The sequence below is a fragment of the Zosterops lateralis genome (assembly GCF_965231275.1).
Source record: "Zosterops lateralis genome assembly, chromosome: 17".
Classification (NCBI taxonomy): Eukaryota; Metazoa; Chordata; class Aves; order Passeriformes; family Zosteropidae; genus Zosterops; species Zosterops lateralis.
In genome coordinates this window covers 12,468,095-12,612,273 of record NC_139777.1, presented here as the reverse complement: position 1 = coordinate 12,612,273, position 144,179 = coordinate 12,468,095, and the positions used below count along the sequence as shown (strand labels likewise).

General features: G+C 41.4%; 3 protein-coding genes across 6 annotated transcripts; 2 read left to right on the top strand and 1 right to left on the bottom strand.

Annotated features, from left to right (window-relative positions):
* Window positions 1-45,587: 45,587 nt before the first annotated feature.
* On the top strand, window positions 45,588-60,426 carry TMEM233 (transmembrane protein 233; the record flags this gene model as incomplete). Its single annotated transcript, XM_083874106.1, has 3 exons — window positions 45,588-45,776; window positions 52,577-52,708; window positions 58,349-60,426. 3 exons carry the CDS (start codon window positions 45,588-45,590, stop codon window positions 58,358-58,360), a joined length of 333 nt encoding a protein of 110 aa, XP_083730232.1. The 3' UTR covers window positions 58,361-60,426.
* Window positions 60,427-65,347: 4,921 nt separating this feature from the next.
* On the top strand, window positions 65,348-72,684 carry PRKAB1 (protein kinase AMP-activated non-catalytic subunit beta 1). 3 transcript variants are annotated; one of them, XM_083873826.1, is made up of 8 exons: window positions 65,348-65,368; window positions 66,615-66,789; window positions 67,185-67,351; window positions 68,262-68,355; window positions 69,055-69,169; window positions 70,364-70,497; window positions 70,986-71,054; window positions 71,139-72,684. In XM_083873826.1, exons 2-8 carry the CDS (start codon window positions 66,625-66,627, stop codon window positions 71,214-71,216), a joined length of 822 nt encoding a protein of 273 aa, XP_083729952.1. In that variant the 5' UTR covers window positions 65,348-65,368; window positions 66,615-66,624; the 3' UTR covers window positions 71,217-72,684. The 3 variants fall into 3 exon arrangements, with proteins under 3 accessions (XP_083729952.1, XP_083729950.1, XP_083729951.1); XM_083873824.1 differs by lacking the exon at window positions 65,348-65,368 and adding an exon at window positions 65,713-65,747; XM_083873825.1 differs by lacking the exon at window positions 65,348-65,368 and adding an exon at window positions 65,984-66,169.
* Window positions 72,685-75,087: 2,403 nt separating this feature from the next.
* Window positions 75,088-142,622, bottom strand: CIT (citron rho-interacting serine/threonine kinase; the record flags this gene model as incomplete). 2 transcript variants are annotated; one of them, XM_083873573.1, is made up of 47 exons in its annotated part: window positions 75,088-77,081; window positions 77,547-77,850; window positions 78,653-78,847; window positions 78,964-79,042; window positions 79,647-79,727; window positions 80,385-80,513; window positions 80,637-80,745; window positions 82,047-82,139; window positions 82,996-83,135; window positions 84,329-84,464; window positions 84,666-84,746; window positions 85,713-85,882; window positions 86,747-86,851; window positions 87,142-87,233; window positions 87,442-87,622; window positions 87,858-87,995; window positions 88,092-88,256; window positions 88,501-88,663; window positions 89,360-89,467; window positions 89,638-89,778; window positions 90,989-91,093; window positions 91,494-91,629; window positions 92,133-92,326; window positions 92,777-92,974; window positions 100,365-100,418; window positions 102,595-102,792; window positions 104,054-104,228; window positions 106,821-106,930; window positions 107,368-107,484; window positions 109,176-109,271; window positions 112,195-112,320; window positions 112,688-112,828; window positions 113,978-114,031; window positions 114,587-114,640; window positions 114,875-115,045; window positions 118,540-118,659; window positions 119,993-120,136; window positions 121,009-121,114; window positions 128,119-128,299; window positions 135,673-135,826; window positions 136,360-136,563; window positions 137,949-138,042; window positions 138,878-139,020; window positions 139,213-139,314; window positions 140,200-140,375; window positions 141,618-141,759; window positions 142,527-142,622. In XM_083873573.1, the coding sequence occupies 47 exons, from the start codon at window positions 142,620-142,622 to the stop codon at window positions 77,058-77,060; spliced, it is 6,225 nt and encodes a 2,074-aa protein (XP_083729699.1). In that variant the 3' UTR covers window positions 75,088-77,057. The 2 variants fall into 2 exon arrangements, with proteins under 2 accessions (XP_083729699.1, XP_083729700.1); XM_083873574.1 differs by lacking the exon at window positions 112,195-112,320.
* Between the last annotated feature and the right edge of the window lie 1,557 nt (window positions 142,623-144,179).

The following is a 144,179-nucleotide window of genomic DNA, read 5'->3' as shown; positions in this document are numbered from 1 at the left end:
CAAGTACTGTAGCCTGGACCTGTTTTTTCCGGTGTATTAAGAGGGAGGTTTTAACTTTAATTCCTCAATGACTTGCTCTAAAAGGTTTAGGCATCCTTTCTGCTAATCTAATGGGCAGAAAGGACAGATTCCACAATCCTTCTTGGCGTGGAAGACTGAGATATTTCATATGCCTGTCTATCAACCTCAGAGCAGCAATTGTGGAGTAAAGAACAGTTCTCCAAGCGAAAACACTGCTAGATTTTTGTCTGTGAGCATTTCATTCACACCTACTCCATTTCATTTAAGGGTCAAAAGATGCTTCATAAAGCTGTTATGACATATTTCAATTCATAATGGCTCATTCATACACTGCAGCTATTAAAAAAATCTTCCCTTTTGAGAAATGACTCTGACTTTTTCCTAAGTTTCCTTGCTCATAAAAGGCACGTTCTAGCTGTGTTACATCAGGTTGCAGATGACAACCCATGTGTTTGAAACAAGGAGATTGCAAAGCTGTTAGGATTATTTGTAATATTTTCTCTTCTGCAATTAAAGTCAGGTTGCTGTAGGTTCCAGAACCTACTGAAGCCAATGCTGATCTCTGTGTGCTCTCTGCTGTGTCTTTGGCCTTGAGCTAAGGCCTGTGGCACTGCTGGGAGGATGAAATCATATCATTCTTCATCTGTTAGAGCAGCCCTTGGACTGCAGTCCTTCAGTCTGAAGTGTATTTACTTCAGTAGTTTTGGCCTTGGTGGTTCATTTCTCCCCTGCAGGTACAAGAGTGATCAGAGAGCCTCATTTTTCTGCAGTGCTGAGGATCTTCGACTGTCCAGGTGGCATCATTTAGTCCCAGTGTTTGTCAACATTTCCGTCCCTGTGCTTCAGGAATCCAGTGGTTTTGACTTCTGCTCTCAGTGGATTCCTCCCTCTATCCCAAAGTTGTTTAGTGCTTGTACCCCTTAAACCTGATAGTTCCCAGTTCACATAGAGGAAGACTTACAGCTTTATTAGGTAACAATCAGGGCTCATTGTTTAACCTGCTTTTTGGGGAGCTATTTAATTTAAGAATAAATGAATTTATCTCACAACTAGGGCCTAAAACTAAAGAACAAACTGTTACCTTTATGATGGGGGAGTTAATGGCAGAAAGTCAAACCTGTCCTGTCTGACACTGTTAGAATAAGACTTTTACATGTGATTGTTGGTTGAATTGTGGACAAATTCAACTTGCGTATTTGTGGGCCAGCAGTTTCCTCTCCTGTAATCTCTTGCCTGGATACAGGGAATAGGATCCAGGAAAGGACCAGAGGTTGCTCACTGAGAGCTCCTAGGATCAGTATTATCTTGCACAACCTCAGCATGTTCACTGGCTGGTGAAGAATGGTGTGACTGCCTTTGGTTCATGATAGCCAAGCATGACAGCCAGAAGCCTCAACTCAGTGTCAGTTTGCTAATGACAAAGATTTTTGCCCAAAACATGCTGAAATAGAGGGTTTGTGATCCATCGCAGCATAATGACAGAGTAACAGTAGGGCTGAATTTAACAAGGGTTTATATTCCCCTCCTAAATGACTTCCAAAGCCAGTATTTGCTGCTCTATTTGGTGTTGATCAGTTCAGCCAGAGCGAGAAATATTTATGGCTTTCATGCAGTGCACTTATCACATTAACAAGATAATTAAAGCTCTATAGTAACTGTCTTGTAATTAAACCCCAAACATATTCTAGTCTGATTCCATTGTGATGGAACTGATGTCCTTTTCCAGTGGGCAGAGGCTCGAAATAAAGGCTCTGTTCTTCCAGTCAGGAAGCCTCTCACATACATAGGACCAACACAGTATTACAGCATATAGTTAAAACATTTTGTCCTTTATGCTGCTTTCCTTTGTTGATACTTTGCCTTGGGTAGGGTTATGTATTTATGTGCTTGGGAAATTGAGAGCTTTTGTGCTGGAACAGGAGATATTTAACTTTGCTGTCAACACCTGCAGCAGGTGATAGGTTATCTACAGATATCTACCACACACTGCTTCCATTTTTTATTTTTTTTACTAGGTTACACTGAAATGTTAGAAATTAATTCCTGGAGTCAGTGTCAACTAAAGTGACATTGGATCAAAGCTGTGAGACAAATTGCTCATCACAGTTCAGGGAGCTGACTCCTCTGTGTAGGCAGTTGTACATCACTGGAGGCTCCTCATCCCCCAAGCTCTGCTCCACAACTGCTGCCATTGTTGGGGAAACTCATAGGTGGATTTGTGTAAAATAAGCTCATTCTAAACACCCATCAGAGACATTGCTGCATCTTGGAATTGTTATTTGTTTGGTTCGGTTTATTTCTTGTCACCCTGTTTAGAGCCTGTGTCACTATGCAACAGCCTGAACGATATAAACAATGATGTTAATCCATGAAAAATGAGAAATTAAACCTTGGCAGGATCATAGTGATCCCTGTCCAGGTTCATCAAATGAAAGCTCTAGTTTTATTATTTTTTTCCTGACTTTTTCTAAAAGCTCAGAAGCACAAAATTCATTTAGCTTTGTTCTCTGATGGCCAGAAATCACTCTTGCTGATGGTGAGCTCGCTTCATCTCTTAGTGAAAGCAGATAAAAACATGTAAAAAAACCCCAAACCACCCCCCTAAAAACCTTTTCCAAACAGTCACTTTGCTGTTTCCATTAGCTCATCAGAAATGTTCAAATCCTTCCCTTTTGAGAAGCTGCTCTCAGTGAAATATTGTGTATGTAATTTTTTCCCTTCAGGTATTTCCACTTTGAGCTGTTCTCGTAAATTAATGTTCATTTTGATTATCTGTGTGAGATCTGGGTTGGTGTGTGGTGAGTCAGAGCAAGTTTGCTGTGTGAGCTGGAGGCTCTCAGCACCCCTGGCTTGCCAGAGAAAGTGGAGAGAATGAAAGTCTTTGTGCCTTTGCTCTGAGGTCAGCTAGGAGACACCACTGCTTGAAAACAGTGATTTAACAGCAGTGTGACATCCAGCCTTAAAACTAATGGGACACAAACTAGGAAATCAAAACAAAGGCAATGCTCACAGAGAATGGGCCACAGATGCAAGGCAGGCTGTGTGTGCAGCTGGCAGGGCCATCACAAACTGCTGCTCAAAATAGCTGTCCTTCAGAAAGGCGAGGTTGATTGGGGCTTATTTCCTTATTTACGTGTCACAACTTCAGCAGTTTGCACTGAGCATCACTTGCGAGGAGTGTAGAGTAATACTCAAATACTAATATTTTTTAATGTCACAGATAGGTCTTTGTTTGCAGTACACCAAACAAATCTAGGCCAGAATGTTAATGAATATAAACTGATGTCCAGCCTGGATATGTGTGCCTGGATGCTAAAGTTTTAATATAAATTACAAACACATAATAAAGAGAGGTCATTTTGAGTTCTGTATGTTACATTTAAATTGTGTTCTTCTGCATGTTGCATTTAAAGCATAATCCTTATGCATAGCTATAAAGGGTGATTTGGAGTTTGTATCAGGATTAAAGGGTGCTCTGTAATCTTGCATAAAACATAGCCACTAAGATCTTTTTCTTGACATGTTCATCTGTCTCATGTTTACTGTGGATGGAGTTGGTGCCAGCCAGTCTTTGGATACACACTCATTCTGCTGTTGCAATATGGATCATATTCATCCCTGTCAAAATACATATTCAATCAGGATTTTTATTCCAGCACAGAGTTTGACCCTTTGACAAAAATATGCTTGAGTGAGACTAAACAGTGGCTCAGAATTTGCTTATCTTTTTGTTTGCAAACTCTCTATTTTCAGTTTACTTAGAGAATGTGAGTATTTCTCTACAAAGTGTTATTGGAAAAATACTGTAAGAAATACTTAAGCATTGTAATATTCCTTGTCTTCAACTTACATCCCAAAATGTATGTTTGTTTTAACCATCCAGGAATGGATGCCTGGAAAAGTAACAGTGGAACCATCACTCCCATATTGTTACGTGCATGTGGTGAAAAGATGACTTTTTTTAGGGCTGGCAGATGCACTCACTTTACAGGTCATTAAATTTCTCATTATACAAACTGAATCATCTGAGTTTTTGAAATAGGTTTAGAATCTCAAAAAGATTAGACAGTGTGAAAAATAAATGTAGAAGTTGAGGTTTTGATAGACAAAACATAATTTGATAAATTCTGTAATGATCCTACTACATTATTCCTGTTGTCTAACTCCTCCATATGGAGGGTTGCAGTCTGACCTTAGGTATATCACTGCATGCAGAGTAACACCGAACAAACTTAGTATTTGCCAATCTGCTGAGAGATTCTGATACATCTGCCTGTGTTCTTCAAGGAGAGAATCTGTAATTTGTGCATTAGGACATTGTCTATCTGGATGTGATGAGAAAACTGCATCCTTTTAAAAGGATTTGTGTTTCTCTTACAGGGCTGGTTTTGCACCCTCAGTTCCTTCCAGAGGTGAATTCAACCATAATTAGTTGTTCATTCCACCAATAGTTTTTCTGCCCCTAAGCCAACTAAAAAAACTTTTCTTTGGATCAAGGGAGTTCTGAGATCTGGGTTTGAAATAATGTCTGTTACAAAGCACAGCCATCTCTTTCTTCTATGTGAATCTGTCATACTTGGCCAGCTGTTGTTTGAGACAGTTATTCCAGGAAGCCTGTCATTGTATCTTTTTAATATGTTTTTCTTTGTTGTTGGGGGTTAAAATGATTTTCAGTTCTTATGAAAAATGTTCATTTCTGTTTGCAGAATGAGTTTTTCTATTTATGGACAGAACCAGCGAGGTAGTTCATGGCTGCTCCCAGGACCTCTCAGGGAATGCTTTTCTGTGAGAATGGGCTCAGTGATGACAATGGCTTTGGCCAGAAATCCATTTACTTGCTAAGTGGGATACAGCAGCTCACAGGAAAAAGGACTCCAAAGCCCCTTTCTTTCACCTCAGGCTGCATAGCACGTCTCACTGCATTGTCTGCATTGTGTTGGCACTTGGATTTTTTTTTTCCCCATTATATGTCAGACAGTGAAATAAGAAGTAGTTCATTTTTCTGAGGGTTTTTTTTCTGGGCCAAGGATGGTACTTGTAGTAGAAGTCAGCTCTGTTTCACTGAAAAATTAATAACATTTCAGGTATGTCTGCACATAGGAAGACCTATGCAAAAACTGTAAGATGTATAATCCTAGGGGGAAAAAATGTCCTGTAATATCAAATTTTCAATTGTTTTGAGCTTCTGGCTAATGTGACTGTGGTTTTAGACAACAAAGATGCTCCATTAGCAGCTTTGATCCCTGTGTGACGGACCTGTAAAAGCTGGTGCTCAGTTACAGGCCAGCTTGATGCTACTTTGTTGGTGCTGTAAAATCTAGTTTCTGCTAGAATTTCATTTCACAGATGTACTGTGGAGGGGATAAAGCAGATGATCACTGTCAGACACCTCGTGAGGAGCTGGTGAACAGATCAGCTGAGCCAGCCATCCCAGCATGTGTGCTGTGAATGTAGATGCAGGATCCTGGAGATGGAAAATGACCATTCTGCTTCCCTCCAAGAAAAAAAATCCAAGCAAAGGTCACATCAGAGTGAAATTTCATTTACTCAGCCCACAAAATGAACACATTTTCCTTCTCACATATAGGTGCCAAGACTTTTAAAGAAACCTTTTGAAACGTTGAAGATCTTAAGGTCCCCAAGGAGTTACGATAAGAAAGAGAAAAAGGCAGAGGGCGAGGTGTCGACAGCACATCTGAAATCAGCTTTAACCCCAGTGCCCAGTAGCCACATGAAGAACAGTTGGGAATGTTAAATTAAAACGTGGTTGAGGAGAGAGGAGGAGGTTTCAGCAATTTGCCTCCTCACACGTTCCTCAGTGACAGTGACAAATGCTGGAACTTTTCATTCAGGCTGTGTGAGGGGATCCGGGGCTTCCATACAGAGATGGAGGTTTTGGGTTCACTGCCCTGCTTGGAATAGCTGGGACAAGGCACTTGTCCTGTTCCACCCTCATTCTTCAGTGAGACAAAGAGGATATTGCCACACTGCTGCTGTGAGGATTAATGTCTTAAAGGTGCCGAACTGCTAAACTACAGTGGAAATGGGGACTGTGTATTATTAATTAATTATTAAAGATAGACAGGCTGTGAGTCTTCACTGCTGCTGGATGCCAGTGCAGCCCCTGCAGCCCCTCTATCTCTGCCTTGCCAGAGGACTCTGTCCCATCCAGCCCTGCTTAGCTGCACACACACAACTTCTGGGTGTGAGTACTGCTGCTCAGACCTGGGAACAAAGCCAAGGGAGAGGTAAGATCTTGCTCTGGTTTATTAACACACTGACAAGAATAAGTCCTTGCCTGAAACTCAAACAGTAAAGAATTCCTACATTGGTGTTTGGTAAATAAAAGGTAGCACGGGAGAAGTAATGGAGATGCAGGAGAAAAGAGAGATCTTGGAGATTCTTCTTTCTGATTCCTGAGTAATGATGGGATATTTTAGGAGTGGACAACACAGTGAAATGTTAACAGTCTTCACAGCTGAGAACAGTGAGATGTGGCCAAAACCAACCATTAACTTCTGCAGGCACTGTTTGTTTATTGAGCTAATACCCTTCACACTCTTTTTTTTTTTCCTTTTTTTTTTTTTTTCATTTGGTAAGAGAAGTGCTCGGATTGTCCTTACCACAGCTGTGTTTTAGTTTGTGTCATTTTTCAACTTTGGTGTTCTTAGTCCTCTACCAGGTGGCAGCCATTGTGCTTTATTCTATGCTTCTTATTGATTTGGTCAAAAGTAATTAAAGAGATAATTTGTTCTCAATTACATTTCCTTGAATTTCCTGAGGCTGGAAACTCTGCTCTCCAGCTGTGTCTTCCCCCAATTCTTTTTCAAATTAACTTTGCTCTCACTCTGAAATAAAACAGAATAACATGTTCTTTCTTTGTTTGCTGCTTTTGGATTGAATAGAGAGTCTGTGCTGTAGCAGATATCGATCTGATAATTTTATTAGGTACTTCTGCCTTGGTTCATGAACTCTCATGTTTTTAGCATAACATTGCAATAAGAAATCCTGTGTTAGACTAGCAGAAGTAAGAAACCAATTTTTTAAAAGATGTTTATGGATGTTTCTGCTTTCTGAGTGTCCTTTGTGCCTGAAGGGCTCTTTTCAGCACTTTTGTAATCTGTTTTGAACTCTAATAGCAAGGGGGAAGTGAGCAGTATTATGGTGCAGATGGGGTTTTCTTCTTTTCTGTTTAGCAGTGATTGCATTAATTTCTAGTAGAAAGGATTTTTGGCAATTGAAAATGGCTTTGGGACATTTGGTATTCTGGGAGATTTGGCAAGAACATTTATATTTTTGACTTAAGTAGGAGGAAAATATCTAGAAAACATTAGCTAAGACTGAGCAACATTGTCATTGCCAGTAAACAACCAGAAATGTGCATAAAGGGCTCTGGAGTGTTGCAAATATCTAATTACAGGCACAATATCCAAAGACCACGTAAATGACAGAAACAAGACAAAGATAGGTGGTATAGAGAGATGTCATATCTAAGTGGAAACTTTTTTTTTCTTCCTTATTTGTATTGACTTCCAAGGACACATTTTAAAATTTTTAAATCATCTGAATGAAAAGAGTTTACAAAGATGGCAGATCAAATTATGTAGTTGCTTGAAGGATTCAAAGTTACTGTAGGGTAAATGCAGTGACAGCAATAATATTGCAACCATGATTAATTTGGTCCAATTGTTTTACAAAACTTAACCAACCTTGCCAGAATTAGTAAATAAACCTTGGAGACAAGAAAATAAAAAAAAGATTTCTCACAGGAGTATGAGGAATGGAAGCAAATGGATGGAATAAACAATACCAAGCTATTCAAGATGGTTTTGTTATGAAAACAGGGGGGTTTTGTGTATAGGTCCTTTCCATTACCATAATATCAGAATGCTTTGTAGATGTTTATGGAAGAGAAGTGTTTTATTTCCCATTCCAGGCACAGGAAGTGGAGGCACGATGAGCTGTGGAATTCACTGAAGTCACGAAAAGGCCTCTGCTAGCTGGAATAAGGTGCTAAATGTTTTATTTAGAGTGTCAGAGGAAATTCCTGACAGACATGAAATTGAATCTATTTATTCCGAGTTTCCTCCTCATGCTCTCACTAGCAGGCAACCTTTGTCTGACTCCTGAGCTGTCTCCTTCCATTTGGCTGATGTGTCTCCATTGACAGTAACATGTTCATTGGAGTGCAGAGGGACACCCAACCCGACTGGAACTGCCTTGCTCATTAAAACTGCCATGGAAAAACAGTGGGATGAGGCCCCTTTCCCTGGGTGCCGGCACCATTCCAACCAGAGCAGCACTGTGGAAGCTGCTGCAGCAGCTCTTACCAAGTGCTCCCCTTGGCAACTGAGATCCTCAACTGCAAAGTGCTCTTTGCATTATTGATGTGGCACAGCACATCCTTAACAAATCAGGTATCTTGTCTTTGTTGCAGATTTAGTTGTGGCTTTTTTTCCTTTTTTTCCTAAGCACTAAAATAGTGTTGCTCTGAAAGAAACCTAAATTTTCTGCAGTCTATTCCTTGTCACGTCCTTTGTCTTAGAGCCTCTTGTGTTTAATTGAAAATTCTCTTTTGGTCCTGATGTCTGTTCTGTGTTCCCAGTTTCTAGTGAGAGGGCAGGATGGGTCAGTATTGAGCAGCAGAAATAAAAGAGGAAACAGGGGAAAAAAAAATTCCTGAGTGCTTGGCTAGAATATTGTCTTTGAAATTCAGCATTTAGAATCCTACCTGCAGAACTGCAGCAGCCATCTCTGTATGTGGTGCTTTACAAAAGCTGCCCAAAGATTTTCATAAAATCAAAAAAATTTTTGAGGTCAATCTTGCATTTGGATGACTAAATGTTGGCTCGTGATGAGGCCGTGCTGATTTATTTTCATCAAAACACATTCAATTTGCAAATGGTATCATAATACTCCTGGCTGAGTGATATATTATCAGGAAGAAGAGTGCAATAGGTGTGTTTCTATCTGCTAGTTTTGACAAAACATATAAACTTAACAAGTTACCCAGAATGAAAAAACTCCATTAATTCAGCAGAATCAGGTTCTGTCGCCAGCTTAAACAAACAAATAAATTGGAAAAATCTCAAAACTTACAGAATGACATCTGCAAAGGTGCGTGATATGGGGATAACTTAACATAAGGACAGGTTTGTCAGAATTGATCAATTTTTACCGCTCCAGAATTACCTAGAAGAGAACGTGGAAGTATTTGGGAATTGTTAGGGTGAGATCTAGAGTCTACAGAAGAGGAGTTTGACTGAAATAAATCAAAATTTTTAATTTTTTTTTTTTTTTTTTTTTTTTTTTTTTTTTTTTTTTTTTTTTTTTTTTTTTTTTTTAGTCCAAAAATACTTCAGGAGCCTGCATTTTTCTTTCTAGAGGTAAGGTGATGACAGGGAGAGTTGTCTAAGGCAGGGAGCGCCTGCAGGTCCTTGGGATTTCTTTGAGTCGCGGACCATGCGAGGGCACGGAGCTCCACCTGCTGCAGCAGCGCCGCAGCCCGGCCGCCTCCTCCCACCTGCGGCTGCCCAATTCCACCTCGAAAATCATCATTACCATTCCCACAGAAAACCTTCCCGTCGTTTCCTTAGTCATCTCACTTTATGATGATGTCTCCTGTATTGCTTTATGATTTTTTGTAATTTATTGTTTCTTACATATGGAGTTGTATGAGCTTTTTTTCTCTTAACGTCAGGAAATGATCACTGCAACAAGTTTAAAGCAAATTAGCTGAGCTATAATGAAAGTCTTCTTAAGTCGAAAACACTAAAAAAAAAAAAAAAACAACAAAAACCACCAACACCCGAGCTGCAAAGAGTCTTCAGATTGTCACAATAATGTATTGTTGAGTTTAACAAATAAGACACTCCAGCAACGTTTCTTGGTTTTATAACTGCATGGCAAATTAAAAAAAAAAAAAAAATAAATAAAATAAAAAGAGAGTTCTGCTGTTCTATAATTACGTCCCGTTTTAAACTAGGATTGCACCTCTCCAATACACGGGTAATGTTGCAGGAAATGAAGTTTTTCCTTCTGTTTCCTGAGAGGACTCGCCCTCAGGGCCTGAAGGGAGGGGGGGCATGAGCCCTCCCGGAGGGAACCCGGGGCAGGTCACAGCTCTTTCCCTTTCCCCAGCGCCTGGCAAAGCCAGAGGCAGGAGAAAATAAAATATTGCGGCCGAGAGAACAAATTTGCAATCTCTGCGGCGTTAAACACTCTACATGATTGTGGTTAATCGTCTCCAGCCCGTGCCCGTGGTCACCGCGCCGCTGCTTTCCCGCCACTGAAACCTGAGGCCTCCGTGCCCGCCCACCCTTCCCGCCCCTCAGGGGGGAGCGAGCCTGAAAGACTTTTAATTTGTATTAATTGTGTTATCGAGGGGAGAACTAATGGTACCTGGCTGCCGACAACACTTGGCTGCTTCTGGGGGCGGGGGAAAAAAAAAAAAAAAAAAAAAAAAAAAAAAAAAAAAAAAAAAAAAAAAAAAAAAGTAAATATCATGAACAAAGCAGACTGGAAATACTCTCTTTCTGGAGTATCCAAGTCAGGTTTCTTCTAATATTTTCTTTAAATACGATGCGTGTAATTAAAAAAAAATTAAAAATAAAAAAATAACAAGTCCTGCCAGTGTTCCCTGCTGTTCCTGTAGCAGAGGTGATGAGAAAGCTGGCACAGGTTCCTGGATTCTGTTATATTTTGTGCTGTGGGATGGTGCTGAGGAGGTGGCGGTCTGCATTACAGACATGCCAGGGAAGGAAGAATTTACTAGCCTTAAGGAAATGGTAACTGGAAAAGAGAGAAAAGATCAAAGGGTGTTCAAACACTTAGGATTTATTGGATTTTTCACTGAACTCTCAAAAGCCATGTCCCCTGATACAAGTTGAATATTGCACAAAATATGAAAACTTCAGTTTTTTAAAACCAATTTGCTTCTGAAGCAACTCCTCTGAAGGTGTTCCACCCACAAAGGCTGTTCCATCCATCTGGCACCTTTCTACCTTCAAGAGTACTGTGAAATTTAGAAGGGCTTATCAGAGGAAATAATTGTCATTTAGCATTATTAATAGGTAGATCAATTGTGTTCTTGGGTCTATAGGAATGAAGTTACAAGTATTTATGGTTTTATGCTGGATTTTTCTTTTTTTTTTAAAGTGCTTTGTCTGGTAGCTCATTTCTAAAATCCAGTCTACTTTTGAAAGCTTATTTCCACAGATGAATACATTTAATATTCTAAACCTGCTTTTTATTACAAATTGTTGCAATAATTAGCTTTGATCCCTGGAAAAAAACCCATGTCAAATAATAATTACTAAATTTATGTAATGACAAATACTTAACTTTTATTTTCCTTATAGTTCTGTGTAAGAAACTCTCCATGCTGAATATGCCCAGTAGTCACTGGTTGGAATTTCCAGCAAATGAAGGCTGGGTGCCCCAAGTCACTGATCCTTACATTTTGAACCTTTGCTCTGCAGAAATATTAGATAGGAACACGAATTTTTTAAAGAGTTTTATGCCTTCTTAAGTTAAGATTCCATAAAGCAAAATGTTCTCCTCCAATTTTATTTCTGGGGCTTTGCTCTGTTGTGCAAAAGCTACACAGCAGAGCAAGTGTTCCAGCCACAGCTCTGAGTCTGCTGGGCTCTCTTTTTTGTGCATTTTCTCTATCTTGAGTACATGGGCACAAATTCTGAGGGCCTGGAGCTTTGGATGGAATCAGTGAATGAGCCCTTTGATCTAAAACTCGTGAAGGAAGGAATTACTGTTTTCATGTTCTTTTTAGCCTGAACTCCAGACACAGCTGAGTGATCTGAAGTCTTTTATTAATCTACCTATATAATTTTTTTAATAGGCAGGAATGTGTCTCTTTTTTCCACTTGAATGAACTGATGGTTGAGGGAGTCCCAAAATTGTGCTTGTGTCTGACTTGAGGGCTTTTTATGGGTCTGTGCTTTCCTTGGGGGTGAAAGCACAGACCCAGAATAGAGGTTTATGACAGAGTATATCTTCAGGGAAAAGCAGTTACAAGTAAGTAATTTTCTATTCCTGGGTTTGGAAATTGGATATTCTTTTCATGTTAGACACAGTAGTCTATATAATAGTCTCCCAAGAGAAAAGTTACATTTCTTAAGCATTTAAGCATAACAATTTATAAAGCATACATGCATCTTGCACATATACTTCCTATGTGAATCTCTTTTTGCACCAAAGACACTTCCTGGCATACAAAGTTTTTCTACACTAGACTGGTGGAGATACTTTTACTCGAGTTTGCATCTCAGTAGAAAAATTTATTTGCACCACCTAATTTTGAAAATTATGCATAACTTTTGTAGTTTGTTAATCTATGAGCACGCACAGCAGCCATTCTTTAAGTCTAGGCCATTGAACAAGCTCTTCTCCCTGCCTGGTATTTTAATGAAGGTCATGGTTGCTCAACTTCCTGCAAAATTTCTGTCAAACTCGAACTCAGACTTGTTTCCATGCTTGTGAGATGACACAATGCTGTCGCAGGTGATGACCAGTTCAGAAAATATTTGGTGATGGAAACCAAACCCTGAGACTGCACATACCTTCTCTGTGCTGAGCTGTTCTTAATTGATGCTGTAATGCTTATTTTCAGTTTGGTGACTTTCAGTCTGATCCTCAGGAACCAGGGATGATGCTGTTCCTCTTTAGAGAATTGGGAATGGATGTGACTCAAGGGAAGGAACCCAAAGCACACAGAAACCTTAGTCAGGCAGGGCTGTACAAGGCTGTACACTCTTTTCCTAGAAACCATCTCCTATTGCCACTAGACACAAGAAACTTCTGGTCCAGCAGGACATTTCTTATGGTCTCATTTAAATAAAGAAATAAACATTAGAAACCAAGCAAACAAAACAAAACTCCCACATGCAAGGGGGTCTATCGAGAGCAAGCTGTGGCAGAGTTTGCTCCCATTTAGGCACTCGTGCTCTTAATCTGTAAAAATGTGTTGTCACCCGAGTGTCACCACTGCCACTGCAGGTGCTGCTAAAGCTGACAGCATTTGGCTTCATTCTGCTTTTCTGTGGCACTCACAACTTCTGCTTGCACTCCAAACTTGCCTGCAGAGACCACTCACTCCATTTTTCTCAGAATTACCTTAAACAGTTGCTAAACTGCATAACAAGCTTAGCAGTAGGTGACTCCAGGGTTTTCTAAATTTTTCTGGAAGCTTCCGACTTCGTTGATGGGAGTGTTAATCTAAGGAAAGAGATTCATTTGCAATTGAACAGCAAAGAGTACAAAAAGATGATTTACATCTGGCAGGGTTTAGTTACAGCCTGCTGCAAATAAAACTGACAAATTACCCCTGCCAGCCCCAGCAGGGTACAAATTACACGAGTGTTTACAAGCTTCTGAGACTTTAAGTCTTTGAAGAGCATTCACTGGGGGAAAAAAGTCGAATTAAAGCAAGCAGCAATAAGACAGACATCTATATAAAGGCTTAATAATTAGGTTAAATCTAAGCAAATGTGGCAGTCGAGACAACGTGGGATATTGTATCAGCATATGTTGGAGAAAAATTAAGCTCTTGCACTGTTTGAGATTAACTGCATAAAAGTCAAGGAAGTTAAACCAGCTTCTTTCTTTGCATGCACTGCTGTAGGGAAACCAGAGCTTTACATTTCACAATAAAGTGAAATTTAGGTGGTTTAAATGTTCAAATTTTTATGTGAGAGTAATTTTTAAATTTTATACTATTTACTTGTGGTACCATTAGATTTCACATACTTCCCTTCTTATCCTTCTCTGCCCCCAATTATTTTTATAATTCACTTACTCAACTGAATCAGTTTTAGTGGATTTTCCCTTGATAAACTTGACCGAAAATAGTAATAAACTGTAAACAAAATAATAAATCCTATGTATTTTGAAGGCTGGATAAGCCATTTTAGTAAAGCATGACTTGGTTTTGCCATAAATGCACTGTTAGTTATGTTTGCCTGCAGTCATTATTCTCTGCTAAGTTTCAGAGGGATTGTCTCCTTGAGGTCAAGTTAAAGTTCTTTTGATGATAACCTGCCAAAGATCACTTTACTTCTTGATCTACGAGTTGCAGGTGCTTGGAGCTTGCTTTTGGTTGTTTTGCATTCTTTATTTTCAAATGAGTAGGAGGAGAAATAGCTGCAAGTGTTCTCTAGGATAAAAATTACCCTCATTTAATTGGTATGAAAAGACTTGCTCAGCTTAAATAGTAACACATTGATCTGTAGGCATTTAGATGAAGCAGGATGGACCACTTATTTCAATACAAGTTACAGGTTTTTTACACATAGGTAATATTTGTTCTTACTATTTTAATTGAATTCCTCCTCATTTTTTTAGATCTTATTACCACTCTCTTACACTTTTAGGAATGCTAATCTGATAAATCTTACAATGCCTAGTACTCAAATATGTGCAAGCATTGTCCTGTTCATTTATGCAGCACTGATAGGTATTAGGTGAATAAACATTATTACTCTCAGGGCTAAATTATGAAAGTCAAATTGGGGGTGTAAGATTAATTGTCACTTTTACAGCTGCAATTGGAAGTTTGGGTGTCTCGAGGAAGTAAATATCCTACTCACCTTACTAATTCTTCTAGATTCCAGTGCTGCCTCTGCTTCTCTGATTTTATTTCTAATTTCAAAGTTGACCTACTAAATTAGAATCTCCAGGGAAAGACCTTTTGTGAGCTGCAGCCCATTACTCTGGGGGAGTGCAGTTGTTCTCTCTAACAGATGGACTGTTTAGCCTGATTTTACTGAGGACATTTGTTTCCTGGGCCACATTATGATAAATGCAGATTTGCCTTCCACTGAATTTTTAATGGTAATGCAATCTGCAAAATTATCTTAAATGTATATTTTTAATGATGTGAATAGATTTGATCTTAATGTGTTTTGATGTCGTATTTTTTTCCCTGAGTGATTAAACTCCCTGATTTTAGTCTTTTGTCCCTGCCCACCCTACAGCAGCCAGTGCTGCTAAAGGGACAGACACGATTGAGGTCCTTTATGTACCTTATCAGCAGAAATGTCTGTCCAGTCCTGACCAGACCTGTCCTCCAACCCACAGTGGTTTCTGTGAAACTGTTCTTGGATATAAAATGTGGGTTGCAGAATCTCTTTTATTCATGATACAGAAGATGTAAAGAACCCAACTTAATTTTAACATTCCAAGCAGAGTTTGAAGGGCTGGTAAGTAAGAAACCCCCTACCTGTTAAACATCCCTCTGCCGTCTTCTTCTAGTCCCACAAATTTCACTCACAACTGCCTTCAAAACTAAGTTAATGTGGTTTCCTCTGCCTGGGTGGAAACATTTTCACAATGAAAATGTATTAGCCATTCACCTTAAGGGTTTGTTACTTTGGCTAAGTCTAGAAAAAAAGAAACGGCAAGAATGGCAAAGAAATCAAAGCCCACAGATGTTTTAACCAAATATTGAAATAGGAAATTTCATAATTTCACATAAGAATTACTATGCTGCTGGTTTGGATCAAAGGCCGTGTCAGCAATGCTTCTTGTAAGAATTTCAGACATTAAAAAAGGAGATATATTAGGAGAAAAAGCAGAATGGAAAGTGCAAGACATAAAGTAGAAACTGGAGTTTTCTTCTCCAGGGCAGCAACTTTTTAATTTCAATTAAAGCAGTCAGGCTAGCAGAGCAGCATGCTAATACTTACTATAGAGAGTCAGTGAATACAAATGACTTTTGTGGATTTGGTTTTTGCTGCTTTTCCTCCTGATTGAAAAGGACACCCAGCAGTTGTCTTAATTGGATGTTAATTGATACATATTCACAGGAAGTAGAATCTGTGATCTTGCAGCTTGTTTGTATGAAAGAGTATAATGGAACAAAGTGTCGGGAAGTTTTTGTAATGATCACAGTGACATAGCAGAGTCATAGGAATTTTTAAATTATCTCAGAAATGTTGGAGGAGTCATTACCAGAACAGACTTAGTTGCACTCATACAGCTTTAATATTCTGCCTTACACATTAAAAACATAATTAAACTAAAGATAAACCATATAATTATGACCTCATACCTCCTGTCAGTAACCTCTTACACTTTCTTGAGTCCTTATGATGATATAAAAGAGGATGATGAGACAGAATGCAAACTACTCATCTTTCAAAACTATCAGTCACTATTCCCAGTTATGAAGTGCTCCCTGATGAGCTGTGCCCAGTCACTCCAGGAGACTCCTGTCCCCTCCTGGATATCCTTGTACCACCACACATCATGGAAACATGGGAAGGAATTTGCTTATAGTACCTTGTAGTGTTTGATTCAGTGGGTGGAATACAGCATGGCAGGAAAGACCCCACCTTTGTCCTTGAGCATTCAAATATCTGTGGCTTTGAGCTAAGAATTATGTTTTCATTCCTATTGCTATTTTTACTAGAACTGAGTAAACTCAAGCAGCACAGTCCCTTCAAAATGACATTGAGCTCTGAGGGACATCCTGTCTTATTGCTTTGTTCCAGTGACACCTGTAAATGGGATCCAGAAATAATGCTAAGTAATCCATGCTTTAAGGATGTACTGTATAAGAACCAAGAAAGTGGAAGTCTTTATAATTAACAAATTGAAGAAGCATTAAGAACAGCTACACAGCAAGAGAGACTACAAAACTATTGGAAACTTGTAGTGGTTAATCCATAAATAAAAGCAGTGCCATAAACTTCTGAGACCAATTCAGCCCACCAAGACCATGCAAGTGTACTGGACATACTCCTCTTCAGAAAAAAATAATATTTAAAACTAAGCATTTTGCTTCAAATGAAACTGGCTGAAAACACCTTTTTTGTGTGTGTGAAAAGGAGGTATGAAAAATGATAGAAACTGGAAACACTGCAAAGACAGTCATCTAAGCACAGGTGCCATGTAAAAAGGACAAGTTGTGGTCACCATCAGTGTCTAGGAATTGACAGCTTTGAGCTGCAAGCCCAAAGGAGAAGTGTCTGTGCTATTCCATGAGCCAGCCAAGCCCTTACCTGCAAAGGGCACATGGAACCTCAGCATGGAATTAGCCAGAGTCTGAGGGAAATGCCTCCTGTGCTCCTGTTTCCCTGGGCTGTGCTGGTTAGATAAAGGGAAATGTCAAACTGCTGGCAGTTCAGCAGTGTTCAACTGGCTGCTTTTTCTGGTTTAAATTAGGAACTGGATCGCTCTTTTAAAATGGTTCAAGTTTCCTGAAGGCAGTTCTCTAAAAGTCACTCTGCATGCAGGAAGCTCAGCCTCTCCTAATCCATCCTTTCTGCCTGGAACAACAGACTGACTGTAACCTGAAGAGCAGTTTCTCCTATTTCTTTTCCTGATAGTGGCTGTGGATCTCCCTTTAGTAGAAAACCATTTTCAATGTGATTTAAATGGCAGCCTGTACTGAAAGACTTTAATGTGTTATTTTTGGAGTTCTGGTTACGACCTTGTCTGTCCTTACCTGTGAATGTGTCCCAGTGCTACTCGGATATATGCAGACAGAAGATGTTTAGTGTTTAGGAGTGTGATAAGCTGGCATCCCTTAGTGCATATATTCACTGGAAGGTAAAGTGGAGTCTATAAGAACAGGCAGGAGAGGCAACGTAGAGTTAAGAAGCAAAGACAGTGCTGAGAAGGTGAAGTGTTTATCTGCCAATTTTAGTTTCCAGTGTATTTAATACTTTATAATGTCAGTTGCTTGGAAACCAGTGTTTTGTGCCCTTTTGCTGCGTGGCAGAAATCACTCTAATTGGCATGTTTCTAGCACTGTCACTGCTGGCAGTTTGCAGCTTTTTTTTTTTTTTTTTTTTTTTTTTTCTCCAGAAGCAAAATTTTTCTTTTACATGAATGATGGCTCACATTAATTAGACAGCAGTCATGGGGAAAGACAGCCATTTAAGTGTATGGATGTATGAACCATTATCTCTATCATCAATCACTGGGAAGACTGCTATTCCTATCAGCATTTTTGCCTTTCCAGAGGCTGTTCCTTTGAGTCTCAATTCCTTTCCTTTTAGGCAAAATATTTGTTTATATTTGAGATTTCTTAAGTGGAAATAGTTCATCCTTATTAGATTTTACTACTTATCTAAACACAGCAATGTCATCCCACATTTCTTGTACCCCAATGACACATTGTCACTGGATGTCTGAACAATGCTGACATGTAAAATGAGGTTTCCATTATTTAGCAGTAAAATATCATTGCTCTGTAAATACCTTAATGTAGTAAAGCAGGATATGAAGTCATGAGAATTGTTTTCTACTTTCATATGAATATCTTGAAGCAGCATTATTTCCTGGTGGAGGATGAGGGTCCTCACTGAAATTCCACTTAATTAGCAGTGAGATTTTATTGGTAATATGAACATAAAGTCATTATTGTACATTCTTACAGCTAGCAAATGGAAACCCCAGAAATCTCCACATGATTTTTTTTTTTTTCTTTTGAAGTTTCAGTAATAGCTTACCCACAGCTTTTTGGAGAAAAAATTAAAGCAAAGCTCTGAAATCTCACGGGACTATTTGTCTGCCCTTCATCAGTACAAAACTGACTTTTGGTGCTGCTCTGGAAGTACTTTGCCCACTCACCTTTCTTTATGTACTCCTCCTGAGACAGGTTTTTTGTAATTCCTAGTAGCCAAATGTGTTTCAGCTTCTCTGTGTTAAAGAACCTGCTCATTTTCCAACAAGAGGTTCTGTCTCATTTCACAACGGATGCAGCATCTGTGTTTTAACATCTTTGTAGTTAATTGAAAACCACTCTGAGACACTTTAAATATGCAGCACTAGGTGAATGCATCTACCTGTGACATCTCCTATCACAATGTGGGTGGTGTTTTGACTATTGAAGATCTTTATTTCCTGCCACACAACCTTCTGTGAATGTACCACAAATTTGCTTGTGTCTTACTTGAACTTCTTTCGTGACTTATTTCCTGGTCAGATTTCCATGGATAATGTGCTTCTTTGCCATTATGCAAATCCTGGTTTTGTTTTCTAAACAGACATTTGAGTACAGAATATTGTAGTCATCTGCAGGAGAATAAAACAGGAATTAATATCTGAAAAAATGTGGGTATTCCAGATTGTTTGTGTGTCTTCAACTGCTCCAGACAGATGTTGATGTGGTGCTGCTTGAGTTCCTTGGCAGAATCATCAGTGGTTCAGCATGGAAAATGATCACAAATGTGTGATTTTCTGTGGGTTGGTACCTACATTTAATAGATTTTTAGTGTCATTATCATCTGGTCTTTGCTGAATTAAAGAAAAGTGGGTGGATGAATGTTTACCCATTTGGTTCTTAGTGTGTAATTATTCAAGCATTGAATGGGCGCAGTCACCACTGTGTTCCTGATTCCTTCTGTGGGCACCTCTAACTTGGCTGTGAACACTACCAAACCAGAATTTATAATTAATTTGCATTAGTATCTACATTTGAACTGTGAGTAGTTGCAAGCTTTTTCTGTGCACATGCTGAGCTTTCAGAGTATGACCCAAATGCAGGGTTCAATAGCAGGACTTGCTGGCTGACTCACCAGCACATAAATTCAACTTCAGGACTTTTGGTAATTTCAGAAATAAATTTTAGGACAATGTGTGTGCCCTGTAATAACTCACTGAATAATTCTTAAGTGAACAATGCCCTAATTCTCATTTACAATGAGACTGCCTTACATTGCTCAGGAAAGGTGATAGAACAGCCCTAACATAAATAAATTTGGGACATTCTGCCGTGGATATAAATTACAGTGCTGAATGTAAGGCCCTACAGTACTGAGTGAAATGGTCAGCAGCTCCACTATTTGCTGATAAGAGAATGGAACACTGGTGTAAATCAGTATCACTGTTGACAGCTTACAAGAAATGCAGGGTTTGCTCTCCTATTGTTCTGCGTGTGCTCTGTAAATAAGAAAAGCACTGTGTACCTATGGATTTTCTTTTATCTTGGCAATTCCTGCAGTTTCACAATTATTTGCTATTTAGCTGTTGCAGCACCTTGTCAGAAATTGAAGAGACATGGAAGAATTGTTTTAGCCATTAAAATGCTGCAACAGCTCCAGTGGAGTCTGGTGTGTTCTAAAGCAGATGCATTCAACATATATTTGGGGGGACTGGAAGGATTTTTTAAAAAGTGTCCTATTAAAAGTGAAACAGCAGTAAGGGCAGTGGTGTGTAATCAATTAAAATCTGATTAATGCAGTGTTAACACTTGTGCTCCTGCAGAGAATTGCTATAACATCCTGAATCCTTCAGCTTGCCAGAACTTCCATTTTACTACATGTTCAAAAAAATAGACCCTCCAGAACCATGGTGCCCCCAAAACTATAGAAGCGTGTAGATTTCAAGTTTAATCCAAATGAAGTCAGCTTCCTGCTCTCCCTTATTTCTTCACTGGATATTGCTTTGAAATCTTCAGGGTCCAGATGCTCACTGTCCTCATTTGAGATTTGTGATGGGATCACAGCTCTTGATGGCATGGCTGCAAATAATGCAAAGTGCTTGTTTAGAAGATTTGTAGTGGGCTTTAATACAGTTTGAGCCTGCTCAGGAAACAGTTCAGCTGTTATTTGCTGTAGTTTTAAAGTTGTTTCCTCCTATGCTTTCTGGTTTATAAGAAAATGGATTGTTGTACTACATTTTATGCCACAGAAAATACTTACTGGCAATGGTTGCAGTGTGAATTAAATTGCACTTGTTTTTCACCTGGGAAGCCTTAGCTCCTCTCCAGTTTGCCACTCCTGCAGCAAGTCAGGTTCCTCCCAACACCCTCAGCAGGTTCTGGCCTGGTGCCCAAAGAGGAGCTTTTATGGGTCTAGCAGGGAATTGCTGCAGATGCACATTGAAATGCTTTTATGAAAATAAAGGAAATGGCCCTTAGCCTGTGCTCACAGTGGCTTTCAGAGCAGTGACACACGGGTTTCATTTATATTTACAATTGGCTGTAAGCCTCTGGAAAAGCCTGGATTCTTTCCAACAGTGTCCGGAGCAGGAGATGTTCTGTCATTAGCTGTGTTGATGTAAAGGCTGATTCCATTAAGGTAAGACATTTGAAGAAGCCATCTTATGAAATAGTGGCTAACAATTTCCCTGATTGGAGAAATACCTATATATACTTTGCTTGATAGCTACCAAATTACTTTATTTTCTGCTTAAAATAATTGTGAATAAAAATAACCAGGAATCTTCAGCCTTAGAGAGAGAGAATCAAGCCGGTGTAAATTGTCTGCAACTCCAGCCTCAGGGAATGGGGCAGAGGGAGAGGAGGAGAAAGAGTTAATGAGGCTGAAGCACCTGGTGAGACCACCCATTGCATCAAACAGTGGAGCAGCCAAGGGTTTTGCAATTTTCTTCCCATTTTCCTGGCTATTCTGTTCAGGCTGGAGCCAAACCAACTGAGCTGAGCAAGGGTTTGGCATCACATCAGTCCTTTAATAACCATCTCTCCCTGAATTTGTTTTTGCACACCATAGCTCTGACATTATCAACTATAAAATTTGATCTTCTGGGACAAATACAACCTTGCTGTGATTCCTTTGAAGGCAGTAAAGATGACCCAAAGTACTTAAACAACTAGAAACTATGTAAAAATCCCTGGTAAATACCTAGCTTGTCCTTACCATGATGAAAAAAATTTCTGACATTACTATCACAGCTTCCTAATGTTTTACTAGCACTTAAATCATAAACTAGGACAAATTTAGGATTTCCTTTTATTTTTATGAGTAATTTCCTAGTCAAAGGCACCAAGAATCCCAAATCTTAGCAGTAAAAGTTCAATCCTCCAACACTTTAATGGCCAATTAACTGATGACCTTGAGTCTCTAAAGGATTTACAAAGTAATTTAGTAAGTGCATAGTTACACCAAGCACTGAAAATACACTTGCAGCCAATTTTCTGTATGTGCAGTACACTGCTGGGTCACTCCTTTGTGCGTGTCTTTGACCCTTATCTGTAATACCATATTCCTGCAGAGAAAACTGGAATTATTCCACAGTACATTATTACTGCTCAGAAAACTCTTTTAACATTCCTGCTGATAAAGATATTAATGTAGAAGAATTAGACATCTCCTTTTGTCTGAACGGCACTTGAAAATCTATGTTGTGACTACAGTTGACTGGAGCTCAATTACTTTAATAAACGTATTCCAAATTTCACCTTGATTACATTTGCATTTTAATGAACGATTCTCGCCTACTTGTCAAATAGGCAGCCCAGCGAAATTTATTAAGTTATTGCATAAACAGGGTATTGTGATGCCCAAATTCAAATGGAGAAATATTTGATGTCATATTCCAGCAATATGTTGTAAATCTGCAGTGTAGAAGAGTGCATTGGTTATCTCTGTATTTTCATTTTGAGTTTATTTTACTGGGTTTTTTTTAAAGAGCCCATGAACCTTTAGGATCATTCATAAAGACCCCAAAAATATGAAATTATGAATAGATATTTTTGTGTGTTTAAATTAGATGGTTATTACAGCTCTTTTATATGCTGCATTGCTGTTAAATGTTCTGTTATTTATTTCTTTTGCTGTAGTTCATAAGGAAGGAGGGAGTAGATTGCTCCTCTCGAGAACTGGGGAATTTGGTGCCTGAAATTACAGAATCACAGAACGTGCTGAATTGGAAGGGACCCACAGGGATCACAGAGTCCAAGTCCTGGCCCTGCACAGGACCATCACCAAGAGTCATATCCTGTGCCCGAGAGTGATGAGCACCTTGTGGCCTTTGGGTGCTTTAACTCCTCTGGTAAGAAAAGAGAGTTATTACTTGTCAGTAAAACAAATGAGGCCCAGCTTTCGAGCCTGGATTGTGTTTGAAAGAATCGATATAGTCCTGATTTAAAAGTCAGCAGCACATTCACTGGTAGGGATGTGTCCTGTAGTGTGGGGTAAGATGTTCTTTGGACTTGGATCTGCTGCTACATCTTTACTAACATTTTACTCCGAGGCTGCAGAGTACCTGTGTGCCAAATCCCTTTCACTGCCATCACCTTTGCTTTTTCTACTTCTGTTTTTTTTAACCTCTGTTGTTATCCCACAGGCAGCACAGCATAGTCCTGCAATAATGCCCTGCCTGTTCCCTTCAGCTCCCTGACAGGCTGCACTGGCACCTTCCCTTTTCCTCAACAGTGCAGCCTTCCAAGAGCATGCAGAATTCAGCAGTGAATGGGCAGATAGCAGAGCTCACACAGTGAGTCCAGTACTGCTAGAAATTAGAATTAGACAGGGAGTTTTTGAACCAAGTACTGGACAAAGTGATGCTGAGCTCAAGACATCCAATAGCCTGTGTGATGCTGAAAGAGATACGGCAAAGTTCTCCCAGTTCATGCTGGGGAATTGTCCTTTGTTCTTGTATTGCAGAGGGAGATACTAATGCTGAACTCTTGAATATAAAAGAATGTGAAATCATCTGTAAAAATTAAGTTGGTGGGCAGCAGAGGAATCAATCAATTTAATAGTGTGTGATCAGGACACTGCCCAAGTTGTGATGATTTTTGACAGGCATCACCTCAGTTCTGTGAAGCACGGTGGAGAATTCTTGGTCAGGAATCACTGAAGAGGAAGAGCACACAGAAAGCAGCCAAGCAGGCTCAGGGCACATGAGAAAGAACTGAGTTCCAGCCACCCAAATATTCCTCTGATGTGGAGGAGTCAAAGGAACAAATAAGCATGTAAGTCAGCTCAGAGGTCTTTGGGTGATCTGAGGGCAGTGGTTTTAAAAAGTGACAGTTTCCAGTTTCTGTCATTCCTTGCTATTGAGGTAGTTCCCTTGGATGGACTAGAAAGGGATGATGCTTAAAGTCTGACTAAGTGAGCAACTGTAAACTTGGCAAGTGTGGGGGGGAAAAGTGCTTGAAGTGATTTTAAAAAGAGGACGTTTAGAAGGCAGGAAGAAGGTGAGTGAACTCTGGAGAGGTTTCATAGCTACCTCAGAAATGAAAAGAAAAAACCTGGTGAGCTTGTGCCATGCTTTTGTTTCCCCAGTGTGGGACTCCATGGCACTAAGAATAAAATAGAATTACACTCAGCAGAAGTAGCTGGGTTTCTGCAGAACTCCACACCTATTACTTACAACCTTCTTCAGGTTTTCTCTCCATTTGATCACTGAATTATCTTCAGTCCTTTGGCTCCCACTGCACCTCTAATGCCCATTGTAACACTGGAGTTGTCTTCTACCTGCCAGCTCTCACTGGGTGATGATTAAATTCTTGCTCAGCAGGACAGAGGGACTCTTCTGGAGGTTACAGACCTTTAGTCCATCAAAAGCTCATCCATCTCCAGCAGTCTTTTCTCATCACTTTGCTGTGGCTTTTGTCGCTCCCAGGTACCACCTTCCTCTCATAAACTGACTCTCAACTTGGAAAACTCACTCTCCACAGTCATCAAAAATGCCATCATGTTCTAGTCATGAACTGAGACAACAATATGTAACCATTAATAAAAAAAAAGAAATAAAATATCTCCTGAGAGTACAAAACAAAAACAAAAACAAAAACAAAAAAACCAAACAAACAAAAAACCCCCACAAATAAAAACCCCAATCAAGTAGTAGAGACAGGATGAGTAATTTTCAACAGAAAAGTATCATATTTATTAGAGTGTCATTGAGTATCCAGCATTCTAAATAGTCCCTGATTGAACAGCTAGAAAAGGTGGGAAAGGAACAAAGTATTCCTGAGAGGGAGTGTGATGGAAGGAGAAAACAGGTCAAAGAGACTCATGGCAGTGAATGAGCAGCACCCATAGCCTGTAAAAAGCTCAGTTTTCTGTTACACTGGTTTGGCCAAGACTCTTCTCACTGGGGTGAATCTTTTCAACTTAATCTTTGTTATTTTTTGTGCCCACAATATGGTAACCCAGGAAAAACTGAACAGAATTTGAAGCACATCTTGAAACTTTGGCCTCAGGTATATAATCCTACCACCTCCAGTGGCATGATTCCAACAGAAAACAAGTGAAAACAAGAATGGAATGCCAGCAGTGTGTCAGCATCTCTTCTCAAACAAATCAGTCACATTATTTCCTCTGCCTCCAAATCTGACTTCCCATAAATGCTTAATTGGTAATAATAAGCAGTAGTATAAATGTATGAATACAAATAATACTGTATTTATAATTTAGAAACTACTGTAAGCATATTAGAAATAAATGAAAATTATATATCCTGGTAAACATAGAAATATCCAATTTTCAATATTAATAAATGCTAATAAGTACAGTCATTAACAATTTAGAAATGCAGCTAACTATTTTTTTAAAAGCTAAGAAGAGGAGGAAGTGTGATGAAAACAATTCACAGTTTAATTGGCTCTACCTTCATTTCACATTCTACTTTTGTAACTTCAGTCTTTCTTCTTTTGCACAGGAGGTAGCCACATGGAGAAGTTAGGAAAGAAGGAAAAAAAGATGACCTTACAGTCATTTATTACTGTTTATGTCAGTGTCTGGATTCCAAACCACCCTGGAGCAAAAAGGTAAGTTTGAAGGAAGATTCATGTCCTGCCCTCCGTGGTAGGACATGAGTGAAACTCACAGTGACACAGACCCATCACAGGTACACCCAGAGCTGCTGTTCAGCTGCTGAAATTGTATTCTGAGAATTTCAGGGGTTGGTGGGGACACAGCCTGTCTTTACTGATACCAGCTGTTAAATTTTAACAGTTTTAATGGCTTAAATTATTTAAATTTTAACAATAAATGATTGAATTGTGAAGAACACCTTGTATGTGCACACATGCAGAAGCACAATCACACGTCATTTTCCTTGCTGACATTCACTCAGCAAGTTCTAAACTTCATAAAATGTTTTATGTGGTGTAGCTTTCAGGATTGGGCTCATTTTAAGGAAAGGCTGTGAAAATTAAAATTTGATTAGCCAAGGTAAAAGTGGGCCTATGAAAGAGAGAGAGGGAGAAAGCAGTGCTTGTACCATGTTTGTTTCTTTGTAGTTTGGATCAGTCACTAACACACACAGTCTGGTCTGTTCTAAGTTCATTAACCCAGTTGCTCAGCAAATGTGTCTTTATATATTTACATGGAACAAGCTGAATGCCAAAGATAATCTTGGTTTGGAAAAAGATGAGCTCAATGTTTTTAACTTGCACACTGTTTTTACATAAATGCAAAACTTAAAAGCTCCTGTAGAATCCAAACCCCCAAGAATCCACACCATAATGGGATAAATGTCAGAATTCTCCTAGGTTTGAAAGCATTGGGAAGGTGATCAAGATAATCCCATTGGAAATTTCACATCCAGAAATATTCTTTGAGGACACAGAGTTATGTATCAATACCAGAAAAACCTTGAAAGGTGTCTAGAACCCACTGGGACAATTAAAAGTTCCTGCTACAGAAATAATTGGATGTGTCTGTTTGAGCCCATACAGTGCCAGCTGGGCTTTTTCCCTGAGTAGAATGTAACATGTTGGTTTCTCCTCTTTCCAGTGAACACTTTTTCCAACAGCTCTGTGCCACACACTGGCTTTTGGAAGCTTTGGCTCTCAAATCCAACAGTTTGACCCATTCCATATTGACCTGCTGGAATTCAAGGGGAAGGAGCAAGGTGCTGGGGATCTTTTGTTCTTTGTATGTTATTGTTTCTCCTCTTTAAAGAAATAATAACCATTTCAGTGGAATATTATTAATTCAGTGCCATGCACCATAAACAAATCTTGGATTGATTTTGTCCCTGTGCAGTCAGCAGGCAGTGGTAGAGTCAGACCAGCAGCATAGCATCCTCCTCTCTTATTGCAGCTTGCAGAATCAGGAGAAAATACCAGTCCCAGCCAAATCTGTGTTTTCTTCCCTTTTTCTCTTTTGGCTAATAAGTATGCAAATTAAATGCATTTAGTAATAGATGTATGTATATTCCCACAGCCTTCTCTTGAAGGGTTATCCCACTGAACTCAACAGGAATTCCATATACATTATCATTACAGAACAAAGCCAGCTATTAAGTGATATTTAGCAGTTGATTTCATTCTATCAATTATGTGTGACAGCAATGGGTATTTTGTAAAAGATCTCTTGCTTCTGAACTTTTATACTGCCAAAAGTAAATAGTAATTTAGGTTTTCAACGTGTTTTTTTAGTCAATATAATAATGTTGACATAACGTGTATTTAAATTATTTGGTTGGTGGGTAACAGTGAAGAGTTTATGCTCTGACTTGCAGGGTAAAGCTCTCCAAAGCTGTTGTGTTTTCTGTCTGTGTTCTCAGTCAAGACAAACTGTGTCTACGTATAACAGAGGCATAGGAGTAGCATTATACAGAATTAGCCTGATAAATTGGAGGAGAGAAGCAGTCCTGGCGTGTGTGGCGAATGGCGTTTTCACCCCTTTACATATGGGGACCAACCAACAGAGTGGGATAAAGGAAAGTTTGTCAGCAAGTCTCCCAGGTACAGGCTGGCAGCACAGTATAAACACACAGAGCTCTGGATTTTTCCCAGGTTTTCCAGTTCTGCAGCATCTGGTTGCAAACTTCCTTTTGCCTCTGACCACTTCACAGACCTACCAGAGTCTTTATCTGTTGGCTCTGCAATGCAGTTCACTGCAAAACTAGGTGATCTTGAATATTTTCATTTCCTTCCAAGTCAAACTGGACCAGAAAGGCACGTTTACCATTTAGTACTACTAATTGCCTTTTAATTGATATTTATATATCATTATTAGGCTGACAGCATGCTCTGCTACACTCTAAATTACCACTCAGGAAGGAGCTCTTGGAGCCATTAGGGAGAGCTCTGGGACTGTTCAGGAGCTGTCAAAAAGGCAAGAAAGACCCTCAGAATGAAGAGGACACTAAAAAAGAAAATACGTTATGGAAAAATATAAATATTTTTAAGTGCTTTATCAGTTCCCATTCACCCAGGCTGGTTTCACAAGTAGTAAAGTTTGATTGGAAAAAAAAGTGGTGAGATATGGTGGAGATCTGAAATTACTTCCACATGAGAACCAATTAAACAGACTGAGGCTCTTCAGGGCAGGAGAGAAATGGCTGGAGACAAGGTTATGACAGATCTCTCTAACATCATGGAGTGCTTGGGAAAAAGGTGATTAGAGAGTGGTTATTCACAAGTTCCCTTGACACCAGATTTATTGCACACCAAATTAAATTATCTGGCAGAAAATGTAAAGCAATGGGAAGTGTTTTCAAGCATGATTAAATTTAGGAACTCATTGCTACAATATATTGTTGGAAGTACATTCAAGTGCAAACATGATTTAACAGAATAGAAGGAAAAACAATTAATAGATTACAAGTACAGTTGCCTTGTAGCCTCATACTCGAAATTCACAAATCTTCATGTAGCTCATACAGACATAATTTTGAGAGCACACACAACCCTAACCCACATGTGCACATATTTCTATTTCAAAGCTGGGAAAGGGATTCTGTAGCAGGCAGATAATCTGTAGATACAACTGAGCGTGACTAACAGAAAGATTTCTTTTAAGAATTCATGACTCAATACAAAGTCTTTTGTCCAATGGTACCTTTGCTTATACAAATTAGATTTTTCAGTGCTTGGTGGCTGGGTGAGGAGCTGCATTAGTGCAAAGGTTTAAATGTTACATGATGCTGACAGAGGTAAATGTTGAAGCTGCAGTGGTGGCAGCTGTGGTGGAACAACAGGTCACTGCTGAGGGAGTATCATTTATCACTCACTCCCCACCCAATCAGTCAAAGGTTTTTCAAAGCAGATTAGAGTTCTAAGCTTGCTTTCTTCACTCCATTTGAAGAAAAATTAAAAATCTCATTTTCCACAGACAGGGAATATATGATCCAAATGTACAAAATGCAAGCCTAATTTTCATGGTTCCTGTGTAATGAACAATGTGTATGCAGACCAGTTCAGATGACACACATTTTCTTCACAATGCAAAGGGAGATGTGGGACTTGTATGAGAGATTAAACACTAACTGGATTTTTTTTTCTGCAAAGCTTTTCAGACAGCAGTTTAGCTTTGACTTCTCCGTAAAAAATGTATTTTTTAAAAGAGGATATAAGTATTTGTGCAAAGGATCTTCCTTATAAAATTTTTTCCTGAATTTGGGGCTTTTCTTTGAGGTTGATCAATGTCTCTTCAACTGATTTATCACTGTTAGATCTCTGCAGGACAGGTAAATATAGTACCCCATTTTGCAGATGATTAACTAAGGCGTAGAAATCAAAGTTAGATGAAATTACTAAATCCTTCTTTGCTTTTTTTCTCTTTTCTAATTAATGTCTGACTAGCTCACAGCTATGGAGGTTAATATTTCAAAAATATTATTATTAATACAGACAGGCTTGATTATTTGTCTTCAGTTTCTCCAGGTGGAAATGAATGAAAGGACCGGGCTCTTCCAAGCAGGGTTCTGACTTTTACCATGTAGAAATAGCTTGGGCTGCTATTTGACACAGCCACCAATTCAGCAGCCATGTCCTCTTCTGTATGCAGTGCTTCCCAAAAGGCTAGGAAAAGGACCTTTTGAATTTGGGGATTACAGTTTCAAGGTGTTGTGTGCTCAGGGAAATGTCACTTATTACCATGTGGGACACACCAAGCACCTCAGAGGATGATTTAGGATTTGACAGCTAACACTAGGATTTCTGCTAAGGAGTCTGACAGGTGTCCTACTGCATGAGTGATTGTAGGGAATAACACAGAGAAAATGGGAGTGTCTGTCTCTCCCGGGGGATGGCACCAAAGCAGGAATGAAACAGCAGTGGGAAGGACAACAAGGACGTTAATTTGAAGGAAAACAGTGAGTTAAATTGACTTTGTAAGTGTTCCAGGGAGCAGAGAAGAAAAGCATTCACCTTACAGTGGGAGGCAGAAAGAGTAAAGGGTATTTTTTGGAGACAAAAATCTGCTCAAAGAGGGGGAGTCTGGAAACTGCAGCCAGTGAAGGGCTGCTTGAGGATGTCTGGAGTGGTGGTGGAGGCTGATAAGGAGGCACAGAGATGTAATTAGATACCTGATGGTGTTAAATGCATTAAATTCCACATGACATTTAAAAGAAGAATGGCAAAGTGATACAGCTGGTTTAGGAATTCACCAAACTTGACAGTCATGCCACTAGCACAGCATGACACAGAAAACAGACTTTCTTCATAGCTGTTTCAAATCTACCTTATTTTTTAATACACTATTTTTATAAGCATCTATTCTAAAATTATTTAGTGTCTTCTACTTAATGGCTGGGGTTTTTCACAGCTGAAAGAACAAGGCTTATCTTTTCAACAGTGATTAATGAATTGGGTGCATTTGTATTTGGGTACCTATCTTGAAACTTCTCTAAAAATCTGCTTTTCTTTGAAGAAACTTTAATTTGCAGAAATACTAAGCAGCAGATTTCATTAGGATGGCTCATTCAGGCCAGCATATGTGGCATCCTCTCTGGAAGGGAGAGAGCAATCACTATGAGTTGGCAAGATTTTACAGAATATTTTTTGTCATCCCTACAGGTAAAACATCTAGACTTGTCAAAAGGTGTCTATAAACAAAAAGGTGGTTAAGAAGGTTGGACTGCAGGTATGTTATCTGATGGGTTTCTGAATGACAAGGGAAACTCATCAGAACAGAGTTTATGCCGTTTTTCTTTCTTTCTTTTTATTTTTTTCCCTCCAAACAACCTAATTCAGCATTCAGTAAATTCAGATAATATGTGCATTTTTTTTTTTTTTTTTGCATGGGTGGCAGAATAACCATTTTGCTGCTGTTGCAAGCAGTATATACTTTCTGGAAAATATTCCATAAATCTTGCCTTTGCAAACAGAAAAGATCCTGTGCTCCAGCAGCTTTGTAGAAAAAGCAATGTTATATCTTATTTCTGTGGAATTGTTTCTATTTCCACCAGAAATAAGTAGTCTCTCTGTAACATTTGCAACTAACATGAGATGTGTTCCCTCATCACTCAGCTTTGTGGTGGTTTCCACAGCTCTAAGACAAACATGACAAACCATTCTTACATACAGACTTTGCTGGAAGGTGGTGTTTTTTTTGTTTTTTTTTTTTTTTTTTTTTTGTTTTGTTTTGTTTTGTTTTGTTTTGTTTTGTTTTTTTGGTTTTTTTTTTTTTTTTTTTTTTTTTTTTTTTTTTTTTTTTTTTCCCTTGAGGTCAAGAGAAATCATTTTTTTTACCTGGATAGCCCCATCAAGTGTGTAATATTAAGAGTGTTTTATCAGTACCTGTAGAATGTCTCACATCCTGGAGAAGGCACAGTGTATTTTATTTTAAAGGTGATTATGTCCTAGGGTTTGCTGCCAGAAGAACTACAGAGTGAACTTCCTATTCATTAAGGACCATGAGAGTGTAATAGCAAGGCAGCAGAGGCCCAAAGGCAGGGTAAGGGCACAGAACTGGTTCTGAAGCACACGATGTGCTGTACAAACTCAGCCCTCTCTCCATGCAAAGCACTTGGCATGCAAATGTCAGGGAGCATTTCCTGATACGAGAGCAGCGCAGGCCATGGAAACCTTGCAGCACTTTCAGTACATCCCAATGCAATGTGAGGACACTTCCCTGCCAGGATGGGACTGGAGTGAAAGATGACAACAATCCAAATTCAGTATCATTTACCATTTTTTTAAAATACATAAAATTATTTCATAAATTTGAGTTTTTAAAACTCTGTCCATACATTATAATAAATTCTGATTTTTTTGTGAGAATAAGAGGTCTTGCTGTATGTTCTGAGCAACACTGGTGCTTGCCACAAAATGGTTACCACAGGATGTCAGTTGTAGTTTTCTGTCTTGCTTTAGCTGCCCTGAAAGCTCTTCCATTAAAAGCAAATCCATCTCATTGCTAATATGAGGCAGAAGATCATGAATAAGCAGCTTGATCGTTACATGACATCCCAGCGAGCCTTGAGAGGTAGGAAGAGACTGTTTTTGTAACTCTTGTAACACAACTCAGCTTGCCTTTGACCAGATTTTGTTTTCAGGCCTTTTAAAAATAAAGTTATGTGGTTTGACATTAAAATAAAAATGTAGGAATGATGATGGACAGTTTCATGAGTATGTACAAAAATACATTAGAGGTTAAATATTTACAGCAGCATTTTGGGGTTATTTCTGAATGACTCTTCTAGGCATATACTTTGGATATATTTACTCTGGACATTGTAATCCTTTTCACACAAAAATTGAATAATAAATTCAGCCCACACACAGTCTGCAGTTTGAAGGATTTTCTTACCTACAGCCTAAAGTTGATACAAAATGTAAACACTTCTAATATATTTGTAAAATAGGGATGTATACAGGATACTGAAAAAGCTGGTATTAATGCCTACAGGCTGAACATAAAATGTGTTCTTCACATTCATTGTTTTCTGCCTTCCTTTGTGTGTTCCCATTTAACTCTGCAGAGGTATGATTGTGTTTAAAACACAGCTTTAAGCTTTAAATTGGTTTTGGTTGGTTCGGTTGGTTTGGTTTTTTGCAGCAGGCAGGAAGGGGGTGACAGTTTCAGAAATACCAGGCTCTGAAACAAATGAAGGATTTTGGAAGTGACATGGAAAGATTAAGACAGCTGGGCATGAGAACTGAAAGAGAACGTGGTGAAGATGGACAAAACTGATAAAGGAGGCACAGAACCCCTGGGTGGCTTTGACTTTGCCAGCACAGAACAGATGTGTTCAAGTCTCTGTGCCAGCCCTGCCAAGGGCTGCCTGTGAGCCCTGAAGTCTCTGTTTCTGCTCTGACAAGGCTGGTCACCCCTCTCGTGGAGACACAAAGTCATGGCAGAGGCTCTGCTTTCCCCAGGCACTTGTCTCGTTTACAATGGGGCTGGTTTTTCCATGCTCTGCCTGCCAAGGAAGCTGAATCACAGAGGAACACTTGACTGCTGCGTGCTGCTTGTCTTGGCTCTCTCATGAAGTGAGAAAAACAAACAAATATGAGCAGTGTAGTGTAAGAATGCACTGAGCAGAACTTCCCTTCTCAAAATAGTGCATGGAGGGGCTGTAAAAGGGCTGCGTGTGACATGATTCCAGTTACCTGGATAATCCAGCCAGGGATAATAAGGATTTGGCTATACATCCACACCAATCAGGACACTATGTAGAATTTGCCCTGCTGAAGCTGAGAACCATGAATTTCCTTTTCTACTGGTTTAATGAGGAAATTTCTCACCCCTTTCCTCCTGTCCCAGTAACACATATCCTAAGCTGGTGGGAGGCAGTTCTTCCTGATGATGTGCTGCCAAATCCTCAGCCTGTGCAATGGAAGCCACAGCCCAGTCATGCACAGACTAGAAAGGTTTGGAACATCAGTCTTCAGGACTGTCAAAGCAGCACTGCAGAATTTAGACAGAACATTTTAAAATGGCAGTCTTTTCACAAGAGTTTTATTTTTATTGTAAGGTGTAATTCTCCTGTATCTCTGCATTCAGAGTGAAATGGTAAAATAGCAGAGCACTTACATCAGTGAGATTTATGTCAGCACATGGAGAGAGGAGAATGATGATAGCACAGGGAAAAGGGATAGTAAAGACAATCAGAAAGTGTGTCAGAACAGGCACTGATTGCACTGGAAAATCCATAGAGGCCAAACAAAATAAATAGAGGAAAGATGAAGAGGACAAATCTACAGTAAAATGAAAGCATTTGTTGGGATTTTATTATTTCCTTTCATAGCCAAGTTTATCATCCAGAATTCGATGAACAATGAAGAAATCCTGATTTCAATGCCCAGCAAAGGGAATTGGTGCTCAAGTCCAATAAAGTAAAGCTGTTTCACATTATTTGCTTTAAAGGTGCCTTCCAGCCCAAAACATTCTATGATTCATTCAGAATTACACTGAGTGGTGCATTCCCCAAAGAGCCATTTTTTCTGTAGAAGTTATGGAGGCTGTGAAGTGGCAGAAATGCCAGGCAAACTCAGAGTTATTAATCAGACGCGCATTTGTTCCCCAAAGCTTCTCTTTTATTGCTGTTCTTTCTGCTAAAGGTTTCCTGCATTGCTTGCCAGACTCCCAGAGTGTGCAAAGGGTGACCACTATGTACAGGAAAACTGGAAAAATATGGAAGAATCCTGACCTGAAAATTCACACAGACACCTTTTTTAAGGTTCTGGCTGCTCTGCAGATGTGTTCTCCAGAACTGCTGCAGCTGTGGAGGTGAGAGGAGCCCAGTTCTTGATTCCCTGTGTGATGAGAGTGGAGAGAACAGGCACCTGTGGGTGAAATCCGTGCACTAAAAAGTGACCAGATTAAATCATTTAGGATCTCATTAAATGAAGATTCATTTTTTACAGTACACTTTGAAATCTTCAGGGGAAAGATGTTATGACAACCATTGGCTTATTAATCAGTATCATGTGATTATTATGTCATTGTTGATTTATTCACCACCTCAGTGTAAGTGACATCTGTCATAAACTGTTAGGATACTCGAGGAGAAACATTAACTTGTGCTCGAAAAGAGAGGTTGTTCCCAATCGCTGCATCCATGAGCTGTTCAGGTTTTGTAAATTGTCACAGATCCTGGAATTCTGGAGATACCTTTGTTTTGCTTCAGCAACGCTGAAAAAAACAACATCTCCTCAAGATCTTAGGTTGGGCTCACCTCTCGTAGTTCTGGAAGTTACTGGATGGCGAGGAAGGACACAAGAAAGAGAAGAGAGCACACTGACAGCGTTTATCCCTGTGCAGTGTAACCAGGTACCTCTGACCAAAATGGCAACGATGCCACCTCGTGTTTTGTGTTCTCATCACAGTTGTTCCCCTGACTGCGGGACCAAGAGAGATCTCTCAGAGGCAGCAGTTTATTCTTCATTTTATCGAGTGTTATTATGCCTTACAAAGGCAAAGTTTTGTCACCCAGCACATCCAGATCAGACTCTCTGTATTATCTTGATGTTTTATAACATTCCTCTAACAGTGCCTACAGTATGGGAAGCATCTACTCAGTACAGATAACTGATTTCTATATCTAAACAGCATTGTCTCAATCTGCTCTTCAGTTTTGCTCTCCTTCATAGAAAAATAGGTCAAACAAAGGGTAGTTTTAAGATTTAAGGCAAATTTTTTTGCATTAATTATTTAAGATTTGTTATTCAGATGGGGGTGGGGATTGGCATTGAGTTTATTCTGTATTTATTTCCTGGTTATGTATTAATTCTTGCCTTATTAACATCAGTATTGAAAAGCCAACCATCATTAGGTGCATTTCCCAGGTTTCCAGCTGAAGGTACATTTTACATTTTCCCCTGATTACCTCAGCATATGTTTGCCATCATTTTGCAGGGAAAGTCAGTAGAATCACACCCCTGATCTTGTAGACAGTGACAAATATGTGATATTTGTGAACCTGTCTGGGCTCAAATGTGTCTTTCCTGGTGGGTTACAGTTGCTGGATGATGGAACTGGTGACCCAGTGACTTTCTTAGCTGATGATTTTAACGAGCTGCTTCCCTGCCTGTCAGACCTTCCTGAGGGCCCACTGGGGAGAAATGTTGTCTATCCTTCAGCCACAATAAGGGGAAACAAGGGCAGGTGACCACAGTGACTGCTGATGGATAATATTTTACTGATTAATGGCCTTATTTTGTCCCCCCTCATTATCAAGAGGTAATTGCTTCTCAGGGAAAAGAAGCAAGAATACAGATCTTATTTGACTTACAGGAATTAAAGAAAAGTAAGTTCTTATGTTGTGCTCCTTCTTTTCTCTTTCTGTATGTAGCAGTGATAAATTAGCATTTGTATGGGTAAAGAAGTCATATATTCCCCTGTCCATGCTTTTCTTTTCCTCCATCTCAAAATCCAGTGGAAAAACTTTCCTCCAAAAACTCTATAGGCCTGATCTGGTGCTCAGAGAAATCAGTTGCAGTGATTCTGGCAGATAAGCACGATCTGGTCTCCTTTTGATCTCTGAAACCTCAATTCCACCATTTCCTTCTATTTCTTTAAATTCCTCGCAGCCCTCAACAGGTTTTAAGAGCCTCCAGTTCCGCTGTTCTTCTGGGATGTCTCAACATGATCTGGGTCAAGTTTCATTGTCAGGGCTGTTGTGTTACCCTGTGGCCAACAAAAAGAAATCTTAATTTAGCAACTTGAAAGCTCCCGTTTGAACTGTGGTTACAGAGGATGGAACCTTCATCTTGGTTCTTCCTCACTGTATGGAACTGCAGGCAGAGTTTGTGAAGTTTCATTTATTAATGAAATTTATTTATATATCACATATGAAAAAATGGAAACAAAGGTGCTTGTCCTCAGCTGGAGGGCACGAGCCACGCTGCCAAAATCCAAACTTTATGCCAGCTAATGAGGCGACCTAATGTGTCTGCCTGCATGTAAGATGAGAGGATTGTGCCAAATGTAATTAGCTAATGTCTGAGCAGCTCTGCGAGCTCCCAGAGCAGGATGCCAGTGTGAATGTTAGGAGTCTCTAATGGTTTTGTATCTTATGTATGCTTTTGTTTGATGATGGCTCTTCTCTTTACTATTGCACCAGGTTTCTCCTCTAAAAAGGAAGCAGATTGTCTTTTTTGCTTCTGCAGCATCAGCATAATAAAAAAAAATAAATCTGCTTTTTTTTACTTCGAGGTGTCAAAGAATTCCTCTGGAGCAAAAAAGGAGCTTTCCTTTTCCTACTTCCTGAAAAACTTAGTTTCCTCAGGCAAAGGATCCGTAGATCTTCAGCTCTACTCAAGTCTTTATCTTCCAATTTAAAGGACTGAAACAGAACACTAAGAGGTCGCAGATAAAAGAGGATTTGGGATTTTTAAACTTCTGAGGGGTTTTTCCTGCAGGTATCTTGGATTCTCCCAAATATTTTCATGAACAGTCTCACAGTCTTATACTCTCAATTGCAGCAGACCCTTGCAAGGGAGGTTCAAAGTAACTCGTTTAACACCTGAAGATGCACCAATAGTCCAAGCAGCTTGCTAAAGGTCACCAGAGCATGTGGTGGAGCTGCTCAGATCAGCCTTCTGTCCCATCCTGGTCTGACCCTCTACAATTTCAGCTGATGGAGCAGTCACTAACAAATTCCATTAGCCAAAACAAGCCATGAAAACTTGGGTTGGTCACTTGCTTGGAGGGGATTCAGACAATGAACTGTTTCCTGCTGTCCATTCCCAGTGTCGCCCAAACTCCTCCCTCCTGAGGTTTCACCTGTGACACTGAAATAAGAACATTTGCGGGGGTGTCACTGGGCAGAAAGCTCTGATTGCATGAGAATTCCCTGGATTTTGGACTGGCAAGTGCTACAGGAAAACTCATCAATTAAAAGAGTAACCAATGCCTCTTTCAGCACTCACCTTTCCCTTCTGCTTCACAAGGGTTCTGAAATTGTCATCTCTATTCTCTTTTCCTAAGAAAGATTTCACCATGGTAGAAAAGAAGCAAACCATCCTATTTTATCAACAATAGTCCCTCTGTGTTTTATATTGGACATAAAAAGCGGCATCTTATAAATAGGGATTATAAAATAAACATCTCTGCCTTTCTTGGAGATAGGCTGTTTTATTGGAAAGAAATGTCACTGGAGGGGTATTCAGAAACTGGGGTGCATCTTCCTAATCGGAATTTCAGATTTATATATCACCACTCTGTTCTGCTGTCCTTTAAATTAATGGTGCCACACCAGCCTGTTAAAGAGATGGAATTATATTTAGCCTGGCACACTTATAGCAACAATTCTTTCTGCTAAATTTCAGTGAATATCACTGTTGTAGCATTACAGAAGATAAAAACTCAGGCTTACCAAGTCCAGGATATTTGGGATCAGCTCCAGCTCCTGCTAAGGTCAATGATAAGATTCTTGTTGACCCTGATGAGTGTTGATGACTGTAAAATCAGAATAGATTATCATTACAAGTGCCATGGCTGATCTCATAACCACCAGTTTGATCTGGTAACTGGGTCTGTGTACCCACCATCCCACACACAGAATACATTTCCCAGTAGGAAAACTGACCCACCACAAGAAGAAAGTGATCAAAGACAGACAAAGATGGGACCAAATGCAGCTGGGAATAAGTCTCAGGTGCCCCAAGGTCAATTTTCTGGATTTTGAATCACAAACATCTGATTATGAGAAGCTGGGAGAAGGTACCAGGGCCTGAAACACCCTGAAATTGCCCTGTTTCTTGTACTCTTCTTAATCATCTGTCACTGAACATCAAAAAGGGGCTGTAGATGCATCGTGATCTACCTGATGTAGTATAAGTCAGATCCGTGATTATTCAGCAGTCAAAAAGGGAAATAAAGGGTGTATTCCACCAGAAGGGAAAAACTCACTCTTGCACAAATGACAGCAGCCTTGAAACTCTTTTCCCTCAGAACATCCTCCCCAAGGAGCTGGAATGCTCCAGCTACACAAACCCCCTGCAGGCTCTGGGCTGGTGGCTGCATCAGCCCCACACCAGTGCATTATTTTTAGTGGTATCAGTCCTGATTAACAATGTCCATTTTCAGGACTCCGATTTTCCATTGTTGATCCAGACTTCTGCAGTGCATTTCACAGGGGCAAGATTAGACCCCAAAATAGGAGAAGGCTGAAAAAAAAAAAATCTTTTTCTCTTTGTTCATACATTTTTTTTCCCCTGGCAAATGGTTGTTGCTTTCCCATGTGAATTATATGGCTTGTTATTAGGGTGGCTGTATTTTAGTACATTACATTGTAAATTACACCCAACCATTATATGATAGATTTGGTCATTGTGCCATAAATTGTAGCAGATTTTTAAAAGATTTCCATGTGGTTGACCACTCCAGCATCTAATTTATTTCTAGAATTAGGTTACTGTAACAGTCATCAAAATGTTGAACACAGAGAGTTCATTAGAACATTTCTCAGAATATTCCAGCAAATCCTTGCCTTTCAAAGACTGCTGTTCCTTCCCTGTGGCTCTTCAAACCATGCTTACAGAGGAGGGCAGGTGGAAGCTAAGGGAAATACACATATTCTGTAATGAAAACTGTGCATTAAAAGTGAGGAGGGACAATTACAATGTCCAGCTGTTCCCATTTCTTGTAGGAAAAGAGGAAGAACTGTGACACACGTAATCTAAGTGGCTGAGAGAAAAATGGCAGAAAACCAAGCTTTTTCTTCTGTAAAAAAAATCCAAACAGTCTTGATTACTGCAGGCTTCTAAATAGAATCCAGGGCATGAGCAAGAGCTGAAAGTTCAACTTTTTTAGAAGCCCTCTACAAATTCCATGAGAAAGTTACCAGATTTTCTCACACATGAAGTGTAAAAGCAAAATACTGAAATCATTAAATAAAACAACCTCTTAGCACGGAAGCTCTGTGGGGATGAGCAGTGGGCAGTCAGACTCCTCAGTCATGGGCAAGGAGCTGTTAATCTTTCTCTACAATTGCAATTTCTATAGCTAAAGGAGAGCAAAAGCCCCTCACCCCCAAAGAAATCCACAAGTTCCTACACCCTCTGAGTAGCCCTCCAAGGAGCTTTTGCCCTGTGACAACAATGCACCTGGAATTTGGACAGCCATGGGGCATAGTATGGCAATTCTGTCCCAAACTAGAATATTTAGAGATATTATTTATCAATCTGATGTGCTGGTGTCTGTACCACAGCTTGTCTTGGTATCAGGGGGCAAAGGTAAACATTGAGTTAATCCATTTGAACTGGTTTAATTGTGATAAATGTAATGTATAAATTAGGAAAAATAACAAGGTCCTGTTATGTTTACAAGCAGGTTATTTCCTGGTGGGTTCCTATCCCACAAAGTGTCTCACTTGCTTTTCTCCTCATTAAATGATCTCTGATATAATAATTACCTGAGCCCTGGGCCGTGTTCACCAGTGCACCCGAGGCCACTGCAATTACATTGAAATAAAACTGGAGTGGCCTGGATCAGTCAGATGCAAATTTGATGACTGTTCTAATTACTGTATTTGGGAGCCCTTAATGAAAGAAGAGTACGGGTGTGGATGTGTGAGAGAGGGAAAGATGCCTCCTTTGGGATGCTACACAATGGGAAAGAGCTAGGTATATTAAATATTTATAGAACAATTAGTATTCAGCTCCTCCCACAAGTTCAGATGTGAGTCCAGATCCAAACTTTCCTTAATGGGTGTATTTAGCCTTTTGTTCAAGACTTATCCTGCTTGTAACGTAACTGTGCACAGCCCTGCCTGTGTTTTCCTCTTGCTTGTGTTGTGTGAAGTTGGAGCTGACCCAGAGAAGTCCATTAAAAAATTCCAGGCTGACTGTGGAGTGGGAACTAATTAAATTAATTGTCTGTGTCAAACACCTTTATTAATGGAATATATTATAATAGGTATAATATTTATAATTTTATATTTAAATAATATTTTAAAACTCAAAAATATTTCCATGAACACTTGAATTTGTGAAAAACATTTAAAAGAGGAATCTTCCAATATTTGCCTCTACAAATCAGTTTGTAATTCCTTTAATAATACAAATACCTCTCAAGTTGGCAAAATTGTTCAAATTCTTAAACTAACAAGTTTATTATAAATGGTTTTCATGAACTCATAGACAATAAAATGGTCAGTAATATTTCCAAAATGCTGAATTCACAGCAGTGCATTGCACAGCCACATCTGAAATGAATCCTCATAGCAGGAAATTTGAAAAATTAGGTGTCCAGTTTAAAAGAAGCATATAAATGAAAAGGCATCAGCTATTAAACTCCCTTGTAGTAGGGAGGAAATTTGACTGAGCTGAACTTTGATGCTCTGTTTTCAGAACATTAAAGTGAGATAAAATCCTGCCCTTTCAGTGCTACAACAGACTGTCTTGCCAGTCACAAGGAGAAAAAATGTCAAGAACATGAACTGGTTTGCAGGGAAGTGGAGCACTGAGTAAAACCAGGGCTCCTCCCAGCACAGCACAGGTCACCCACGGCACTGAGCAGATGCCCAGCACTGTCTGAGCTGCTGGAACAGATCCTCTGATGTTGATATCTAACTTCATCAGACAGGTCAGAAGCCAGGAGACTGAACAGAAAAGGACAGATCATGGAAAACACCCAAAGACATCTTCACATGTGTTTGAGCTCTAGGCAGGCTTGCACAGCCAACTTATTTATTGACTTCAAATTGTAATAGCATTCCAGAAGGTTATCACTGAATGAAAAAGCAATCTCAGACTGTGAAGGAAACTTTCATCTTATCTGAGCATTTCACAGGTCACATGTTTATTTACCATTAATAATTTACCAAAGTTAACAGCTCATCACAAGTCTTTGGTGTTTCCAAAGCCACAGCCCTCAGCTGTGCCTCACAATGAAAAATGGGAATCTGCAGCTGCAAGGGGAAAATTGACAAGTTCAGTTTAACCTAAGAAAGGCATTTCTCTCACAGTATCTGTTACAGCATCAGTGTACAGAGTAGAGCCCCACAGCCACTGCTGGGTCAGTAACACACAGAAATACAACAGCAAAACCAGTCCTGATCTGTAATTTTTAAGGAAGGGAATGCATCTTTCCACTCATTAAAGTTTCCACTGTTTAATACACCACATGTTAAACTCTGTCCACTTCAAAAGCAGGAACAATGAGCTGCTTCCTTTGCATAGTGTTGACAAGTAATTTGATTCATATATTCATTTGGAATTACCCAATGAGCAGTAGTTTAAGCAGCCTCCCAAAACTCTCCATCTTCATTTCTTCTCATGCTTAAGTTTAATTCTCTCAACATGTCTGAACAAAATGCTTCTATCTACAAGCTTCACTTTACAAACAATATAATCACCTGAAGAGCAGTTAAAAGATATCAAAACATCTAAAACCAAAAGCATAATGGATATTTTCCAAAGCCTGCCAGTAAACAAAACTTTAAAAAACCAAATTGTGAAGGTATTTGTGTTTAATACCCCAGGAAAAAAAGGAGGGTGAGATGGAATGTTTTCTGCAGCTGAAGTTCAGGCAGAAGTTAAAAAGACAGTTCACCTCAGTTCACTATAAATAGAGGCTTCCAAGCAAAGACCTATGCAAAGCAAATTTGGACACTGAAATGTACAAAATGTACTAAGAACTGATTTAGCAGTAGACCTGCAAAGAGAAAAAGCTGGAGACGTTGGTTCACTTGGCGGAGCCGCCTGGGAATAGCCAGGGAGCCATTTCTCTCCAGTGGCTGCTTGAGTGACACACATTTCCTAACAGCACCAAGATCCAATAATGCAGCTCTGGCTTTGTTCTTTCATAGCCGCAGTCCCTGAGTTTGGGAAGTGTTGCAAAGGGGCCTGACAATCCTGAGGATGGGCAGCCAGCAGAGAAGGGAGGTTTCCACCCACTTGGCAAGAGCAGAATGACCAGATACAGAATTGTCTTTGAAAAGAGAAGGCTGGGTTAGTTTTCCCCTACTCCCCTGCAGAATATTTCTGTACGAGGACTTATTAAACCAAGCCAAAATACTATTTTCAGAATATGGGAGGCCTCCATCCAACCTCTTGTGTCCCATCTCCAGGTGATCTCCCTTTTGGGTAAGGGATGGATTTTACTATCATGAGATATTGTGATGAAGTATATAACAACTTTAAATTACTGTGCAATTGATGCAGTATAAGAATTTTAGGCACTGAATTATTTCATTTCCAGTTTATATTTCTTTCTTCCTTAGAAGGTAGGCAGGTTCTCTGTTCTCAGCAAAGACAAAGCATGGCTAAATGTTGGAAGATGGTGAGAGTACCTTTTTTTCAAATAAGTAGAACTCAGCTTGGAGCCTGATGTGCCCTTTGGCTGTTACTGTTTCATGTCTGAACATACAAGTTAGTCCCAAAGAACCTCTGGGCATTGAACTGCCATTTTTGGTCTTTATGTGGACTTGTGTCCATAGACACTGGAACTTCTTTTCAGGACCACTGTGAGGCTGTGAACGTGCCTTTGAGGAGAGTCCTACCAGCCAGGAATACAGCAAAATATTCCACTTTACAAGGAATCCTTCTGGCAAGCCATAGCATCTGAAATCAGGAGAAGACCTTAAAAAAAAATAAAATAAAAAAAAATTAAAAAAAATATTTTGCAACTGTCATGTTTCTGGCCCATCTGCTTTGCCCATTAAGATGAGCAATTTATCCATGATCTTGCCTTACTCATATCCCTGGAAAAATCGCTGCTCTGTGCAAAGTGATCAGTTTCTCTTTCAAGTTTCAGCGTGAGGTGCAAGGCTGTAAGAAGCAATATTGGGTACTCTGACTCATTCCCCTTGGAAGGCTATTTTTATGATTGTTCATGGAACTATATCTTAAAGCTCCCAGTTCACGTTCTTAAATCACTTTCACAGCTTTCTGCTGACCCGTCTCAGCGCAGTGGTTCTTCCCTCTGAGGTTACAACCTCTCCGAGGACTGAAATTGCCCTCCCTCACTGCAGCCTGCGAACCCAAACTATTGTCTGAGGAACTCCTTCCTATTTCCTCACCTCGGTAAGTGGCTACAAGTCAGTGCCATTTAAAATTTAATCAGTCTTGTCCTAACGGGGCATAGTTCTTGGATTTTAACCCATCTTCTACACAAACCACTAAATTCAGCCACACTAACTGCCTCCTGACAGAACCTTTATCTCAAGAACCTCTTAATGAGCTCTCATTAGCACAAATTGGCCCTGAATATCTCACCACTTCCTATCTCCTGCTTTCTCTGCAATCCATTAGCATCCGTTAGCAGCCTCGTTTGAACAATTAAACTTTACGGTTTCTAGAAACACACAAGAAACACCAGGTTCTACTCTTAGGTATCTGTCTTTGAGAGACCCGGGAAGGCATTCACACGGTCCAGCTTAACAGAGCCCAAATTCTACCTGCACTTCATTGTCTTCAGAGAAAGATTTAACACAGGTTGTTGATGTCACTGGTAATTCTGCCAGTCTCCGGATCACCCTCTTGGAGGTCCCCTGGAAAAGCACTAAAACTCAATGTCTGATGTTAAACAAGGAAGAATCTGCATCCTTTCCTCACAGCCCAGGGTCACGTTTCTGTAGCTGATCTCTGCACACCTTCTCCTCAGAGTTGATTTGCTACAGCTTTTTGTTGTCCTTGTTTATGGCCACCTTGGATGGCTCAAACTGCCCTAAGCAGCTGGATTTTCTCACCCACAAGCCTGATAACAGGTTCTTAGCTGTGTTTCAACCACCAGCAGGCAAACTCAAACTCGAAGCCATTACAATGGGCCCTGAAAGTGCTCATGGATTAAAGGCTCAAGGGGGCCTGGAAGATGCTGATCCCTTGCAGAGGATGTGGACTCCATCCCTACTGAAATCAGCCCCAACAGTAAGTGTGTGGTGTGATGTGAACTGTTTTTCTTGCACTTGTCTGGTGACTGTGTTTAAAGTCCCCTGAGAACAAACAGATCAGAGATTTTACAGCTGCACAGAGCTTGTGCCTGCACATTAATGGCTACATTGGCAAGCAGATGAAAGCTGGTCTTTCTTACTCTTTCTTAAAGATGTACAGTCTTTTCTTTTGACAATTTTGATAGATCAGCAGATTCTCACTCTATGTTATATTCCAGACATGCAGCTGAGAGACAATTAATGTCTGTAAAAGTGAAAATACTGCACCTTTATTCCTTATAAAAGTCTTTACTGTGTCTCACGTTTTGTAGGATAACATCCAGAACAGGGAAATGGTGGTTCCATTCAGGTCTATTGCAAAACTCCCAGGGATAAAAGTGTCTTATTCATAAAGCTGTAAGCACACCTTACTATTTTTGTAACTTCAATTAATGAAGTGCTCTCAGGAGGAGCCAGTGAGAGCAAAATCTTGACTGCAGCCTTCATCTGACCAAAAGTCCCCATTTTGATACAGGTGTGAAGGTTTTTCTAATATCACATAGCAGAAACAGCCTGTTCCTTTCTCAGTGTAGGCTGCCATATTATTCCTCACCAACTTGAAAACCATTATGGAAGTAGATCTTTATTTAATTGTGGTTGTTTGGGGATTTTGTCCCCATATGTTAGGTTTTGGACATAATGCTCATTTCCTTGCTCCCTTTCATGCCTTCCCCAAAGTGGGTTTCACCTTCCAGATGTCATGTTCAGTTAGGACTGAATCATTTGCTTTAAAAAATGACCATAAAGCTTTAAGTTTGTTCGTTTCTGGTGCTCTTCACTGCTTTTGCTGAGTTCAGCAAGAGGCTGGGGTTAGGAGATGGCAAATTCAGTCCAGATGCGAGGAAATGGCTTTGCGGGCTTTACCCCCCTCGCTGAAGCAGCTCGGACACTTGGACACGCGAGTTTAAGAACGCAGCTCAGTTCTCGCGGGGGCCGTGCAAACTCGGCTTAAGTCCTTTAACTGCAGGCGCTGAAGAAGTTCCCAAAGGGCCGGACCAGCCGCAGGTTTTGCGCCCCGGCCGCGCTGCGGCAGCGCCGGGGGCGCTCCCGGGGCCGGGCAGGAGCAGCGCGGGGACCCCGCGGCGCTGGGAAGGAACTTCGGCGGGCGGCGTCGGGCTCGCCGCTCTTCCCAGCGCTGCCCCTGAATCCAGCCCAGCGCTGAGACCCTGAGGCAGCCCCCCCCGCCCCGCCCGGCCCCGTCCCGGGGCGGCTCCCTTGGCTCGGCGCCGCTCGGTCCCGCCTGCCCGGAGCGCTGGGCTTTCCGCGCCGCCCGCCCGCCGCACCGCAGCCCCATGTCCGCGCTCCCCGCCGGCGCCGACATCAAGCGGGCTCTGGAGAACAGCCCCGAGACCAACATCGAGGATGAGCTGCCCGACGAGCCGCCGCCGCCGCGGCCCAAGAACTACCTGATCCTCAGCATCCTCTCCTGCTTCTGTCCCGCCTATCCCATCAACATCGTCGCCTTCGTGTTCGCCGTCATGGTGAGTAGCGCCTCCGGCTTGGGCTCCGAGGGGCCGCCGCCGGCCCCGGCAGGGAAAGGGGCATCCAGCCGCCTTTGAGCCGCTCGTCCCGGGAGCCTGCGGACACCGGGTGAGGCAGCGAGCCTTGGGAGCATCAGCAGGCGAGGGCAAGGGGTCCACCGAGCTATCCCAGCAGCAATGGAAAACGAGGAGTGAAAGGCAGTTTCCAACAAGTTTTCACTATCGGGGTATCAGGTGGCGGGTTTATTCTAGTTAATGGGATTTGTTGCATCAACTAAGTCGCACGCTGAACTGGACACCGTATCCGTGTGAAAGTGTCAGCTGGAGAACAGAAATCAGATTTGGTTTCTGCTTCAGCTAATCACATCTAATAGGAGTGCTTTTTTTTTTCAGTAAACAGGCTCTTTGATACTATTTATTAGAATAATACAGACGATGATAATGACTGTAGGTTGTTGGCCATTGCCCATGTAAATTGAGTATCAAACACAGTGAGAGAATAGCCTTACTCCTACAATCTGTAATTGATACACATTGTCCTTAATAACCTAGCAATCCCCTTAACTTCCAAAGGATTCTTGGAACAGAATCTCCTTCTCTGAGTTAAAAGTTGCACAGTCAGATCCAGAGTTTTCTAGTCATGTACATGATCAGTGTTATCAGTAACACTGCAATATATTTCTGTTGTTTAGGAGCTGAAAAAGGTTTAAAACATGTTGTGTATTTTCATCCTTTTCTCTGACAGCCAAGCTGAGAAGGTAAGTAAAAATGTAGTTATTTCTTTTTACAATTAAGTATAAGAGTAGCTAACTATGTCTAAAATACCCCAAAACATACTCTTGTGAACTGTGATGAGTAAAGATTGATGAGAACTCACATCAATCAGCTTCAGATTGCTGAAGTTTGAAAACTACTATTCCAAAGCCATTGTTCAAAATTTTTTTTTAAGTATTAGCTGTCTTCTTCTTCTTTTTCTTCTTTTCTTTTTTTTTTTCTTTTTTTTTTTTTTTTTTTCCTTCTGTGTTTATTTTCTTTGTTGTTACCTTAAGTATACAATATGGTCTTTTCCTTATTTTGGGAAGACTTGTTTCTGCTGGTACTCAGCATCCTTTCTGTCCATGGACACCGAGGGTGCTATATAAAGTAATGAGAGCTGATGATTTGGGGCTGGGAGCATCTGTTCAGTGTGACACTGCTTTCATCAAGGTGCTGGGGCTGTACAGAAGTTAACTGTCAAGGACAGAATTTGGCCTCTAAAGATTTTTGCACCCCATATGGAGAAACCTCCACCCCCAGCCTGGTTGAAGTTCATGCAGGCTTCTGGAGTCAGGCATCAGTAGCTGTTACCAGGCGATATGAAGGAACCAGGGTGGGAAGAGCACTTCCTGAATGCTGAACAGCCTGTGCAGGTCTCAGCTGCCCACTCCCTTACAGGGAGAAACAAAAGCCAGACCAATAGCCTTCCCTATCTGGGAATAGCTTCTGTTTCAACAGCATCCTACCTAAAACCTCTCCTTTTCTATAAGAATAACACATCCAACTTCCTTTCCACAGCCTGACCCCCCCTGCCTTTCCAAGCTGCAACCTGTAACTGCTGCATTATCCTCAGTTGCAGGTTCTGCATTTTAGCCTGTACTGGTTTTATTTCCACTTCTGCTGTGATCTGCATCCTCCCTCCCTCCCTTTCTCAGCTGGACTTGCTAAGGGTTATCACTGAGATGCAAGAGTGGGTTATTTTCTTTTCTTGTAGAAGATACATTTACAGTCTGCAGAGCTTACCTGAGATCTCGGGTCAGGTTTAAAGGCTCTTATGAGTAGATTCTTTACAAATTTCCAGTTCTTAAAATGGGCCTAAAAGGGAAAATCCTATTGGCTTCTAGAGGGGGCGTGGTTCAGCACCCTGTGTACCTGTGTCATGTCCTCCTTAACTGTTCTAAACTCAGACAATATTTTCACTCTAAAAGTAGAGTCTGGGCTCTAACACCCCCCCAAAATAAATGACAGATTCGTCTTCAGTCTCTTCTGTCTCTTCTGCTGCCCCATTTACAACTCCAGCACTGGTTTCCTCATTTCTTTATCACCTTTGCAAGCTCAAACCTCACCATTACAGATCTTACCTCTTTCACTTTATTTTTAGAATAAACCTTTCACAAGTTCTCCTTATTGCAGTGACAACCTTTCCTTGTTCCTTACCTGTCTGTTCCTCATGGCAGAGGTCAGAACAGAGCTGGTAGAAAGGACATTAATTAATCAGTGTTTTTCTATAATGCCATCACAATGAGCCACTGGCCACTCTCAGGGGTGAGCATTGCTTGGCATTTTTGGCAGATGGAGTTCTGTTTTCCCCAGGACTTCTGGCTGTAGGATCACACCCTTCTGCAGCCCCAGCCAGATGCCATCAGTTCTGTGCCTTGTTGCTTCCAGCAGCTGGATCACTTGTGAGCAGCACTGTCCTGTTGCTGTGCCATCAGTTGGCTCACTCAGCCCCAGGGAAACCTCCCTCAGATTTGCCCTATTCTTTCTCACACAGGTGTAAGCACAGGCATCAGAAGCAAGAGTTTGGGGGCAGGTACCAGGTCAAGAGGCTTCTGTGGCACAGGAGAATTCTCTGTTGTGGGGCTGGGCACTGTGTCACTGAGCTCTTTGGCTCCTTATCTTAACCCAAGGAGCTCTCAGTGAGCTGCCAGCTGTGTCTGAGACCTGGCTGGGGTGGACTGGCTGTGTCTGGCTCATGGGATCAGAGCTAGAGGGAGGCTGTGGAATAACTCTGGGAAATGAATGGGATATTTTTAGTGCCAGCACTGAGGCCTGACAATTGAACACGGTTTTTTTGGCCTTTCTCAGTACCACCCCTTCAACTGTCTTTATTTCAAAGATCTCTGTGTCAGATTAGTCCTGTAATTCCATAGGGCCTTGCATTTGTAACAACCTCCAAACAGTCTCTCCAAAGCTATTTCTCACTGATTTTTGCTCCAAACTCCCTCTCTCTGTTGACACATTTTTGTTTAATCATTTCCATGCTTCAAACAACATATGTGGTCAAGCTGTGACAATCTTGGCTCGTCTGCCTCTGATAGTAACAAGTTCTTTGTCTGCATTTGTTGCTGTTGGATTCAGATGCCTTGTCTTTATATGGGTTTCCCTAAGCAGAGACAACAAATTAGAGGGTGGTGGAAGCCATGGGGACAGGAAAGGATGGACTTTGCTTTCTCAGGGAACCAGCTCTTCTAACTGGGATCGTAACAAGCCATGTGCAGTGTGTTGACTGTGGCCAGCTCAGTGACCAGTGTTTCTGTAGTAGGAAAGTTTACTTGCAGGGTCTATTATTTATACATCCCTTGTTAGGTAGCTTGTAGGTACCAGGATATCTAATACCATATGGGACAGCCTATACTCACTTCAGCAATATTAAACAACATATTTAATATTCAGGAATATTAAACAGCAGGGCTCAGCAGCTGCTGTTAAGGCATTTTTGTATGGCCCTTGCCTTTGCAAACTGGTAGGTTTTTGTTTTTCCTCTGCAACACTCTACAGAGCAAACTCCTTTTTCATGTGACCTGCTCAGCACCTGCCTGCTCTGAATTGCTCCCCAAGTCCCCCCTCTTCTTTGTGTTTCCCTGTGAGCTGTTTCTACAGTGAGGAGTCACCCTGAGTCAGCAGGTCTCATTCTTCCTCAGGTCTGAACTAGAGAGTGTCTTCTTTCCAGGCACAGCCAAATAAGGTTCACCCAGGCTGGCTTATAGAGCCTAGAAAATGCTGATCAGAGAACCACAGTCTGATCTGCCCAGATCTGTAAGAAATGTTGAGGAAGATTTCTGAAGTAACTCAGTGTTCTTTCTGGTTTTGCACGATCAGTGCTCTGGGAGTGTGGAACAGAAAATACACATAGATTAATATTTTATAACTAATTCAGCACATTTCTGTTCACATGAGGTCAAGTCACTTTATTGTTGAACTGAGAATGTTTTATAAATAGATGTGCATGAACCTGGTGAAGTCACTGAGATTACTCAAGTAAATAAACAGCTGCAGAACGGTGGCTTTAATTTATATTATGACTTCATAGCAAGCAAGGTAGCAGAAACCTGAGAAATCATATGGTGTTAAGTTGAAAAGGGCTGAAATTTGTTTTAAAAGTTGGACAGACCAAATGCCTCAAATAGATGCTGTTGTTCTCAATACATTGCCCAGCCCTTGGAAATAAATAGATGTAACAGTTAAGGCTTTAACAGTTGATGTTACCTCTGTGTAATGTTGAAAACTGGAAGCTTGACCAGGAGCCCTTTGAAGCAGATGGAAGTAATGAATTTCAAAAAGCTTTGCATCAGACCCCAACCACTCCCTCGAACCTCTTCTTTCTTATTGAATGCTTTCTAAGTTACTTCATTTATCATTTAATTTAAACCTCTTCATAGAGAAATTTCAGTCTCCTTCCTGTCTCTCCCAAATCCTATTCTTTATCATTAATGCTGTTTTCCTCCTCTTCATCAGGGATTTGTATTAAAATGACATTATTTATTAAAGTTTGCATGGTGAATTATTTATGCAGTACCTGCAGAAATCACATGGAAATTTTCCAGACTTCCTAAATACATTAGTAAAATGGCCCAGAACTGCAAGCTGGTGCTGTCAGGTCTTGCTTACAACTCTGACTTTTGAGACCACAAGCCTGGTGAACTAAGTCAATGGTGTCTGCAGAACCCCTCTGGAGATGCCATGCAAGGGGAGTCCTTTGATAAGAGGGGAGGACAAAGTCCAGGGCCAGGATGTCTGTGGTGCTTCTCTGTGTTTCTCCCTGCAGCCACAGTGGCATTGGTGGTTGTTGGCAGAGACAGGAGGAGGTCAGTCTGCCCAAGGCCAAGCTGAGCTGTGTTTCTCCTCATAATCCTTTTAATGACCTTCCCAAATGTACTTTGAGAAAGCTTTCCTGCAGCCAGGAGTGCTGGGGACAGTGGAGTGGCTTAGGTGAGAGGACTGTGCCAGCCCCTTTTGTAGCGGCATCAGTGCTGACACTGTCCTGTTTGACCGTGTGTTTGTGCCCATCTCCCATTTCCATCTTTGCCCTCCTTCCCCATTATGTGCTTTCCAACCTCAGTGAAATCTGACAGCAGAGCAGAGATATTAGTGATACTCTTTGGGGACATAAACCAGAGAAATGTTTAGGCATGTGGGCTTCCAGGAAGGGAAGAAATGTATCAGTGCTCTCTTTAAGGACACGAGTGCATCAGCATCTCAGCCTTTCACAGACTCCAGAGAATAAGTACCTGCACTTATCCTTGAGATGCAATTCTAGGAATGCAGGCTGTGTTGCTTTGGGACTGTCTGGGCTGGGCTGATGCTGCAGCAGTGCTGACACCATGAGTGCCCCCAGCCCATTAGCTCTGTGTACTCACTAATCGACACAGCACACACATCAGGCCCCTCATTGCTTTCCTGCTTGGGAGAAATGGCTCTACAGCAATGCTTGGTGTGCTCTGAGCTTCATCCCTTTCCTGTTTTCCAGTCTCAGCTCTTCACTCTGTTATTTTGTGTTTGCTGCAAAAAGTGATTTATAACTGAAGCACTTTCATTATAGCACTTGGTGATACTTCATGCAGTTGTTTTCTAGAGACAATCTGAATTCTTTAGCCCAGAGAACAGTGAATTTGATCAGGTCCCTATATCTCTCCCCCTACTCTTCCCATTTCTCTGATACCTCCTGAAATGTATACAAGATACTAAAAACCATGTTGTGACTAATCTAATTCCCTGAGGAAGTATGCGGAATTCAATAGTGCAATCTGATCAAGAAATCCAGACTCAGTGTTTTGGTTTATGAGCTCAAACTCTCATGATTTTACAAAAGAATTCTTAGGAATAACACCCTTTTTAATGCTTTGATAGCATCTCATTCTTGGGAAAAAATTACTACAAACTGTGTTTAGACTCATGTACTACAGTACTTCTGTGTCGTTCACTGAATCTTTCCCTTTAAAAAATGGTTTGGTTAAACCAAAAATTAATTCAGAAAATCCTATCTGTCTCACACAAGCCTGGAGTGGTCCTATCACATGTTACAATCTGAGCATGTAATGAATGTAAAGCATCTGCTAAGTCATGGGTGGGAGAGAGAAACTCCAGTCTCTTGAGATACAATGGAAATATCTGATGCACACTTCAGGATGGATATAATAATTATCAGTGTCTTCCAGAAATGCAAAGAAACACAACTTCTAGCCCATGAGGATGGCACTCAGATGTTTTGTTCAGATGACCTATATTTCTTCAATGTTGGTTTTTTTTTTTCCCACCACTAGAAAACTACCTATTCATTCTTCAAACTTGTTTTGGAAAAGTAACATATTGGAAAAAGAGGAAAATAGTAAGCTTTTTAAAGTCTTGCTGAGGGTTTCTCTAAAAATGCAGCCTATTTATGCTCTTTTTTATGCTTCTAGTCCTATAAAGCATAAGAATTTATCTCGCTGCTAGTGAAGCGGCCAACGAACAATTCCCATATACTACAAAACTATTTCCAAAGATAAAAGAGACTGATTTATGCCAGTGGGTGGATGTTGGTTTGACAGCTTTTATGCTGGTGTGTATCATATGAAAAAAGCCTCACCACTTAAAAAAAAAAAAGAAAAAAGAGTTGTAGCTTCAATGAAAGGTACTGAAAATGAGTAGAACAGAAAACTGGCCTCCTGGTCACCTCGGCAGCCAACATTGATCTGTTCTGTTGGTTCAGAGCTGTCAGGCTGCTTTGCCAACAGGTTTTTGTTTTAAGGGAAGAGCTGTGATCCCCTGTTTCCCCTCTGCAGGCTCTGAACAGTTACAACCAAGGGGACATAGAAGGCTCCAAGCGGCTGGGTCGCAACGCGCTCTGGGTGGCCGTGGCCTCCATCATCATTGGCCTCATCATTGGCATCTACTGCGTGGTTCACTTCACAACGGTGAGCAAGGGCCCTCAGCCCTCTCTGCAGGGCCTCCAGAACAAGACACAACTGCCACAGCTACCTGTCTTTATCTATTTAGGGATGCATGTATGCTTTCCAAAAGAATTTTTCATATTTTACATTTTAGAAATTTCTGTTGTCTATGGTTAAACACAAGCAACCCTGTCTTAGCAGCAGTGGGTTTTCTAGAAACTCTTGCAGCTCCAATATGTTTTTCCAATTTTGGCCAGTTGCTTTTTGATTTTTCTCCTCTTCGGATTCACCATCTTTCAGACCAAGTGACCTGAGATCTTTAAATTTCAGGTATCAGAGTTCCCAGGTACTAATTTTCAGTTTCACAATCTAGCCAACTGATCTTTTAACTCTGCAAGTTAACAACAGTCACTCTTCTACTGTTTGACAGTAAAACAGATGACCAGAACTATATCAAAAATGACCACAAATGTCATTCTGACTTGTGTCTCTTTGGAGTAAAGCCCTTCACTCTCTGTGCTGTGTTGTTGTCCTGCCTTCCCACACCTGCAATAATAGAAACAAAGCCCAACAAATGAATCTCTGTAACACAGGAGCTACCCAGATGGATTACTGAAGAAGAGGGCAAAAGTAATTGAGGATATTGATAATATTTCTTAAGGTTGTACAACAATGTTCTTTTCTCCACAATACTGTGCACTTCCCATTAAAATAACCAATTTAAATGAATTTATTTTTGGCTGGTTTGGTTGGAGGGTACCTTTCAGTGCACTGTACAAGCTTATAAACGATAAACAGAGAACACTCCATTTACCACTGAAATGAAAACATCTCCAGGGAGTAGATTGAAGTAACTGGTTAAATGTGTACAGTATTTTCATACCAAATTTGAAGTACAACATATTGAGCTGCAGGGAAGTTACTGGACATGGGGTCCAGCTCTGTGGGATATTATTAGATGGTGCTGCAGACTCTGAAGTGACCTGTGCATTCATTAATTTTCTAAGTATTTGCAAGCATGAGCCTTGTTTCAGCTTGTGTTCAGCTCATTCAGCACTCACAGATTTAAACTCAAGTTCCTTCAGGCTGGGAGTGCCAAGTTTTGTAATTGAGAGCAGCAGTAAATTCTTCTGTTTGCCTCCACCACCTTACTCATCATTTCTCAGGCAAGAAGAGCAGCTCAGTTATTTTTTCAAAGTAGGGGAGAGAAGGGGCAGTGTGAGGAGTGGCAGACAGCACTGGCCTGAAGCATTCACAGTGACCAAGCAGCAATAAACCAGTATAATACGACTTCATTTTTCTTTTGAGGACTTTTAAAATTAGTTTTGGTTCTGGGGTTGTTTTTTTTTTAATGAGAAAACTGTTGGGTGGAAGCAGCCAGGTGCCTGGGAACCCTCAGCACACTGCTGGGATATTTATTTCTGTACATAGTTCCACAAATTTTCCAAATTTCTTGGCTAAATGATACCATGATTCTTGTGAGGAGTCAGGGTTTACTGAATTCACTCTGCTCTCTGCCTTTCCAGCCTCTTTACTGCTTCCCTTCTCCATCTCACTTGTCACCCTCCAAAATGCCTTAGCTTTTAAGAAAGGATTTGATGGCAACAACAATCTTTTTTGTGTGAAAATGAGTGAACAGAAGCACCTAACGCATATTTCCACTCTCCATGCTTACCTGGGTCCGCTATGTTGCCTTTACTCTTGGATGTTTTTACTTTATACTAAATTGTCTTAGTCTGACATGCCACTGCTGTAAATGGCTTTGCACACTCCATTCAGTGATCTCACACCCATTTGTGCCTTTCTCATGATTATTTACTGACAGCCACTTTGCCTCTGCTGAAGTGATTGTAAATTAATTCTATGCTAACTTTAATGTATGTTTCAAAATTAGTAAGGTAGCACAAAACAGCCTTGATACAATAATACAGCAGATTTGATTACCATTAAGCAAATGGTTAATCATGCGTTTTCATGACCTACACATGCATTTTTCCTGAAAGTAAGACTTCAGCAATATGTATGAAAAGCTTGACCCTTCCAAGATTGATTCCTGTGTACTTTATCCACTTCAAATTAATCAGATGCCACAGTACCCAGCCCTTCCTGCTGACATTCCTTGTGGCTTCTTTTGGTCTTCAAAGGAGAAGACTGCAAATTACCTCTGGGAGATACTGTTGCCACTATCAAAGATGAAAAGTGTACTGAGAACTCAAGTTCTCTTCCTCATAATCCAGCCTCTGGGAAGCAACAAAAGTGAGACATCCAAGTCAGGTCGGCAGGGGGGAATCTCTCTCAATTGTTACACAGCTTTTCTTCTTGGTACAGGAGCTTGAGTCAGGCTCAGCTGGCTCTGAAGCCTCCCTCAAAACAACTCCATATGCCTCAGCTAGGAGAAAAATATTGAATCAGGTGTGTTGAGGGTAGAAATGGTAGAAGTTGCAGAGAGAAGAGCAGGAAATTCTTGCTTTAAGCAAACAATGATTTTATACCACTAATAATACTCCCAGATGTACCCTCAATAATAATGGCAGACTTGGGAGAAGGAAGACCCTTTCCCTTTTCAGAAACCCCCTACTTGCAAATGTCCTGGTGTGCCTTCCTTGATTTGTTCAGTCACAGAGCAACAGTAGCACAGGAATAACAGCCAACACCTACGTCTGCAGGGAAGAAACAGCCTTGACTTCTCATTTTGAAGATTTACTCGAAGCTAAGTCAGCTCAGGGCTTCTCCTACTGCCTTGGAGAGCCTCATTTGTCTTGAACACTGGCATGTTATCTTTAGCAAACATATATTAAGATATGTAGTGATACATATTTATATCCTGGAACAGGGCCCACCCAACACTTGGGAACCATCTACATTCTGAAGTCATGCCCCTAAATGTAGGCAAGGGGAAGCCATCACTTGCATCACTGGAGTTAACAGCCCAGCAATAAAACTTGTGTGTCCTGATCAGCGTAAAGTGGGGTGTCCCTCATCATGCCGAGGACTCTGAGTGCAGAGCTGTGGTGTGTGTGAAATCAGGACTGTGCCTCATTCCACACTGGGCCAAATTTATTCTTACTCTTCCCCATTTGCTTTTCCTCTCTCCTGTCAGCTTTCCCTGTGCCTCTGCCTTGCCAGTCCTGAGCACTGAGTTACATTTCCAGGGCTTGCTCAGATGTAACTTTAGCTGGTATTTGTGTCACCACAGTCTGGCCCTGCATGTGTACCTCAGGCATGTTGTCCATCAAGAGCTGCAGTGAGAAATGGGGCGTATTTGCCTTCCCTGAGGGGACACCACTGTGACCTGGAGCAGGGCAGGGCTGTGTGGCACAGCCTGTGTGTGCCATACCCTGTTTGCTCCCACCCAGTGCTACTGTTCTCATGCTCCTCTTAGCAACCTTTCCCCAGGCTTGCACAGACTTGGAGTCAGCCTCCCCGCCTCTAAACATTTTGTTCAGCAAAAGGTGGTAATTTTGTCAGTCACTGAGGGCTCTCAAGTCATTTACAATCTGTGTTTTCAGAGCAGCCTCAACGTTTTTGAATCAGATTCCAAATTCTGTTTTGTTTTGGGTTTTGCTGACACAAGACACCCTCAGATTACATTTGAGTTCTGCTGGCAGGGTTTAGGGAAACTAAATCCTGGGCTGGATCCTCCTTACTTAAGTGAAGGAGATCCTAGAGATCCCAAACCCTTTTCTTAACTGGATCTAAACATGTCATATTCTACTTCATGCTGCCACGTGAGTAGTTCAGAACAATATTCAGCTCCTCACATACTTGTAGACCATCTCTAGTGTCTGAGTGACGCTTCACAATGCTGTTCAAGGCTGAACTAGAGCTCACATGAGTTTTGCCACCCAGTTGAGCCACAAGGCATTTCATATACAGCCCATGTCTTCTGTGCTCCTCTCTTGTGGATTTCTGCAGTCTGGACAAGTAGGAGTGAGCCAAGCAGAAATGTGGAGGATGAGTGAGAGGTGTTAGAGAGAAGTAAAAACTTCAGTGGACTGAGACAGCAACAGTGATGCTTTGAGGAAGGGAAGCCAAAATGCTGTGACTTTGGAATTTTATGCAAACCACTATGATAATGTAATGCTTTCGTAGAGGAGCCTGAACTTCTGACCCCTTCTTTAATCTCTCTTGATTTAGAACTTCACCCCAGGGAAGCCACAGACATGCCACCTGTCAGCATGGCTTCTAAGGATCACAAAGCCAGCCAGGCTGTGAGGAAAGCACCAGCTTGCACTGCTCAGAATCAGAAGGGTTTTAAATCAAGCACACATGCAGTAATGCAGCATTGGTAATTCTGGGTAGAAGGAAAAGGAGTAAGTGTTTATACTGTGCACCAGGGACAGATGTACACATAAAGTTTCCTCACTGACTTAGAAATAATTCTTCAGGAGGAAAAGGAGGGCAAGATTATTTTTACTATCTCTGCTGTCCTGTTCCTGAGGCTCTTAGAAGCCTTTTCAGACATTTTACTCAGTGACTGCCTGTCTTTCAGAGACAGAATAAGCTGAAGACCAGCACAAGGACAGGGATTACTCAGCCAGCCCCTAGATCTTTATATTGGCCACCCTGTCCTCTGCACCTCCATAAAAATAAACAAGTCAGGGTCTTGTGCTGCAGGGATTGGCCTGCCAGTAAGGGATGGATCTCCAAGCCTGAAGTCAGGGCATTCCTGTTCTTTAATTCTTGGTGTCCACCCAGCCAGGGAGCTCATACTGCTGCTTTTCTATTGATAAGGGGACATACTGATTATTTCCTTGATCCTTACCTTGTTTTACTGGATTTGTGAAAACATAGGAGCCTAAAGTCCTCGACCTGTCTCTCAAAGTGTTCCCTCAGCTGGGAGGCTAAGCAGTGGCACAGTGTGCAGGTGCACCATGTGGTTACATCAGCCTATCCTTAGCAAACCACATGAAAAATCCTGGTCCAGAAACAGCTGTTTCATCTCTGCCCAGAGGAGATGTTCCCACAATGGATTCTACCCAGAGGAGCCATGAGCAGCATCCAAGAAACAATCAGCAAAGGTATTAATGCTGTCTGCAGGATATATTCACTGTGCAGTGCCTCAGGTCCTAGATCCCTCTTTGAGGAGCTGCTAGAATGTAGCTGCCTGATGGAGGAGATCCCTCAGAATGCAGCAGAACCCAGAATCCAGGGGTAAGTCAGGGCATCCATGGGTATTGAAAGCTTTCCCCTACACAAGAATTTGAGGGAACTCCTCAGATCCTTCCTCTCCTAATGCAGATGCACAGGACTGGTTTCCCAGTCCTTTTACTGTAGGATTTACCAAGTTCACTGCTGGAGTGCTGTTCTTGCCTGACTGCTTTATGTACCACTCCAAGGAAACGGAGATACTGTTGACCTCATGAATCTTTGTCAAATAAGAGCCCATTTCCTGGCAATGAAAGGCCCTAATTTGCATTGATTCAGGTAACCCAGTTTAAAAATTCAGTTCAGATTGACAGATCACCAATGCCATTAGAAACTCAGCTCTTTGATTCAAAACTGTATTGAGCTGCTAGTCTAGAGGGATGTTTGTTAAGAGAACAAGTACCACTAATGTGGCATAATGTATCCATTAGATTTGTAGAATTAATAATTTAAACTCACAGGGCAAATTGTCTGTCTTCTCCCCCTTTAAACACACATATTTCTGTGTCCTTGCAGCATGCTATCTGAAGAACCAGGACTGCACTTGGATGATATCAACATGTAAACCTCTGGAGGGGGAAAAAGAAGAGATGGAAACCATTCCAGACTACAAGTCTGCAGAGGCATGTTGCTGGTGAATGAACTGATAGCCCAGTTAGTTAATCAGCATGGCGTGACCAGATTTTCAAAATTATTTATTTATAAGACATCTCAGTATAAAGCAGCATTTTCTTTTTCACCCTAATGTATAATGAGATCTTGCCCTAAAAAAAGTCCCTTTTCTTTCTCATTTCCATGGAATGTACGCTGGATCTGTGATGTTCCCTGGTTGACCCCAGCCAGACAAAGCCAACGTATCCAGACTGTGGTGCACAGTGTAAGATCTGATGCACAGCCCACTGAAGCTAGTAGGAGAACTCCTGTTGCTTCTGGCAGATTTTGGATCAGGCCATAAGAATTTTTTCATTACTTTAAAATAGTCTCAACATGACACAACTGTACCCATGGGTTTGTGATTTTATCCTGCTCTCTGATTTTATAATGCCGTGGGCGCGCTCTGACTCAGCAGCTGCTTTCTTTTGTCATCCTCAGCTTTTAGAACTTTACCTTGGATTTTAACCACCTGGGACCGATTTCAATCACTTGATTATTAAGAGAGACTCTTCTTCCATAGCATCCGTGTTTTCCTTAATGATTTATTTTTGTTTTGTTGTCTTTCATTGTTGCTCTCCCTTGACTTAGCTCCAGTCCTGCATTAAATTTGCACTGATCATATTTTCCTCTTTAAACTTCACCTATGTAAAAAGTTCCTGTTTTTTTATCTGACAAAAGATCTTTTTAAACAGTCATCCTTCATCCCTTTGTTGTTGTGCTTCTAGCAAGGCACATAGTTTCATTGTGTTCTGCCTTGTTCATGTGAGTTTTGTTTAGTTCATCCTTTCATCTCTGTGACTGGTCTGTGTATCACTGCAGTTAGAGATGGACAGACTTTTGCACCTCTGCCTAGTTACAGACACACTTCTTGATCTTTAGACACTACTCAGCAAGCAGCCTCAGGTTCCAGAATTGATGGCCTCTAAATTACTGCAGTTTCTTGATACCTTGTGAAAATTTAGCATGGGACTACTGTTTTTATTAACTGGAAAATACAATTGTTTTGTCACACAAATATTCCATGTTAAAAGGAGTAAGCTCTGGTAAGCATTAAGATGTGGCTGCATCCTTGGCAGTTGCTGCTCTGTTTATTACCACACCTCCAAGTGAGCTGTGCCAACTTCCACTCCCTCTCCCTGCACCAACATCAACCTGGAGTGACTGTCCAGAAATCCAGGGAGTTCTGCAGGTGCAGGTGAGAGAAGAATCATCTGCCAGGAGTTCAACAACCTATTAAAAACAACAAAAAAAATTCTCCCAGAAACCTTTACCTGTTAAAGCGTATGCCTGGAAGTAGCATGTATTTTTTTGTGCCTTGATATTTTATTTTCAATGTGCTTTTTCACTTTCCTTCCTGCCAAATTCTGTTATTCATTGAAGTCAGTGAAGCATCACCTCTCCTTAAGTATTGCAGTATTAAACTTCACAACCACTGGTGAAGTCAGCTGATTTATTAAACATTTACACTGATCAGATTTGTCCACATGGGAATCTTGCCACTGATTTTGATGATCCCAAGAATTGGCTGTTCTGTGAACTCCTCTTTGGTTTTTGAATACTATTTTAATGGTCTGATATGTCTTGTGGGACTTTTAGTAGCTTGCCTTATTATCAGATATGATAAAAATGTCATTGACAAGTGGAATAAAATTACTTTTAATTCATGTCTGTTCTGGTATGTGGGAAGTGTCTTTCCTAAGTTTTGTTGCCTCTTCTACTGGAAAGAATAATATCCCTTTTTCTAACCCCTTGGACAGTTTCAGAATAAAGTGAACCACAGCAAAAGGAGATTTCCAAAGTTATGTGGACACCAGAGGATAGGGATAGGCAACCTGAAGTGTTTTTTTAACTGGCCAACAAGGGCTGAGATCAATAGGAGTTAGACACCTGACTTGTTCAGAAGCTTTTCAAAACCATACTGGAAATCTAACTTGCATCTTGTTCCTCATAAATATCTTTGAAGACTCATTCTTAATATAATTGAGAATTGAGCCATTGTACCATCAGGGCTTCTGAAGATAAATGTTGGTACCTTACAGTGCTATTGATTGGTATAAAAATAAAGGCTTTATATTAAACCACTTAATGTGACAGAGATGAGAGAATGCAGCAATTCTTCTAATGTCCTTAGTGCTTCTGTGTCATAGGTAATCTTATTTTTGCTTTACTAATGTACTGGTATTGGTTCTCTTCATTTATTTATGTTTACATAAATTTTCAACCATGTTTGGGAAGTGCAGCTTGTGCTGGAAAGGGGCATGGTCCTTGCACAACCACATTGTTCTGTTGTGTGACAGACATCCCAAAGCAGGCAGCAAACACAGGGGGCCTAAATGACATTTTAGTGCCCAAATCAACAAGGCCCTAACGCCAGCAGTGGGTGTGGAAGGCAGAATGCAGGTGTCTGACTGAGGAATTTGTGCCTGCTCCATACCTTGAGGACATGTATACGAATTTCATTATCTCTAGATAATGACAGGCTCTGGAAATTACCAGTTCTTCATTGTCACGCATTTAGATTTGGATTTGGTCCATTATTCTGCATTGGACCTACCTTATTTTTTGGTAGGAAGAAAAACCCTGTTATATTATATATGTGCTGAATGATGTTATTTGATGAAACAGAGGGAGGTGGGAAGCAGTAAAATGTATTTCAACTCAACATCTGTGTCCTGGGTGAACGAACCAAGTCTCCTTTCTCCAAAGCTGCTTCAGATTTCTGTTTTTTGGACGCAGTGTCCTCACACACTGAAGACACCAACTAATGCCTCAAGTCCAGCTCCCTTTTCTTTCCTGCACATATTACAGGCAGAGACAGATGGAAACTTGAAATTGCTGGCCTCAGCTCCTGGATCATGTTGGCACCTTTGGCTTCTTACAAGGCAGCTGCATTCTGCAAAACAGCCCCTTGCACGTATCTTGATATGTAATCCTAGAAGAGGCTTCTAAATATAAGTGGGGGTTCTTTGCTGCTGTGTGAAGGGGGTCAGCCAGACACTCAACATGTAAGTTTCATCAGATTGCACAACAACAACAAAAAAATCTCAGGGACAATATGGAATTAAATTCTTGGGGTGCCTCCCTGCAGGCACACCCAGGGGTTTACAGCTTTCACCTGAGGATCAGCACTGGCTCTTCAATTTATGTGGTTTCAACCAGAATCTGTGAGTGGTGAGGCTCCAAAAGTTGTAGCTTTTGTACCTCTATCTTTGGATATGTGCTCACAGTGTGTTCTGCCCCTCAGCCTGGAAATGGGTTGTATCTGGTTGCTGCCACAGTGTCCCTCACTCTCAGCATCTGTTCAGGTGCCTCTGCTGAAAGTGTGCAAACATCTCTGTCTAGGCTCCTTTCCTGCCCTGGCCCTAACTTGTTCTGCCAGTTATTTATTACTGATTGCCTCAGAAGGGGGAAGATGGAGTCACCTCCCCCTTTAGTTTTTACTTTATGTGTTTGTGTGCACACACACAAGAAGAGCTGAAGGGTTGAATTCCCAAAGGCAAGTAAGATCTAAATACAAGGAAAGTCATTGGATTGATGGGGGTCAAGCTGGTTAGAAACATCCTGTTTACCTGACAGCTGCTCAGGAGCCTTTGTGGAAAGTGTTGTCTCCTAGGGGGAAGAGTCCATATCACCAAACCTTGAACAGATGTGTAACCTACCCCGGCTTTATAGGAGATACCTCCAGGCAAGACTGGAGTCCTCAGGGCTCTGCAGGGCTCCTGCCTGACCCCCAGCTTTCTGTGACTGAGCCCTCAGTCTCTATAGGCAGCACCTTCAGGCTCAAAAACTACCTAAATATTGGTTTCCTCTTAAAATCCTCCCACCTCCAACCTCATTTTGAATTGGCAGGTCTGGGGAGATGTGCAGTGTTGGAGCAGAGAAGGGATGCAGTGATGTGTGAGGGATTTCTTCTGTGCACTCCCAACTTTCTGTTTCCCAAGCACAACAGCACATTCTGCACGCACGGCAGGACATGTATCCCTGAGATGGGACTGAGCCTCTGAGGAGGCTGCCTCACTTCCTCTGCTGCACCCCCTGCCAGCCTGGTAAAGTGGGCTAAATCCAGAAGTGACCTAAAAGGAGGAGGGGGCTTGGGAACAGATCACTCAGCCACTGTAAAGATGGAGGAACAAATTCAGGACCCTGAGGCAGAATGGAAGACCATAGTATGAAATCTACCCAGAGGGTTTCTGCAGTTAAATTTACCCTGTCTTAAACTCTGGGGTAACTTCTGTTCTGCTCCCACACAGCTCACTCTCCACAGCACACAAGCTGCAAGAAGCACTTGCTCATGTGTCCTTTATAATGTGATTTATGGCATGTGTGAATCTGATCTACCAGCTCAAGTCTGAGGATAGCTCCTCTGGGTTTGTCATCTCTCACTGTGGGGCTGAGTCAGCTTCCACTTCACTTGCAATGACTTCTCTTTGGCTAAATAACTTGCATCATGTCAAGGGAAAAGAACTTTGCCAGACACCAAGAGATTCTTCAGGACTTTGAATTGCATAGCCTGAGGCTGAAGGCCACTGCATTTCTTTTTTGACACCTACTCTGAGGTAAGAGAAGGGGAAACTCCACTGGAAGTCAATTATCCAGTCCAAAGCAGGCTGTGTGGTCATGGTGAGCCGTGGCAGCCTCGTGTTCACATTTCAACCAGTATTCAGTGGGGGCTTAATTGCCTTTTGATTTTAATCAAATAAGAGCGATAATCCAAATAGTGAAAATGAGAGACTCTGGCCTAGAGCACAATGTTTGGTGAGTGTCATCCCTGACTTTTGTGCCTGAAAAGCTTGTAAGCTTCACCCCATCTAATCCAAGACATGAATTCCTCCAATAAAGGTCTCTCCTGACCTCAGACCTATCCTGTTTGGTTCTTACTCTCTTTTAAAATGAGTCAGCTGATAGAGAGGGACGATAAGTGATATCTCCAAGGGGGTAGAGTGACTCAGTAGCAAAGATGTCACTTCACTTGACCCCTCAGCCTGTAGAGCACCCAAAGTGCTCTGTAATGATTCTCAGAACTTTGACCAGCTCTGCTGAGTCTCATCATTTTAAGAGCCAAGAACCAAACTGCCTTAAAATTAACTTCTGACTAAGAAGATTTAATAGTCAGGCCAGGTCTAGCTCATGTTTACTAAAGAAGGCAGGTGTGAGGGAAGGGAAAAAGGAGCTGAGCTTTGCTTGTGGCTACTGACACAAATAACAGAGACCACAGGGCTCTTCATAGCCTGCAGGTCTTTTACAAGCCTCTGCTTTTAAAGCCTCACACTGTCCTAGGAGGTGGTGTGGCACAGTCATGACACCAGATAAAGCATTTCATCAGTTACTTTTATCTTGCCTTATGGGCTGTGAACAGTCTGAAATTGGAATCTGTCTTTTTTTTTAAGGGAAATCCTTATTCAGAATTAGTCACTTTTGTTTTCCCCTGATCCTTTTCCCCCAACAGAGGCACAGGTAGAAAAGGTATTTTGTAGTCTTCCTTTGGAATGTGGAGGCTGGTTCAGATAGGGTGGAAGAGGGGGAGTTTTTATATCCTTCAGGCTGCAGAGCATAAAAGGAGGCAAAAAGTCACAGATACTGTTAAAGGGAGGAGCAAAACTGCAGGGTTCCAAAGCACTAGTGGGTGGCTGAGCTCTGCCAGGCCCCTGTGGCTTGTCTTTAGCTAATCCCTCGCTTCCCACATCTCCTGCATTAACAGCTGTGAGGGAATGGGGCTCCCACTCAGGCTGAGAGGAGAAAACAACCCTCCAGTGAACGCAAGGACCATGCACACACAGGTGGGTGAGGAGGTGGGGGATGATTTAGTTGTTCATTGTGTAATGTCATCCAGCCCTCAGTATTCCCAGGGACCAGCACCTGACAGAGTGAGTTACAGGCTGATGGCTCCAGGACTGTGCTACACCCCCTGTCACAGTGAGAGAAAACAAGAACCAGTTCTGGAAAGGGAGCAGACACAGGGAAAACAGGGAGGAGGAGGCAGCAACAGTGAGGCTGAGATGCCTTGTCCATGGCCTCTCTCCTGTCCACAGGCCAGCAGCTCCCAAAGCTTTTGGCATGCAGAACACCATGGATGGTTCATCACCATGGAAGGAGGAACCATCACATTTTAACACCAGACTTTATAATGAATGCTTGTACCTGCCACAGACTGATTACCACAGCCTTGTGATCTGTTAGCAGTCCTTACCCTGCAGTTTGTTACCACTCTGTAGTTCTTAGAAGAAAAACAAAACAAAACAACAACAAACACCAACAACACCCCAACATTTCAAAGGCCAGCCCCCAGATGAAGGTACCATGGCCTGTAGTGGGTCTATGTGGCTGCTGTGCAGATCATCACAATGGTCCTGGATGGGCAAGTGATGGGCAATACACAGTACCCTGTACTGCAAACTGTGCTGGCCAAGGAAACTGGGGACAACAAAACAACCGGGGCTGGAGACAAGGAATTGAGGATCACTAAGCTGGGTGAAATGCCAAAATAACAGCAGCTGCATTTTCTAGCAGAGGCTGCTGTGCAGGGCTGGGGAAGAGCTGCCTGCACACATTGCCCTGGCAGCCCCTGGCAGCATGTCCTGGCAGGGACAAAAGTTCGACCCCCAAAGGAAAAAAGGAACAGCTGTTCCCCAAAACACAGCAGGAGCTGCACTGGAACAGCCATCCCGGCAGAATTCTTCCCACTTTGTTAGTGTGTAGATACTTCCATTTGGTAGGAATCCGTCTGTAAAAGTGCAGGTTGCTTCTATTTGTACTGAAAAAAAAAGCAATTAACCCGCCAAGAGAACGGTGACACACCTGCAGGCCTCAGCTCTGCGGCTGCGAGGAAAGTGGAAGAAAAAACCAGCAACAGCTGGGGGAGAGCCAAGGGTAAAACCAGACAGTGTAAGTGGTAACGCTTTGAGAAATGTAGCAGCGTAATTTCATTTGGGAAACATGTATCAGTTTTGAGGACTTGGTCTCCCATCTGCGCTCCCTCAGACGCCAGAGGTGAGGGCTTCAGCCGCTCTGACCCGACACGCCATTGCCCGGGGCTCCCACACCGCCCTCAGCACTGCCCGGGCCACGGCGGCACCAGCGCGGGGCTGAGGAGGCGCGGGGGGCCCAAAGCATGGAGCAAGGCATGGAGCCCTCCATGGAGGCCGGCGGGGAGGCCGGGGCAGCCCGGAACGGCCGCGCTGGGCTCGGTTCCCCCCGGCGGGAGCGGGAGCGGCCCAGCGGAAGCGGAAGCGCGGCGGCGGCGGCGGCGGGAGCGCGGCGGGCGGTGGGTGCCGGTGCCGGGCCCGGGCCCGGCGGGGCCGGGGTCCGGGGCTGTCGGGCCAGGCTGTGTTCCCCGTGCCCCGCGGAGGTCCCGGTGCGAGGGCTGCGCGCCCGGGGGTCTCTGCCGTGCGCATCCCCGCGCGGCTGTGGGGCGGCAGCGGGGCTGGGGCTCTGCGGGCGCTGCCGCTCCCAGAGGAAAGCGGGGACTGAGGGAGCGGCCGTAGGGCTGAGGTGTCTCCAGGGAACGGTCACAGCCCCGAGGCTGCCAGAGCTCCAGGAGCGTATGGACACCGCTCTCAGGCGCTGGGCGGGAGCGCTGGGTGTCTGTGCAGGGCCAGGGTGGTCCCTGTGGGTCTCTCCAGCTCAGGACGTTCTGTGGTTCTTTGTTTAGAATCCCCTTGAGCTGCTCTCAGCAGCCTCAGCAGGGTGAGATAACATGGTTCTAGTGAAGTCACATTTCACGTAGGCTGCTTTTGGAGCGTTCTGACAGAAAGTCCCCCCGGTGTAGCAGCTGGCGAGGCCAGCGCTGTGTGCGCGGGGAGGCAGAAGGGTAAAGGCCTGGCTGAGGGCTCGGGCAGACACAAGAGCTTCGTGCTGTGTGCCAGGGACCTGCTGGGTCAGCTTCTGGAGTGGCCGAGTCTGCTACAGGTGCTCGTCTATAGAATTGTAGCACATTGTCAGGAGTAGCTAAAAACTGTCATTTAGTGCCTTTGTTCAGAGTGTGCTATCACTTTACAAGGGGTTAATCAAGTTCCTGAGGCTATTCAACTCAAAAACACAGCCCAAGGCTAGTGATGAGTTTCCTTTCGTGCCTGCTGGTGTTCCAGCTGCGGGAGTTCGTGTGCTGATCTGGCTCTCCCTGCTCTTTCAGATCCACAGAAATGGGGAACACGAGCAGCGAGCGGGCGGGGCTGGAGCGCCACGGGCACAAAGGCGCCCGCGGGGACAGCTCGGGAGGAGCCATCGGCACCAAAGAGGGGGACAGACCAAAGATCCTCATGGACAGTCCCGAGGATGCAGACCTGTTCCATTCAGAGGAAATGAAGGTATTGCTGCTCCCAGCGTTGCTTGTTTGGAATGCTCTGGGGCTGTTTGCAGCCCGCAGGGATTTTGTCATTGAGTTTACACAATCCCTCTTCCTTCCTATGCCAAGGAGAGGGTGAATTGGTGTTTAAGCAGGTATAACTGAGGCTGGAGGGAGAGGCATTATTTTGCCTTCCACTCTTCCTGCAAATTTGGAAGGCCTTAACACCTTTGCAGAATTTGTGCAAATGAATTTGTGAACAGAATATACAGCTGCAGCCTGTGTTCTGGATCTGACAAACTGCTCGTAGCAGACTTAGAGAATCGTGCTTGAGGGCAAAAATAGTGTTCAGTGCAACACAGGGTGTCTGAGTCTGCCAGGAAAGAACCTTTTTTGATTGAGACATTGTGCTTGTAGGCTCCTTTGGAGAAAGAGGAGTTTCTAGCTTGGCAGCAAGATCTGGAAGTGAATGATAAGACCCCCACTCAAGCTCGGCCAACAGTGTTCCGCTGGACTGGAGGAGGGAAAGAAGTTTATTTATCAGGGTCTTTCAACAACTGGAGTAAAATTCCTCTGACAAGGAGGTAATGAAGTGCTGCTGCAGTTCTCCACGGGCTGGGAGTGCTCAGTGCCATGAGGGAGGTGCTCAGCTAAGAGATGGGATTGTGCTTGACTACTGTCCTGCTGCTCTCCTCGAGCCCTTGATGACAATCTGACTTTTCCATTCTTGAATGGCACAGGGTGGGAGCTGAGCTGTGTGTCAGTTCACTGGGCACAACACACAGAGAACCCCCAACAGTCCCTGCTGTGCAGTCTGGGCCTGGAGCAGGGCTGGGCTGGGGGAAGGGGAGCTGTTCTAGCACAGTGTCTCTGATTACACATCCTTGCCATGTCAGTGGCTTTTGCTCAGCTCAGAGGGTCCAAAGACTGTGGCCTCTTGGAACAGCATCAAGTGTTTCTCAGCTTTTTTCGAGATGCTGGTAAAGCCTTCTGCAGAATCAGGGAGTTCACAGCCCAAGGAGTATGGAAATTGCCAAGCAGCAGCTATTCAGACCCAAAGTAACCCAGAAGTATTGAGTTGCTGCTTTTATCTGCTCATTGTTCATTTATTTCATGGGCATTTGGGAAATGCAATTTATGATGGCAAATACTTAAAGGCAAGGAAATATGAGAAAGCTGATCTTGTTCCATCAGCAGATAAATGAGGTCTCATGTGCTAACAAGTAACATGAAGATGTGAGAGTGACTTTACAAAAGCTCAGTGCCAGTTACAGGATATCAGGAGTGTGGGGGGACTCACTGTTGCAGAGGAAATTATCATGAGCATTACTCATAATTAGATTCTTTACCTTTGGATTGCATCAGAGATTCTCTGCCTTTTTTAAGGTTTTGCATGGAGGAGGCTTGTGCTCTGTGTCACAGTGTGTGTCACAGTTTAGAGACAAAGGTACTGTTCAGAATATTGCAGAGCTGACTGTTTGTCTTAAATTCCAGTCACAATAACTTTGTGGCAATCCTGGACCTGCCAGAAGGAGAGCACCAGTACAAGTTCCTCGTGGATGGGCAGTGGACACACGATCCTGCAGAGGTAATGTTGGCTTTGAGTCTCTGTTTATTGATTGAGGCATCTGAACAGGAGAAAGGGGCTCTTCAGGCTGGTGAGGAAGAGGTTCCTGATGTCTGCTGGCCTGGGTGGCAGCATCAGCCTGAGCTCAGAGGGCAGGAGATGCAACGAGGGCCAAGATCTCTTGGCCATTGGTTTATAAGTGATGGCAGGCTTTTCTTGTGCAGTGCCAAACTGCCTTTTAGAGCATTGTAGCACTGCTAGCAGCCCAGAGCTCTCTGTGCCTTCCTGGCTCTCTGTGCCAGCATTGCTGCTCAAGATCTTTTCATAGGCCAATAATTGTGCCAAAATCTACCAAGCCTATTTTTCCTCTGCTATAAAATGAGCTTTATTTTAACCCCAGCCTGCCCAGCAGTTCCACATGTTCTTAAGAACTCAATGTCCAGAGCTGGTGTCACAAGTAACTCCAGCCCAGACCTGAGCCCTGCCTTGTCTGGAGCCCTGTGGGCTTGGCAGGTTCAGCTGGAATTTTCCCCTCCTAGCCATTAAAATCTTGCACTTCCTCTTACCCTAACCCTCACTGAGCTCTTCTCATATCCAGGTCTGTCATATTTCAAAGGTAATGTACCTCATTCTTGATAGTGCTGATTGTGTAGTTCTGAGAACCTATTAGTCCCGCAGGCTTTTTTTTTATTCTGATTTTTCTGTCTTGTCTCTTGCCAGCCAGTAGTAACCAGCCAGCTGGGTACTATCAACAACATCATCCAGGTGAAGAAAACTGACTTTGAAGTTTTCGATGCTTTGATGGTGGACTCCCAAAAGAGTTCAGACATGTCTGGTATGACCTTACTGGAAACTTCATGTCACACTTTTTAGAGCTGTTAAGAAATTTCATTTTCCCTTTTTGTCTGAGTTAAAGCTCCAGCAGAGATTAATCTCCACTTGTGTCAGGCCCTGTGGATGTGTGCATGAACCACAGATGGCCAAAGCAAGAAAGTGGAATGCACAGAGGAGGAAGCCTATGACAAACCAACACAGATCTGATGGGGAGGAAGTCCTGGGTGCTTACTAACTGTTTGCTTGCCCCTGCTATGTGCAGTGGCTGGGTTTAGGGCAGTCATTGGTGGATCAGTCTCTGCTTTGCCACATCAAACCAACGTTGACAGCCTACACTGCTCCTAATTCAGTCTTCCTCTGCTGAGGAGGTGGCTGAGGGGCTCAGAAGTTGCACTTTGGGTCCATCTCAATGCTAATACAGGCTTGTGAGTATCCTCACAGTGTAGCATAAGTTACCTATCTAAGAATAATACAGAAATGCAATTTTTGCCTTAAGTTTCATGTTGTAGTGTAACAGGAGAGAGGTGGGATTCAGCTTGAGCCGTGTGTGAGGTCAGCCCTGCCCTGTAGGTTACTGAGCTCTGTAGGGATGGAGGCTATGGCTGGAGCAGTACCTCTCACCCTCCTGCAGGAGACCTTTGAACCTGAGGCAGGAGGTGTGTCTGGGTGTGTTTTGCTTTGTGCAACCTTGCCCTGGATGAAGCCTTTTTGGAGAAAGTGTTACTTGTGGGGCAAGCCAGGAGGAGATTCTATTAGATGTCTTCCCCCACAGGCCGCAGCAGTGTTTCCTTTCCCTGATTAGACTTTGAAGGGCTCTTTCCACAGCCCAGTCTGCAGGGGGGAGCAGTTGCCTTTCACAGGTGCATCCCATGTTTGTGTACCTCCCCTGGGGGGAACCTTGCAGGGCAGCCTGTACTGTGGGGTGTTTGCAGAAGTGCTGGGCAGAGGTGACAGAGAAGTTCTGAAGTGCAGTTGTGACCCCAAAACTCTCCCGCCCAGAACCTCACAGCTCCTTCCAAGTCAGACTTTGGGCACCTGAAATCCCCTCTTGGGCAGTGACTGATCCTCTGGCACTGCACCAACTGCTGCAGTTGTTGTATTAAGTGCCATTGATCCCTTTAGGCTGCATGTACCTATAAAGAGCAGATGTTCTTACAAAGTATTTAGGATTAAATATTTACCATGTCTCTGGCAGAGCTGTCCAGTTCACCCCCAGGACCGTACCACCAGGAGCCCTATGTCTGCAAGGCAGAAGAACGCTTTAAATCTCCACCCATTCTCCCCCCACACCTGTTGCAGGTCATCCTGAACAAGGACACAGGCATTTCTGTGAGTATATCACTTTGGTTTGTTAAATAATGCCCTTGAGGGTGGGAACAGATGGGGGGAAAAATCTGGATACAGGCAGGGGACAGCTTAGGAAAAACCTTAGGATAAGTTATTTTGTTGGTAAGTTCCTTATTATGTATGTCCAGATGGATTCATCTAAGTAAATCTATTTTTCTAGTTGACTGTCTTTAAAATGGAAAACTAGATTGCTGTTTTCCTTCCAAAACCTTAGTCTTGTCAACTGTTAAGACACAAGAAGCACATAAGGGACAATCACAGTCTGGTTCATAGTCCTGGTGAGGATGCAGAGGGTTTTACCCAGAGGGACCTGGGGTGGTTCTGAAATAGTGACAGTGTTTGTGATAGCCTCTGTGGGCAGCAGTGATGTACTGGGGCTATGGCTAGTCACAGGTGCTGTTTGTCACCCCTCAGCCGTGAGGAGTGAACTGTGACTTCTGTCACTGTCACACTGTCCCTCTTCTCTGCAGTGTGACCCCGCTCTGCTCCCTGAGCCCAACCACGTCATGTTGAACCACCTGTATGCACTTTCCATCAAGGTGAGAGGCTGGGGCATGTCCTGCTCAGGGCCAGCCTGGGTGTCTGACCATGGCACATGCTCACTTGTTTTCCCTTCCCTGTAGGATGGAGTGATGGTGCTCAGTGCTACACACCGTTACAAGAAGAAATACGTCACCACTTTGCTGTACAAGCCAATATGAGCATCACACTCATTTGTGACCAACTGTTCTGGGCTAGTGCAGTCTCAGAAAACATGCTTCACTTAACCAAATGTACTTCTGCTCTGTGCTGTAGCAAACGAACTCTGATTTCATATTTTTCCTGAGACTTCCAGGTTCTCCTGTATTTGCCTTATTTTGTTAGCCCCACCTTGGAAGTTCTTGGAAACAGCAGCTTCACAGCAACAACCAGACAGGTGGCAAAGGTGTCAGTGCCCCTTGTCAGCTCAGTTAAAAAACCACCAATTTAATTAGGCTGAATAATGTGAGGGCAGCAACAGATCAAAGAGCTTTAGCTCAGGAGTCTGGGAGTCTACCAGCCCAAAGCCTAGAAAGTTCAAGATTCTTGGGGAATCTGATTGAGCATAACACTCAGCAAAAGCAAGCTCATTACTGCTTCCATCGCTCATCAAACATTATTTCAGTGGCAAGTTCCAAACTTGCCTGGCTGAAGTAAGTGTGAATATTGATGATCATTTTGTAGCAGCCTTTTCTGGGCAGAATCAGCAACATAATCACTACAAGTTCGTTATTATTTTACGGTAGAGTGGGGTGCACTGTTTCTACTGTGAATAGCTCTGTAGTTTTTTCTCTTCATGAGAACTGAAATACATCTTTTCCCCTGTGGAATTTCTGGTAAAGACAATTGTTTTTAATGGCTGGATTTTTCTGTAAAATGTAAATGTGTCTTGCAGTAATCTGCTTTTGGAAACTGGTTTCTCTTGCTGTCACTGATGAGGACTTCCTTAAGCTGGCAGAGGTGGCTGGAAGGGAATGGATGGATACAGTTTAGGGATGAATTCCTCAGTAACAGCCTGAAGGTGACTGTAAGTCTCCTGTGTCCAGTGGCCAAACTTCCCTCAGTGTCAGCAGTTGCAGAGTGCTGGATGCAGCAGCACCACAGCCCTCTGTGCCCAGGGCTGGAGCTGGGCAACTTTTTATTCTGCTTCTGTTTTCTGTGATTCTAGTAATACCAGGCTGCCTGTCCTTGGTGTTGACAGCCTGTTTTATCCCAAAACAAATGCAACATTAATGCAAACCTGCTGCCAGTGTGCCCCGGGCCTGCCTAGGAGGAGCCAGTGCAGGAGGGGCCCTTCCCTGGCTTGTTTTGGTGCCTGGGGCACCGTGACTGTGCCAATGATAACCAGCCCCGTCCCACTGTGAGGGAAAGCACTTTGCACAAGTCTGAGAGGAGTCTGAGAGGGGAGAGAGCTGCAGCAGCCAGCATGGAGTGGAGAGAACCACAGTGGGAGGGTGCTTTGCCATCCTGGGGTCTGTTCACCAGCCTTGTTGCAATATCTTCAGTAGCTGAGTAGATCTGGGTCTAGTGCAATGGTTTTCTCTGAAAACTCTTTCTTCATTCTGTGCTATGGATAGTATTTGGTATTCTGAACTACAGAATTGCTTGTTTTCAACCTCTTTAGAAACAAATAAAACATTTTCAAGAGAAGTGGGTGACTTGTGTTGTTATTACCCTTCCATCTGTGGTAACCTGGCCTTCAATGATTTATTTTGTTGTTACACATGATTTCTTGATTGCAGTTTTATGCCTTGGTGGGTTTTTGGTGGGTACAAATTTTTCCTTCAGTGATGCAGGTTGAAACACTTTCTCCTCTTGCACTCAGTCAGTGAAGAAGACCAAGGTGTTCATCTTTGTGACATAAAACAAGTTTAGAGGAAGGACAAGAGGCCAATTAGTTAAAAGCTCCAGAACAGAGCTGGAAAGCTTGGGATGGGCCTTGAGCCTCCATCAGTTTCTCTTTGTTGCAGCAGCCACTACAAGCAGACCTTTTTCCCCAAGTGTTTGTCCTCACCAGGGTGACACTCTGGGGTCAGGTCCAGCTGTGTGAGGAGACAGTCTGTGCCTCTGCAGTGTCCAGTAACTCCAGGGAATGCCAAGGCTGTGGGATGTGTGGTCAGTGCTGGTACCTGTGAGGCACTCCATGTCCTTCATCAGTACATCAGGTATGGTGGAACCACAGGACAGGAACAATTACTGTGTAGAAAGCTTGAGGTTTTTTAATTTTGATTTTGGGTTTGTAGCCCTCAGCTGGCAGAGGGCTCAGTACAGGGACTGCAGCTACCACTGCACCATCAGCTTTTGCAGCCCTAGAAGGTTGGGAGGGCCAGGGGGGAGCCCAGGGTGGGGGCCCAGGCTGTGTGAGGACTTGCAGGAGTGGCCCTGGCTCTGTTCCACCCTTCTCTGCCCATGGGTGACCAAGCCCAGCTGCCCCCAGGCCTCTCCAGCCACGAGCAGCAGGTAATGGAGGTGACCTGTTCCCTGGCACCTGTGGCCTCAACTGACAGTCCCAGGAGCCACAGATTTCCTCAGGTAAGCCACTGCCACCCTCAGCCCCCCACATCCCTTTCTCTTAAGCAGGACGGTGGATGAGGGAGAGGGAAGCTGCTTGGTTTGGTTTTTGCTGGGGGATGGGCTTTGGGGTGTTTTATTGGGTTTTTTTGCTAGGTCCTTTTCTGCTTGACAGGTCAATGAATTAATTAATCACTCTGTGTTCCCTTATTGCAAAGGGATGAATCAAATCCCTCCAAAGGCAAAAGCTGGATCAAGAGTTGGATTTATTAGCTCACTTACATTCCCCACCCACAGCTCACAGTCTGTGCTGTTATGTTTATTCTTGGCTGTTGCTAGGAGAGCACATTTTTTAAAGGTAGATGCAGACACTTTTGTTACAGTCACTTTTGGGGACCCTGGAGTAAACCAGTACAGGAATAACAAGATCTCGCTGCCCTCCCCAACCCCCTGAATTTCAGCACAGCATGTGGAGGTCAAGCGGACATGGAGCTGTGCAGGGTTCTTGGGAATCAAAAAGCTTAATAAATAATTTTTGTTTTTACTCCACCAGTTTCTGGATTAATTTAGTTTTGTTACAATTCGGATCATGCATCATAGGACTGCAACAATGAGCTTTGAATAAGTATTGTTTGTGCACAGTAAAAGAAATAAAGGAACATTGAACAAGTCAGCATTTCATCATATACATCATAGTAGGCACAATAGATAAATCAAGCAGCTCGGGGTTGATGAAGAGCATTTTCATGGAGAATGTCATGTAGACCAGAACGTAAGAGGAACCATTGGTAACCCACCCCCACAGCCTCCAACAAGCCCTTTCTCAGGGCTGAGGGGGTGGGTACGTGCACAGAACCAAAAACACTCAACAGTAGGATGACAAATTAAGTTACTGTAGGCAGCAGTGTGAATATTAAAAACCTCTTCCTGTGAAAGAATACTTCAGACCCTGTAAAAACTAGTTCAGTTAAAAATAGATGTATTTACATTTAAGTCTGATCTAGCAAGTTTTCCCAGCAGGTGTATGTTGAGCTGTACAGTAACTGCAGGTTGTACTCAATCTGACTGGATTTGTGAATGGTCTTTTTTTAAAGTTGCAGCTATTAGGCCTTAAGCACCAGCATGTTACAGCAGTGGGATGAGGAACTGCCTCCCTCTGCTTTGCTCCCAGTACACTGCTGGGATAAGTCCCAAACCTTTCATTAGATCACACTGTTGTTAATTAAGATGCCTTTTTTCCAGTTCAAGATGTGTGGGGTCATTTGCCAGGGCAAGACTGTTTTCCCAGATACTCTCAGGTGCTTCCCCTCTGCCCATCTCATGGGTGAGGCAGGATTGAGCTGGAGGTGCTTGCAGTGACTGCTGCTCTGGTGAAGTACCTGGATAAATGCACCTGGGTTAGTGCATGTGGACATGCTTGGGGTTCATTCAGGGAATGAATGACAAGTATTAAATGCTAAATATTGCCAGAGTTTGCTCTTGGGTCAGCTGTGACACCTAGGATTCCCCAGCCCCAGAGCCAGGAGTGGGGCAGGAGGGGCAGGGGCACTCTAGAGAGAAGGAAGCCGTCATTTCACCATGCCAGTCAAGATAGTTATTTGTTTTATTTGGTTATTGTTCAACAACAAAGTTCAATACTTTCCAGGTGGAGCTTTGAACTGTCCCTCTGGTTCCCTCCCTTGTCAATAATAAAAAGGTAATGAAGAAAAATCCTGTACTTTTAGAGACCTAAAACCTCATTTATGCTAACAAGCTTCAATTGCAATTTAATGTTACAATATTTCTTCATGGGAGCGAGGAGGACTGAGGCGAGGCCCCTCCAGTGTCTGAAGATGGCTGTCCACAACCACCAGTAAAACAAAAAGCTAGTGTTGAAAAACACACAGTTTACAATAAAAAAGTAGAAACCGATTCAATTCCCTTTTGTTACGAATATAAAGTTTCTTGTAAATATGTACAGTCCTTTGAGCTATTTCTATAGCAGGAAGCATTTCACGAACAAGACACAAGATATATACTTTCAGGACTCAACAAGCCCATTTCTGAGGTCTTGAAGATCTTCCATGAGATGCAAAGATTTAAAGACTGATCTCAGTGACCTTTCAATATATTCAGACCGGGAGACAAAAACTTTCAGCAAATTTCCTGCCAAATCATCTGACTGAAAATAACCCAACAGACAAGAGAACAGAATACAATATTCATGAAACTCGCCAAAGGACACTGACAAGGCATTGGAATTTTGATGGGTTTCTAGAACAGGTTAGCACAGGCTTGCAAGGGACTAGCAGAAGTTTAAGTGTGGCTCCAAGGGAAGATTGGATGCAGTTTTGCTCTTTCCAGTTGTAAAGAACATGGTTGTTCACTTAGAATGTTGCTATTGCAGAGTGAATGGTCAAAACCTGTTTTGAAAATCATTTGCTCTCTGCTTCATGTTCACAGCAAAAGAGAATAGGAAGCAATAAAAGGCTCGAGGTCAGACACGGGGAAGCGAAGGTGTGTCAGCAACTGCCAAAGCTGCTCCCTGCGGGCGTCCTGTGCCAAGACACCGCATCTGATTGCACCACAAGCTACAGGGGAGGAGCCAGCCCGGGCTGCTCCCCCTGGGGAGCTTGAGGGTGGCAGGACTCACTGCTGAAGAGACCATGTCCAGTGTTGAGAGGAGAACACAAGTGTGACTGTAATTCTTGTCATAGAATAAGGCGTGTTAACTCTTCGGTGTCAAATTTCCAGAGTAATTAACGGCTATTTTGCAGCGTGATCTAAAGGTTTCAGTTAATTTACAAGTGAGGTACAATACACTACTCAGCAAAGCAACCTAAAAGGAGAGAGCCAGTGATGGTGCAGCAGCATGCAGTGAACTGTCATGCAGAAGACCTGGATAAAGTCTTACAACCTAGTAGCTTATAGGTAATGCACTTTGTCTCAGGGCCGGGCAGGGGGGTTGGTTAAAGCAGGGTTCTTCCCTCCCCATCAGAGCTGCTCTAAAGCGATTTTAGTGAGAACAAAATAACTTTCAGAAGTGGCAGGTGAACAGGCTAATCAGAAGAGATTTTTCATGTGTTCTGTGGAGAACATCCAACCACAGCTCCTATTGAAAGACTCACTCACCTTGGCCCTTCTGTTTCCAGGCCATCAGGGGCTCCCAGCACGTCCTAGAACTATGACCAACTCTCTGTTAAGGGGTGCTAACCACAGTGATGACCTGGGATAGGACACAAGTCCCATTTCTGGGATGAACTACTCGGGACTAAAGTGGATACAAAAAGTTCATGAACTGCTTGAAAGAGTAACAGTAGTACAAAGTGCAAAAACAGGAGTGCAGGAAAGTGCAGAGAAATTAACTGAGCTGCGAACGGTCTTCAAAAGCGTCACGGCTCCCGCTGCGGAGCGAGCTTTGGCCCAGGAATGCTGTTTGGGAACTGGGCTGCAGACAGATGGAGTGCATATACTCAGTATATTTCCTTTTTTTTTCCTGCAGGTCAAGATGAGTGACTTTGTCTAGCTGAGACTTACACTGAAGACTGGTCCCAGACCTGGCAGGGAAATAAAAGGACAAGTTACAAGTCACAGGTGTTTCTCTTCCAGGCACGAGGTGCTGGGAGCAGTACATCACCTGCTGCTCCCACAGAGCCAGGGCTCCTGTCATCCACAAACATGACAAAGGCAGACACTGTCAGCATCACTCTGAGCACAGCAGGCTCCCACGTTCCCTGCTCCAGATATTATTCCCTTTCAAATCCTCTATCACTTGCTAGTAAATGCACCTTTGCTTTCAGCCCATTCTAGTGTCAAGCAGCTTTTGCAGTCCCAGAACCAGCCCAGGGCAGAGAGTAACAGGATCAGTGTATGAAACCATGTGGGCTCTGTTCCAACAGAATTTGAGGAGCAGGGGGGTGAGATTTGATCCTCTCTCGCGCTTTCCAGTGCCACCATCCCCCTCTGGAGTACTACAAACCTCTTCCTGAGAACAGACACATTCTACCAGGCTCCTGACTTACCTTATTGACTTGAGCAAGAGGAGTTCTGGTCCCACTCACAGGCACCCTCCCTCGGCTGGTGTCCTCGAAGAGCCGTCCCGGGGAGCGCTCCCTGCGGGTGCTCAGGAGGCGGCCTGGGGATTTCTCCCTCTCCAGAGGCCGCCCCGGGGACTTGTCCCTGCGCAGCTCCGTGCGGCCCTCGCGGTACCGATGGGGCGTGCTGGGCTCCCGGGGGTGGCTGGGCCCCTCCGGGGGCCCCGGGCTGGAGGCCACGCGCTTGGTGATGTGCTCGTTGTACGTGGGAGGGCCTCTCTTGTTCGGGCTGCTGTCATGGAAAAACAATTGACGCTGAGTGACCTTCCGTTACATTTTCTTTTAGCAAAAAGTGTAACTTTTCCCCCAGCACCCTTCGGGTGAGAAGTATCAGAGACATTTTGGCAGCTGGAGTATCCATCACCTGAGCCACACTGGCAAAGTGCCTTAATGAATTGCTAGTGTAAGTCATGTGTACAGAACAGGGCAGAGAACAACACCTTTTCATACACTCCAGCCATATGCTTTTCCATATAGAAATACACTAAAATTTGATATATGTGTTTTCACACAATCGTCTGTGGCTCAGAGATGTTAAGGCTAGGCTGTGATGAACTACAAGCCTCAATTTCTCAGTGTCCTGTGCAAGCAGTGGCACCATCAGCCCCAGTATTTAATTACCTGTGTATCACACCACAACTTCCCAGCACTATCTCCCTAAGGCAGACTCGCTATTTGATAGAAATGGGTTTTTGTTTTACAGCTTGTAACAGCCAAGCCATATTTAGTGTCACATCAACAGTATCTGAGCTCAAAAATCTTTGAAGCCAGAATTCTACCAGCACAAGATCACAAAACATTTGTGGATATTACCCACATCTCCCTAGAGCTGAAGTTTGTTTTCTTATGGATGTTAAGCCATTAGTGACTCTATTCTAGCATTACAGTAACTGACTGTCACCAGCCTCTAAGAACAGAACAAGGGCATCCTGCCACAGCAGGGGAAAAGACATCAGGAGGGAAGTTTGCTCCTGAGGCACACAGGGACTGTAACACCCCAACACCATCACCGTGACACCCCGATGTCCTCGCACCTGCGTGTGGCAGAGGAGCCTCTGTGGTGCTGCTGCTGCTGCTGCTCATTGTTGGTCTCCTTCACCAGATTGCCCTTACAGCAGATCACCCTTAGCTTGTCCTGGTAGGAGGAGGCCAAGTAGATCGCTCCCGAGGAGATCGCAGGCCCAAGGTACCGCGGGTTCGGGATCTCCAAGTGGGCTCGTGCCGGAGTTCTGGAGAAAATGGCAGGAAGAAATCTTTACAGTGGCAGCACAGTACCTTTGCCTGGCAAGTCCCTATATTCCTGCACAACAGGCTGTTCAAAGGAATGAAAAGTGAAACAACTTACCCTAGAGAAGCTCGTGCCTGAATCTCGATCACTTCAAGGGAATTGAAGTGGGTCACGAAGAGATAGGGCTCCCTGTAGGCTGGAGGAGCAGTGCAAAGGCAGGAAAAAACACAAAATACATTCTCTATTAAAAACTTCTAAACACAACAGCAAGCACAAGAGAGGCTGACAGCCCTGTGGGAAAACTAAGGAATACATCTTATGTAATGAAACAGACACCATCAGTAAAGGGGGAGATGCAAGCTTAAAGAACTGTTGCTTTGAAACTGTGTCTCAAGGACTTCACTAACCAAAGTATCATGAAAAAGGCATTAAAGCCACACTATTAACTGAACAAAATCCCATTGGGCAGTGCAAAAGGCCTGAGGGAGCCTTGCTGCCCTCATATATTCTTCATTATTTCAGAAACTTAGAGCATTGTTAAAAATTCCACTAGCCAGTTCAATCAGTGTCAGACCTGGAACATTAAGGAAATGGAACTTCAGTTTAGTTTTCCTTAAATTGCTTGTATTTCAGAGGGTTTGCCATCTGGATTTATAATAAGCCTAAATCATGGGAAAAAGCAACATAGTTTCTGGAAGAATTGGGAAGGGAAAAGAAGACAGAAGGGCTGAGTGAAGAGTACCCATTCTACAAGGTTTCAATAATTTCCATAATCCAAGGGATTGTCCCTCAGCACCTACCAAAAGCTAAGGGCAAGCGGTTCCATTTCAGGTCATCTGTCCTACTGCGCCTTCCATAGGAATCCACAAAGACACCAAACTCTGCCAAGAGAAGTCACATCAGGTCACCAGCATCTGCCTGAATTTTATTCATTTATTTCTGAAGAGAAAAACGTAGTTGCTCCCAGGCTTTTTATCAGGGACATCTTGCAAATCCGAGATTGCCATGAGTTACTCTAAATGCCATGGAATTGGGTTAGATGTAGGAATACTGCCAGGCCAAAAGGTGCTGCAATTCTGCATCTCTTTGTTCCAGCTAAACTAAGGTCATTATTTAATCTACAGTTGGGAGGGTAATGAGATTCTCACCATTACTCACCCAAAATTACAGCTAGAGGGCTTTAGAAGGTTTGTGCATTCCCATGACAAGAGGGCAACAAAAGCAGCTATACCAAAAAATAACACCCTCTCTTATTTAATCACCAGAAGGTTAAAAAGTCTCATCTGTCTCCATTGAAGCCAGACAAAGCCCGAGAGCCCTTGAACATCTTATCAAGGTAATCAAACACCTGTTTGCACTTAACACACTGCCTGCAGTCCTTCCCTCAGGCACAGAAATCTAGGTGCAACAACTGATCCACCAGGCATGGAGAACTTTTAAGCCAAAGCAGGTTGTCCAAAATTCAACAGCATTTGGGTACCTGCTGCAGCTCAGAGAACAGGAGTAGTGCAACACCTGCACAACCATCCTGCACTTACCATGGAAACACAGCAGATACTCCTCCCTCTGCCCTGCTGGGTTCACTTGGATGATACTGACTGGGAAACTGTTAGTGGAAGCAGCAAACACAGCAGAGGCCAAAGTGTGGTCATTTTTATCCAAAAACTCTGCAAAAAGAGTGGAGAAAACAACTGATTTGCACCAACTTTTTTTTCCTAAATTGTTTTGGAAAAGCCATACAAAAGAACCTGTGGAGCCACTTGGAGCATTTCTTAGGAATTATCTCCTACCCTCCAGTGTGTACTGCTTCATCTCAATTTCATAGAACTTGTTGGTTCCAATGATGATGCTGTAGGTGGTCAAATGGATGCAGCTGCAAGGCTCAGAGGTTTCAATCTCCTGGAAAAAAGGACAGTATGGACAGATATTAGTCCCCTGTACCAGCTTACAGATGATGCTGAGTCTGGAATGTTGTATATTGCTGCATTTATCTTTACAAAAGGGAGCAGTGGCAACCTCAAAGACCCTAATAGTCTCTCAAAAGCATGTGGACAAAAATCTTGCTAGAAGAAAGTTTTGTTTTGTTGGAAGTGCTGCTTGAATGCAGATTTACATATCAGCTCGCCTCAAGGGAGATCCTCTTCCTTTTGGAAGAATATACTGTTCTGGAAGATGTTCTGCTCTGCAGCTCAGTTTTCTGGAGCAGCAGTGAGCAGCTCCCTGTTTACAGTAGGGCACAGCCAATCTTCCTTCTTTCCTTCCTTCTTTGTACATGACAGAGAGATGTTGTCCACAAAGACCTGCCTTGTGACTGAAGAGCTGGTATAGCTCTGCAGGTTAGCCTGACACACAGATCCCCAGATCTTCTGAGGACAAAATTCCTTGCATAAATCCTACTTTATCCGGAAATTTAGTTGGCAGAAGAGGAAAGCATATTCTGGGCTTGCTGCCATCTTGTCAGGATCTAAATTCAGTTGTCTGCATTAGTGGAGATAAGGAAAGCCTGCCCTCTAAAACAGCCTTTGCATGTTGTGCATGTAAGCCTTTGTCAGAGGAAGGGCTGCAGACCCTCAGTGTTCCCTGCTGTGAGCAGGAGTTGGTATCAGCGGCAGGGTCTGTAAACATTCCAGGTGTGTTGGCATCCCCAGTGTTTGTGCCCAGATCTCCATCATTCATGCCTTTCCTCCTGAGGGGGCCAGATCTGCATGACTGTGCCCACTGCTTCCCTCCAGCAGTGCCCATGTAGCACTCAGGGGTAACAGCCTCAGTCACACTGGAAAATAAACTGCTGCCTACAAAGTGACCTGCAGAACCTCCCAGCGAGGTGTAGTTTGAGTGGAACATCCTTTCATTTGTGAATAGGGGAGGACATGAGTTTCTGGGTGCCAGCCTGTTTTAAGCCAGGTGGTGTTTAAACTTTTTGTCCTGAGGAGAGATCTCTGAAGGTATGATTACAGCTCAGTCCAATATCTCAAAAAAATCACAGTTCTGTTCTGCATCTCTCCAAAAATGCCATCTCTTATTAAGGAAATTGCTGCCTACTCCACTTTGAGTCAGTGCACAGTGCAATTTGTTATCATTTCAGCTGGCAAACAAATTTTCTCATGCACACAGAAAGATTTTAGATGTTTGCTGCACAGTAAAGGCTTAGAGCACTACGTGAATTAACCTCAACTACAGCAGGGAGTTACTAAACTCACCTTTCTGATACAGAACTTGCTCAAGCTCTCGTTGTATCGCAGAACCACCACTTTACTGGGCATGGCTGCACAGATACAAAGACTGTTCTCAACCTGTAAGGAAGATAACAAGCACAGTTCAGGATGGCAATAAAATAAATTCCATTGCTGAGCGTGTGAAACAGATCCCAGAACCTCTTGCCACAAAAAGAATTTTGCAGAGATAAGCAAGTACATTTTATTAATAGGGTAATTATTGTGAATTCATGAAATAATGAAAAGCCTCTTCACATTCTCAAAAAAGAACGTGAATTTAAAATGGCTTTGATGATTTCTTTTATGCTTGAAAGACGTTAATAAAAAATGAGACTGTTTTCCACAGAAAAGGGATTGACAAATTGAAATAGGTTAGGTCTACATTTTAACCCCAGAAACGTATCTTAAACATCACTTTGAAATGAGTGGTGTTCAGTTTGCTACCAAAGTAATTGTCACAGAAGTAATTGTCAATGAGAATTTCTGCTGTTAAATGCTTCATACTAAAACCAGTAATGTGTGAAATGTCTAGAATTAAAGTGACACAAACACCTAAGGAAATTTGCTAGCCTGGAAGCATGACATTCAAGAACAAAGAGTGGACAGAATTCACTAATTAAAAATCTCAAAACTGCAGTCAATAGTGAGGAGGCAATAGTACCATGCTATGCTGGATTTCTTACTATCTAGCAGTTTAAGCTATACCACCATGGCATCCTGACTGAATTGATTCACATTAGCAGCAAATCCCCCATTCTGTCTCCAGCTCAGCCTCTCTTCAGCCCATACATTCTTATTTGAATAAAAATATTCAAAAATATTCAGAATATAAACCCTGAATATGTTGCCAGTGGAATAAAGATGCTGATTTGTTAATATTAAACTCAGAGCAGTCTAAGGGGTGGCCTGGGGGCACAAGGGAGCTGGAACTTACTTTGCCAGCAGCAAAAAGGTGACATCCTTTGACAGCCTCAAAGACATTTGGTGAGACATCAGGCTGGGCTGGGAGGTGAGACTGGGCTAGAGACTGCTTCACTTTCTTGACATCAACAAGACACAGAGCCCTTTCTTCTCCTGGAAACAAACAAAAAAAAAGTTGCATTTCATCAAGGGAGGACTCCCTATTCTCTACAAGTCTTACCTAAGCAGCAGCTCATTGTTACAGGTTGTTACTGTGGAAACAGTCACAAGGTACCATGTAGAATTCATTCCATGTCATTCCCATTCAAACTGAAACAGAAAACTTTCAAAATCCCAACCCTACAACAGGCAGTAAATCCACCAGGAGAACAACCATTCCTTGCATGGATTATTAGTGTTGCTGAAGTCTAGCAGAACACAGTAATTGTGGCCTCATTAAGACACTATTCCAAATTAGTCAGGAAGTTTTATTTTGCCCTTCAGAACTTCTTCAAGTACAAGATGTTTTAATCACTCTGTTCCAGCAGAGCTGGCAAGGGATTTCCAAGAACTGCTCTAATGAATTGCATTACAGCCCAAGGCCAATTGCTCTCAGAAGTCCAGTGACAGACTAACACAGCCTTCTCATTATGTGTGAGATTTGCTTTGTTCTTTACTACCCTGACACAAATAAACCATGGACATCTTATACCCTTACCAGGAAAAAACTACATAACTAGCAGTACAAGAGAGAGATTTTTGGTTTTCATTCTCTACAAATGTCTTATAGACACTTGATAATTTGGGCTTTCAGATGAAGATACACCCTAATGTTCAGCATGCCTACATCCGTGTGGGAAGGATTATCTCTGGAAAATCACAGATGGAGAGATTAAAGATGGTGCTCCTTTCATAAAGAAATCTTTTATCATGACAGGAGTCCCAGCTTTGTTACAGGGCAAGAGAGGATAAGAGTTGCCCCATGCCTCAGTGATCACATAGGGGTCCTCAAAGAGTTAATTACATTTAAAAGGTTATGCAATAATTGGGAAGAGATGTTCACTGATTAGCTCAACACTTTTTAAACTGAACTTAAAATGATGACTGACCTCTACCCTGGAAATGTTTTGTCTCTGGTTCTTCTCTCCCTCAGCTCTGAAATCAGTTCCTTGTGAAGGTTTAACTGAGCATTCATTCACATAATCCCTCACCAGCCAGCCTCAGACAAGCCTGTGTTAACCACAGCAAGTCATTCCTGCCAATTTACTGATAAAAAAACAGACAAAAACCTGGACCAAATCCAAAGGCAAGCAGGACCTGGCAGCACAAAGCCACTGCAGGGTCAGTGGGAACACACAGCCCTGTACCTGCTATCATGAGTAGCTTCTCCAGATCCTTGATGAGGTGAATTTGGAAGACAGCTCCCATTCCTGGGATGTGCGTTAAGGAATTCTTCAGTACATTCAAGGCATAAAGACCTTCTTCTGCACCCACCAGTACTACCTACAACAGGGGGGAAAAAAAAGGCACTTCGTGAGGAGAACAAGGAATGCTCCAACAGCAACTTGGGTGATACTCTTTAGCAGTGAAGAGAAAAATCAAACTCACAAACGAGTGCATAATTGCACATATTGCAATCAAGCTGCCATTTCCCTGAATCAATTATCCACTACTGAGAAAGACCCAAGTGCACATGATCGTTACCTGGTCACTGAAGGGCATTGTGCAATTTATATCCAAACGGTCTTCACCCTCCAGCTTCAGCAGAGAGTTCCCCAGCAGTTTCTGCAAATGACAAAAATTTTTTTTTCTTGTTGAGTTAATCTTCATCTCTTCATCTGTGAGTATTTTAACAATGCAAGGTCATCATTTCAGACAGGCAAAGAGCTTGGCACAGATTTCTTTTTCTCAGAAAGCTAAAAGGTGCAGGGATACCTCCTACAAAAGAATTAGTAAACTTTTATCTACCTTAGACACAGTAAGGCAAACTGATCGGAATTATCCTAAATTCAGACAGAACCCATTGTTGTCTCTATCCTTTCCATTTTCCCCAACCTCCTACAACAGAGCAGTGGAATTTTCCAAGGGGAAGGATTAAAGAAAAGTATAAGTGTTGGTGGGAGCATGTATTTTTCTCAGAGACAAAAGAAATGTGAGTCTGAGAAAAAAAGAGTATTTCCTGCAGTCAGATATTCCCTACCTCCAGAGCTAATATTCTCTTATGCAATGCCATAGAATCCAACCTCCCTTTACCAAAAAATAGAGTTATCAGTGTAACAGAGTGAGAAAGGCTATCCAAAACCTAAACAAATCTGTTTAACCTCTTATTAGGACTAAAACTTGAACTAAAAAGTACATACCCACGCACACCTCCCCCTAGCAGGAAACATAAAAGCTCTGGCTCTCTAAGAATGGGAGGGGAGGGCATTTTTGCTTCTTTTAAGGTTTGCTCATTTTATGTGGTGACTTATGAGACTGGATTTAAACCACGTCCTAACTGCTTTTCCTTCCCCTGCTGGAATTACAGAGATATTTTTGGATTCTCTTACTACACTCCTCAAGTCTAAAGAAGGGTATTGTAATACATAGCATCAGTCTCACAGTGAACTGGCTCCTGGTGCTCAAATCATAAGGCAGAAGCAATAACTTACCTTCAGTTAAACCTCAGTATGTCAAATACCGAAAAAATATTTTTCAAAACTCTGCTCCCTCCCAGAATATTTTATGATTAAATGAAACTTTTATACTCACAGCATCAGCCTCAGCTTTTTCTCTGGAAACTCTCCCACCTGCCACTATTGATTCCAGTGCTGTGACCCAGCGCTGTTTGTCAGGGAAGCTGGGTGCTAACAGGTAGAGTGTTCTACCAGGCCAGCAAGTGGTGTGTGGATGAGACTCCAATTTTAGGATATATGGCACATCTGAGATGTTATATAGATAGAATAAGACTTAGATTAGTTTTTGGAATATTGTCAGTGGACTTAAAATCAACACCTTTCAGCCTCATTGGAGAGAAGTTGTATTTATCATGACGTACCATGGCAATTTACACATTGGTTTCTCCTTTACAGGTCCTGCACAGGCTAGCTACTTACACCTAAATATTAGCTGGATGTAAGCAACCCATACATACAAGGCTGTCTTTAACTCAACAAAAATAATTTCTTGCCTTTTATTCAAAAGAGAAAGAAATTCCATTGTGGAAAAAAACCCCACCAAAAAACAGAACAAAACCAGCGATTTGACTAAAGTTTTCCCTGTGCTGATTAAGAAAAATCTGTAAAAACTGGTTATGGAAACCTTTGTTTTTAACAGTCTGTATCCTTTAATGTAACAGTCAAGACATACAGAATCTTATCCATCAGTTCTGTTCAGTACATACAAATCAACACATCAACATTTTTTCATAATAAGAGACTGTATACACCCCACAGCATTTCTAAGTTAATGGCTTTGTGGTCAGAGCACAATGGTGGCAGGAGTTATGACACATCACAGTTAATAAAGAAGAAATTTAAATAAACCGAGTGTTTATGCTACAAATCTCTTAAAGTTTACTTCCATTTGGTTTGATGACTATATTAACCACAGTTCTAGCACGACAGAAGCAACAGCCTGGGTGTAACTAGATCTGGACTACTGAGCTACTCCTCTAATTCAGATGGAGGTAAATTACAGCATTACACGATGAAAGCTCGAGGGAGAAAACTCTGTTCAGCCAAACAAGGCTAACTGATGGCAAGCCAGATGAAATCCATTTGACCTCATCTATGTAATATTCTCACCTGTCTTTGCTGTATTGGTAAGCTCAGTAGCTCCTACAGCTCCATGAACAGTTACATCACCATCAGGAAGGCAGAGCTCAAATTCCTCCAGAGGCCTCTGTCCAGCTGCAGGACAATGGGGAGACAGATTAGGAATGGACAAACAGGTAGCAAGAAAATAATTCTGATAGCAGAAAGAAGTGGATGCACACTGGATGTTTTCACAGCTGGATTATTATGACATGCCAGCCAATAAAACGGCTAAGGTTGTAGAAAAAAATAATGTTCCCTTATCATTGAAAATTTAGCTAAATTTGGTACAGCCATAGCAAACAGTAATAATCTTTAAGCCTCTCAATCCACCAAACAATATCAGAATATTAAAAAATACGTCCCTGCTAGAAATTCTAAGTTACCTTCTCTTGCTTCTGCATCATAAATGAGCACTTTGGTTCCTTCCAGGACAATATACTTCCTGTCCCAGCCCTGTTGCCCACGTTTATTATTCCTGAAGAAAATAAGCACAAAGCCATGTTGGACTGTCTGCTTGGATTCTACATAAAGCAAACATGCAACTCCTATAAAAAACAAATTTCAGTGGTAGCAATTGTAATGCCATGTAATTGGCCTGTACCAATTATCTCATTGTAAGAGCCAGGGTAATATAAGGCCAAATATTTCAGCACCTGACATGGCACCAAGATTCCTGTTTGTACCTTGGCACTTTCATCCACCCTTCAAGACGCAGACTGGTGCTTGGCTCCTTCAGCTGCAGGCCAGGGGAATTCATCTTATCCCGGCAGAACGCTTCCGAGAAGTGCGTGGCATATTCTGCTGGCAGCCCACAAGTAGCTGGCAAGCAAGTTGAGCATTTTGGGTGACACATCACCTGGCATTCTGACAAGAGGACAGGGAAAAACTTCTGTTAAATGACAAAAAAAAGAAAAAATATCATGACACAGCTGCCTCAACTTCTAACACACAAATCCCAGCCTCTCCAAGGTTCCCCTGCCACTTCAAACCACCAGATGCTTTCTGATTGTTTGCGCCAAGTAGATTCAGAGTCTTCACACCTGTTCTAGAGGGCTGATGGCTTTGCCTCCCCCCAAGCTGTGCTTTTTTTTGCCCTTACCCAGACACTTGGAGGCCTGCCTGCCAAAGTGCACTGTGTCCAGGCACACAGCACACTTGGTGGCCCTCATGTTGAGCCCCACGTTGAAGCGATGGGGGATGTTGTGGTGCATTCGCTCCTTCAGGCGCCGACTGTACTCTGCAAGGGACAAAACTCATCAGCAGGGTAACAACTAAATCAATGAAGAGATGGCACTGACAGAGGTAGAAGAGTAGGAACTGAGCAGGAGCCTACCCTCAGGTGTGGAGGCTTCCTTCCTGCGGCTGGAGGGTGGAGCCAGCAGACTGATGGGCGTGGGCTGGTGCTCTGGGGAGCGCACTATGGCAGACATGATGATCTGCTGCCTGGCTGTGGCCGGGGTGGACGGGTGAGGGTGGTCGGATATTTTCCGATGAGCAGCTACAGACAAGACAAATGTCCCTGGTTAATGTGACCAACATTGCACTCTGGCTCCTAGCAGGGCTCTGTGTCACCAGTCTGCAGTTACAGCCCGCAGAATCAAGTGTAGCCTTATTGTAACTTCACAGCAGTGGTAATAACTAAACAATATATGTTATTGCTAGAGTGGCACACAAGTAAAGGCACGTTTTCAGACCAAAAATGTGTGCCTCCTTTCAGATCAACCTTTTCTGTTAACCCCTACCTTCTTCACGAGCAGATCTGAGTTCAATGCGTGTTTTCTGTAGAGCCTCCTCCAGCTCAGCAGAACGAGCCTTCTCCTTCTCCAGTGCCACTTTCAGCTCATTGTATTGCAGGGGAACCTGTGTGGGTAAAGAAGGGTCCTCTTTCCGCCGACTAAACAGGCCCTAGCAACAGAAACACACAGACAACTCCTAACTCCTAGCAAGAGATGGCTTAAACTAGGCAAAGTGACACTAGCTAGTGGCAGTCCGGCCAGAGGGCCTAATGGCAATTCTGTTATGTGTAAGGATGGATTTTTAGTTCATATTGGCACTGGAGAGAAAAATGTCAAGATATGGATTAATTTAAAGAGGGATGTACATTACCTGTCAGTACTCACACCTGGAGTTTCCAAAAGCATCTAAACAGAGGATCTCAAAATAGGTGGTTAAAATTAAATTACTTCATTCAAAATGACAGAACAGCTTATGACAAAGATGTGACACCAGTCACATCCCCTGACTGATCAGTTCTATGCTGTCACTACAGGACAACTACTCTTGATACACAATCGGCTTGTACACATATACATACTTACCATTAAAAAAAAAAAACAGGCTTAAAATTCTGTATTCCTACAGCCTCACTGAGGTGTAGCTACTGGGTTGTAACCTAAGTGTTGGAGGAATAACAAAATACCAGAAAAGCAACAAAGAACACATTCTGCCTAGTAAAGTTTGTGTTCCCCAACTCAGGATGGTCTTAAATGACAACAACATTTTGTTACACAAAGAAAGATAAAAGAGAATATTAAGAATACACAGCACGTAACTAATTACAAAACCATTTAATTCCATGCCTCTCAAACCTTCTTCACCCACCTTTTTCTTTTTTGCTGGTTGGTCCATCTTTGCCTGCAGGAAATCAATGAGTTTAGTTTGCTGAGAAATAGTGCCCTCCATTTTCACTTTTTCATGGGAATAGAGAACCTGTGAATCACACACAGATGCAAGAAATTTCATCTTAACAGAAGAAACAAACAAATAACTTGATAGCAAAACAGAGCTAAAAAATACTGTAAAGAAAGTGCCACACCAACTGTAAATCACATCCTAAAGCCTCACAGGGAATGAGGCAGAGCACTGCCCTGCTTCCTCACCTGAATGTTTTCCAGCTGATATTCCAGGTCACTTCTCTCAGTCTTCAGAAGATCTGCTCGGTCCAGAGCCTCTTGCAGACCTTGAGTCAGGCGGAAGATGTGATTCTTCTGTAGATCCATTTGCTGCTGCAGCTTTGCCTGCTGTTGAAAGGGAAACAAAGGCCAGTGTTTTGTGTTTGTTGTCTTCTTGTTTGTAAGTAAAAGCTATTAAATGTTGTCACTCCTTGTAAAATAATTACCATTGCAGAACTTATAAATAAACACACAATTCATCAAAAGCTGGCCAGTTGCAATACTCTAGAAGATTCCTTGCTTTCAGAATGCATTGTGACTAAACCAGCATTCCTGTGTATTTATATTAATATGTAGTAACACCATTTTCTCAAGCTCTCTTTACAACCACCAGAAGCCACCTCAGTACTTTGTAAAAATAAATTAAACTATAATCTTTACTATAAACCAGGACAGTCATAGTCACATGAGATAAGGAAAATAATGGCCAGCTGTGTACATCTTTGTCTCCAATTAACACCAGAGGGCACATGACAAAATGCTCCTAATTCTTTTAGGATTTACGCTTTCTTAACAAGAAGGTCCCTGACTAGGAAAACCATGAACATACCTATGCTACAAAGCAAGAGCATAAAAAGACAATAAAGCAAGAGCAGAAAACTTCCCTGGTGATGCATACCGAATAGGCAACCTGTCAGTACCCCCAGAATACCAGAAAGCTGCAATTGCCCTAATTGTCCATAACCACCCCTGAAATCCTCCTCTGGGGCCTCTTCCTCCACCACCCAGAACTGGTTGCCTGCAGTTACTCCCTGATATGGCACAGGTGTGTGACCTTGGATTCAAATTCTGTGACCCAAATTAATGATGAAAAGAGCTGTGAGAAGCCTCACCTGTGGCCTCCAGGTGTGCACCCTCAGCATGTTGGCTCCAGAGCTGATTTTAACCTATGGCCCTTACCCTTGGCCTGGTCAGAACTGTACCTGGGCACAGACCTGGCCTTGCAGACCTGACCTAGTTCATGTCTCATGACTGGAGGCTTCTATAATGATCACTGGTACCTTCAGCAAATCTGCCCTGGTCCTCTTGTTCAGGTCCTGTCCTCACCTGGCACACTGTCCCCCTTGGCAGCTCCCCTGCCCCTGAGGAGCAGCTGACTTTTACTGCTCCCTGCCATGGCCACACACTCGGCAAACTTGTAAGTGAAAACAACTCCCCCAACTTGATTAATCTCCCCAGTTATATAGAAGAAGGATGGATGTGTAACTCTTATTCACACAACCTCCCCTCCTCAAGATGTGGAACCTTCTGAAGTTCTAACATGCATCTCCAAGGTTACCTCCTCCAGAAGCCTCTGCTTGAGCTCCCTTTCTGTCTCAAGCTTCTGCTGTAAACTGCGGGCGTTCATCTCCAGCATGGCATGTTTCTTCTCCAGGTCATTGAGCTGGGAAAGAGGGTCAGAGTAACATTGAGCACTAATAAATATAGTTCCACAGTCTAAAAATCCAACTTCACCAAGCACATGCTGAAGAAAAACTATACAATTAGCCTTTGGTTGCTGGGGAAAAATGAGCCAAAAGACATTTTGGCTTGTTCCAATGCAGATTCCAAGTTATTGAAGGACTTCATTCCAATCATCATAGGCTGCTGTCTGCTTTAGTCTTTTTCAAAGAAAATCTGAGGTCTTTGGCTTGAAGATAGAATTCTATTCTATGCCCTCCAGTCTTTTTAATTTGTCTCTATAACATCTCAAAAAAAGCTGCTCAAGGCCATATTTCTAAAAGTAATATCAGTGGAAAAGTATTTTATCTAATTATGGAAGTCTAGGATTGAAAGTTACTTACCTTATCAGAAAGGCTCTCTGCTTTGAGTTTTTGTTCCTTGAGTGCTTGCTGCAGGGCCAGAATCTCTGCCTTGTGTTCCTTGACAGCCAGTTCTACCACCTGGCGAGACTCAGTAATACGCTGATCTGCTCTCACTCTGCATTAAAATGGAAAATAACATTACCTAACTCCTTGCAGGCTTGACCTCTCCCTAACAGGCAGTGGCATCAATAACTCTTTCAGAGGTTGCCTCAAATTCAAGATGTTACATTAGAAAGCCAGACTGTTTGCTGCAACACTTTTATATTATATAACCCTGTTCCTGCCCTTGCCAGAACTACAGCCTTAAAAATTCCAAGACCCTACAGGAAAAGTCAGGAGCAAAGACTATTTTTCCATAAAATAAAATAGAAGATAATAAATCAAGACATTTTATAAATTACAATGATAAATACCACTCCCCTTGAATGGTTCACTTGCAAAGAAACAAAAGGAACAATATCAGTGATGACTATTAACTAATAAACCATTTTTAGAACTACCTCACAAGATTTTATATTTAGCTCCAACTCCCATATCCTATGCTAAATATAATTTTTGTACTAGCTTCTATACAGCATTTTCATAAAAGTTAATATAAGGGAAGGAAGGGAGAGAGACCTGCTCTGTTTCTCAGTATCCAGCATCCTCTGCAACTCTCTAACTCGACATTCAAACTGGGACTTCTCATCCCCTAGAACATTTCTCCAGGCTTCCCACTGGCGCTCTTTCTCCAGAAGTTCATCATTCAGGGCCTCCAAGTCCATTACTTGCTCTTCCAGCATCGTACATGTTGTCTTCAAGGCCTCCATAGTCTAAAAATAAATCCTCCTATCAATTCTCACATCCCACATCAAGCGTGCACTTTCAGCTTCAGCCTCACCATTTCGATTACAGTACATGCAAATCTGCAGCCAACAGGAGCTGGGAAATCACAGCCCATTTATTTCAAGGCTCCTGAACATTCACTTGTGATCCCTCATAATGTCAGGTCGATCTCATTATGAACATTTCGAGATTTCCAGGGCCACCAAATTAAAATGAGTAATTCCAAATGACAATGCCTTCAGAGGGCAGGATTGCTAAATAAAATTGTGTAAAAATACGATGGGAAATACCAAAAATTTCCATTCCACCCAACTGCCCTGGGAAGGAAGGCTTAAATTCCCCCTGAAGCATCATCACTTCTTATGGGTTTCCAGATGTCAAAGGCATTTTTGCCAGCTCCCACAAAGAGCTCCTGACCCAGACTTAGAGAGCCTTACTTGTTTCTGGCTGGTCAGCTGCATCTCCCTCTCAGTGATCTCTCGGCGGAGATGATCGACCTCACTCCGCAGCTGGACAACCTCATCGTTGGCCCCTGAGGCCTCGTCGAGTTGTTTGGACAGGAAGAAATTCTGGTTGTTCAGCTCTGCATTGTCTTCAGTGAGCTGGTTCAGCTGCTCTTCCAAATCTGAAATCACCTAGAAAGAAAAATAAATTACACGTGAGTGAGCACAAGTTTTTGAAAATGCGTTCTCACACAGAATTATTTATTGCCAAGCTTTTAAATTTTTTCTAATTCAAACAAAAGGGCAGTATTATAGTGGTAGATATTTGTGCATAGTAATGTACTTGGATTAGAAGTAGAGTTTTGTGTCTTAGAGAAAAAAAGCTTGTTTTTTCTTTTTAATCTGGTTCAGAGCATAAATATGCTGCAATGTAATTTATTATTTGAGAGAGCTGTCATAGCTAAAGCACTGGATTGGGAGCCAGGAGTTCTGGCTGGATTCTCAGCTCTGCTGCTGACTTACAGTGACCTTTTGCCAAAGCACTTTACCTTTTTTTTGCCTCAATCTCCCCTAAGTGCAATGAGGCTAAATACTCTCAGAAAGGCTTTCAAAGTTTGGTATTGAAGAAAACAGACCAAGAGGTGCAGTGGAGGCAATACAACCTGATGGATATCCCTGGGAATTACTTATATTATTATTTGTAACACTGGGTTATAACCAGGAAAGGCAGAAAAATGTTAAGAAATACAGTCTATCAAAGTAACAGCATTATGGATGGCAGCTGGGTACACATGAGGGAAGAAATCAGTGTGGTAACACAACACAGAAAATCAGTGAAAAGCAATAACTCAACAAGGCCTTTGCCAAAGTGGGAGCACCCATTTGTTCAATCAGCCTTAACTAAAAGCTTTAAACCACAGTCCTCTCCAATTGAAAGGCAAATATAAACAACAGTGGGCCATTTTCACAGTTGGTTTTATGAATGATAGGCCTGAACACAGGGTGAATGAATACATCCCTCCTCCTAACTCAAAACCAACATCTCCACAATGCAAGAGAAAGAAACCTCAGTATAATCTTGAAATTAGCTTAATAAAAAGAATTTCAGAAACTGGTAAACTCTATATAATTCACATTCAACTCTTAAAAATATATTCTAGAGGCTCTTTTGCCTGGATGTCAAAGAAAAGTGAATAAGATACTTCATTAAATGGGAAAAAATAAAATCTCAGAGCACAGTTGGCCACACATTCAAATTTAAATGTTCCAATTTCCTACACAAGCCAAGGACTTAAATATCTAAAGCAGTAGAGGATAGAGCACACAGCTCTTCTCAGCTCTCTGGAAAGATGACAACCATTTCTTTTTGAAGGCTCTGTAATGCATATTTTGGCAGCCTTTTACCATGCCTCTCCTGGATCTAAATTAACAGTATTTGGTTTTTAAACTGTGAGCAGAAAAAGTCCAACAGCCATTACTCCCTGCTGGGTGAAGGGGAGTTCCTGCCACCCATATGTTCAGGGTCAAATCAAGATGATTCACACTACAAAACAACATTTCTGAAGCAATCTGATCATGGGCTTGTTTCTGAGCACTCTCACTGCCCTATTCAAAAAACCACATTTTCCTCTGCATTGTTTGCACCAAGCTTTCAGAGGGGGCAGTCTGTGTCATAAGGACATGTTAGTGTCTATACTGCTACAGACATAAGAACTTAGATATGTTTATACAAACAGAAAGGAGCAAAAGAACATTTGTTTTTACAGTGTTGTACCTACTGCTCTTACAACAGCTGAGATCTCTACTAACTGCCAGATAAGCTCACTTCCATTTGTTTTAACTTTATGTTTAACCACACCATGTATCTAGGCAGTTTCAAGATATATAAAATATATCTTGAATGGTTTCTTCCACATCTATTTTATACACTAGCACAAGTAATTTCTATTTTAAAAAAAATAAGCTAGTTTTGAAATACAAGAAAACCAAGATGAGGGAAACATAAAATGGATAAAGTCATGTGCAGAGTTAATATGTCCAACTACTTAATTAGTTATTAAAACTGGCTGTATTTCAAGTTGATTTTATTCCTTAGGGGCTGGAAGTTAAGATCCAATTTTCTTTTATTCTAGGTTCTGCGATTTTGTCTTCTTTCCCTGAATACAACTAAAATTAAACCAGATCATATTATATTTCACTGCTACATTTTATCTAGTAGGATATTTCTGGAAAGCTTCAGATAAATACCAAAGCAGTTAAGAAAGAAGGATTCCAGAAGATGTGACATGATCTCTTTCCTTCTTCTAACAGTGTGTTTACTGGCAATTTCAAAATACCTTGACTTAAATTCCAAATATATTATAACCTAAATAATCTAGATAGATAGATATAATTTTTTTTTTTTAACAAGAGAAAATTTGAGTATTTGAGAAAATACTGCTTTGTTCCTCTTGGTACAATTCTTCCATTTTTCATGGGGAAAGGGGATGTTTGTTAAGACATGCAATAGCAACCTACAGCCATGAATAACCCAAGAGGATTAGAGGGTTTATTAACACTATAAAGCCTAAAGAGCAATGGGTAGTACTGACACAGGAAAATGGCATGTAGTGTGATAGAAATGCCTGTCCTGGGGATCAACAAAAAAAGAAAACACAGATCGAAAAAACCCCATACTTAATTGGAAATGTTGTCTTAGGCATACATACGACCTATACCAGAATCCTTTACCTGGAAAGAGTTAATAGTTTTAGATGTTTTCGTCTTCAGTTTAGAAAATCTTTATGCAAAAAAAAAAAAAAAAAAAAAGCCCCAAAAAAAACCCAAACAAACCAACCAATCCTAAGCTATTCTGAGGTAAATGTGAAGTATATTAAAGGAAAGTCAGTAAGAAAATGCTATTGTATCCTTTAGAGACCCATAATATAATTAGAAAAATCTTCACATTTTAAGTTTATGAATTAACCAAACACTTGAAACCTTGGAGAAGCAATTGACTAGAATTGACAGCCACTGTATCTGTGCCACTGCATCACCACTCACAGAGGAACTGGAAATTTCTCCTCTATTTATGCACATCTTCATCACAACTAATCCATAAAACAGAGATACCATCTAACTACACATTTGTTCACTGCACACCACATCTAAGAACACAGCTTATCTTTATCCTGATGCAGAGGACTGTATCACATTTTTAAATATTGCAGAGCAACCCAAGCAGAGCAGCTCCTCAGCAGAAGGAGCCATATCCAGCATAATTCTCTCCCTACGGAGTAGTCTGAGGAAAGCAAAATATTCCTCTAGTGAAACTGAGCAGATAAACAGCTGCTACCCCTGGTCCTACAAATCTCTCCAGCCATGGATCAAATAAAATATCAGAGCAACAAACAGTCAGGGCCATGATGATTTGGCTTGCACACCAGACAAAATGTACTAAATTTAATCCATATGCTCCACATATCAAAACCACAGGCACAATAATGAGGAAAAGGAGAAAATTAAGGAGTTTTATTTATATACTAGTGACTGCAGCTTAACTTCCCCATACCTTATTCCTTCATAAATGTGTCTCAGTTCTCAGATGCCATCAGCAGACATGCAGAAAAATGTTAGGACACAACAAAGGAAACTGTTTTGGGATGCTATCAGCAGTGTCTTATTTGGAGTTTAATGTAATTCCCGACTAATAGTGTTGCTCTATCCATTTCCACTCCTCCCCACCCCCATTAATCTTTACCAGAAAGCTACCTGTCAGAAGTAAATAGGAAACAAGAAAAAGCTGTCTCTTAGCCCCAAATTATTGTGAGGAGGAAGTGAGAGCAGACATCAGACTCCTTTTGTCTTCTCCTAGTCTCTGAGACAAAGCTTTTCAGGCAAAGAAATCCCGACACTGAGAGGCCCAGGCTCTCAAGCAGGGCTGCAGACAGATTGTATCTCTGTTCCATCAATACTTAACAATGTATCCATCACTTTCCTCCCCTCTCCATAGTCAGACAACATCTGTGCCTTGAAGCACACCTTAAACATGGATCTCAGTCACCAAAAACTCATGGTTTATCCTAAGGGGCATTGGGAGCTGCAGAGTAGTTGGACACTGCCCAGACTGCATTCCTCTCCTTCCCACAGCAAGCCAGGATTAAAACACCCAGTCCCTGTGTTCCTGTCCTGGGTCCTAGAAGATGAGCTGCCTCTCCCAAACAAAAGCCTCTCCCTCAAATGATGATGTCCACAGTGAAGGTCTCATTAACCTCTCTCACAGCAAGGCCTCAGAAGTCTCTGATTTTTTTGTCAGCTACAAAAACTACAAAGCTCCATTTCTGCCTCTAACTGATATCTGCCATCATATTTTCTGTGAAATGGGAACCAAGGATAACCCCCTACTACCCAACAGGAATTTTACTTTTTAAAAATAATCTAACAAAGCCATAAAAAAGTTTCTGCCTCGGTATTAGCCTTGTCACAGTGGGCAAGATTCCTTTACTCTGAAACACAATTTAGCATCAAAGTAACATTTTTGAGTATTATTTTGGAAGCTCACAAGAACACAGATTGTTCTTGTATGTCAACTTATTGAGCCAATGTGGAATCAGGATCTTAGACTGAATTCAGCAGGAATTCACACGTAACTAAAATTATACCTGTCTGATGGGCTCACAGATTCAGTGACTCAGTGGCCAATCTCTTGCACAAGTGCAGATCAAGCCTGCTAATGTTTAAGACTGGGACACCAGATGATGACAAAAGAAACACAAGAAGGAAAGATAAACATTGTTTTATTGAAGAAGACTTGAATACATGGAAATGCAATATCCAATTAGTAATAAGAAATGCCATTGATTGCTAAAGAGCAACAGCCTGGACCTGAACATCCCAGATGATTCAGATGGTGGTCCTCTGGTATTTTACCAAGCTCAGTGCAAGGCTTTTATACAACTCTTTCCTGCTAAATATTTAAAGACTTTACTACTTGCTTACTGGAAGTTTCCTTTTGGAAACAATTATATTATTATTTAGATAACTTAGTTGTATTTTTAACTTTAAACATGTTGGTGATCTCAGAGGTATCTGGAAGAACTGACAAATGTGCAAATTTTCCTATTTAAGAATGCCTTTTATTTCTAGATCTTTCTTTGATTGCCTGGAAAATACTTTTGACACTCAAATGGACCACTTTTTTCATAGAATAAATGTAGGGAACTACTTCTCCCTCAAGAGATTTGCTGGATGAGCTATCATTGTGAGCAGGCTGTGATAAGATATGACTGTGTGTGTGCCCACAAGCCCATGTGTGTGTACAGCAGGTACCACAAATTACAATTTTTGTTGTAATTACATATCCTATTATTTCTTGCTCAACTGAGTGACAGAGAAAGCACGAAAAAGGAGAACCTAAAAATGCCTCCTTGGTCAGAGACCTCAGCAAAAGAAAGAACAAGTGTGCAATGAAGATACAAGGAAAGCAGACATAGCCATCTCTACAATCAGAAGCTGTGACCTTTGTGAAGCTAGAGAAACAGGAACAATACCAAAGAAAGTTGATTAAGTATTTTTATTTATCTTTTGAAGACCACAGAAGTACTGAAGTAATTTAATTTTTCAATTTTTTTCCCTGTCTAATCTTATTTTTGTAATTCTTACGCTGTTTGGAGCTTCTTAATAAGATCAAATAAAAAGCAATTCCCTACCAAAGTTTGCCAGACTTGTTCAAGGAGTTTGTGTCAGCTTAAAAAGGATCTCTCTTGAGAACTTCCTGAAAGAATAAATCCATCCTTTATCATGTTGTATAAGTAGCAGCATATTACAATTATTCCCTTGAAGTGTTGTTGGATTTTAAAAGGAGCATAAATTCTAATCACCTTCAAGTGGAGTCACACGGTCACCAATAAGCACAGCCTGCATCATACTGATACCATCAGATAAAAACAAGTTTGAAACATCTGGTGAAAGCAGTGTAATTAGCATTTCTTGACCCTCACGGGCAATAGAAGATTGCCCTGATTTCCTCATTCCTCAGGCAGGATGGGCAGCCAGGAGCAGTCATAACACACAACATGAAAATATCTGTCCATGGTCAATTAAATTATACATGCATTCTCCTGGGCTGCAAAGAGAATGTATGATGGGCATGTATTATTCATTTAGGAACTATTTAATTAATTTCTTATTGATGAGGATGTCTGATCCCACTTATCCCACTGAAGGACCTTACAATGCACAACACTTTTACAAGTCCTTTGAAGCTCTTGACCTTCTGGAAATGTTATGGGTCATTCTTCACTGCTGGAGCTTGTTTCCAACACTCAGAGCTGAAGTGTCACTGGATAATGAGTTGCAGCTCTGCAAGGCAGCTGGCCCTGCAGTGAACAGAAGCCACAGAGTCTCCACACCTGTTTTCTCTCTGCATAGAGATCACAAAAGTGTTTCCACAGAAAGCTGTCACTCTGAATGAAAGGCAAGGTCCAGAGCAACAGAAGATAGCTCTGGATGTAAGATCTAGGATGACACAAAGGGAGCTAGATACTCCATCTAAGAAAATGAGGAAGGGAACAGAAAGTGAAGTTTCTTGTGTTGGATTTGTTTCAGACAGAGGTTAAAATACTTTGGAAAGCTGTTCTTTCTCACTTCCTCCTATTAGATATTCTGTGTCCAGAAGAACCCCCTTGCTTAGTGCTAAGGAGCTAGTGGGGAAAACAGAATGACTCTCATGCTGAAAAGATATTTTAAAAGATGGAAACTTATACATTAGAGACTTACTCCTACAGCATGAAAAATTGCATTTGAGGAAGTCACTGGAAGCAGGGAAACAATCAAGATAAAAAGTCCCAGCTATTAAGCCCTGCTTACAGTGTGGGGGTAGAGAGAAAAAGCCCAGAATAATTTATAGTCACTGCTGACCCAGAGGACTGTGGTCCTTATCCAACACTTGTGTCATTCATGTCATCAGAAGGCAGAAACTTTCCATCAACTACCATAAACAAGTGTGAAGATAGTGTTAAACTGCAAGAATCCCTGTGGATAGACAAAGCCCTTGGACATCTGTCCTGGACTGATGAAATAAATCTGAACACATGTCAAAGATCTTAAGCAACAGAAAGTGAAAATTCAGATCCTGAAGTTCTCTCTGCTGTATGTCAATGTATTATTTGGAACCTTAACATTTCTTATCTCTTCAAACAGTGTTGAAATCCTCCTTAAAATCCACTCTGGCCTAGATCTACAATGCAGCTCAGGATTTGGACAGGTAGATCTTTTCTTCTTGTGAGCAGAAAAGATCTTCACCTACAGTCATTTTTTGCAGCTGCTACACCATTCTTATTAGCTGCACTGCAATGAGATATTTTAATTTATTTTCTTCTCCAAAAAGAAGAACAGTGACAATTTCACGATCAGACTAAAACCTCAAAATTGAGGTTTACCTGAAACCTAAAAGAAATCCAATCCAATCCATCCAGCTCCTACTAGCACCTTGAAGCCAGAAGTCCACATTAGGAACTAGTGTCATCAAGGATTAAATGAGGAAATTGTTTGTTTCATTATCCTTAATTTCAAAATAATTCAATGATCTGTATTTAATACTCACTGTGCAGCTATTACGAAGGGCTTCAAATTTACGCTGGATTTCATCTCTATGTGCCTAAAGGAGGTAAGAAGTTAATCATCAATTTTTCATACATTAGAATTCGAGAATGCTGTTGCTAAACAAACTGCAGAACAATCTACCAGCAAGCAAAGTTTGGAAGGCAGATGCTGCAGGCTATGAAAGCACTTTGCAGTGGCAAAGAACTGATTAGCAAAAGTCCCATCCTACTTAATCAAAATACACTTATGCTCCCAACTCTGAAGTGCTTTAGGAAAATCTACAAGCTCAAGAATGGAATTATGTAACAGGTTCCATCTGAAATGGTCACCAGAAGACTTGTTGATCCCATGTCAAGTTTTTACATTCTTGACATCTTAATTTCAGTTGGTTTTACTTCTGTATCCAGATTGGTGTTTCATAGAAAATAAATACTGCATACAATTTAATGCTTGCAAAGAAAAACTACAATGATGTATAATGCAAGCTACCCCAAACAACTCTGCCAATCTACCTGAATCCTACTATAAAGTCTCATTTAAGCCCAAGCCTCTCTAAAAAGTAGTGATAAAACATAATAATCAATTCTTTGAAGGACAGCATCTAAAGTACAGAAAAGTTCAAACACTCATTTTAAAGAATGCAGTATTGCATGCACCATTTTACCCCTAATTTACAAGCAAAGCATGACAAAGCAAAAGTTCTTGTTTCAGCCTCATGGCCTCTTTCAAAATTCAAACTGATTTAACAAGTGTCTAATGTCATGTGCTATCTGAAAACTTAAACAAAAGGTTACTGCTCAAGCACATCCAGCCACCTTTCTTCATTCAGAACATTTTCCTTAGAGCCAAGAGACTAAACAGGAAAAAAAAAAACAAAAAAAAAAACGTTCAGCAGAAGTCAGATATGAGAGCTTAAAAGCTATCTTACCACAACAGGCAATGCAAGAAATAAAAGTGTGTAAAAAACTCCATGACAGGAATAGCCCCAAGCCTACTGGGCTGGACTGTCTAACAGCAGCTGCTCCAGCACTACCAGTTTGCCCCATTAACTGGAGCAATAATTGAGTGAACACAGGTCATGAATATTCATCTGTTCCACTGCTGGGTAAAGATCCCAAGCGCATTGCCAGCCCCCTGGCAGTGATAGTGGCTGTTATGCAAAGCTTTCAGCTGGGAAGGGACTGCCTCAGTTCTGAGCAAAAAGAAACCCAAAGCCATTTCTATTCAGTTATTCTTAGGCCTCAATGCTGTTGCTGCACTTGCCCAGCCTGTGCCCACTTTAGAACTGAGGGAATGGTTCTGCCATTCATCTACCCAAAGCATCAGCATAAACCAGTGCCCGTGTCAGCTGAGCCCACCTCCCCTCTCAAAAACCAGCAATGGCAGCAATATTTGGAACAGTTCTTTGATTAAATGCCACTGGAGCATGAGAATGTACATTTTCAACACTTCCAAATCACAGGATTTGAAGGTCATTAAAGGCTGCTGCTCAAGGTGGGGGGTTAGCTGGTTGCAGGTCAAATTCTCTACCTGCATCCTTGGGAATCTTTTGTGAAAGAAATATTTCTTAGAATCAAACAGTTTGAAAGCATATTTCTGTGCTCAAGAGACAGCAACCAGCAGCATATAATCTAGAACTCCATTTACAGAGGGTAGGGGTGGAAGAGGGTGGCAGGACTTGAACTTTGTTTTCCTTTCTATCACTCACACACCTCACCAGACTGCAAGACACACATGGCAATTTTTAATGAAACAAGCATTGGAATAAAATTATGTGTTAGAACACTCTCCCTAGGAATTTGGTGGGGCTTTTTGCTCCCCTGAATAAGTGTCCTCAAAGCAGGGTAACTGATAGGAAAAAAAAATAATCATCAAAACCTTTATGACCATCAAGTACTTTCAAACTCATGAGGTATTATTTAAATAAGTTAAACTCCTAACAATACCAATTTCAGATGCAACTTTCATCTCAAAACAAAAATAATAATTCTCCTACAAGCCATCAGTCAATTCAGGCAACAATGAACCATTACTAGGAAGTATTCACATGGTTAAAGGTAAAATTTGACATTTTAGCCATTCATGCCTCTATCAACACAAGGCACAATCCATATCCATTTCTGAAAATTAAGAATTAGATCATATAAATTCCTTTTAACCTCTTTATGAAACATGCACCTACACAATTCTAGTGTGCATCTGCGGCTCCCAGGACAAGTTTCAGGGCTCACCGTGAGGGCTTGGATCTCCTCCTCTGCCTCGGCCGTGGTCTCCTCCAGCTCGGTCTTGGCCTCGCGGAGCTGGTTCTCCAGGGCTGTCCGTGCAGCCTGCAGCCCAGTGATCTGGGATTCCCTCTCCTGCAGGGTCAGCTGCAGCTCTGTCAGCTGCCTCTTCAGTTCCAGCTTTTGTTCTTCATGCTCTAGACTAACCTGAAGATAAAGTAGTATCCAAATGTAAGTTACTAACAACGACACAACAGGCAATGTAGTCTCATTTCAGAACCCAGTTTAAGATGCCATTGCCATGTCTATTCCCAGAATCACGTCCTGACAGACTGCTTAAGGCAATGAGAAATCAAGGACACGGCTTTGTCCTTGATTGTCCACACTTCCTAAAATCTACTGGTTTTCTTGGAAAAAACAACCTGGCATTTTGAAACAAGGGCACAAGAATAGTTCCAGCTGTAGCTCAAACATATCAAACATTAATATAAAATGTTGAAGTAGTTTGTGATGAACATTCTTCACTGAAGCTAAGAGTCTCTAAGGATCTTTATTTGAGAATCTCTAGGCATACATTACATATATTTTGCAATCAACTTCCATGTTTTATCTTCCCTTCAGATTCCTTTTAAAGAAACCCACTAGCTCATCCGGCTCTGGGTTTACCTGAATGGCTTCCGATGACAGTTTTCTTGCAGCATACAGGGATAAACATGTCACACCAGGGATAAGAAATTAACAACTAAAACAGTTCTCAGAGTTCAGAATCAATTCCAAACCTTAGCACCTTCTTCAGGCTCCCAGCTATCCCAAGGGAATCTGTCTGTTGTGCTTGAGGTGTGTGACAAGGCTGTCAGAAACCTTATCCTGGTCTCAGTCAGCTTCTGGCCAAAGAAGGACAGGTTGGTTGTCCATCAACCTTAGCTGAAGGCAAGATTTCAGCCTTAGCTGAAAATTAGTGGACTGAGACTGGAGAAGAATTTGTACATCCAAAGTAGTTAATACAAAGTCAAAAATGAAGCTCAGCTCACAGATCTTTAGAAGGCTATATTTCCATATTACTGCTAGATTTTCTTGCCAAAAAACTCTGAAAATGGTACATGAAGCAGCAGGTTCCTTTTTTCTTACAGCAGTTCTGTTGGGTCTTTTCTTTCTAAGCTGTAGGCTCTAAGGCTACAGGTTATCTCTGTCTGGTGATTGTACATTGCTGAGCTATTATTCTCTACCCAGACAATATTAGAAGGCTATTGTACAAACAAATATAGAAATAGAATTCTAAAAGTTCAGATTCGGGATGATAAGTCCTTAATACTTACATTAATTTCCTTTTATTGAACTGCCTTTTTTTTTCTTTAATTACTAATACACTTCCAAATACCACTACAAGTTAATTCTAGTTCTCATTGTATTGATGAAATGGGATAGATTTAAGAAAGTTTGTTGAGAGGGATTAGAGCCATGTTTTCACCTCTCTCAGCCGTGTCTCCAACTCTAGCAGGCGGTTCTTGTCAGTGTGATCTTGGTGACTCATCTTTTCCAATTGTTCTTCTAATTTTCGATTCTGGGCCTCCAACTTTCCAGCTTGTGTTTCCAAGTAGAACTTCTGTTGCCTGAGCTCTGAAATCATCTCCTCTTGGGCTTTCCTGATAGAAGAAATGCACAAGTGACAAACCCAAAATGCCCATAACATATGTCCTTGCACTGGGGTGGAGTAAGGAAGAGCACAAGTTTGCTGTTAAGTAGAACAGTTAAGTTCCTGGCTAAAATTCTACATTCCAGCTAAAAATAAAAAAAATAGAGTGCATTCATCAACATATGCCCAGAGCACTAAAATTCCATATTTGCCAGTTGCACAGACAATGAATCTTGCAGAGGGTAATCTATAATGCTATTAAAGATACAATCCATTTTCCTCACTTCATCAGTTCATTGTCACATGTTTTTCTATAGGGGAAAAATAAATTCTAGGAGTTGCCTTCTCACAGGGTATTTCCATGAGAGAAGAGGAACCCCATGCTTTAGGACTGGGGGTAGTGTGGTTGGGGGTTGTTTTGTTGGGGGCTTTTGAAAGTTGTAATGGACATAGAACTTGACCTACACTGAAGTGAAGCTTTGCTGTCTCTGATCAAAGCCTTAATCCACAATCCAGACAAAAATAATTACTTGTTCTCATAAGAATTTTGAGAGCTGGCAATGATTAATTATTACCATTTGAAATGGACACCCTCAAAAAAAAAAAAAAAAAAAGCAAAAAGGGGTCTTTCTGCATTATTTACAGTTCCTGGAATTGTGTTATCATGCATTGGAAAATTCTGCCTCAGAGTGCTTTCTACTTAGAAGCCTCACAAAGCTCTACATATATTAATGAATTAATATTTTAAGAAGTTCACTGTGAGATAAGCTGTTATTAATCCTATCCCAGAGAAATTATGTGGGTTGCCCAAGATCAAATAGGAAGACTTAACAAAACTAAAAATAGAACTTAAGTCTTCTGACTCACATTTCTCTGCACTGCAAGCAAAGCCACCCTTTCACCCTCTCTGTTTTTTTAATTTACCTCTACAGATTATTGTCAGCCAGAACTGTCAAATGGTGTTATTTCATTTCCTGCTGTTTACTGGGCTATCTTCTCAGGAACCTGATAATCATTGGTTTCCTCAGATACTGCTGGAACAAAAGCTTGCAGAGCTCCCCTCTCCTCTGAAGGGTTTAATCACTAGCTCTCCTCTTGATGCACGCTCAGATTAGCTGCAGCTTTTGTGAGTTCAAAACACAGTCCAACAACAATTTATACATTTTCAACAGCCCAATTCACAAAATAAGCACAAATTCATTAACTATCTGCATGCATAATTAAGCAATTTTCTCTCAAAATGTTGCTAATTCTGTACCACTTCCTACCAATCCCGCAAAGTTCATCATTTGACAATATGTCTGTCAATAATCTATTTTGAATTGTATGTTAAAACATTATTATATGTTTTTCTTGTTTTCTGTGGCTCTCTAGTCAAGGATATGGCTCCCAGAGAATGCTGTAAGTCCTTACACTCAGTTCAGCACCCATGACTGAGACACTCAACCTTCCATACACTTCCCAGCTCCACCTTGAGACATTTCTGTTTTATTTTAGACTGAAGGTAAGTTATGGCTTTTGCTGCCTCAACAAACTCCCTGGGTGATTAGCTGGAGGTCATCTGGAGCATTAAGCAATACAATCAAATTCCTCAGTTATTTCTGTGAATATTTTTGGCTGCCCAGGTTAAAATAACTTGCAAGGTATTTGAAATGCAAGGAAAATTGGAGCCATTACATATCTGGAGGCATAATGACCACAGAAAAGGAATGAAACCAAAGCAAATCTCTGCCAAAACTCGACCTTGTCTGATTCTATTCAGCATTAGAGGTGAATCTATCCAAGTGCTTCCCACAAAGGCACTGCCTGATGTTGGATCCAGCAGCTGATCGACACTGAAACCTTTGTGCAAACCAAGCTGGTGAATCTCTGAACTCAATATGGGCAAATTACTGTTTTAGCCCTGCTCTGCAGGATGTATCAAACAGTCCATGCTTTTTCCTACACTTGAAGTAGAACACCTCTAGGTCATTTATGAAGGAAAAACATCACTGTAAGGATAAGGAATCTCAGCTAAAATCCAAAGAAAAATAAAGTTCAGGCAGATGAAAGGATCTGAAACAGAATTCAAAATCAGGCAGAGAAATTCTTGGCTTAAAAATCTAGTGTTCTTCCTTGTCTTCTCATCCATCAAGGCATGATGGAATGTTTGTGAGTGAAGGGTGTTTAATGTTTTCAATTTCAAAATGATGCGTCAGGGGAACTGAGTAAAATATAAATTTATTAGCACTGTTTATGTTTAAAGAAAGAATGTGTGCTTCTCCAGGGGTATTTCAGACAAAGTTATTAGTATTCATTTAACATATTTGGCAAACCTACACAAATCACCTGCCTTAGGAAATGCTCCAAAGTAAACACTGTAATACAAACCAATTTTCCCAGTCATGTTTGAGAAAACACAAAATACACAGCGAGCCCCAACTATTTGAAGAACAAAGCTCATTTTTGAAAGGCTATCACTGAAAAACAAGCAGGGAGTACAGCAGGCCTGCAAAAAAGAGCCACTTTTACACGGTGAATCAGAGAATCATTTCAATTGGAAAAGGCTTTAAGGTCATCTTCCTGAGACCTGTTCAGCAGTGACAGCAGCTGCCACACTTACATGTTCCTCTGGGTAAAGAGGCTGCTATTTGCTGCCAGTTTGTTGGCCTCAGACAATTCCACAATTCTCTGCTCCAGTGACCTGATCTTCGAATCCATTGCATTGATCATCTGAAACATAGCAGTGAGGCCTTTGAGGCCGCGCCACGCGAGCGGTTACAAAAATAAAGTTTATTAAAAAGTCTGAACTTTTTCCAGAAACAAAAAGAACTAAAAGAAAACTGATCAAATGGCCAAAATGAGCAACACAGATGCAATTACTGGAGCTATTTGCAGCTGCTTTCTGCTGATTTAATGTTAGGAAAACAACCATTATCGAGGCACAAAACAAGGGGGAAAAAATGAGCTGCACGGCTTTTTTAAGGAAATATTCTTGAAGATACTCTGAATTTAAAAAAAAAAGTGTTTTAAAATTCATATTAATCAATGAATTTCCTTCAAAGCAGCTCAGCAGCACTACAGAACCTCAAACAAGATTATCTTGCTTGAAATCAGCCTCAGAAAGCTACTCTTCAAACAGCTTTGATTCTCAGCTCAACACCACATACCGCCTTCTGTTCAGCCAGGACTTTGCATTTCTCACGTGCTTCTTCTTCATGTCTTCTGAGCATATTCTCAAGTGCTTCCTTATCTGCAAGATCCTTCTTCATCTGATTTTCCAACACCTAAATGAAGACATTTCTTTTGTCTAAATTATATCTGTTTCATGGGCAAAGGGCAAGCAGAAAGAAAATCATCAATATAGATTTTTTTTTGGTAAGCAATTGGTCATATCTCAAGCAAAATTAAATCCATGACGTAATTGCATAAAATCCATGGAAGAACAAACTCCAAAAAGAGCACTCAGTATCTCTGAAGACTGAATTTAACAATAAGATTTTATAGAGATATAGAGATAGTGTAGATTTTGTAATTATTAAGTTCTATAAACTGTGTTCAATAATTGTTCCAGCCTAATGCATAGAAAACAGAAAAGACTCTCTACCCCAATATGTACAGCAGAAGAAATAGGAAAGTGCCCATCCTTTGACTGCCCTACCAACATGGCTCACAAGTAATTTGAGTTCCATAGGTATGGATGAGAAAGCAGCTGAGACTACATGAATTCTTCCAGTCAGAAATAAAAATCTAACAGCAAAGTAAAAAACTTCTTTTTGTGGCTCAAATAGCTATCATTTGGAACAGGCTTAAAGTAATGAATGGCTACATTTTTCTAGAAATGCATGTTGTGTATGTATGACCAGAGTTCTAAATCAAGTGTTAAACTGAAGGTCTCTTCTTCCAAAGACAAGTTTTTCAAAGGCACAAATTCTGGACACCAGAGAATTTTCCAGTTACAAAACCCAGTGTCCTGTTTTATCCCTTTGAACCTCTTTCACCCGGCTTCCTGATTTCTCCTATTAAACCCCACATCATAGGGCCCCATAATTCACCAGTTCTCTTTTTATTTTCATTCTTTTTCCAATGCCTATCCTCTTTTCCAGTTTTTATATCTTCTTTCTCAACATCTACATCTGATCTTCCTGGCTTTCTATCACTCTCATTACTGATAACCACATCCTCTGATCTGCCAGCAAATCTTCTTACTTCTCTTTTTTTCCTTCATATTTCTCCCAGAGAAATTTCTTCTCTCATCTTAAATACCATATCCTCTCACATTTAAGCAAAAATGTAGAATTAAAGTACTAGATAAATGTACAAGATAAAGACTGTTTCTACTGAGAATAATTTGTTCTTAGCAAAGATTCTTACAAAATGCATTTACTGGCTGTCATACTGCAAGTTCTTTAGAAAAATCCTTACCAGTGCATATTCCTATTTGCCAGCTTGTTTTTCCTAATTTTAGATGGTGTCTATTTCTAACTGTTTGTTAATGCTACTCTGGAAAAGACAAAAACAAAGTGGGTGGTTTCTGTGGCTTCTTGGCAGATGTTCCAGCTCCAAGATGGAATTTCAGAAATGGTCTACTATTTGCTGCATTTAAAACTTGCAGGTAGGCTGAGTGAACACTCATAGAAAATCAGGGGGAACTGAAACCTTCTTCAGGGTGTGAGATCCAACAGCATTAACTATGTATTATTTAGTCAGCAGAAGTCAAATTACAACCAACAAATGCCTTCCTATAGTTCTGGCTTCAAATGCTACCTCTCCTAATCCAGTGCCACACCCAAATAAGGTACAATGGCAGAAAAAAATAGGAGAAAACTGATTTAGATTTCACTAAGCACCCTCAAAATTGCAGCAATGGTAACAAGAAGGCAACTCACAAGACAAAGCAATCAGAGCCTAAAGGCAACTGTTTTTCCCTGAACTCATTCTACCCACTAAAGCTTGTAGGAAGATAAGATATTTTTACTTTGAGTTTCTCCTCATAGAATTGCTCCTTCTGTTTCAGCTGCAGCTCCAGATGTTGTGCTGCGATCTGAGCCTCACGGTGCTTTTCCTCCAGCTCCTAAAAGCAGCAAAAATTCATATTCAGACACAAGGAAATGGTAGGTGCTGTGAGTATGTGTTACACAGGTACCAAACAGTCATTCTCTTTTTTAAGGCTTCACCCTATAAAAATCCCAAGTCCAGGGCTGTCATGGTGAAAAAAATAAGGCATTATGAGACCTGAACATTATCAACTTTAAATATTGCTGCTGACCCATCTACTGCAGAGTGGGAACACTGCTAAGGACAAATATTTCTACTTCCATGGTAAGAATCTCCATCTCCTAGTAAAATATACCCAAAGATAGGCCAAGGACATTTGGTGAAAACACATAGTTATAAACATTTTATAGCTGCAGTGGCATCACAGGAAGTTCAGATCTATTTTTAACAAGGTCTCTCACTTGTTTTCTTACAGCAAACCTCAATAACGGGGTACTGCTGTCTGTGCTTTTCATTCTGCATTCAGAGGGGGAATAGCATTTACTTTGCTGTATTCCTTGGACAAATGTTGTCAGGAATGCTATTTATAAATGGCTTCAAAAATGAAAAGTGCAGGATGCAATATATGTGGTGGAACATAGCAGAATCTTCCTAGCCTCTTTATTTCACATCAGGTAGTTTCAGCCATGCACAGGAAGGACTTAAATAATTTGCATTTCAGAAATTAGCTATTTCTGCAGTCTGACTATATTATTTGGGGTCTATCTCCAATCACCTTTCAATAGGATGCCTCTCAAGAACCAAGCTTACAACTCTGTGCTCATTTATTGTCATATTTGCCATTCCAACATTTCCTCGGAACAGGAGCAGGTCCAGGTTTGTCATTCACTACCACTGGGCTGACTCTTGTGCATAGACAGGTTCAGGTGATGAGGTGCATCTTGCATTCTCCTGTCTGCCCTCATTACTGCATAGCACAGGAGAATTTCCTGATAGTTGTGTGTGTTTTAGTACTTCTCATAGTATTCTGATATGCTTTTTCCTATCTTCCTCATCTTGAAGGTTTTTTTGCTCCAGTAATTGCAATAGACCTCCTTTTCCAGAAGTGAGAATCAAAGAGGAGGTTCACCAAAAGTAGGTCATCAACAGTGCCTAGTCCCTGACACTCCTGCATGGAATGGAGATTGCTGCTTTTTGCAATTGAAATATGTCTCCCAGCAACAAGAGGGACAACTCACCTCCCCCAGAAACCCACACGTTTCAGGTCCTGGCAGAGAATCAGACAACCAGATCAGCAGCAGCTTCAAAGCTCCCAGCATCAGACTGCTCATATTGTAGCAGAAGCTTCACCAGTTCCTGCAGTGGCACTTAACAGCCAGTGTGGGCTTAAAAAGGTAATCTCTTACCATTCCTGCTCTCACTCAGTATTCTCTATGTAGCACTGGCTTTGTTATTGGCATCACAGCAATGATCTGCACTTTCAGGCAAGCAGAAGTATCTTCTCTAACTTGTTTCTTACTTCTTCATCAGTTCTATACAGACAGATGAGCAGGTACTTCTCAGGTACTGCTACATGAGTGTACATGAAAACCATGCCTTTATTCAACAATTTCCTCCTTATTATATGCAACTCTGTATCTTCAACTCTTACCTCTCTATAGCAGGAAAAGTCAAAAATGTTTGAAGAGAAAACTTGAGGGAAGGTACAGGGTAGGAGTGGAGGAAAAAAATACCAGTACCCTGTGCTCCCAGATCAGTTGCAAGGGACTAGGAAAGACTCTGTAGGATTATTTCTTCAATGCCTGTTTGACTTTTTTTTAATAAAATACTTTTGTACCTCTCCAACGTTCTGTCAGGACTCCATGGAAACTATCTATAAGAAGAGCTAAACATATCTCTTGGTGTAAAACAATTAGTCGATATTTCTGCCTTCCCTTCCACTTTCTCCTCCACAGAGAACATAATCAAAACCAAGGAACAATCCCCAAATACACAAGAGAGGCTTATGAAACAATTCGAAGTTTTACACTATTTCTAAACATAAAGTTGGCTCTGTGCCCAGCACAACCATAGTCTCCCACTTACCATGCACTCCTGCTATCAAAACAATTTGAAAGGAACAGCACTACTAAAGAACTGATTCTACCTTTTCTTGAGAGTGCTCAGCATTCTGATGCTAAAGTCTATACACCCAGAACAAGCCTAGGTCATCTGTTGATGCCAAATATGTTTATTTTTACATTTCCATTTGGCCTTCCTCAGGTGTGTCTCATCTTGGGATTACTACCAGTAAAATGTAATCCTTTTTTTCCTTGTCATATTGGCAACACACAGAGAAAATTCATGAGGAAGGCAATATAAATTTAATTATTCCATTATTAAATTATGCTTTCTGTCCCAGGGAAGCAAAGTTATTAGAAACACCCTTTGCTCTTGATCCACTAGAGACTGACATACTTACTAACTTGCCTTAATAGTTTTAACCAGGAGAGAAACAAGAAATTGCCAACAGAGAAGTTATGTGGGTGCAAATGGTTTCCTAACAAATATCTTTGGAGATGAACAGTTTGGATGACTAATTTCTCTCTGCTGCAAAATGTAAGCATTTCTAATAGATCTGACCTCTAAATTCCTCTGCAATTTACTTAAAAGAGAGATGTTTTTGTTGTTGCAGTAATCCGCCCTCAGAATGTTTTACCTCTGAAACAATCACTAGGTAAAGAATTTAAATATTCCTGTGTTGAGTGAAAAGTTTTCCCACTGAGATGACTCCACTTTTGAAGCACTATTAACACTAAAGGCACAGGAGTGAGTTTGTAACTAGAGGTGCAAATAGTATTTGAATGCTTAAGCTTTCTCCAGTATGACTGGTACAAGAAAAAAAATCCCTTTATTCAACAATTTCCACCTTATTCAATGCAATTTGATATCTTCTGATTATTCCATACCCCTTTCTTACAAACTCTTACCCTCTAAGTTTCATTTTCACCTCTGCTCACCAGAATTTTTTCTGCCATCTGTTGAATCTGTTGAGATTTAGTTTGAATATCTTCTTTTAGGCGGTTTTCTCTCCGTTCCACAGTCTCCAATCTCTTCACTTGATTCTCCAGAGAATGGCGCCGTTCCTGCAGAGCAAAAATGAGCTGCTGTTTTGGCCACTCAACTCTGCATTAGCACAAAGCAAGGAGTAGTTTCTAGAGAAAACAGGCTGAAGCAGTCAATATACGGCTGGCTTTCATTTTTTGAATCTTCATCTCAGCCCAAATCCCCCAGGCTAACCACATGTCCTTATTGACTCCTCACTGAAAATAAAATCTCTGTTTTCCTCAAACAAATATGTTTTTTAATTAAAAATAGATTAATGTCTAACAGCTATTTCCCCTGAAGAATTACTACAGGAATACCTGCTGCTCAGAGCCACCCAGGTGAGGGTTCCTAAACTAAGACACATCCCAATAACTAATTGACTCTAGACAGACACTCTGCACTCACCTCCGCTTCAAGCAATTTTTTCTTCATGCTTTCATTAGAATCTTCCCTGTTCTGCAGTTTCTCCAACTCCTTTTCAGCTCTCTCCTTTGCCTGACGGATATTCTGCAGGAGCTCTGTTGCCTCTGAGCTGGCTTTTACAGCCTGAAGGTCAAGAGAGAAGAAAACAGAGATATTATATGAAAAGCACACACAAAAATTTGCTGTGTGAAAGGTTCAGAACTTCAAGATGGTCAACATTCTCAATAAAACCACTACAGAACCTTTGGTTTAACAGTTTAAATTAACATGTGCAGGAGTCCAAATTTTAACTTCTGCTACATAATTTTGACTTCAATTTCACAAAAAAAATTTAAAATTTAGGATACACGTTTGTCTTGCTATACTGCAAGTTACTTGGCTCTGCATCCTGAAATTTATGTCTATCCCTAAATGCGTCCCAAGTTCTTTAAAAGAATTCACAAAATACTCTTACTAAAGGACAAGGAGAATAACCTGTTGGCCCACAGATAATTCCTTGGCATTAATGCAGGTAGAAAAGGAGATAGGGGATTAAAACATGACTGTTTTGAAATATTAGAAATATTACTTCTATGTAGTTTTGGCCTCCATGTTCATGATCATTAACCCTTGAAATAGCCCTCTCTCAGCAGGTGCCAAGTTTGAAAAGCTCAGTCAGGGGATTATGACAACCCCTTTCTTTCCTGCTGAAGGATTCCAATAAAAGAAGTTCCCTGACTGTTCTTACAGTGACACCTCAGGTGCCAGACTGACCATGACAGCAAATCTTAGATATTCTGCACTACTTTCAGGAGACATTGATAAGGTGTTATAATTCTGTTGTGAATCCTTTTCATTCAACATTTTTACTGTGAAGAACCTGTGAAGAACTGAACTGTCAAGTGATTAAAGCAGAGTACACTGGGAGACTAAAGCAAGTCCAACATGTGTTTTACTAGGGAGCTAAAACCAGCTGAACTCTTCAGAAGCAAGGGACCAGTGCAGTGTCCAGGGCATACCCAAACAGGCCTTTAAATGAGAATTTCTCTACACTACTCCAGTTCTGACTCAGCTTCATTTGTAAAAATAAACACTGTTGACATGTCTTAAGAGCCAAAAGCATACTGAGAGCACCAGTGATTTCAGATACCAGTTCCCACCCCCTTTTCCTTATCATCCCCCAAGCTATGACTAATTCTATTTTTGAGGGTAAAACAAAGTGCATCCCTCCTCTTCATTAAGGTTTCACCGGGAAATCTTGTGAAACATTCACTTTCACCACCCAGTTATTACCTTTGTCAGCTTTTCCTGCAGCTCCTGGATTTTGGCCTGCTGCTCTGTATTGATCTATAGTTAGATAAAAAAAGATAGAGGGAAAGAGTCAAAACCAAAGAGGAGAAGATGCTCTTTTGCTTATGATACCATATGTGTCTTAAGTCACTTCCCAAAAATCTTGGTTTCCCCCTTGTAATTCCAACACACCAAAAGACTCCTTGGCAAATCCATTCCCATTTTGCTAACTTCCAGTTGATATAATATTTTGGCTACCAAGGAGATTGTTCAGTGTGAGAACACTCAGAATTCTTTTTGCTTTTTATTTGCTGTTCTTTCTGAGTAAAGAAAACCCTGATGTATCCCCAGCCTTACTCCAAACTCAGATGACACATAACAGCCTGTCTTTGCCTGGCTTCTCAACATAATCCTTTAGGAACAGGTTATCCAGAGACAGCTTTATATCAAATCAGAGAGAACAGTGAATCACATCAAGATGTCTTCAAACACATGAAAGGGAGTGGGGGCTGTGAGGCCATTCATGCCACTGACTAGCCAAAGACTTTCTTGGTTTCTGTACATAAAATGAAACACCCAGGAAGCAAAATCTAGGACACTGAAGTAACATACCTTTTCCAGTTTGGAATACAACTCTCCTGCCTCATTTTTTCCTTGATCTTTAACCTGTAACTTAAATATAAAATACATGAAAATCTCAGGAAAAGCTAGGCTTCTCTCCAGTCAGTACCTCTTGCAATTACACAAAATATAAGTCACATCATGAAAAACACGTTGTGTTAGTTATACGAACCACGCTAATCTTTGAAGGGCACACCCACAACTTGTGTGTGCATGTGTCAAACAGCACCAGATACTCCAGCAAGCTTCCAGCCCCCTCTCCCATGAAGCCTAAACTACCTTTTGCAGTTTGTTGTGGCATTCGGCAGCTTTACGTTTGAATTCCTCAGCTGCCAGGCGGGACTCCCTCAACTCCGACTCGTAGAGATCGCTGCGCCTGCGAGCTGAGATCAGATCCTCCTCTAGCTGATTCATCATCAGCCTCATCTCTTCTACTTGAGCTTGGTATTCCTGTAGTTGGGGTGGAAGGGAAGGAGAAGGGATTACAGTTTAGAGGCAACAGGGGTAAATGCCTGGAGCAGCAGATTCCAGAATACTGACTGCAGGCAACAGATGCATTTAAGAGCATGTAGAAGAAAGGTAAAGTACAAAATGAAACAGTAAAAACTAAATAAAAAAACATCCATGGTGTTCTGGTTTGAATCTTGCCAACTCAATCTTTCAACTCAATACCTCAAAGTCAAAACATCGACTTTTTGAGAGTGCAGGAACATATACATACAAATGATAAAAATTACTTACATTTCTAATTTCTGAAACAGAAATGTGCCTTTGAGTTGATGTCTCTACTAAATGCCCAGATGCTCCCTCAAGATCTATTTTCTCAGGCTGATAACATGACAGTTACCACAGATCTGCACAGTTTGGGTAAAAGGAAAGAAGGAGAAGCAGAGGGATAGCACACACTGGCTTGCAGCCATCAGCTACTTTCTCCTAACAGAGTTAAAAAGGATCATATTGCTCACTATGGGAGACAACCTAAAATCAAATATCTTAGAAAAACTATCTAAAACTCACATTGCTCATAGAATATTTGCTTATACAGGCAGATATAAAGACTCCCCATGTAGGAGACTGCAAGACAGGGCATTTGGATGGGGAAGGTAGGAAAAGAAAAGAACATTTGAATTGACTATCTCAATGAGACTGGGAACTCAAACTGAGACTAGCTTGAGAGATTGCTTCACATATCTGCATTGGAAGAAAAGAATTTAATTGTGTTTAACATTTACTAGGTCCTGTAAGTATGCATTTCATAAAATTACTCTAAAGCAAAAAAAAAAAACCCAAAAAACACCCATACCAAAAAGCCCTCTCCAAAATCAAAGTACTTTTTATGAAGGTGAGAAGAAGTAGAAAACATGCACATCAAGAGTTCAGAACAAAGATTGTGAAGGGCTGACAGTGGGGGAGTCTATCTTTCTTTCCATTTTAATATCTTACAGTATGCCTGACTACCCCCATATTCAGAAGAGTAACTGTCTCGTGACAGAATCAGGTTTGTCATCGCTCCCTCCAGACAGGCAGCTGCCTTCAGCTCGACGAGTGACTGCATGAGCACTGACCCTGATGGCAGCCCCTCATTCTCCAGCATGGAGAGCTTATGCAGATATTGAAAGAAGCCAGGCCTTTAGCAGACTGCTTTACTGTCCCTTACAGGGAGCAAGGAATGGCTTATAATCCCAAAATTGGTTCTTCACTTTGTAAGCCAGACAGGGCCCTACTCTTTCCAGTTTGTCTCCTATGGAAGGATGATATTATTTTCTTTCTGGAAAGAATTAGAGCTTTTTTCTAATAACAAAGCATGTATTAACTCAAATATTCTTTTCATACCAATACATTTCTGAACAAAAAAGACAGAATGGTATGAAGGAATAAGTGTTCTGCCCAGAAATCATAATTTGTTTAGACTTCCTAAAATACTGGGCTTTTCTATCAGCAAACACCTGACCAAAGAATTACAGGTATGACAATAGTTGCCACTGTGACAATGAGCAATTGGGAAGGGAGGAGAATGGGGAAGGAGAAAAGAAGAAAGAAGAGGCAATAATTAGTAATACTTCAGGTTTTCTTGTTTCATCACATTTGCAAGACTGTCTTTGAGTAAGATCAGGTCAGAGGAACAGGCCACACCACTCAAGGCGACACAGAACAAATGTCTGAGATATGCGTTGGTCAGAGTTTTAAAATACCAAGAGGTATTTAAGCACAGATTACTAGACAAGTTCAGGGCATGTACCTGAAGCAAATCACATCAGGGAGCTACACAGAAATGAGTGGGGCTTTCAAAAAAATACAGATTCAGATTTGTTGCAAGTTTGTTAGTGCAGTTCTTCATCAAATAACAACTAGAGCACAGGTTTAGTTAAAACAAAAAAAAAACCAAAACAAAACGAAAACCAAACACACATCCCAAGCAAACAAAAAACCCCACAAACCCACCATGTTCTTCTATCCAAGTACCTGAGGTTAAGTTGAACCTACAGCTTCACCCTGAAAATAACAAATGCCTAATTATTGGGCTTTGAAGATTCTGATTTGCTGTTGATTTGACTCATTGTCTCTCAAGCCTCAGGTTTCCAACAGCAAAACTCAAAGGGGCTCTTCCAATTCCCAGTTCCCTCTGACTTAAAAATCATGGGTCAAACCTTTAATGGCCAAGATCCACCTGCTCATATAAGTCAGCACAAATCTCTCAGCATTTTTTGGTTGCCACGTTCTTACACTTGTGTTTCAGGGAGCTCAGAAGGCCACCACAACATGAAAGTCTGCAGGATTCATTTGTTGAACTAAGCAGCCTCTTTATGTCATTGTGAGTCTTCACAAGCCAAATTAAGAGATTCTGGGACAAAGCGTTTGATTAAAAATTACTTGCATTATGTTTCCTCTGTTACATGTGTCTGCACTGCCTAAGAATCCACGGATATTTAAAATCATCAAAAATGTTCCCCATTTCAGTATTTAAAGCAACTTTGCTAGCAAAGCACCAGAAGAGAGAGCAGGGAGCTTTAAATCCCTTGTATTACATAAAACAACCACCCAGAAGAATGCTAGGGAAGTCTGTGGAGGCCAGCTACATCCAGAGGGTTGGGTTTGCATTTCATTACTTTTTACATAACAGCTACTCATGTCTGGAGAATTATTACTAAGGTTTTTGGGCTTCCTTGTCTCAGAGACTTTGAAATGAGTCAGTTAATGTTTGTAAAGTGCTTTGAAGATGAAAACCAACATATAATCACAAAGAATTGTTTGAATGCTATAGCAAATTTCAATTTCTTTTTCTCAATGCTGTATGTTGCTGTTAATTCATAAAAGTGAATGGGTTGTCCCTTGAAATGGCCATATTTGTCACAACGTTTTCATTTAATTTTGACTCTTTTTGTTATGAGCAACTATGCAAATTAATAAATTTTCAACATTCTTTGGGTGGAAAAGAAAATAATTTCACCTTTGCAAACAGAATGAACCAGGAAAAGTTAGGCAACACACATTCTATTTTGAAATGCCATAAGCATTTTAAATTGTAAGATAAATTAAAAAAAAATTAAAATAACCCACAAAATTCAGGTTAGCTCAGTTCTCTCCCATGTGAAGATTCATTAACTTGTGGAATTTCCATACCTTAACCATTTAAAATGGATAGGTCATTTCTAGTGCAACATGTTACTAAAGCATTGCAACTTTCTCCTAAACTGAGTGTATAGACAAAGTACTTTCAGGTCTAAGAAAAGAAAAACGTGAAGTTTGGAGTTTGTGCTTACTTGCAGAACACACAAGTGGAATTTTGTCACTTGCTGTATTGTTCAGGAACCCCTGTGAAATCACACAGCTTGGGAGTTATCACAGCCTATCAACACCGAGCGCAATCCTGGCACCAGGGCTAGAATATGCCAAGAATGCCTATTTGTGGGCAGCCACCCTGCTCCCCAAAGAAGCAGGAATACCTGTTCTTTGATCTCTTGCAGTTTTCGGCTTTGCTCTCTGATATCATGAAGTAGCTGTAGTGCCTTATCATCTTCCTGAGACACCTCCATCCGTGCCTGCTCCAGGCTGCGCTTTAAGCTCTGCAGAAAGTAAAATGTTCAATACACAGGCTTTGGTTTCTCAAATGGTTGTATAATGAAGATCTTTAGTTACACAAATGCCTCTTTGACTGCAGTGAGGCATCAAAAAAAATGGAGGCACCAATGATGGAACCCTAATGAAATTCATGGCCAGAGCTGCTCCTATCTGAACAGAAGCAGCCCATTTTACCAACACTGTTTACTCAACTTAAATCTTAGTTCAAATCTCCACTTCCTCATATCAGGTTTACAGACAGAAACCAACACAGATCACAAAAGGCATCCATTATTGACAGCATTTATCTATATTTTATCCAGCACTATTAATTCACAACCTAGATACAATCCTTCAACTTCATGTTACTTACATTTTTCTTGTTGCTGTTAAGTGAGTCAGATGCTTTAATCATTGTTAAATTTCTATAAGGAACAGAAGAGCTGAGTCTACATCTCAGCACGTGCCTTACCTCCAAATTTGGAGTCACCAGTGGAGTGGTGCTCCTATTAACTAACTGAGTGTTATTCATCAACAGAAAGATACAAACTGAATTTTATTTCTTTACCTAGCAGCATTCAGTATAGGAAAATCACTTGGCCCCATTTTAAGATGTTCTTCCCAACAAACCAAGACATCAGAAATGGTTTTTAATTCTCTGGAACAGAGTATTAGCTGCATTTTTGTTCTTGGTACAAGAGAGGAAACATAATTGTGTATCTAACTGAAAATACAGAGACTATCAACTAGAATGAAAATATCCTCACTGGAATATTGCCAGTGACAACTGGGCAGACATTCCAGCTCTCATGAAAAATGATCCTTGAAGACACGGTTTTACAGCCTCATTTTTATATTCTACCTGAAAAATAGCACCTGTCCTAGAGGCTCCCTGACACTGTGCTGGGGAATGGGATCAGTCTGAACTCAGGACACCACAGATGGAGGCAACACCACTGCTTCCTAATCCTATTTGTTCTTGAAGATTTCTGTCTAGGCACTGATTAGGCCCCATCCTCTTCCGGCTAAGAGACCTTCAAGAAGCACAATCCAGGCATGTTCTAGCACAGCCAGTGAGACAAACATCACAAAGAGTTTCAGCAAGACCAGGACAGTAGTCACTCCTGCATGATCTAAGCACATGACCATGAAACAACATCTGAATAAAACTACCAATCAAGCTTTTGCAAACACTTCAGGGCTCCATGTTCAACAGATAGCCTCTCACATAGTATTTTCTCTCCATCAAGTACCCCACTGAAAGCATGATGGAAGAGAAAGACAAAGACCACCAGATTTCAGGCCTTCAAAGCTGAAAGGACTGGTGTAAGGGCTCACACTGCATTCTGTGATATAGGTGGCCAGGTCCTGCTCCAGGAGGGATCGCTGGGTCTCAGAGGCTTTCAGTTCCACCTCCTTTTGGCTAAGTACAGCCTCCACCTCTGACACTCTCCGGTGCAACCGCGTCATTTCCTGCTCCATCTGCAATAAATATCAAGAGGTTATAAAGGGGGGCTTCAGAAGCTTTGTTAACTGCTACTTTCAGAGCTCTCTTTGTAAGGAATTTGTCTCCAAGAGACTTCTAGCTATGTTTCTCCAAATGGTGTTTAAATTCCGATACCATTGTCTCTGCTCCAGGAATGCACAGTTCTTCTTAAGGACAAAGTAGTAAGTCTAAGTCACCCCATTCATTCAAGCTGCTTGTTCATATTCAGTCATTCTTCGAACCCCAGTTAGCAAAGAAGACACAATCATTTTTCACCTGACTTGCAGAGATGGGTCACTTTAACCTTATCCCAAATCCATGCTGGACCAGAAGATGGTTTCCCCCCATCTCCTTGTCAGGAGCAAATGGCCAAATCCAGAACCGAGCAGGGAGAAAAGTAATGGAACTCTCATAAAAGTCTCAAAACAAGCAGTAAGTGTTAAAAGACTCCACCAGGTTCCCTTTATTGGAGCACAGCAACAGTTACAAGACGTTCACCATAAGCAGTGACGTGACAACAGTTATATAAGCAGGAGCTGATGAGTGAGGAAGAGCCCTCAGAACAGTACTGCTGTAATGTGTGTCTGATGAAGAGGCAGGGCCTGCAGGAAGAAGCAGTCGTCTGTGGCACGCTGAGAAAAGCACTGTTTAAAATCCAGAGCCGCTTCTTGTTAAGTTAAAAGTATCTACAGCAACAGCATGGCCTAAATTCATCTCCCTTTGTACTGGACAGGAAGCCACCTCTCTGAAGGAAAAGCACTTTGCCCACCACGAGTCTGGATGATCAGCAGCATCTGACAGATCCCTGGACATACAGTGGTTGCAGATTCCTGGAGCAATGGGTGTGGCCAACCGCATAAATAAATACCTTGTGACACTTGTCCTGGGCGTCTTGGAGCTCTTTGCTCTTGAGAAGAAGTGTCTTTTCCATGGAGCTGACCTTGGCTGGGGAATCCACACTTGAAAAAACAGATCTAAAAGAGCAAAGCCAAACAGCACATGAATATGGGCAAAAGGTACAGAAATCTGATTTATGCAGCACCTGTAAAGTCATTGGGTACTTACTTATTCCGGGATAAAAGAAATGTGTTTGTGCAGCAATCACAGCCTCACAGCCATTATTGCAGATCAAACGTACCATAAAAGCTAATGACAGTACATCATTATTAAATAATCCACACATACTTCTAGTTACAATATTAATATTTTCCATCAGTAGCTATGTCAGAGTGCAAAACAATAAATCACAGCAGCAGTTTTGCATGATTTGTAGGGATTTATAGGTGCAACAAAAACAGAGCATAAAGTCAACGTAACCATGTGGAAAGATAACAAATTTTCAGAGAAATGCTGCTTTATTTGGTACTTTATTTTTAAGCAGGTTTTTAAATGATCATCAAAGTATAAAATCCCTACAAACTTCAACATGTCATAATCTGCACCACAGGAAGGAGAATTTAATATCCTTAGTTACATTCTGTGAATCAAAATTGAAACTTCCCTAACCCAATTCATATGATCTCTACAAACCCAATCAATATCAATATGATTAGTCACACTGCAGAACTTCAGAGTTCCACTTAGAAGCAATTTTTTTTTCTGAGATACAACTGTACTGTTCAAAACAATTTGACTCCAGAAACCTGGGGAAAATATTTACTTGTTCTTAAGCTTTCTGTCTAATTGGGACTCAGCATTTAAGAAGTTTACCATTCCTGTTAGTTTAAATCTATTTTAGAAAGTGATAGGAAGCCACCTGATGTTTAGGAGCATATTTTTAGTGCTTTGCATAGCCTTAAATATGCAATCTGCAACCAAAAAATTAAGTACACACATCAAAACACAATTTTAAAAATCACATTCTCCCTCCATAATATGATTCAGACTAGAGACTCGAGCAGTTAATGATGGAAGCAGTATTAACTGATAGATGAAAACGCAGCAGTACAATAAAGGTGCTAATAAAAGATCACACAGGCTGCCCACACGTTGCTTTCTGCTTCTCCTGGCCACAGTTTGGTGTGCAGCCAGTTATCCCCACGGAGAGAAAGGAGCTTTGAGCAGCTCTCTGCACAGAGCCAGACACCCACACACAGCAGCACAGGCTCCTCTCAACACCAAGGAAAGTTTCATTCCATCACCACCATTTTCTGAGAAAAATCTACTCCTTAATCCAACTGGATATGCAGCAGAGGCACAGAAAGATATACATGGATTTTTACAAAAATGCAGCAACATTTCTGTATCAAACAGATGTTCAGCACCATCACCTTGAGCAGTGATTAGGAAATACTGTTTTAATATCAGCAAACAAGCACAGCAAAATCCACCAATGCAGCCTTGAAAGGTCAGATATGAATATATCTCTTCAGAAACCTGATAAGGAAAAACTTAGAAGAAAGAATCCTGCATGTCAATGATAGGGATATGATCAGGACTTACTAAAAAAAAAAGTTGAAAATTAATGCTTTTATTCAGCATTCCTTTAGCCCTGGTCCAATCAATCTGATCCGTCAAATTACCATATTTAAAAATCAATTTATAAAGTGTCTATACTCCTACAGAGAAAAAGCAACCATCTGAGAAAGATGCATATTAAATCCCATAACAGCTGGGTGTACAAACAAGGCTAAAAATGAATAGTTGAGAAAAGCAGTCTAAAAATACAAATTAAAGCTCACATTAACTAAAAAAGACACTAAGGAAACTGCTTTCAAATGTTAATCAAATATATGTAAATAGCTGCAAATATGTACTGAGACAAATCTGAAAATCTTCTTATAATAAAAATTTAGTTTTACAGGTCTGAGCTGTATTGGCTAAAGCAATCTTTTTTTTAAATTCTAGTTTCAACCTTAATCATCACTTTTTTACCTCCATTATTTTCAGGCCTGAGGCATTACCTGAGAAAACTCTAGCCACTTCTCACAGAGCTGGTTTTATTTGTGTCTTCTATTCCACCTCCCCAAAGGAGCTAATTTTATTCGTCATTTTTGCTTGTTTATTTTATTTGCTATTAAAAGAATCAGAGCCCAATATTACAGGCATTATTTTGCATTTCAAAATTTTCTCGTGGTGAGCCAGCTGATAGCATCCCCAGGCACTGCAAGGGAGCAGGAACAGGAGGGATTCAGGGAAGGAAATGAAGAGCTCTGCAAAAGGTAGGAGGTTCAGCCAAGTGGGATGGGACAGGGCACAGGAGACTGCCCAAGTTTGGATTTCATGTGGTGACTGCAGAGGGAGCTGCTCCTCAGGGCTGGTGTTGGCTTTGCAAGGGGAGAGAAGGCTGCAGACACAACTACAATCTTTCCTCCTCATCCCTGTCCAAAGTGAGGAAGAAATTCCTTAAAAATATATGTGCTGGGGAAACGATGATTTTCCTGCCATGGAAACAGTACATCTTATCCCCAAGGGAAGCTGATCTCAGTTAACTCTGGACACACAGTTTTTAGGAGACATGCTCTCCCAGTAATCCTTTCCTGCGTACAAATTGTATTTGAACAACTTCCTGAACATCCATACAACCTTCAAAGTATCAAAAAGGGGCAGACAGAGGAAATCAAGAGAAATGGAATACTGGCTAATCTAATAAGCCTTATCATGGTGATAGAAGCTATCAACAGAGCATGACAAGGTGGAAAATACCCACATTTCTGGGGCACTTATATTCTTCCTCAGTCAGCATCATTGCAGAAATTAAACACATACAATCCAACATCAAAAGCCATGATGCAAGGTTATCATTCAGGCTGGGACCATCTCAGAGTATTTCATTTAATTAACTGCTACATCTGGATCAATTCTCTTTGTACAACAGAGCAGTTTCTTCTGTTTCCTCTCGAGTGTGAAAAAAAAGATTAACAAAAGGTAACCAGCTCCATCAACAAGAAAATTGCAATAAAAGATTTAATAAACCCAAAGCCAAGTCTAGAGTACCAAGCTCTCATGGCACTAGCTGTGCCAATCTACTTTCTAGAGAAGCAGTGCCTGCATGATTAAAAGCCAAGTTAACTTACAGCTGACTAGTGATTTCACAGCTAGATCAGCAGCAGCCTCAACCAGCAGAATGAGCAGAAATGGTGCTGGTTGTGTAAAAGCTCCTCCAGTCTGAACGTGGCTGAGAGAAAGAAGAAAAAAGCATTGGCATGGGAAAAGCTCCAAGCTGATTCTTGGTGTCCAACTCGTACCTTGTGAATCCCATCACACCTTGTAACTTCCTGTGTCCTTTTCTGCCACTGTCCTAAACCCTCAACTCACCTGTACTTCTTCCTTATCACAACCATGGGCACCATCTGTCCTAATCCTGGCCCCCACACAACATGCTGATAATCTCATCCCTCATCCCTCATGCTCTATTCTTTTTAGCATTATACTCATCTGTACCTTCCGCCCCCTCGTAAATGCTTGCTCAGGCCTAAAAAAAACCCAACCAAAAACAAACAGTGATACCATCAATCTGTGAATAGAGCTCGCTGAAGCAAAGCATATTTTTGGTATGCTCATCCTGTGCTTCCTCTTTCATCTATCTTTGGTGAAAGAGCTTACCAGAACCCAACAAACTGTTGGAAGAAATCAGCAGAAATTCTTCTTGCTGGAGGAGTGGCCCATTTTAACTCTCAGTATTTTATACAGACAGTCACGAATCGATATCAAAATTTTAAATTAAAAAACCTCAACCCCAGTAACCAAAAACAAACCAGAAAACAAAACCCCAGGAATCTTGAGGAACTCCACTTCTTAGGACCTTACAGAGAGAACACAGGCAGGCAAAAATTTGCATAATAAACTATTTTTAATTAGGCACTTATTTTTTATTAGGTATTTTGATATATTTTATTTGGTATTTATTTTTATTAGGCACTAATTTTATTAGGTATTTATTTTTATTAGGCAGCTTGGTATATTTGGTTAGCCCTGGATTTATAAGATATTTATCTTATGCTTCTGCTAGTCACCTGCAAAGGACAAGAAAAATTCTCCTCCACCACCTGATGCATATTTTTGGCAGCTAAGGGTTTCTGTCACTTGTTCTAAGCACTGGAGATCAGCCATGGTTAGGGACAGGAAGTAAGGTGGAGCTGGCTTTTAATGGAATTAAACCCTTGGTTGCCTCTTATCTTGTCACAGTCACACGCTTGCAGCCAAACCAGCAGCCAGATTTGCAGTCACACAGGCTTTTCTCCCCCACATCCAGAATTCAGAGGCCATGATGAGAGAAGGAGTTAGCTGGTCCTTCTCTGCAGCCTCAGCCCAGCTCTCCTCTAAGAGCAGATTCACTTAAACACTTTGCTAGTACAGGAATCCATGACTTAAGCAATGCCCTTGATTTCTCCTGATTGCTTCCTATGACACATTATTGCTGTGCCTTTTGCATTTTTGTTAAAGCTCACATTTGTTAGAGGGAAACAAATTCCTCTCAAATCTCATGGGAAATCAGACAGAGCATTGTAATTCAACAGACCCTTCTAAACCACACACCAACCATGTAATTCCTGGCAACAGGTCTAAGTCACTTGGGCAAAACCTTCTAGCCCAAAGTCATTGCGAGAGTGGAAGAGAGAATTTCTGTTATACTTCTTCTGTCCTCCTTTTATAGCTGCCTTTTCTCTGAAGAATTTGAAATTCCCAGCCATAGCTTCTTACTGTCCAGTGGACAAGGGCAAGAGCATAATCCTCACCTTCACAATTTGACTGCCCCCAGATTAAAAGTGCAGAAAGTTCCAAGGACCTCATCACTGGCACTCTGCAGTTGCCTGGCCTTACTGTGAGCAGCACTAGAGGGTTTGTGCTGCAGACAGGAAAACAGATCTGCATCACTTAGCAACCATAAGGTTAGACTTTCACAGGAAAAGCTTTTTTTAAAAAATTCTGGACTGATAAACTTCATGACTTAGGACCTTCCAGAGAAAGCATCCCAAGATCCACAACAGATAAGCCCCTTCCACACTTTACTATTCTTCATCTAAGAATTTGATTTCCAAGGCAGTGTGGACAGAAACAGTACTGTATTTCCTCAAGTAAAACATACACCAGACAGTATTTTATAAGTAAGAAGTTATCTTTGTGATCGATTTGCAGTGGCATTGAGAATAATCTAATCACTGCATTATTTAAATACAGGTATTTTAAAGTCTCCATAAGGGCTTTACCATACTTAAATCACCTTCTTAGAACAAAAGGCAAGTATTTACTGCTAAAAATAAGTGCATTTATCGAGATCTCACTTCAGAAAAAAAAATTATTAGCTACTCATTTTAAAATTATTTGGGAGAAAATTAAGTATAGGATGACTTTCTGTTGCAGTTTAAGAAAAAACAGGCCACAACAAACAGAAATTTTACTTCAGTCAGAATTTCTGCAGAGAATATTAATCTCTATATTTGTTTGCTATACCTCTTCTCACCTATTCCCAAAATTCAAATGTAACTTCCATATGCATTTTCAGTACCAGCTCCACAGAGAAAACACCTCAGTCCATCTGCTACAGCTCTCTCAGCCTGCAGCATAGTTACACCACGGTTCTGAGACTTCACCCCACACTCCTCTTCAGTTCTAGTCCTGGGCCCAATTACATGCATGTTTTAGCACACAAATATGGTCATTGTTGAGGCTTTTCTGACTGTTACCTGAATGGCCACATAGACCTGGTGCACAGATTGTAGTTCCCCAGGCAGACAAGATAACAGCCTAAGTTATCTCACTCCTAAATTAAGACAGATTTTAACCCCAGGTATCTAAAGATCTAACATTCCATCCTGCTGACAATATTAGATCATTTCACCAAAAAAACACTTTCTGGGGTTTTATATCCTCTCCCTTCCTTCCTCTTTTGCCATAAAAGCAACTCTGCTGAGGAGGGGCAACCAAAGATTCCCTTTTTATTTCTGGCATAACCATCATATAACCTTGATTCATGGTGTGAGCAAGATCAAAGATGTCAACAGTATCACCAAATTCAGTGACAAGCTTACTGCAGAGCAACTATCACAACCAATATGACACAAAATGTAACTCAATTAAGACAGATTGACAAGGAAGTCCCTGAAGGGAGCAAACCAGCAGCAGGGAATGAGGGTTGACATGAAAACACAGTGCATTGAGTCACTAACCCAGCCAAAGCCACTGCGTTCCTGAGGCCTCCTGGTCCTGAGCTAAGGACTTCCCAACTTAACACACTGCACTAATACTTTTTCAATAGCTCTGTCATCAGAAACCAACCAACCACCACATCAAATGGTTTATGTCACCACATCAAATTGTTTATATTCTTGTTTTTCCCTGACTCCATTCTCTCGGAAATCACGTTTTCTTTCCATTGAAAACCATTTCTCTGAGGTCTTTATATCCCTCCACACACATGGCCATTGCATATTTTATCTGAATCTCCAGTCTCCAAACACACAACACAGCAATGTCCAGTCCTCCTATTTAACTTGACCCAGCAGCACAGAGCCAGCTGCCATGCAGCTCCTTCCCTTGCTCACTGACCCATCACTGCACATTCCCAGGTTAGTAGAGCTCCTTTTCTATGGATCACTGATTCAGCCTTACACATTTCCAGCACTTGGTGCCCACTCTCTGACCCAATAAAATAACACCATCCCCTTTTTCCATCTCTGAACTCCTCAGTATTCTCCTCTTTGCAGGGATCTGCAGTACCAGATATGCAATCACCTACTGCTCCCTGCTTAACAGCAACAACTAATTCAAACTATTTGAACTACAATTTTAATAATAACTGGTTTAGAATTAATCTTTCCATCCCATTTCCTCCCCCTCATCCCAGAAATAATCAGAGAACAGGACATGCACAAGAGACACCAGCAACAGATAACGCCAGAATCTGGCAGCTTCCCTACAGCAGAGTACAGGTCAGTTAAAACACCTTTTCCTCACACACACACACACCATCCTCTCTGTAACAAACCTTCCCATTTTTCCAGCAGTCCTATCCACCTGAGCAATAATTTCTACTTACTCTGATCTGAGTATCCCCAAAGCCTTGATGAATGAAAACCCCACAAACGGCAAATCTTCCCCCGAGAATCCTGCTGGGTTCAACTGGCGCGTAGAGGATAAAACCCGCGAATTCTTCTCTGGTTCATCAAAATTTGAGGTGTCATCATCAGACTTGAGAGTAGGAACGAAGGGGGGAGGAGCTGGTGGAAAAAAAGCAAGAAGAAAAGATAAAATTCAGCTACAGTTCACTCTGCAACAGTCCTACTCATTCAGTGCTTGCAATGGCACTGCAGCTCCTGCTTTTAATCTTGCTAACACAAGCAGACTGAGCTGCTGCTCTCAAAGCGTATTACAGCAACAAGAGATTAACCCCTGAGCTGCCAACATGGCTACCACTCTGCAGGCACAGCATCTCCCACACTGATCAAACTGGCATTTAGCTTGGGCTCCGGAGATTCTGGGGTTTGGGGCTTTTTCAGGTTAAGATGTTGGGTTTTTTAACACATAAATAATAAAATCAAAGCACCAGGCTAAGAAAATCATTACTGTAATATAGCCAGAAGCCTGTCAATTCTGATTCATCTTGAAAAGGAAAATGTCTCCAACCTGTCCAATTAGTGACACTACCTGAGAAAGAAGCCTGATGCTGTGCTAGTCAGCTAAGGGATATATCTTACCCTTTAACACTAACAAGAATCATCCCAGCATGGGTTTGTAATCAACAGCAAACTGGTCTTTCTCCTGGAAGGTTCTAATAAACTATAGCTGCTGAGAGCTCACTGGTCTTTAGGAAAAGAAGATTGATTTTATTTCTCTATAAGACCTTGCTTAAGATCTGGAACTCTTGCCGGGACACCACTGCAGTCTGGCTCTGATACAATCAGCTCTGAAGAGAGGTATAAATAGCAGGAATTACAATGTATTTCTTACTATAATTTCTAAATTGGTACCACTTAACTTGCTAAGCAGTTGTTTAATTTCAGGTGATTTTCTCGTGCTTGCTTCAGTTTAATTAACCTAAGGAACAAAAGGACAAGTTCTTCTCGGTGATGTGCAGCACCCGAGCTACCTGCTGGCTTGGCTACGTGTGGGGAAGGAATGAATGCAGAAGCCCTGCTGTGCAATCCCCACCTCATTAAATCACGTTTCCTAACATTTATTTATTTATTTCATCACTCGGGTCTCCGCTCACCGCAACTCTGAGATTAGCAAAGGAGAGACAGCTCCTCAGCCAGCAGCTAGAGCAGCCCACCATCACCAGCTGATGGAAGTGGAGTGTGCTAAAACCGTTACCATGGATCCAGTATGGATCTCCTGTAGCTGAAGGGCTGATGAGGATTGAAGGACCGGGAACAAACATTCCAACCCCTGCAGTGCAGGCTCCCTGCTCCCGAGTCCCCGCATGCCGGCGTTAACCCTACCTGCCTGCAGCGTGACAGACGCTGCTGCCCGTGAGTGGCAGGGGCACGGCGAGTCACGGCTGGAGGCGCTGGCTCCCTCTAGGCTGCCAAAACCTTCCACTGCCCGCCTTTAACTCTCCATTCCCTCGCTGGAACTACCCACCAGACCGGCATGAACAGCCAAAATAAAATAAAGAAGCTGTCTGCATCAACTGCCAAATCCCAACTGCACGCACAGGGTTTTGGTAGCAGCTCTCTGAAGAGCCATCCTGACGCTGCTCCCAAGCAGGGAAGTGAGAAGAAATTCCATTAAACAGATGCTGTTCGTGTACAGTAGTTCCAAGTACATTAGAATGAGATAAATGGGGAAAATATCCAAATTAAATAGGTTCTTCAGTAAGCAGTTTCAGCCTGCTGGAACTTACCAGCTCCAGAACATTTAAATTTATGTCAGTATCACAAATGTATTAATTTCTTCTATTTTACTAGTTATAATAAAAATATATAATGTAATGCTGATATTTATGCACCATAAACATAGTTTTGAAATATAGATTGTCAATTGGGATATTTATTTCCCTTTAAAAATCACTTAATATCAGGTTAATGTCCAGCTACTCTTACATATACTCTTAATGATTAAAAACAGAGAAGTAACAGAAAAGAATTTGTAAGAATATAATCTTCAATGCAAAGATAAGCCCAAAGTTTTAATTAATTCACAGCAAAGGAGGATCAGTTCAGAATTAGTATTTTTTAGTTTCGGGACCTCTGCTGAAAGAACTCAGAGCTTTTCTCACAGAAGGGGGTTGCTGTGGGATATTTAACACTGTTTTTGAAGGCAGATACTGTCTATGAGGTAAAGTAACAGGTAAAAAAACTCTTCACTTCATCTGCAAAAGTCTAGAATGTTTTTAAAGAGGTAGCAAAAACCAACTTAGCTGCCTTTTTATAATGGTACAAGCACCCTATTCTGTACTCCCCATACCCTGATAAATAACTTCATCTTCATCTGAAAGAGAGATCTAAAGCCTTACTTCCCATCAGAAATTAGCAAAGAAAACCTTAAGAGTCATCTACAAGCCCTTGCAATTAAAAAGAAAGTTATTCCTCTTACCAACAATAAGAATTGCTACTCAAACCACATGCATAAAAGAAAATATCATTTAGCTATGCCTGCACATAAAAAGATGAAAAAGCACTCAGTGGGGGAACAACGGATGCACAGAGATAAAACTGAATGTGAGACAGAGCAAACCTTTGGGGCTGGTGGGAAACCAGTTTAAAGAGCACAATGTTTTACACTACAGCTTCCTCTGATGTTTAATAAAATATGAGAACAAAGAAGAGAAATTGTGAAAAAATCCTTTACCCTCTATTTTGTATTCACTAAAATCCATGACTAACAGTCCAAAATCTCGCAACTCTGCAGTGTAACTTTGTTACAATATTTGTATCAAGAAATAGTAGCAACTAAAGAGAAAACTTGGATCAGTCATTCAACAAAAACACCTCTAGATGTTAAGAAGTTCTGAACTTGTCAACAGTGGCTGCAAACAGTGGCTGCTTCTGAAGAAGTCTCAGCATGTTATAGGAAAAAAAAAATCACTTAGAGGTAAGAAGGAATAACTTTAAAAAAGCTAGATCCATTCTGTCTGATGTTGCTAATTATTTGGTAGCTTCTTTATAAATTTTTATTCCTCAGACTAAGGAGTTATCTGATGTCCAAAATACCCACAGAATAAACAGAGTAGTCTTGTAAAACCAAGCTAAAACAGACAAGCAATTTTGTTCTCAAGTATGGGTCACATAATGGCATAATTTCTAGTTATTATTTTTTGCTTTAAATCAGAAAGGTGTCACACAACTATAGCATTTTTAGAACAAGATGAAGACTGGTGAATGCAAATACATTGATGTGCTTATCAATTGCTTCTTTAAAGGGAAGGATCCTTCAGCAGAGGTCAAGATAAGCCTCTGAGAAATAAATGTGAGCACCATGCCATCACATCTGACAAGGTGACAAACTTGCACTTTTCCCAGGCTCACCCAAAAGGGAGGCAAAAGTATTACTCAGAAAGACAGTAAACCCAGTGCTTCTACTCTCACAAACTGGTTGGGTACAAAGAGCTCCTTTTGTCTCCAACACGTTACAATGAACGTACATGTTCTGTTTACCATTTAAAGTATCTTGTAGAGAACTGCATGTTTTAAAAAAGCCAATTCCTTGCCTAGATACATCCCCACTTGTGGAAGGATGTAACCCTCTTCCATCTGTTCCAAAGAATGACTTTCAGAGGAAAAGGGAGTGTTGTAGGTTGCTAAGTTTAAGGGAAAAAAAAAAAAAAAAAGAAAGAAAAAATGAAAAAGAAAAAAGGAAAAATTCAAAACCACCACACATATTCCAGTACTTTAATCAGCTTATCATCAAGATTAGATAAAGTGTATTTTATGGAAAAAAGCCTTTTTTTTTTTTTTTTTTTAAACTCTGCCTCAGTGTGTATATTTATGACTGGTACAAAGAACATTGCCTTAACCAGGTCTTTCCATCCTTTCAAAATATTTTCATGCAAATTCAGAAAAGAGAGACTGCATTTCCCCTGGGACAGTGAAAGACACAACTGAAATAGGAAACTTAAAGGCAATACTGAATATTTCTTAAGGATAAAAATGTGTCTCTTCTTGATCTACAAGGTTATCTATAAATGCTTTCTGAGGAAAAGCATCCATACAGCCTTTTTAAATAGGTTAGGCATTCCTCTTCCTCAGGCTCTAACAGACCTATTTGAGAAAGTGTTATGAAAGAAAAATAGGCAATCCCAGTGATGAAATTAAAGGAAATTTTTGCTAAGACCTCTTATAAAAAAGGCACTCTTCTAGTTCTAACCTATCTCTACAATATTATCTTAACACCTTTACTGTTCTGCCAAGACAATGATTCAACACATACATTTCTATTAATAAAAGTGATTTCCAACCTGCAAGTGATCCCCACTTCAAGAAACAAGTCAACACAGTTTTCTGAAGACAAGAATTTAAATGAAACACCACAATGTGTAACTGTTAATATCCTCAATGACAACAGGGTGTTCATAAGGATAAGTGTCTTGGACTTATGACTAATGAGATTTGGGTCCTGCCTATTGAACAGCAGAAAACAGTTTAAAAATCAGTCTTTAATACTTTCTTAAATTCTTCTGTTTGCACAAAACATCTTGTTTTTTCATATATAACCCTTTCTTTTCATATATATAGTTTACATCTGAAAGTCCAAATATGCCATTCCATTCTCAAGATCTCTTGGACTGTAGCTACAAGGCAATTCTTAAAATGAAAGGCTCTTCATGCTGTACACTTATTGCTTAGGTAAGAATGAAAGTTTTCTGACCATCTCCCAGCCAGACTTCAGCAAGCAGATTTTTGATTCCAAATTAAAAAGCTGATGCAGTTTATGGATTTCAAATAACAAGACAACTAACAAAACCCCCAAACTATACAGAATGCAGCCTCATTGCTGGTAACTCAAGTATGCCATTCCCCCATTCTCTACCTCTGATTTTAGGTACTTTTATCAACTTTCCAGTGAAATACCTGATCATTTAGATGAAACACAGATAAAAATATGTTTATTTCAGGTAAATAAATTCCAAAATATTTTCAGAAAATTCTGAATGAATTTGAACACAATTTGAGTTTAAAGTTCTGATTGAAAATTAACACAAACTTTTGAAAGTTTTGGTTTATTTTATTTTTTGGGGGGAGTGTGGTAGTATCTGTTTCAGGGTGGGATTTTTTTTTTTTAATAAGCTTTAGAAGTCATTAGATAGCAGAAAACCAACAGAGAGCAGAATCTATAAGTGTGTTTCAGTATACAATACTCCAACTAAGAGGAAAAATCACCTGTTGAGACAAATTCAGATAAACTTGACCTTAGGTTTGATGGTTTGATTCTGTTTCTCTAACTTAAGAGCTGCTTCTGCAGATACACATTACTTGAACCCAGGGGAAGTTGGGAGCTTTTTTTAGAGGCAATGATCTTTTGGAAAGGGGTTTACTAAAAAGTCAAGTGTTTCATAGGTTACCATAACAACAAAATGTAACACTGAAAAGCCCCTTAATGAAACATTCTTAACCAAAATCGATGCACTAAGAATGGCTATCCTGGAGCTCTCAGCATGATAATTAAATACCTGAAAGGCAAAGGTACCATTTTTTCCCCCTACCTTGCTCAGCCGGAAATAGAAATTACATCACTGCCCTTACAGACCATAGGGAAGTCTGACTATACTGACACAGAATTTGTTCAATAATTGTGGAATCATAGAGTCATTTCAGTCAGCAAAGGCTTTAGGATCACCCAGTCCCAATACTCATAACCTTAAAGTCTTTGACCAGATTAACTTGGGGGAGTGAGATTCTTTAATGTAAATCTAAACCCTATGACCTCTTCCATCACCTAACCTCTCAAGCTGCCATTGCTGCAGTTAAACATCACTATCAGCAGAGGTCAAAATTAGACAGAAACCTTTAGCTTTTAGATAGCCCAGGTCAAACCTGACTCAGGTTTTGAATAGAATGACAGCAACACTGCTCAGAAAAAGCAGCACAGGGAGAACTGCTACAGAGAGCAAAGCAATAGGTGATACATTGAATCTGCTGCTTCAAGCACGGAGACTGCTGCGTTTTGTGCTAGTTACAGTGGGGGTTTATCAAGTATGAGGCATAACAATGAAGTGAGGGGTCAAAACTGAACGAATTCTCACAGCAGGTAGGTGTGGATATCACAGGGAGTGATGCAATCCACTGGCCAGCTGCAGACAGAAATGGGATTTTTGAAACCCCAAATGATTATTCCAACATTATAACCACACCAGGGCTGCCTACTGGCTTGTCCATCAGCATCACTGCTGCCACAGGAATTGGCAAAATGCTCCATTAACTCGTGCAGCTGTGTGAATACTAGACGGGCAATTGCCAAGGAAACACCAGAACATATGCTCACATGTCATTCTCCTTTCTATATCTGATATAATATGATATAAATGCAACACAAAATTCAGGAGCAGAAACTGGTGGCTTAGGCAGGGCTCTGGGGAGAGAAGGCAGAGAGCATTGGGAAATGTATGCTAAAGAGATGGAAAGGGCTCGAGGCTCAAAAGCTCTCAAAGGGCAGAAACAATGGAATTTAACAGAACAGCAGCTCCACAAGTTCAAAATTAATGAATCAACAGAAAAGTGAGCAAACAGTCTGTGGAGCTGACAGCTGAAGTGCTGAGATAGTCATCAAAAGTAGAAGCACTGGCTTAGCAATTTATCATAGAAAATGGAGCACAATCATTCCCTTACAGCATATTTGATAAAAAACATAAAGCAGACATGGTGCTCGCCCAGATAATCTTACAGTCCAAATAATTTAAAATACTCTCCAACACAATCAGATCCCCATACAGAGATCACTGATGAACTGTAAAATATTTGCTTTTGCCATGAAGTTGGTGCCACAGTACTTCCAAATACCGAATTCCATTGCTTACACAGTATTATAAACAGTTTTCTGCATAGGGAATTATCTGGTTCAGTGGTTTTATTCTATTCCTGGTTGAATGAACAGATTTTTGACCAAAAAAAGAACAGCAATACATTATCCCCATTGACTTTGACAAAAAGCTCCAATGGCCCTATAGCCAAAGACATTTCATTACCTAGTGGAACTACAAAAAATAAACCAAACTTAAGTAAAGTTGGTTCACAAGTAATAAAAGAGAAAGGTGAAGATACAACAATAACAAGAAAAGATGAATCCAAAATTAAACAAACTGAGGTGGGAAAGGCCTGAAGAACATACTGATGCCTTTTAATCTGAGGAAGGACATGGAAAGGACCGTTTTGATTTTCCAGTCTAGTGCCTGCAGTAATATGGAAATTGCATCAGAAATTCGTATGGAGTTTTATTAAACTTCCTCTTACCTTACAGTTTTCACCTGAAATAGCCTTTAACATAGCCTTTGCAAAAAACAAAATGAGCTGTTTTGTTGAAAACACCTGGTCCAGGAACCAGTCCTGTTTCATTATGAATAATTCAGATCAAACACACTTAAATACTCATTGTACAAATTTTCCCATTACCAAAAGAACCCAGAAATTGTTTCTAAATACAATTTTCTTCTACTTACAACTACGGATATTGTTCCAGTCAATTTTAGAAAAAAATGGATGGCAGCAGAGATCCTCATAACCCAGCCTTTCTTTCTGCCCACACAGCAGGCTCTGGATCAGGTCAAGAAAGTCACTGCTAACTTTCACATCCTCTGGGAACTTCAGAAATCTCTGCATTAGAAAGAAATGGATTTCTGCTCAGTAGGAAAACAGGCTCAGAACAGGAAGATTAAGTTTCATTATTCTGAGATATGTCAGGTACAAAGGATGAATATTTATAGCACACAAATAAAAGCATGGTGCATTTTATCCAAGTAGGCTTTTATATGTATTTACTGCAGGAAAGATAAGAACACAGGAACAACCATTCCCACCCAGGCAAATGGTATCCCAGGTCACCATCTTATGCTGAACAATGGCCAATGGCACACTCAAATGGAACAGTAAAAGCAGATACTTCCCCAGAAAATTCTCACAAAGGTTTGTGGCTTAGAATTTTTTGAATCAGGGATGATGACACCTGTTACTAAAAATAACTTGATACCTATAATACAGAGACATATAAATACAATAAAATGTATATATCCAAATACTGTATGAACATGACGAAGTCAGAGATACCCATGAACTTTTATGTAAAGTTGAGAAAAACAGCCTTTAGTTACAGCCTTTTTACTTGAGAACAGGGAAGGAGTTCTCTCTACCTGGAAGTTCATGATGTTATTGAAAGTTTTTGCTGAAGTGCCTTCAGTGAAGGGAGACCTTCCATAAATCATCTCATAGGCAATGACTCCGAGGGACCACCAGTCACACTCAGGGCCATAGGAGGCTTTGCCATCCCCACCCAACCCTGTCAGCATCTCTGGGGCCATGTAGTCAGGTGTGCCCACAGGGAGCCTGGCATTCACCTAGGAGCAAAGATAAACCAAGTCAAATTACAGCACTTTCTGTTCAAAGGCATCTCAGTAATAAAACAAAGGTTTTATTTCCCTACCCCCCTCCCCCGCTTTTTTTTTTAATGAGATATAATTTTTAACCCTCTGAGTGAATTTTAAGAAAAACAGCTTTGCTTAAAATTTCTAAGAAATAAGAGCCAGGTTAATGGCTCTTTATTTAGCAAATAAGAGCCAGGAAACTGCTGATAAACAAAGCAAGCTATTTGGTACAAAGAGTCAAAGTATCAGAGCTAATTGTTACTATAAAGTACAAACCTCTAAAGTAGAAAAGTAGCATCCCAAAAAGCACAGAAAGACTAAATTGATGTTTGTTTAAAACAGTAAATATACTCTGCTTCAACTAGTATTAACAGGGACATTATAGCTGAAATTTCAAAAATGGTCAAGCTCAGACATAAATATTTCCTGCCCTCATTACATTCTCTGTCATCCTTACCTTTTTACCTAGTGCTCATGATCAGCAAAGAGCTAATATTTGAATTTCTGGACAACTTAGAAAAGGTAATTCAGGAGCCAATGCTGCAATCATTTTTGTACTGAATGGTATAAAGAATGAAACAAAACAGCAGGCAGGCTAACACAAAAACCTGTGAGTGACTGAAGAGATAGTGTGAAGAAAAAATTTAAAAGGAAAATGCAATGCAGAGAAAATGTAAGAACAGGGAAAACAGGATATTAAGAATCACATTACAAAGAAAATGTTATGGAAAAATAAAAATTGCAAAACAAGACGGAAATAGGGTACAGAACTTCATGTTCTCACTTAGAGACATTTAAATTTTAAAAATTTTCACTGGAAGTTGTATGCAGTTATCAAAACTTACAAGCAACTTATAAAAAAACTCCATTGATTTAGATTTGATGCAGTACTTTCTGGTAAGTGAAGCCCAGAATATTTAAATGTGACTCATTTGGATCAAGACCTCTCCAATCTTCAAAGTTATGTCACCTTAGTTACAACAGGCACAATTTTCATTCCAACTATAAATCCATGTCCTCTTAAAACATAGCACTGAACAGCTGTAAGAACCTGTAGAACTCTGATGTTGTATCATAGTGCAGCACCATGAGAAAACAGACTTACCCTTATCTTTCTTGTGTATTAATATTTTAATAAGCAAATATGTATCTACTGAGGGCTGCAAAAGATACTTGAGTTCACGCTTGCAAAGCTATTCACAAATGGAAAAACAATTGTGAATAGATTCGATAGGGGACAAGAAAGGCAGAAGAGAGAAGAGCAAGGTGTAATCAAAGCACAGATACAAAGTTAGTTTTCCCTTTTCAACTGGACTTTCCAAACAAGCCACAGATAAAGTTTAAATCCACATTATTACCGTTCTGTTTACTGTCATTTTGGCAGCTGACCCAAAGTCCACCAGTTTAATGTGTCCTGTCCGGTCAATAAGAACATTCTCTGGTTTGATGTCCCTGTAAGCCAGAAGAAAGTAATCAGAACCTTTCCAGACCATTCCCTACTGTCACATCAGGTAACAGGATATCCGTATTCAGCTATGCTCAATCACATGAATAAAGCCTTCCAAGTGGGAGCCTTTTTCCAACAGTTGCTCTGTTTCCAAGCAAACATGGAAGTATTATGGTTCCCCTTATTTCACGGAAGGTTAATAATTATTGACAGCAGATGAAGAGGTGATTTTGCACCTTGACCACATTGTAACTGAGTTATGGTAGTTTTCTTTCCAAACTTCCTCGCAACTTATTCTGCACATCTTCCAAATTCAGCCAGTGGTCTTGCACTAGAAAGCCCATGCTCTAAGTGCAGCCACTACAAACTCTTGGAACATAAAATACTTCCTAACATTTCCAAACCCTTGGAATGGAATAATTTTTTTAAATACCAATATGATTTGAAAATATACACAGTAACAGTCTCCAAGCCTTGAGAGAAAATTCTGTGATATTTAGCTACTCCAACATCCTATACTGCCCTGTTACCAATCAGCACACAACAGTTTTTAACAATTACATTAATTTCCCATAGTATTTGGTGCCAAAAGCAGCAATCCATGGGAAAGATTTAAATTTTTTATAACACAACATTAAGGCTTCTTTTTACTGAGCCTCCAGAAAAATATATGTAACAATTCTTTCTTGATATTGGTCTGAACTTTACATCAAAGTTAATGCCCTGAGCTACAATTATAGTTGAGAGTCTGATTAATTTTCTAATTTTGTCCTCTGGCACAGCATGTGAAATACTGAAAGAGGACAGAATATAGAAGCACCCAAAGCAACCTTTACGTACCGGTGGACATAACCCATCTGATGGACACTGTGAATGGCCAAAACCAACTCTGCAAGGTAAAACTGCACCATATTCTCATCCAGCTGGTCCTCATATCTGTTTAAGAGTGACAGCAAGTCCCCACCAGGCTGATACTCCATAACCTACATAGAATTTTAAAGACATACAAGATATTCCATTCAACTCTCCAGTATGACAGTGGGCATGTATCAAACAGTGCCACGTAGTGCAGGAAAATTTACAGAAAATGAGCATATTTCAACCATCACATTGGTCTTTAATAAACCAAGAACAATGGTGTTCAGTAGAGGAGAAAATCAAAGACCAGGCATTACCAAGTAGAGATTTTTCTTGTCTTGAAATGCATATTGTAGCTGTGGAATCCACGGACTGGTGCTCTGAGCTAATATGCTGCGCTCTTCCTCAAAGAATGACACCTACCAAAAAAGTGTTCAGTTACATCATGATGAGAGGGAGTGAGAATACATTAGAATCCCCTAGTTTTAGAAAACCTTGGCACACATCACAAAAAAATTACAAAGATATTATTAAGTGCTGCTTCCTGAGCAAGCGTCATGTGAGGGTAGTACCATACTTTGCTCTCTTGTCAGTCTGTGCCCCAGAAAGGGGAATTTTAGTTGAGCTCCATTTCTGGAGCTCAACCATTTCATAGCCACAAACAATGCTGAGGGATATCAGGAGCACTATGTATTGGGAACAACTGATGCAGATATTGTATAAATTCATGAGGTCTCTCATTGAGTATCTCTGTCCTACTTGTCATCTCATGTCAGCAAAGATTAACTTCTGTTTCTCACCAAACTATGAGAACAACCTCCATTATCCCTTTTTTAAGTTTCCAAGTAACACATTTCTCAAGCTAGCGAGAGGCTCTCCATAAAAATCCAGTCACCACAGTTTGCCTTCACACCCACTCCTGACATTCTACTTTGCTCTTTAAAATAAAAAAAAAAAAACCCTTAATGAATAGATTGTCTGAAAATTCAAACCATCATCAACAAGATCAATACTGATTCAGTGTTTTCATCATCTGTTTTTCTTTTCTTATAATTAGATGGGAAGCTCTTCACAAGGGCCATGTTTTGGTACTGGAGGATGGCACCTCACCCAACAGACCCACAGACTGTGACAATGGCTTTTAAACACAGCAAAACTACACACAGATTTATTTCTTCACTGAAATGCAGGATGAACTTTCTCAAGATATATTTTTAACTCGGTTCTAAGAATAGTGACAGAAAGGAAGTGCTCAACAAATTGCAATTTATCCTCCTACTCTCATAACAGACAAATATACATACGTGCTCCTGCGCCAGCAAGGACTCCTTGCTCATCACCTTCATAGCATAGACATCACCAGTGACTTTCTCTCTCACTACTTTGACATCTGCAAAGTGACCACAGCCAACCACACTCTTTACTTCAAAGTCCTTCACACTGGGTTGCAGTTCCTTTAGTTCAGCGATAGCCTCTGCATCTATAAAAATAAAATACTTATTTTTACATTTGGCAACTGGCATTTTAGAAAAAAGAGACAACATCGAAACTAGGGAATAAAATTTTAAAAAGCCCCAGCAAACCAAGACCAAAAAAATCCCAACATTTAGTTCCAGGTTCTCAAGAAATGTTAAATCTTTCCAGAATATGCTTCTTAAAAATAACAGCATGCATCAGAACTAGAAAAAGACTGTATCAATGCAGAGTTAAGTCTGAAATATGGTACATACAAAAGGATCAGGAAATGCTAAGACAGTTCCCATAGCAACCATAATTCTGTCCCATTCATAACATCAGAGGCTGAGAACCTCTTTGGTTTCTAATTTCTTTCCAGCCATCCTTTATCAATACAAAGTATATTCTCTAATCATGAGGGCTTTACTCAGCAAGTGCTAGTCCAGGGGCAGGCTTTGCTCCTCTGCCTGAGGGAGGCACCAGTCTATTGTCTAACAACCAACCACAGGCATTTATTGCAGATTTTCAGCTCAAGTTTTCCACTGACTAGTTCCAGCCAGCACTCGCTGTGATAATCAGTTGCTCATGGGAGATTGTTCTAAAAATTCTTCAAATTAGCAGAAAATTACTGTCTGCTAATGATACCTACAAACCATTGGGTGGAACTGTAACAGGGGGTACAGGATGTTACTTGAAATCAAATGTCTTTCTGCCGTATTTAATGGAAAAAAAAATGGAAATTTTCTTTGCTCTTCCACAAATAAAATATTTACTCCTTTAAGACCTGTATTTCTGAAGCACAGAAATACTCTTTCCAAGTTATACATGCAAAACTCGGGTAACACAGAATCCAGAAGGTGAAAGAGCCAGGGATTACCAAGTTTCTCTCTCAAATCTTTTTTTTCTCATTGTCATTATCCTGGCTCTCAACTTCTGACATCCTTCTGTGGTGCACACTCAGAACTTTGCTGTAGCCAGTACTCACTTTCCAAGAAAGTACCTCTTCAAATATAAATACAGTACAGACTAAGAAGGAGGCACATTTGAGTCACAGCACTTCAAAAGCCACTTGCATTTGATCTTCTCGGACCTGAAAAAAATCCTAAGATTGCCAAGATCCTCTTTGCAGAGATGAGTCTGCCAACTAAATATCAGATGCTCAAAGTCCTGGGTTACAATCAAAGCAACCAAAGCATTACTCTAACATCCAGATTCTTAAGAACTGTTTTATAAAGTGACACCTGAAAATTTGTCTAAACAAACTTACATTTCTTGACAAAGTTGCCAACGTGTTTAATTTTCATTAAAGCAGGGTTTCTGCATTCTTCAAAAAGAACAAATAATGAATCAAGGATGCCTTCCCGGGAGAGAGGAGACATCTGCTGTTGAGTCACAAAGAGTGGCTTCCCCTGGAAAAAAAAAGCAGCAACAGCAGATGGAGTCTCAGACAACAATGAAAAGCCTCAAATCAATAACAGATGTATAGAGCAGATTATATATTATCCATTTTAAAATCGCTACTTCAGAAATTAGGCAAATGATACAGAAGTGTGAGGTAAATATATCAACTCACTCTGTCTATCTGAAATAGCTGTAACAGGTATTTTTCTTTTAGACAAAGCAATCCTTTAAAGTTTCAAGCATCTAAACTAACCATCTCAAGAAAGCTGTGATTCAGATTTTAACAATCTATACCCTCTTGATGACTCTGATGTGACTGGCCTTTTCCTTGACACTGCATCATGCAGGTTTTTTTACAGTACAAAAAATTTAAGAAATCAGCATCAACAGTGGCTCTAAAAGGAAAAGCTGTTGGACCTCAGATGAGAGGAAGCAGCCCCTTAGGTGAATTCATCTTGGGACAAACCCACAGCTCCTTCACACAGGAAGAAACTGAAGATTACAGGGCAGAGAAACCAATATTCCAACTTTATGTGGAAAAATCCATCAGGCTAAAACATCAACAGATGCACAAAACATAAGACCAGTTACTATCCACTGAATTTTGTGCAAATCAGATTCACTTTAAACTTCACCTAGCTATCCCTTTCTATTACCCCAAAGAATGACACAGGCATGGTTTCAGCATCCAAACAAGCAAAGCTGTATTTTGAGATATTGGAATTAGAGAAGCACAGAACCGAGATCAGCTGCTCCCAGGCCAGATGTTCTTCACCTGAAAGAGCAGATTTAGCCGAGAAACTCGGCTGGTGATGGGCTCCATTGCTCCTGCCTCCACCGGATTTCGAGCTCCACACTTAAACTTCAACATCTTTACAGCTTATCTCATATACACAATCACCTGAAAAAGGGAACAGGGACATTCAGGAAGTGCTTGACTGGCTGACTCTAAGTAAAAAACATGGATGAGGGGGGATGTAATTTAAGTAACATCTATATTTCCTCGGAGACAAACTTTATAAGTTTAAACGCGCCCGGAGCGCCCCAGCAATTAAAGTGGGGATAACCACAGAAGCCATTATATTGAAGAAGACCTCCGAGACCATCTAAGAGTCTAACCGGTAAGCGAACCCTACCGTGCCAACATCCCCGCGGCGCTCAGCGCCTCGGCCGATCTATTCCTCAAACACCTCCAGGGACGGCAACACCACCACCTCGCCGGGAGGGCGCGGAGCCCCGCAAACTCCGGAGCTTGCAGCGGGCGGACCCCAATCACCCTCAGAGCTGCCCCAACCCAAGCACCTTTCCCGCGGCCCCGACCCCCCCTCAGTGGACCCGCAGGTCCCTCAGAGCCGCCCCGTGCCTCAGGGTCCCCCCGAATCCCCGAGCACCCCGGTTTTACCGCCGCCAGCGTTTGAACGGCGCGGTGGGCGTGGCGTTCTGATGGCCTTTCCGGTGCATCGGCGTGGGCCAATCGCAGGCCGGCGGGGCCGGAAGCCCTGCCCGAGAGTGGCGGCGGCCCCGTGAGGGCGGGAGCGGCCGCGGGCCGTGAGGGGACAGTGAGGGGACAGTGAGGGGACAGTGAGGGTGCCGCGGGGCTTCCCCATGTGAAAAACGATGGTAGATGCTGATAGTTGGTATATTAACAGGAGAGTCTTTTTTACATGTTTACTGGATGTTATTTTGACTAAACAGACAGTTTAAGCGTAATATATTAACTACTACTACTACTACGCGTAATTTTCTTTACTAAAAGCAGAAATTAAAAAAAAAAAACAAACTATATCCTATATTCTTACCGCAACGTTATTAATCATATAGCACACATCTTGCGAAAAGCCAACTTTATAATACACATTTATAACGCCCAGCTCCGGAGGGAGCACGGGAGGGCCTTCGGACACTGCTGGTGCTGCTCTGCCCTCACGGGTTTGCTCGCGCTTGTCGCGTATTTCACGTCTTTTTTGTTTGTTTGTTTGTTTTCCTTTGCCAAATCTTAAAAGAGAAGAATGACTCATTCCCAGTAGTTCTGGGTGGAGCTGGCTCAACCCTACCCTACAGACGTCACGGTTGGCAGCAGCTGCTGCCAGGTAGGGCAGCCAGAGGGGAAATGGAAAGGGTTTCAGAAGCTTTAAATTTCCTTCTGTAAAATGCTCGCCTGACCTCTATGACCCTTTTTGTATGGCCGTTTTATTCAGATGGAGTGATTAACTTTCAGGCGAAGCACTGGTGAGAGGCTCCCAGCTCGGCACCTCCTCAGTCAGTGGCGTATCCTCAGACCGGTCAGTGGGACGCGGGATGACTGTGTGAGGATGGATCCCCGGATCCCTGCGGAGATGTCCTGCATCATCGGCAGGGAGCGCTGATGAGACCTGCGGACATCACAGGGGTGGAAAACACAGCCCTTTGATACACAGTGTCTGGGCAT

What these genes read in the sequence shown, in the direction of transcription:
- PRKAB1 (XM_083873826.1), top strand. Translation starts at nt 66,625, where the DNA reads ATGGGGAACACGAGCAGCGAGCGGGCGGGGCTGGAGCGCCACGGGCAC. An exon ending in TCCATTCAGAGGAAATGAAG is followed by an intron (nt 66,790 to 67,184) that starts GTATTGCTGCTC and finishes TTGTGCTTGTAG; the next exon opens with GCTCCTTTGGAGAAAGAGGA. An exon ending in AAAGAGTTCAGACATGTCTG is followed by an intron (nt 69,170 to 70,363) that starts GTATGACCTTAC and finishes TGTCTCTGGCAG; the next exon opens with AGCTGTCCAGTTCACCCCCA.